The 144,179-nt window shown below is 46.1% G+C and overlaps 1 protein-coding gene across 1 annotated transcript; it reads left to right on the forward strand.

Annotated features, from left to right (window-relative positions):
* The first annotated feature begins 5,675 nt into the window (after positions 1–5,675).
* Positions 5,676–103,568, forward strand: LOC135919216 (uncharacterized). Its single transcript, XM_070538023.1, has 11 exons — positions 5,676–5,684; positions 39,193–39,333; positions 41,417–41,696; positions 56,181–56,339; positions 58,704–58,933; positions 75,190–75,332; positions 85,001–85,155; positions 94,242–94,320; positions 97,803–97,971; positions 100,135–100,291; positions 102,741–103,568. The coding sequence occupies exons 2-11, from the start codon at positions 39,214–39,216 to the stop codon at positions 102,917–102,919; spliced, it is 1,671 nt and encodes a 556-aa protein (XP_070394124.1). The 5' UTR covers positions 5,676–5,684; positions 39,193–39,213; the 3' UTR covers positions 102,920–103,568.
* The last annotated feature ends 40,611 nt before the right edge of the window (positions 103,569–144,179 follow it).

Raw genomic sequence — 144,179 nt, forward strand, 5'->3', positions numbered from 1 at the left:
TGCAAGGTTACCGCGAAGCCCTCTGGACACTTTCTTACCCTTCGTTCTGCACAGTGACGATTCTGTATCGAAGACTTTGTGTCTCGCCGAAGAAGCCCGTCGAATAGCTCGTCTTCGTACTCTGGCCTCGCAAAGTCGTTCGAAAGAGCAATACGACGACCGTCACGTACAAGTATCGTTGAAAAAAGGTGACTTGGTCCTTCTTTGGAGACCGCAACGCAAGCGTGGATTGTGCCAAAAGTTATTGTCACGATAATCAGGCCCATTTATAGTTGTGGACCGCCTTAGTGAACTCACTTACGTCATAGCTCGCCTACTGTGCAACGGTCGGCGATCAAGCAGAACTGACCTGACTCATATTGCTCGCCTGAAGCCTTTCTACCCTGCTTGTGCATACTGACTCACCCCACGGGCTTCGTCTGCTTGCGGGGAAATGTAGCAGATACGAAAGGCACGGACAAGAGAAAAGAAGGGAAGACGAAGAGGACGAAGAGTTGGAGAGGCCGAGCTGCGCTACTATAACGCTACGATCATCATCCATCGCCTGTAAATAAAACCATTTCTTCGCAACTCTTCGTAACAATATAGATATATTGTTTCTGTGCGTGTTGCACTTGAACAAACTTCGTGTGACCTGGAATAATTATGCACTGATGTCCCGGCCTATATAAGAATTTACAAGACCTCGTAGTAGGAGACAGTTCCATTTCGCATCCTGAGTCCTCTCCCACGACCAAGAATCTTGCGTTTCTCGGTGCTGTAATCTTCCTTCGTGTATTTGTCGTATACATCATTATCAGTAATACGGCTTCTGCTTTCTGGCGCAGCTGCAGCCTATCTCTGTATTTCTTTCTTTTTGTGTGAGTCCTGATATAAACGATCCTGCGCATAACTGCTGTTGATTCTGATTTCGAGTGAATCCCGCTTGGCCTCACTTCGATTACTGAGTGAATACTACAAGGTGCCCGAACTATCATGCGCCAAGACTTATGGGGTTTCACATGCCAAAACCACGTTCTCATTATGAGGCACGCCGTAATGGGGGTCTCTGGAAATTTCGACCACCTGGGGTTCTTTAACGTGCACCTAAATCTAAGTGGTGGGTGTTTTCGCATTTTGTCCCATCAAAATGCGGCCTCCGCGGCCGTAATACGATCCCGCGACCTCGTACTTAGCAGTCCAACACCATAGTCACTAAGCAACCACAGCGGGTAATGCACCAAGATTAAAAAATCAGTTGCGTTGCTCAGAGAAAACCTAGCGCATTTGCTTCCAATAGTAAGTATTTTAGTAGCATTTTATTTACAGTAAGCAATATACAAAGCTCAGTGCAGGGGCTAAAGGCAATCAAGCCTCACAAAGGTCCCGGTCCCTCCGCAGTTCGTGGCAGCTCACATGCTTCGAGTTCACCAGAGTCAAAAACAAAAGGATTGCGGTACATCAGTTTCAGGAAAATGGACCACTAGCAACTTGCAAGAGTACACATAACAAAGCTCATAAACAAGAGGAAGAATCCACGTAACATCGTTAAATATACGTGCAGAAGAGGTCACGCACGCCAAAATATACAGCTGCACAAAATAAATTCCAACAAAATGGATTCGTAGAATGCATGAGGATGCAATGAAATTACATTATACATGGAAACCCTCAGAACACTAATTCGTGAATGATTTTATTATTGGTCGAGGCATGAAAACCCACAAGTTAATGCTGATACTGTATACATGTGGTAATTATAAGTTCTTTGCTTGTTTGTTTTTAAATGCAGCATTAATAGCTTTAAAGTTCAATCTATCTGCAAGGATGTTCAAAACATGTGTCTGGTACGCAGCACTTTGTTCTTATTAGTTCTTAGTTCTTAGTTCTTATTAGTTCTTATTTTGAGGGCTCGTATCTTTTGTTCTGGTAAACAGTAGTATGGTTTTCCGATGCGCCTTTGCTCATATAATTTATTTTGTTGAATTACTTGGAGCAATTTAAAATAGGACAACTGATCAAGCCTCAGCATGGAATATTTTATGAACAGTGGAGCAGTTGGCAGTTCTTGTAATTTTCCCCTGTACTTTTTGAAACAGCGCAATATTTTCTTCTCCATAGTAAAAAGTCTACGGTAATTTCTTTGCGATGTTGTTCCCAAGACTAATATCCCATAAGTTACCATAGAATGAGAGTGCATGGTACATATTTAGTTTTAACCTCAATGGGATTAAATGTACTATTGTGTGAAAACAAACAGCTATTCGCGCTAATGCGGTGATCAGGTGATTTACATGTGTTTTCCAGTTTAATTCCTCCAGAAACCACACAACAAGAAATTTTTGTTCCCCAACGTGTGTAATCCTATTTCCTTCAAATATAACACTTATTTTACTTATAGGCTTTTTTATAGGTCGGAACATCTTATAGGTTGGATTTTTTTGCATTTAAGCATAGCTTATTTCGCCTTAACCATTCTGAAAGATGCCTTAATTAGTTGTTTACACTGACTTCAAGTGATATTAAATTGCCTGATGAAAGGAAAACGTTTGTATCATCAGCGTACCTAATAGGTTCAGGAGAATCACGAATTCTACAATATCATTTATATAAGCAAGGAACAATAGTGGCCCCAATATGGACCGTTGGGGGACTCCTTGGTTTAACTTTATCTTTGTAGAAATTGTGCTATTAATTTGCAAGAATTGATAGCGACCTTCAAGGTAACTTTTGAAGAGTTGAAGTGTGACTCCACGCACTCCATACCTCGACAATTTATGAATTAATAGTTGGAATTGTATGGAGTCAAATGATTTTTGAAGATCAAGAGAGGGCGCAAGAGTGTATTTTTTTGCTTTCCATATGGTCGATTATTTTATCTTTGATGTACAATGGAGCTTGTTCCATTAACTTAATTTTTTTTGAAACCCATATTGACTTTTTGTTATGTATTTATTTCTGTCATAAATTACTCCTTCAGACATGTTTGATATTATTGGAAGCACAGATATTGGTCGATAGTTTGCTAAATTATTGATATGTAGTGCAGTGACTTTTGCCACCTTTAACTGTTTCGGAAATACACCGGCAGTGAGGGTGAGGTTGATAATATAGGCCAATACATCACCTATCAATTGTGATAACAATTTCAACTCAGTAGAGTCTATTTCATCAATCCCTGATCCAACATTATTTTCAAGCTTTTTGATTAAGTTTTCTACTTCAACTGGATCTGTGGGTACCGAAAAAATAGAATAAGGCACAGCCGACTTATCACCAGTTGGGGGCACTTTCTGTAGTTCCATCGGTTGCAACATAGGAGCCTGCATTTATAAAGTGTTCGTTCATGACATTGGTTAACCTTTCGCCGCTGAGTATTTCGGCAATAATTGTTAGGTCCTGTGTCCTATGACAGCCTTTATTCCTGTTCGTAAGCCCATTTATACTTCCCATAATTTCCTGTTATTGTTGTAATTTTTTTTCACATGCCTTTTCATAGCAGTTCGTTTTGGCCTTCCTTATGTCTGTTAAAACATTTCTATATGTATTGTATTTAGTGAACGCATCTGTCTTTCTCGAGTGGATGAAATCGTGGTACAACTTATTCTTTATTTGAAAGCGCGTGTAAAGATCAGAATTTATCCAAGGCTTTCTGCATTTTTTATTTCTATCACGTGAGAACTTCTGAAGTGGAAATGCTGCGTCATAACTAGCACGCAACAACTTTAGGAAGGCGTTATAAGCTTCATCAGGGTTATTTTGCCCATAAGTAATCCTCCTATCTATGTTCTGAACTAAGTGAAAGAAATGTTCCTGAGTCTTGCTGTTTTTAGTTCGATGATGAAATGTCTGGGTTTTTGGTATGCAGAGGTGAGCAGTAGATAATACCAGAAAAAAGATGGGCAAATGAGCACTTATGTCACACGAAAAAACCCCGGTTTTAATATTCTGTGAATTTAACTTTGAAGCACATATATCAAGCAGCGTAATGCTTACTGATGCAATCGTAGTGGGTAATGTTGCAAAATTTGCACTTCCATATGTAAGCAAAAGCGTTTCAAATTCTTTCGCATAGGGATAATTGGAGCAGAGGTCAATACTTATATCGCCCATAATTATACAAGGAGTATTCCAGAGAACAGTTGATAACACAACGTCAAGAAACTGAATAAATGTTTTTGTGGCCACGTGAGGGCCTATATACACCAACTACTAAAAATGGTCCAATACACATGGTCATGCATTCAATATCATCATTCATGACAGAATATTTAACAATGAGTTCACAAGAAAGCGCATCCTTAAAATAAATAGCAAAACCTCCACCTTCTTGCTGTTCACGACAAAGGATCTCATTTCGACAACCTGGAAGGAACGGTGCATCTTCTGTACAAGTGATCCATGTTTCTAAGAAAACCAGCACATCAAACCCAATTGATAGACACCGTAGAAAAACAGCAATGTCATCGACTTTTCTTTTTATGCTTCTACAATTTATATGTAGTGTAGAAAACAAGTTCTTGCTTGAGTGTAATTCACTATTAAATTCTGCAACATTATCATACTTACGGTAACTAACAAGATCAGACATAATAAACCGTTTTCAATTGCGTGTTTCAAATTACATGTTCAGTTCCCTATTTTAGTCAGGCTTGCCTCATCCGCCCTGTCTGTCACTCGTGAACCTTCATCTTTGCGTGCTAGCACTTTGCTACCAGATGTCCAGACAAATTTCCAGCCATTTTCTTTCTTTTTTCTGTATTGCCGTTGCAAGCAAAGCCTTGGCCCTCGGAGTCAAATGCTCATTTACAAAAATGGGCATTTTCTTCTTATTCCCAAACACAGAACTATCCAACCTTTCTTTCCGCACTTCGCCAGAATATTGTCACGTTTTATTCTTTTGACAAAACGAACGGTTATTTTCTGCACACCTGGTTTAGGAGTGTGAATCCAGTGGCATGTGTCGATGTCAGCTGGATCAATCGTCATGTCGACAGCTTCCCCTATCTTTGTTACAACAGCCACTGGATCATTTCCCACCGGGGCACCTTTTATTTTAAGATTGTTTAGGCGCCGATACCGCCCCAGCTCATCGCATTTTTGTGACACTTTCGTGTTTTCTACTTCTAGTTCTATGTCTGCCTGATAAGCTCTTCCATTTCAGCTCGCATATTCTTAATACCAGATGCTGCATCTTTCACCTCATTGCAAGTATCAGAGCAAAATGTTAGGCTGTCTTTAATTTCCCTCATCTCAATTCTGAAATCACGCTTGAACTTTTCAAACACTTTCGACATCTCTTTGAGATCTTTTGCGTCAGTTGAGTCCTTCTCTACATCTTTTCCGGCATTCTTTGCGGAGTCTTCCCCCATTAGCAAAGCAAATACCCTTCACGCTGTGTTCGGCAGCATTGCACAAGAACAGAAGCAAATTTAAAGGCAAGTAACACCAGTTCTCACCTGCAAAAGCAGAAGGCGTGTTACGATTTGTACTGTCTGTGCACCACCGCCGAACTGCGCCGCCCACTCGGTGAAGCCGCCCTTTTATGCGTCTTCCATGGCCAGCTGGCGGTGCGGTCACGTGAAGATCCAAGCGCAGGTGCAGGACCACGCTGACCAAACTTGCAGTGGAGCGTCCGTCCACGAAGTTGATAAGCGCGGTTTTCCGTGAGCCGAGCTAAGGACAGCGAGCTGCAAAACCAGAAGGTGTGTAACGATTTGTACTGTCTGCGCACCACCGCCCAACTGCCAGTGGAGTAGCCATCAGTAATTTTTTCGTTCCTGATATTTAATTTGACAATCGCAATTGTTCATTTTATTCGAGTACTGTCCCAATTATAAAATTCTTCATGAGGCATCTGTAGGCACCTCCAAGCTCCCCCAAATAACATCTACCTGCTGTGTTCTCAGCTACGTACTAATTGCGTGCAATTTTTTTCCGACTGGCAAAGAACCTCGCGAAATATGAAAAATACCACGCGACTGCACTCCTACCCGCATCATAATGCAGCGCCCTGAGATAAGCTGATCGAAAGCAACTGTATTGCCTGACGCAAACCCGAAGAGACAGCGCATTACCGTGATAATGGTACAGAAGGAATACCAACCACAGGTTTCGCGGCTTCGCAGCTATTTCTTCCTCCTTTTTCTTCGTCACACTTATTATCCCTCTCTCAAGGCCAACTGATCACATTGATCACAAAAGCCCCTTGATAACGCGGCCGAAGCGCCGCTCTGAACAAGCACTAAATGCGAAAAGCAATGGAATAGGCATATATAATGTTTCCAAATGCCGGATCTGCCCGCACCACATCGAAAGATTGCGCGCGCAGCTGTATTTCACGCCAGAAACTTTCTTCAGACCAAAGCCAAATTAAAGTGACGTTCTTATTTTACAGCCGAAACTGTTTACGGCTAGGGTAGTGTGCATTTTTCGTGTTCGTCAACAAATCTGTAAGAGCAAAAACTATCCACAACAGCAATGGCTCGTGCCACTACTCGGGTGTTGGACGTCTTAGTTGCTCCAATAGCGTGCATTACGCAAATTTACCTGGGCGTTTCTCTGAAGATTGCCTTCAACTGTGCCCATGATGTTGCTTAAAAATCCGGTAACGCATTGGCTTGTGTGAGGACACAATCCGAGAAATCTGGACGATTCTACACGTCCCTACCTTTCAAGCATTGGTGCTGGTTAAGGTAGTATGGATGAAAGGGCGTCATTTACAATCCGGAAAACTGATGACTTGGAAGTTTGTACCTGCGCGGCCACGTCCCGCACATTAGCATGAGGACATGAGGGCACGCTAGCATGAGGCTAGGATTCAAAGATGGAGCCATACGCCACTGTTTCTTGAAGCTGCCGGTTTGTCTGCGGTTTCTATCACTTCTGATGATAGTCGACGCGTTTGGTCTATCGCCACACTACCATGACATATATATTTGCCGCCTTCCTCTTGTTGTCATTTGTAGCTCCCAAGGCAAGGATAATTTATACCTTTTGCTCATTATAGAAAGACATGGCAACTGGGATGAAACAAAATGCACCTTTAAATATTCGCACTAACGTTGTCAATTCGCTTTGGTGGGGATAGGTATTGTGGCGAAAAAAAAAACATCCGCGCACTTTATCTACGCTAACACAGCAGCTATCACAGCTTGTTTCCAACTAACCCTGAACGCGACGTGATACTTCGACCGAGACGCGGCAGATAAAGCATTAGCTCGATAGCCATATTTTACAGTGAAGCTGTGCACGGCTAGCCGATTCGTTCGTCCATCCGTCTGTTGCGTCTACGCCGAAAAACGCTCCCGCGCGACCCCATGCGAATCCACGAAAAAAAAAGTGAGAGACGCGTGCTATTAGCTGCGCCAGTGGTGACGTCATTGCTCTCCGTCACAGCCGAGAGGGCGCGCAGCAGTTTCTCCGCGGCTCCGAAATGCGTAGGTCACGCGTCATACGTACTCCTGAGGAGCAGGCAGCTTTCGATCAGCAACGCCGCGAACAGAACCATGAACGAGCTTGTCTACGCCGACTCTGTGCTGCAGCATGGACACAATAACAGGCTCGTGTGTAGCCGAGCACAAGCAGCAACTGTGTACTGAGGATCCGGCAGCCTACCAAGCCTTCGCTTAATGAAGCGTCGGGATTAACCCAGTGATAAGCACTAGGCTGCGCGTTTCAGCTTCACTGCTTAACCGTCTGTATGGAATGCTTAGGCGATGAAGTTTTTTTCTTCATTTTCTTCATTTCCTTCTGGCTAACTCGGAAGGAACCTGTTCGAGGGCGCAGTCACGTGGTACTCGCCATACATCGCCGGGTTTATTTATCAGTTGGAAAAATATTATCACTCAATTAGTACTTCGCTGAAATACGGCAGTCGGCTGTGTCTACAAATGCCTCATTGACACTTTTATAAATATGATAGTACGTCTCGAGTTAATAATTAAATACAATTACCTCATTCAATCTCAGCAACAAAAATATTACTGGAAAAATTACTCCACTGTGCTAGAAACAATATGCACTAGGTTTTCTTCGATAACGCATTACTTTCTTTTTTAAGTCTTGGTGCATGATAGTTAATTGGGACACACTGTATAGATTTATGATCCTCTGCAGGCAAGTAACGATGTTTCCATCCGTAATAAATGTTGTAATTGTTAGAAGTGAATTGTTAGAAGTGTCGTTAGCTTTGCTTACTGGAAAGAAGCGATACTGACACACGTATCATTGACGTGCATTTCACACGCCGTCCATAAAAGACTCTGCCGAATGGGGCACTAATTCCTACAGGTTCTTTTTTTCAGGGTCCAAAAAAAGCACGCAATGTATATTGAAGCGAGGTGAACATACGGCAACATATTCATTCTCTAAGCATAGCCTATGCATACCTTTAGAAATAATTGTTAATTGGGTACCTCCTTCTCTTTAAATGTATAATAAGCTTTGTTCTGTGTATATATTTAAATAAACAGTATATGTGCATGGTCCTTACAGTGCAAATTTCAAACAATGTTGAAGGGAGAAAACAATGTTGAAAACGAATCACGCAGCCACCGCCAGTACTTCTAATACGCTTGTTCTCCTATAGTCAGGATTTGCAGAAATGAAGCAAGGTATGAATTAAAATCCGTGCATCTCCGCGCCAACAATAGTGCACTAAGCTATGACCCACAATAAAATTTTAAGCGACAAGATAAATACATCCAACACCATGAGACTTTTGTAGTGGGTCTCCAACCGCCGTGGGGGATATGAAAGAGTAGAATCTCCTCCTAATAATCCAGTCATTCGTAATTTTACCACATCACGTACGTTGCTGCGTATCTAAACTGGTACAAGGCTGAGCAAACCAAAGTCAACATCCCCCTACGCGGAGTCTATAAACTAGCTCTCTGCCTCCCCGGTTGCACCAACGCTGACCTCCTCCTTCAACTAGTCGTTTATAACACACTGGACGAACTCATCGAGGCCCAACGCCGCTCTCATCTGGAGAAACTCACTCTCACAGCGACAGGCCACCGCATCCTCACCTCGCTCGGTATCACCTACCATCATCAACACGGCCATGAACACCAGGTCGCGTCCACCATACGAGCCTGGATTCACGCCGACCCTATCTGACTGATCTGACACATAGTATATGTAAACTGCTGCTAACCAGCATATTGCCGTGGCGATAATTTTGAGGGGTGCCAGGACCCCCTAGGCGTCCCCTCGGTTATACGAGTCAGCGGCAAGGCATTAAAGGAGGTTTGATGAGATGAGACAACACGCTGGTCCACGTGGAGTAGTGTGACGCTGGAATTGTACGAGAGGAAATTGTAGTTTAGGCCGTCGTTTCGAAGTGAAAATAAAATAGGCTGATATTGATCATTATACGAACGTTCTAGCTGTCCTGCAAGATCATTGGGACGCACGTTCAGAACAGAACAAGTGCTATAAACCTGCCTACGTTACGCATGATCCTCCTGAAACCTACAAACAGCCAAGTGACATACGTGCTTTTCATTTGAGTTCTCAATACCTAGTGGTACGTTATGAACATAAAAAGCTATATGTTTACCTAAACCACATGGTTAGTTGTTTAAAGCACCACTTATACATATTGCCACTTCGTAAGTGTCTGCTAATAAGTATGTTGCCATAAAAAGTCACTTTTCTTTGGCGAACAAGGAAGACAAGGGAAGGAAGGACATGCAGGCACGTAAAACCTACATAAAGAGCCAATGTGAACACAAACATCTTCAAAATTTTAAAATAATATAGCCTGAAAGTAGATATTAACGAGCTGTATTCATTTAATATCATTCCTAAATTACAAAATTACAAAATTCGATTGAACTATCTTCCCTTTTTTGCCTACTGCCGCCCGATTAATGGCCGATCCCCCATAGGAAGCGGAGCTATAGGCGCAAGGAACCAAACCATAAAGACTGCGCGCTGGGCCACGCTCATGGCTACGGCGTGAAATCTAGTGTCTTGCCGTGTTATTTGAAACGGACGCGATGGACACGACGGATGCTTTAGTGCCGACGTCCTGAACAATTGACCGGAAAAATACCATGAAACTATCTGCATACTGTTCACCATGCATCCAACTACACATACGAGATAAACACTTTACGTTTTCCCACGCGAGTGACACTTGAAAAAGTACCGAAGGGAACGTGTGATAATACTCAATACAAAGCGTCTTACAAGGTAGTAGCGCCATCATTGCCCCAACACCATTGCCTCCACGGCCGCGCCCACGAACGCGCAAGACCTGCGCACGCATGCTGTCCCAAGAGCCCCAAGGCCTTAAGGCGACGCTCATTAATTTGCGACCGTCGGCATTGGAGTCGCAGGTCTCGCCGGCGGGCAACCCAGTTGGCCCAGACAATCGCCGCGCATGCCGAGCGCTCGCTGTATACATCGGGCCTCGAAAAGGGACGCTCGGCGGCCGGTGTCAAGGCTTCTTCCGGCGCGCTTTTGTGCAGCCGCTCCGCCACCGCCGCGACACCCGTCGCTGGCGCTGCGGAAATCGAAGACTGTCGCTTTGGCAATCGCGCGGTGGCGCTTGCTCTGAGCGAGTGTCAAGGCGCTTCCTGCACCGACTGACACGCATGGTCGCAGCGTGAAGCACGCTTTTGTCCGGGACACCGATTGATAGTTTGCTTCGAGTGGCTATCGCTAGCGCCATGTGCAACGGGTCTGTGCTAAGTTAGCGTCTCAATTAAAATCTTTTATTAATTTTCATAAGCGTTCTTGCGCTACCACCCGCAGAGCGTCACTCGTTCTAGGCATCTTACACAAGGCAGCCTGTAAGCAGCGGTGGTAGCCGAGGTTGTATACAATTACCGCTGCTTTGTTCCAGTACAGCGTACAGCAGCTGTCTCGATTTAGCTATAGCTTCGCCTGGTCTTTCGTCTTCTGCTGCCTGGTGCACAGATGCTCAAAAGTATGGTAGTGATCACCTATCCACTATACAACTGATATCTTTTTTTATATCAATAGTTCTTTTGACAATGTTCTACATGATGCAATTTTAAATGCCCTTGAAGCACATGGCATCGGTGGTCGTATGCATCAGCGGATAGCCAGCTATCTTCAAGAGAGAACGATATTCATCACAACTCTAGACGGCGAAGCAAGGAAGCATCCCGTCCATCGTGGGGTGCCTAAAGGAAGTGTACTGAGTCCAACTTTATTGAATGTCGTTCTCGTTAGACTCGTCAAAGAACTCGCAGGCGCAGTCTTGGTCTCTGTGTACGCAGATGACATCTGTATATGGACCACGAGCTTAACGTGCTTGCATGGGAAAACGAAACTGCAGCGCGTGGTGTCAATACCGTCGACATACCTAAACAGTCGAGGACTGCAGCTCTCACCGACAAAAAGTGTAACCTTGGCATTTACATGGAGTGCAATAGCCTGCTGCCCTGTTAGGATTGATGGGAAGATTATACCTTCGGCAACCCACTGCAAGTTCCTCGGACTCATCATCGACCGTGGCTTATCTTGGTCGAAGCACATCTCTCCATTAAGAAAAATCGAGACAGGTCTACTCAAATCCTTCGACATATGTCCGGAAAAACGTGTGCGCCATCCAAATCATCCCCTCTGCAGCTCTACCAGGCACTTTTTGTTGGCTACCTCCGCTACAGTTGCGCCTTTACTTTCTCGGGTTAGTACAACAGTTCTACACACGCTTGAAAGTGCTCAAGCTCGCGCACTGAGAATTTGCCTAGGGCTACCACGATGTGCGTCTACTTGGAGCACTATTGCAGAGGCACGCGCGTACCCAGCTCAGTTTTATCTGCAATATGAGTCATTGCGAGCGCATCTAAGGCTACTGACTAGACACAGGAATCATCCACTTACGAAAATCACAAGCATACGGCCTGTCGCCCCTTGCTCGGAAGCCGTGTTGTCACAAGACCTAATGCCGTCGGATTTCGAACCGCACGACATACCAGAAGTTCCACACTGGACGATGGCAAAGCCAACGGTGAGACTCTCGATCCCCGGAATAACGAAGACGTCAAAAATGCCACTTGCTGGGCTCAAGTATATCGCGTTATCCTACGTTACTTACGTGTATGGATGTACCGAACATGTTTTTGCAGGTGGTTCTGTGACCAGACCATTTCCGAGGTGGCTTACACGGTACCTGGAATGGGCATCGCACAGCAGTTCAAGATAGCACACAGAACATCGTCGAGAGCAGCTGAGGTGACCGGAGATTGAGAAGCAATTAGCTGCATACTGCAACAAAGCCTTGAGAAGTGGGCTGTGTTCTGTGACTCAAAACCAGTGCTGCAACTCATCAGCAATTACATTATTCACATAACCGCATGTAGTCTTCTGGTTTATGATATCATGTCTCTGCTTGCTGAGGCGTCTAAATCCAGGCATACCAGTTCTGCGATGGATTCGTAGCCCATGTGGAATAGCTGGAAATGAACAGGCTGACGCGGAATTAAAAGAGGCGCAAACTGACGAAAACATAATAAAAATTCATTTTTCCCGGTATGACATCAACGCCTTGCTCCATAACTCCATCAAAATCTCGATGGCGCGTCAATGGGACAACACCGAACATCAGCAGGAGCGCTTCCATAGATTTGACGCTGGTTTACGATTCCGGCTTCCACTTCAATTGTGGAGGCCAGGAAACACTGATCCATCGATTACGGCTGGGTGTGGCGTACACTAACCGATACCTTCACAAAATTGGCCGAGCACGGGACCCTGGCCATAGCGTCTGTCACACTCCCGAGACTCACGTACTTTGCGTGTGCCCTCAATATGCAGCCGAACGAAGAACACTTGTCTAGTGTCGACTGCCTGCACTCCCGCCTCTTTTCGCAAGAAATAATTTTAGGTGCGTGAAAAACAATTGACTATGCCCAACGTGCCATAAAGTTACTCTTGTACTTTCTACGCGAAACAGGTTTAGACGATCGCCTCTAGAGCCTGTGAGACGTGCGGACTATGCGAAATGTCTTTGCGCGATAACTTATTGTGTGGACAAGATTACTCTTGCGTGCATTCTGTCTACAGTGCGCATCCACGTATTGGACAACGTGTATATATAGCTCATTGTACCATAACATAATCACCTGCCACCTATATTCCTACTTCCCCTTTCCCCAGTGAGGAGCAGTAGGCTAGAGACACGCTCTCCAGGCCAACCTCTCCTCCTTCCTCTTCATTAAAATCTACTCCTCCTCCTTGTCCTAGCAAGTTAAAATAAACGTTGTCGGCAACTGCGTGTTTAACTGTTAGGTCGTTAGTCGACGGGTCTTGACCCGAAAATGTTCAAAGTGCTCAGAATATGATATTGGCTTCTTCACGCTTACGGTTGAATGCGATTCTCATCGTTGTTTCTCAGGTCGTCCCGACGCAGAGCATTCTTAAAAGGTTGTTATGCAACAGGTGCAGCATTTTTTCTCTAGCTTTCACTTCATTATTATTCGGTTTTCAGTATCTAGGGCTAATCAGAACACTGTCCTCAAGTGATTGCTTTAGACTGTCAAGAATATTTAAGGGTTCCGTGTGGCGGATAGCACAACTCCTAATCGTTGAACTTCATTGCTGGAAGACCCGGACAATATCTGCTCATTAAACCGAGATGCAGAATTATTCCCTAGCTAAACTTTAGCTAAATCACGACATTTATGACAATTTATAAATTGTAACCGCTGAAGGTGCAGAGTATATACACGCAGGACACAATCTAAGGATGGTGCCCTATTTTAATATATGCACCGTCTAACTGATGGTAAAAATTTACTTTTCTCATATGCACGAGATACTAAGAGATGGGCGAGATCCTATTTGCCTAAACCAGAACCACCATTCTCGGGCGCAATCTACTAGACGCATTGCGCTAGAGCCGAGAATGCTGTCCCTCAAGCAATTTTTTCAAACTCCGTGCGGTGACATAGCTGCGACTATGGCGACCACGCGCATATTGACAAGTTGATTTTCCATTCGTGGGAGACAACATGTTGGACTGTTACACAAACTATTTCTGTTTTCCACCCAGCGACGTAATATTAACATCGTCACGAAACCCGAAACGTAGCGTGCAAGCATTTTCATGCGGATGATTCATCTTTAGTAATTTGCATTATGCTGTTTTGTTCTTGATAACATGTATTTGCTGCAATGAGGATATTTAAGTGCCATTTGTTGTATTATTCGTAATTCTGTAAAAAACAAGGTCAGCAGCCAGCACATCCATAGGAGAAGTAAATATGGAATTGCTGTGCTCTGTGCGCGCTATTCGGTAAGACAGAAGCAGCGGGAAAGTCGAAGGAAGAGGCAAGAAGAGTGCTTCTCTTTAAAAACATCATCTTTCCCCCTTTCCTCCAGGCTGCCGACACCGACTGCTTTTAGTCAGCGTAACATTGGTGTTTCTCCGACGGCAATGACATGACAGCACACCTTCTTGTACAGCACGCCTTTGAATTTAGTATTTCAAAAAATGGAAATATTTAACGCACGCATTTATTATGAGCATAGCTTGAACAGTCCGTGCAGAAAAATGTATCCTGAATTCGTATTGAGCCAGAATTTATCATTAGCTCGTTACTCTTTAGAGGGCGTTCTCACTATTTAAGCACCAACTTGCCGATTTATCGCGACTCCGCCATCAGATGCACAACTGTGAGTGCCATCTAGCACGTTAATCCGGATACACACGAAGTGATTCTTTAATCGAACGCTTGTACGTTTGGGTCACCTTTTTCGCTTTGTTTCCCCGCCTTTCTGGGAGCTGCTCCCTCCTTGAGGCGATGGACGAAGACATCTTCGAGGACCTTCTTGGTGCGCAGCCGTCAGGTCGGATAACGTCCAGGAAACGTGGAAATGCGTCAATTGATACATACAGCGAGACCCCGAGTTACGCTCGGACAGCTACGACTCGTTGGACAATGACTTCAAAGTCGTGATGAGTAGATCAGCGAAAAGGAGATTGCTGATGGCATCTTCTTCGTCAAGTGCTTCTACCATGAAGAGTGCACCGCAGTGCTGGCAGCCCACTGTGTTCTTCATGCCCGTGGAGCCGGCGACCAATATGCGGCTCCTAATAAGGCAGGTCCCTTCTGTTTTGCTCGAGAAAATCTCACCAAATGAGATTGAAGACGTGAAATTAACTTGCGCAAAAATGTCCTGGCAGTTGACGTGTTCCTTCGCAGCGCCCTACAAGGCCTAGATAATATAACTGTGATCGACAATGTAAAGGTGCGATCAATGATCCCTACAGGCGACGATGGCACTGCGGGTGTCATTTATGACGTCGACGCTGCCATACCGAATGACGACTTGCAAATACTGATCAAACCAGCGACAGAAGGCACTTTCCTTATGAGAATTTTCAGACTCGGAAACACACGCTGTGTGAAGATATTGTTTGAAAAAGACAGCCTTGCTTTCCACGTCACAGCAGGACATGTCCACCAACCAGAGTTTCAAGTTTTGCAAGATTTACCACGTAAAGGGTGTCTGCGCGAACAACGTCGTGTGCCAGCGGTGCTCTGAGTCCCATTCAGAAGACACTTGCAGCACAGATGTTCTAAAGTGCCATAACTGCAGTGGTGCTCAAAAGGCCTCATCAAATGATTGCCCACGGGTGCCGAAGGAATTCGCTATCCTCAAACGAATGGTGCGGGACAATTCAAAGCATCAATAGGCTGCTGCCGCTCTTCGGAGATTTCGGCATCGACACCAAAAATGTTCACGAAATACCGGAGCAGCAGGTAGTGACACGTCATCTTCCATCAGAAGGATTGCCGCATCAACGCATAGCAACACCAAGACAGACGCAAGGAAAGCAAACAAAGCGTAAAGGCTCGCCCACCCTGAATAATGGCCTGTGTTACCGAGGGCACGACACCCAGCTAAGTTACCTCAAAATGCACCGACCTCGGCGGCTTCGGCAACTGTTAAAGCGACGCTGGCTAATGATCTCCAGGTCATCAACATTCTCTGGTCGTGCATGAATGCCATTCGCGTCATACTTAACAACCTAATATGTTCATCTGCGCAAAGCGCACTACAGGCGTTGGACACTTTGAGTCCAGCACTTGCAGCTGTTGGTTGAAACCATGGCTCTCCTGAAGCCAAGTTCCCCATCATCGTCATGTGCGAACCCCTATCAGCTAACATCAGTCTGTCTGGGTATGAGTGTTTCATGTCCGCCACCCAGGAAAAATGCAGCAAGATCATCGTACTCACACGACGTGATCTTACGCATGTCCATCATCGAGTGCCACCTGACCAAGAAAACCAGTACGTATGTGTGACTGAAGAAAGGCAAGCTCACTTTCGCAGTAGTTGGAGCCTACATACCGCCCTCAAGTATGTTGGACTGCGAGCGGTTACGGCGAATCATAACAGCGACTCCGCAGCCTTTGGTGATGACTGGAGATTTTATAACCCAGCACTATCTCTGGGGAGTTGTAAAATAAACTCCAGGGGCAGAAGATTAGCGTCATTTTCCTCCGAACAAGAACTGTGCTTGTTAAATTATCTACTGTAGCTGCCTATTGTAGCTGCCTGGAGCTCATCTTTGTTTCACGCTCGTTCACTAACAAGGTCAGGTGGTTTCCGGATATTGAAACGTGGGGAAGGGACCACCTAACAACTTATCTTAGGACTGAAGGGGTCACGGGCTCCAAGGTAACCGGCGTCACTCAATATATCGACTGGCCGATGCTCAAATCAATTGTCGAAGACGGATGTCGTGCTGACTTCTCCTCTAGCCAAGAGGACACCATAAAGGGTGCTTCAGAGGCTGCCATGCATTCGCTTCAGAAAACATCGACACGCACTGAATACGAAATTGAACTGGAGAAGCTTCATGCACTTCGTCGTTGTGCAGAGCGAAGATACAGGCGTACAAAGTCTGTACGTGATTTGAGGTTGGCCTGAAGAACTCAAAGTAAAATTCAGCGTCGGATGGACAAACTTGCATCAAAAACATGGATGTAATTCTGCGAGTCTTTGGATCAACGAAAACTCTCGTCTCACATATGAAGAACTGTTCGTGGTATCCGTGGAACCCCTCATCAGTGCCACCCTCTCATGTCTTTGCCCTTCGTCAACAGCATCATCATCAGCATCATCGTCGCGCAGCCACAGTATAAAAGTGAAGGTCTCGTCAATGGCACGGCGAAGCGCATCGACCAAGATCGCGAACAATGCGATTTGTTTGCATCGTACAGGTTAGTTATCCCTACCCTGTGCGTAGCGATGCTAGATTTCTACTCATTCTGCCGTGCCCACAAACCTGTATTAGTATAGTGTATGAGTGTTGTTTTTTTCTTGCAAATTGCAACTATGTGGAGATATTGAGTTAAATCGCGGACCTGCTGTTGAAGGTATGTTTAGAAAACTTATGGATGGTCAACAGGCTGTGAGAGCTGATATTGCTGACATGAAGAACAGCCTCGACAGAGCAGAAAATAGGATTTCGAGCTTTGTAACCCACCTGGCCGAAGTAGAAAGAAAATGAAAACCAACGTATCAGGCGGCAGGTAGGCAGGCGGCGTATCAGGCAGAGAGATTGACGTCACTGATGATTTTTGCTGGAGGATTGCTGGCGAAATTAGTTCCGCTGGAACATCGACGCTTCCCGACTCACCGATTTCACGCCACCCCCGCATGGGCAGTCCTTTCACCATGGACGAGCTCGAAGTTGCACTTCCCCTGTGCAAGGTTCATCTTCACCAAGACCCGACAGTATAACCTACCGCGCACCATGTAATCTTGGCGAAGAGGCTCGGAAATTGCTCCTGCTCTTGTTCAACAGCTCTTGGCAGAGAGGTATGGTTCCCCAGAAATGGAAGACAAGTCGCCTATTTCCACTGCTGAAGCCTGGCAAGTCGCCTGTAGACATTGCATCATGCCGACCAATTGCGCTTGTCAGTTGCACAGGAAACCTAATGGATAGGCTGGTTCTAGCACGGCTAGAATGGTACCTCGAACATTAATAGGTATATCCAGATGCAATGGCCGATTTCAGGCGTGGCCGTTCTTCCATAAACAACGTTATCGACTTGGTGACATACGTCGAGCACCAGAAGTTCTGTAAAATATTATCTGCTGCCCTGTTTCTGGATGTTAAGGGAGCATACGATAACGCAGCGCAGGAAGCGATTTTCAACGCGTTAGAGTCAGTGAGACTTGGCGGCAGGATCTATTTCTGGATTATTAGCTATCTACATAAGATATCCTTTTTCATACTTACCGAGGATGACTCGGCCTCCCAGCATTAACGTAACCGTGGGGTGCCTCAAAGTGAAGTACTGAGCCCAACAGTCTTCAATCTAACACTTACTGAACTCTCCGACACCCTCTGATGCACCATCTGGCTCTGCATCTATGCAGACGACATTTGTATTTGGATGTCAGGTGTTACGCCACAGCAGCTTCGCGCGTGGGTTCAGAAAGCAGCCACTTTAACATTATCCTACTTTCGAGAGCAAGGACTTCCATTATCATGTTAAAAGTGTGCAGTGGTGGAATTTAACAGAAAAGCAATGTCTCGATATGTGATACCTATCGACGGACAGCTGATCTTGTACAGCAGAAGTGAGAGATGTTCGGGGCTGGTTATTGACACAAATCTCTCCTGGACCCCTCAGTGAAATTATGTGAGAAAACTCCTGACAGGAATTTGCCATATGTTTTAGCAGGAAAGACCTGGGGAGTGTCAATACAATCTATGCTGCAACTGTGCATGGTTCCCTTTATTGGATTCCTCCGGTACAGCCTAGTAATAATTTCCAACACCTGCAGAACTTACCTAAATACAATCCAAAGCATCCAAGGCCAAGCCCTCAAGACACGCCTTGTTCTACCGCGGAGTGCGTCAACGACTAAAGTTATTGCAGTCGCTCAAGATTAGATTATTAGAACGGACATTACTCTTAAAACAATGCGTGTGCACATAGGACACTTCGCCCGGACCCCTACCCATCACCTCGCAAGTCTCCCAGTAGAAAGGCCACGCACGACATTCGGTGCAACTATCTTCGCGCACCGTGCCTTTCTCAGGTCAGGTTGCGCACCTGCGGCAAGACCTTCGATTCCTCCATCGTGTGTGAGCCGTACTCAAGTAAACCTTACAATCCCAGGACTTCAGAAAAAGTCGGACTTGCGAGCATCAGCGCTCAAGCAACTTACTCCTCTTGTACGAAAAATACAGCGACTGCTTACACGTCTATACTGATGGCTCAACTACATCAACAAGCTTCGGTAGTGTTGCAGCTATACCAATAATGGGAATAACCCAGCGGTTCAAGACAAAACGCATTTCGCCTTCATCGAAATGCGGCTGCCATGGCCGGGAAGGATCAAGTGTTTCAAGACAAGCGTTTCAGCATAGAGTTCAGGGGTAATATTCTGTTAGATAGCGCTTTCTTTTGGCGTCCTGGCTGGAAATAAAAAAACGGCCTTGCGAATGACGTGCCGGGTGACACGAGCTAAGTGTGCGGTAGCCAGCGCTATGTAATATTTTGCCAAACTTCGCCGCTTAAGTGACCCAGCGTCGCCCTGCGTCTTCCTGGCAGCCATCTGGAGGTAAGAAGTTCGCGTGCTCGAGCGAACGGCGCCGTTACATCACGGCCAGGGTGGTAGCCGTCTCAATGTGTAGTGACGCAACCCCGTGTGGTCTCTCGTATGGGCTCGGCGTCCGTCACAAACACGTGCACGCACGGTATCGCGGCGGCGGGAGGGGGGGGGGGGAGGGGGCGCACCGAGGAATCCCTCCACGGCTGGCTGGCCACGGACCCTGTGGCGTAAGGTGCGAGGGGTGATGCGTTCGTACGGGAGGGGAGTGCGTCCGGGGGTTACGTCGTTCATTAGGGTCAGCGCTCTTGCGGCCGCTAATTGGACGCTGTCAGCTGGACGCCGTCACGGTAGCCCCGAGAACCACTTTCCCCGCGGGTGCGGACTAAGCAAGCAGTGATCGGGGCAGGCATCCCCTATGACCACACCGCGCCGCGGATCGCCGCTACGCTGGACAGGTGAGAGACCCTTGACAGATTCGCATCCTGTGTACGTCTCGCGTAAGACTGAGAGTAAAATCCAAAACTTTCACGCACTCCTTCCTTGCTCAGATGCTTCTGCTTTTCAAGTGTGGCGGATGCACTATTTCCATACGCAGAGCCTTCGTCGACGAAGTTTTTTCGATTTTCAGCGGTGTTTATCCTATAGCGATCGCTTGAAACTAGATGTTAACGGTTGGCACTCGGAGGTATGATGGCTTTCGCATTATCTCCAGCAAAATTTTTATGACCAGATGTTCCTCAATAGATAAATGCTGCGACAGCACCGATACGCGTTTTAATGTAAAACAGACTACTTAACACGTTTTCGTATACATTTCGCAATACGATTCCTCATCGCAGTCTTTATATGCAGTTACAGTCATCCGAAGGACGATTCATTGGTCAAAGCGTTCTCAATTTCATGTGCTCACGTTCACTGATGGGCGTCAAAAAATGCGCGCTTCTCAAGATGCGGTGAATTTACGTACATTTTCCTGGGCTGTTTAATGACGGCGTGTTGCCTCGGTAATGGAGGCAGGATCATAAGCAACCTTTGTTGGGTATCATGGTGTAAGACCAGCTCTTCGCACGTTTTTCTCAGTCTAACCCTTCGCTTTGTAAAGACATCTTTGTTCGTTTCCTTCCAAGAGTAGGCTCCAGAAAGGCTGTTACTAGTCGAATGCTGTGATCGTAAGCTCTTCTCCTCAAGCATATTCCTAGGGGGATGTATGTGAATTAGGAGCCAGAGTTGCACGCTCCTCAGTAAAAAAGAAAAAAGTGGCGCAGCTTATCTTGTATCGGAAGGGTAAAACAACAAGCAAACGTTAGTCTGGATCAAATTTCGGTGCAGGTTAAAATATTCCAGGTGGTCAAACTGCAGGCGGGGCCTCATACCCCCTACTCCCCCTCCCGCCTCCGGCCTTTACATCGTCCTTATGTTAAACCCCATCCACTGAGTTACTTCGGTCTATAGATTGTACTATCTTCTGCGCAACTCTAGTTCTTCTACCTAATCTCAGCGAGAATAATGCAACTACAAGTTTCTTGCACCTATTACACTCTTACGGTACACTTATACAGCATCTGTTCCACCGTTCGGTCAGCGCTTTCTATTGCTGGCTGCCTTCTCGCTTAACATATCACCTGTCATTTTTCGTTCCATGGTCATTGTGTGGTCATCGTTTCTTCAAGAGTTATCTTCCTATTTACGGTTTCATGGGCTCACACTGTTAAAATGCATTCATTTCCAACAAGCCAAGCCGTTCATGAATTGAAAATGCATTCCGCACTCGTTCCAGCTCATTTCCTCCGCAACTCGCAAATTCTCAGCAGCAACACAGTGCCCTGTGTCAGTAGTGCTCGATAGTTCGATCTTCCGGGCAGAATATTCCTTCGAGTCTTGCTTGGCCACTTTCTTGTTTGCTTAATCATAGCCTTTTCAGCTTTGCACAATGTAACCACTCGCTCTACGATTACTATTCATTCGAAGAAATCAGCTCTGTCGGCATGTTGCTGTTTAGGCAGCGTCTAGCACACATCCGCCTCCTGCTCACAAGCGTCCCAGGTACGGTCCTTGAGATGCCGTCCTTGAGGAACCCTTCCGACATGGGCTTGTTTCCGCTCAGCATCGGAGATGTTTAAGGGATTTTTTTCGTGATACCAGAGCGACACATTCCCTGTGTTTCCTACCTATTTACTTAAGTTGGCGTCAAATACGTTCAATCAAAGACGTTCGCACCTACTGGCACATACCCAGTGAGCCAACTTGACATCAAACAGCTTCATTTAAGACCAGCACAGACGTAGTGGACTATGGCCAATACTCCCAGTCCGCGTCAAAGAGTTTCTCTGAAGAGAGGTGCGTGCTCGTACCCAACCCCGCATCTCACAGTAGAGTCACGGGAAAGGGTTTCGTTCAAGAATCCCACGTTTGTACGCATTGCCTCGAGTGATTGAAGTTGAGCCGAAGGTTGGATTTTAATCCTGTTCCCTCATCACACCAGCCCGATTTTCTATCCATTCGAAAATAGACTACAGTGACCCAGGTTGGCGAGAAAAGAATATCATTGATATTGTCAATTCTAATGTAGAACATATAAATTCATCAAAAAAACTACAACCTACGTCAAACTACATTATTTCTTAAATATACTGGGGAATGACGTTCCGGCTATAGCACGTTTAAAGAGCTACAAGCCCTTTGCTTGGCCCTGCCAGTACTTTGCATATCTTGTAGCTGCATACACGGGATTGGACAAGCGGCTGTGACAGTGATATCACGTACCATGCCACATTGATGGCCTCTAACGGACGGTGTGCGTGTGCTGTGCTATGTGCTCTCTCTCTCTCTTCCCCTTCCCCATCTTTCATCGCCCCCATCCCTCTCCCATGTGTAGGGTAGCAAACCGGTTAAGCTAAACTGATTAACCTCTCTGCCTTTCCTTCTCCACTTTTTCCTTCCTTCCTTCCTTCCTTCCTTGTAGCTGCATTAGTAGTTGAAGCTTATCGAGATTGTCGCAAAATGCACTCACGATGAATACACAATAGAACAACAATCCAATATGGCGCATATACTCAGGTTGCATTTTTTGAAAGGGGTGCAGGAAGGAGATTACCGGTGAATGGGTTTGATTTACGTACTAGAAAGCTTAAATTTCGTACGACAACATGTTCCGAAATCATTTTTGCAAGATTAATTACTAAGTGTTTGTTCATTAAGCCCTTTATTTGTGGAATGGTTAGCACACGTAATGTCCACCGCGGGGAGCATAAGACACTCCCCATAGCTCTCATAGAAATCTTTACTTAAGTGAGGATGATTTCATTACTAATAAATGAAAATAACTAAACAGTTACTTAATGAGCCATTAGCGCTACCCTACTCGGAAGAGAGACAATAACCTTGAGACACGTGTATTTCACGTCTATGTTGCACGTTGCTAAACACAGCTCCAGTGTAGGGATCACTAAGGTGTGCAGGCTGATTTTTCCACAAATAAGAAAACTCAGCAGACTTGTGCGACCTCGTGGAATTACGGTTCAATTTCCAACGAAACTGTTTATTTCGAACAGTCGCATTACAAGTTCCAGTTGCTTGTAGTTGTAGTTGCTTGCACTTAAACCGCACATTTTAGCAGCGGAAGCTTGATGTGGGCGAGTTGGTTATGCATACTTGATGAAAAAAGAGCGCTACGAAGACGAGGACGAAAGAACAACATGTGCGCCTTGTCTGTCGTACACGTTGTTCTTTCGTCCTCGTCTTCGTAGCGCTCTTTTTTTCATCAAGCACACATTTTAAAACGTTGCCCGAGAATGACTCACGCGTTGCCACGGTTCCTTGCCAACTATAACGCTTTCGAATAGTCAATTTTTATTTGTGTATTCTTTTTGCATTCTTATTTGGAGCTGTTTCATCATATTACTACACCAACTCGTCCAACTTTTCTTTCTTTTGCTGGATACATCTTTAGAGAGAGGTTGACTTCTCCAAAGGGCTTTTAAATTCGCATGCATATTGGACTTCATCCCCGGAATTTCATCTCGATGACTATTAGTTTTTGAAGGATTGGGGGCCAAATGGTCTAATGCAATTGAATGATGAATTGGATGATGAACTGTGCCTACAAATCACCCACGATCGTCCCCCATGTACACTGAATATAAACAAGGCGACTCGTTTAATCATCGTGGTCCCACAGGCATCTTGCATAACGCATCAAAATAGAGAGATTAGAATGGTTTATTTCTTATTTAAAACCTCCTTAAAAATTAAGAACGTTAACATTTCTCCACACATTGAACATAACAGGTTCCCAATTTTCTCCAAATGCAAGCATGTTATGAAGTAAAGCACGCCCTTTCGGCACAATAAGCAATACATCTGATAACACTTCTCTAGCGCATTCGAGCGCTTTAATAGGGATATTTTAGAGAGGCTGTAATTTATGCACAACCACTTAACTTCGCATGCGCATTAGCTATAGTGCCTCCCTCACCCCCTCTTCATTCCTCAACATTTCGGCTTTATGGCAGTTACAGTTCTACTGGGATGGCGGGCTACATTCTGCGCCATTCGTAAAACATTCAGAATGCTTGCATACGCAAGTTATGGAATATGTCGCAATCGACCCACACATCCTGAATTTCGCTCACGCATAATTTCCCCTTGTTTTCAGCAAATACAAACACATGTTCTCGTTTAGTTACACGAGGTCATCGAGTAATCCAATCGTACCTCGTGGAACGCTTGAAATTAGGCAGAAAATTAGAATGCGCTAATTATTTGCATTGTTTGTAATTTTATCTGAAACGCTACACATTTTTTCACGCATTCACACGAAACATGGCCCGCCTTTACGCTGAATGTGAACTTGGTGCCACGCGCAATTATCCTGGGAAACAGTGAATAACCGCCCAACGCTTTCAATAGATTTGAAGAAATTTTAACAAGGCACATTATCTTCGGATGATCTTTGCCCATAACGTCACCCCCCCCCCCCCCCCCCAGTTTCACTCAATTGGATGCTGGCTGCGACTACAGTTCTCTTTGTGCAGCGGGCTCATTTCAGTGCCGTTCGTAAAACATACATGTTACGCTCCAAAGCACTTCGAAACGTAGTTTACTGCAAAGGCTCACACACTTACTACTTCACATGGCCTGGTTAGTGAGCGCAGAAAACAGACAAGACATGAAAGAAAAAAAGGGGGGGGGGGGGGGAATGTAGCACAAGCGTTGCTCTCAGCTGTTTATTCCACAACGCCGTCATGAAACATGTACACAGGTGCAGAGTTGCCTTTTTTTCTTTTAAACCACATAGAATTTTTGTTTTAAGAAAGCTGTAAGTGCAATGAGCCTGGCGCTTTTGTAGAGTAGTTCCTAGGCCAGGCATGCATATACGAATACATTTTCCTGCAGATAAAGTGCGCTTCAAAAAATAAATTATCACAAATTCAATGCTTACCTTTTTGATTAGCGTCTTGGCAGTAGTTGATTAAATGACAAATGTGGAGGCAGTCACTCTTTAGTGCACTCTGATTGTGTTATTCTTGGAACGCGCATCTAATTATAGATATTCATTATCAAATTTAAACGTTAGAGCAGGCAACATCGGCTCGCAGGAAAGCCAGCCCCGCAAGCTTGGAGCGCTAAAAACTATATCAGACGGAAGCGGCGCGTGGCGAAAAGCCTGTCAACGTTTGTAACGAAACATGTCGCCTAGTAGCGGCGGCTTTGCCTGGCAGGCATGCGCCAATATTTGCCGTGAACAGATTTGACGCGACATGCCATCATTCAAACTTCGTAACAAAGAATTTCACGGCGTGTTGCTGTCTGACGTAAAAGTGTAAAGGGCTCAGTTTCGATATTGCCTCGACTGAGCTTTGAAATATCCGGAATTCCAGTTTTTCTTGTAAAAACTGAACTAACTTATACAATCTTGTTTATAATAAATAGCTCTGCAACCATCTGCTGCTTTAAATGTTTTAACCCAAACGGAATAGCGCAATGCTGCCACGAAATCTCGCCCAGAATAGAACAGAAGAGAACGTTTTATTTTTGAAGTTTGTTTAAAGTAGTTGAAACGCGTTTATGGAACATTTCTTTATACTGCTTGGCAATTGAGTAAAGCCAAATTCGTCACATAAGTGCCCAAGGTCCTTCTTAACCCTCGTTTCCTTTGCACTGACTTCTCTTAAATTTAAAAACACTTGTTGGGCTAGTTGGTAGCTGTTCATTATTAAATATATTTATTAAATATGGATTATAAATTATAGATATATAAGTTCTTGCAAATTGATTGTTGTGCTTGATTGATTGTTTTTTTCAAACTTAGAGTTGGCAAGGGTAACAAATCCGCCTTCCTTGAAAGCTACAGGTATTCACAAGCCATTTTCAAGGACATGGGAAACAACTTGCTCCATCACCGCATTTTCTCGTCTAGATCGACGTTGGTATACCACGACTTCACAAATACATGAACACCCTGCGGAAAGCAACTTTCGGTGCATAACGGGGGAGTCTTTTTCGTGCGATTAGCATTCTTTGCTTATTACAAAAGATTTCTTTCTATCTATCTATCTATCTATCTATCTATCTATCTATCTATCTATCTATCTATCTATCTATCTATCTATCTATCTATCTATCTATCTATCTATCTTTCTATCTATCTATCTATCTATCTATCTATCTATCTATCTATCTATCTATCTATCTATCTATCTATCTATCTATGCCAACGCAATGGCCAAAGTTGCCTAAAAGCTTGGACCACTATGTGCCTAAGTGCTAGTGCTTGTGATGACGTCGTGGTTTTTGCATCGTTATCATAGCGGGAAAGTTTTCCTTTTTCCGAGGGGGGGGGGAGGGGGCCGGGGCTTTACTAGCTCTGCGAACGCCATCCATATATATACCGAGTGTCCCAGTTAACTTGGACTAAGGTTTTTTTCAAAACCCAAGAATTCTAGATAAATCGTACCAATTGGATAGTAGCAGCAGTCGTGTGTACTTACAGCCAGTGTCTTTTTCATCTCGAAGTATTAATTAATTGCTTTTATTGAACGAACTTTTTAATTCACATGTTATTGACTCTTACAGCCTACATGTATATCCCACTCCTGCCTAGGGCCTCTAAAGCAGGCTGGCAGTAGGGAATAAATAAAAAAAAATTGTTCCTTGAATTCCTAACATGTCTACTACAGAGTTGTAAGGCACCTTAAATAACCTCTGAATCAAGCATTTGCTTCGTGTTGAAGTGTGCCTGTCTTTTTCGAAGAAAAGAAACTAAAGCCCGAGAAATACGCGGAATATGAAATAGGTGCGCACTCGCGCCCCACTACTCACGTGCCTCAAAGCAACGGCTGCATTCACTTATTGCTGCATCATGAAAGGCTTCGTCATGTAGAATGGCTCGACAGGTTTCGCGACATAACCAGGGTGGGGAGATAAGACTCAGCATCTGGGGACGAAAGAATGTTGTGCTTGGTCATGAGGCACTCGGGATAGCTTTAACCTTCGCGTGTCATAAAACAAAGGTACAAAAGAAATTCAACCAACGTTAAAAAAACAGTGCGCAAAAAAGGACGAAAAAAGAAACCTGATGAAATCCATGATCTCTGTTGTACAAAATTCTCGCGTGGTTCAAATAAAAACTTCAAATCGATTGCCCGAGTATTCAAAGGTGCCACATGATCGATCGAAGGCATGCCAATCGCCCACGCACCATTATCATGAAACTGCTCGACTATCACGAAAAGATAAACGTCCTTAATAACTGTCACAAACTTAAAGGTTCTGAGTTCATTTCTGATGATTTTTCAATGCGCATGCGATCATTCAGAAAAAAAGATATGGGAAGCATGTAAGCCCTTTCCGGATTATGGCTCCATCGTTCGCTAAAGCTTAGACCACGAATTATTTTTATAAATTTAGGTGCAATTGGGACGATGATAGTAACACCCTGACTAAGGTTCTTTCTCGCCCAACAAAAGCTCTTTCCAGCGCCTCCACTATTACTCCCTGACGGCTCAGTAGCCAACCAGAAGAACCCCCGTTCGTCTTAAATGTTGATGCAAGAAGCTTAATTAACAAGTTTACAAATTTCCTTTCACTGACATCCGCCCATTCGCCACGCATTGCTGGTGTAACAGAAACATGGTTGCATGATAACATATACGACTGCGAAATAACACCTCCAGGTTTTACCGTTATTAGAACTGATAGACGTCATGGAAGAGGAGGTGGCGTTCCATTATTTTTGTGGCCTGACCTTAAATTTTCAATAGTCCCCAGCCCACCTGCTAACGAGTCAGTTTGGTGTAAGGTCTATTTCGGAAGCATTTCTACAGTATTCGGTGTTATCTACCGCCTGCCATCATCGAACAAAGCTAAGCTGCTCACTTTACCTACATCCATGCACGAGTGTATCTTCGCTTCTTCAAGATTTACCTGTATTGGTGATTTTAACGCCCCCGGTATTTTATGGCCAACTTTATCGCTCACCGGCTATGGCGTGGAAATAAGCAAAGCAATGTTAGATTTTTCACCATATTTTGGTTTAAAGCAAATTGTTGAATCGAACGCGAGAGAGCACTGAAGTTTTAGATTAAGATTTTGCTAGTCCCCGCCTTTTAGGTAAAGGTTTCAAATGTGAAGTTATAGTTGGTATTTCAGGCCACAAGGCCATTCTCGTATCCCTTTCCGTTCCGGTCAGTAACAATCCTTTCATTTATTCTACTTTCCCTGATTTTTCACACTATGACCATGCATCTATTATTGATCTTTTATGTGATTATCTTGATGATTTCGAACGTCTCAGGGAATCCAATGATATTAACCTATTCGTGGCTTCTTTTGAAAAGATTGCGGCAAGCTGCACCCAACGCTTCGTCCCTATGAAAACAAAAAGGAAGAATGGTAATCTTCCCAGGATTTCACATGAGGTATTTCACCTGTCGCTTCGCATTACAACGTTAACGCGTTTAAAACGAAACGGTGGCGTTAAAATAGCCGAACTTAACGTAACCAAGGCGGAACTTTGCCTCAAGATTAATTCATCAAGGGACTTCTACTTCAGGGTTCAATTACAAGGTCAAATGAAAAGTAACCCTAGAAAATTTTGAGCTTCAATCATATCCAGCTCAGCCTCCACAAACACAGTTGTTACAAATAATGTCCCTTCCAATGATCCATTAACTATCGCCACCGCGTTCAACAAATCCTTTCAATCTGCATTCACAACTGACAATTTCGACTTACCTACCTTCATTCGTGACTCATATTACTCAATTCGCGATATTACCTTGTCTTTGGAAGGTGTTCTGAATCTAATTTTGCACTTAGAAATTTAAAGAAATATTGTGGCCCTGACGGCATTAACAATGCTCTTCTTGTTAGATATTGTGCTTGGAGTAGTCGACATTTGGCTGTAATTTTTCAAAAGTTTTTATCTACTTCGACAGTTCCTTTAATTTGGAAATTGCAAACATTCTTCTCTTGTATAAATCCCGAAACAAGCAGCCACCAGTGAACTAACGTCTCAATCATGCAAACTTCTTGAACATATAATCTTTAAGCATATTATGGAGTCTCTCGAAAATAATACCATTTTGAGTGATGCCCAGTATGATTTTCGTCGCCGTTTGAGTACTATAACTCAGCTCGTAGAATTATCACATGAAATTTCACACGCTCTCGACACCGCAAATCAAATAGATGCCATTTTCATAGATTTTTCCATGGCATTCGACGCTGTTACACACTCAAAACTTCTGCACAAGCTTCGTGCTATACTGAATAACTATTCCTTAGTTGACTGGACCGTTAGCTTTTTACATGACTGTTCCCCAGTATGTCTCGTTTAATTCCTCAAACTCGTCTGTAATAAATCTGACGTCCGGAGTTCTCTAGGGTTCAGTGCTGGGACCACTGTTGTTCTTAGTTCATATAAATGAGTTGCCAAATAATATGTCCGCAAAAATCCGCCTTTATGCTGACGAATGTGTGCTGTCTAACGTAATTAACAATACTTTTGACCACCCTTCACTTAACAATTCTATTACACAATTTTGCAGGTGGTGCGAGAAATCGAAAATGTATATAAACTTTGTAAAAACAGACACCTAATCTTTTAGTAAGCGCACTTCTGTTTCTTTGTTTAACTATTCGTCTTATGACTCTTCCCTTGAACAGGCGTCTGAACACAGGTACCTTGGCCTCATCTTCACGCCTAACCTGTCATGATCAAGCCATAATGAATACACGTGCAATAGACGCTAAATTGTACGTTACAAAATGCTTCGCGTGAAAGAATTGGCAAAGTCAAGTCTGTTTTCGAAATCTCGGTCTCCAAGTTTTGATGAAGATATACATGGTAGGGTGCATATGCCCTTTTTTCTTCCTCGAAACTGATGACCTTGAGGTTCAGACCTCCGCACTGGCGTCGCGCACACTACCATGGGGGTTAGCAGCAAAGAATGCCAAAGTACCCATTTCTGCTTTATGAAATGCCGGCGCAGACCTATATCGCTTTCTAGTGAAGCTGCCCATCGCGCAAAGGACTTCATATGTTCTAAGCATTGTGGATAGACCAGGGCATCGTCCACAATGCCCCATCCGGAATAGCTTGGCTTCCTTCCTCTTGTCGCCGTGCGCCGCCCCGAGAGCCAGGATCATTTTAGCCTTCTGATCATTCGTGAAGGGCATGAATGTCTTCTTGAAGAACAGTTCACTGGCGGGGTACTGTTGAGATCTCCCGTTATTATCGGTGCACTGACACGTCAAGCAAAAATGATTTACGTAATCGACAACAGCATATGGTGGATGTACAGATCCGCGAAAACGCATTAGATGGACATAGCCCATAGCCTGCGCAAGGTTTGTTTATATATGCTAAAGAAAATAAACGGATAGTACGTTCCGGGCGCGCCTATCTACAGAAAAAGACGAGTGCGCAAAATTACAATCCCAAGTGCGCCGTCACGGCTTCCCTGCTTCGAAATTCCCCCATAGCATTACCTGAAATTTGGTTGCATCCGGATATCTCGGATAATGAAATATTTCAATGTGTTCCCGACTACAACATTCACAAATATGACCGAAAAAAATAAAAGAGGCGGCGGCGTCCTTCTAGGAATAAGAAAAACACTTCCATCTTCTGTAATTAAGTCACACTCTAACCTACAAATTATCTGGGCTCCGTGCATGTTCTCATCCTCGCGAGTACTTATAGGTGTATGTTACCGACCTCCAAATTCTACTAATTCATTTATTTAAGACTTGCGCAGCTACATAGAATCAATGACGAAGTTTCACCCGTTTGATGCTATCTATCTGCTAGGCGACTTCGATTTTCCTCTGATTGACTGGGTTAACTTATCTTCATCCTGTAACACTTCGACAAAATTCATCAATTTAACCTTAGATTTTAACCTGTTTCAGGTTGTTACACAGTCTACACGGGGTAATATCTTATATTTCATCCTCACAACCACACCTGAGACAGTTCATCACATTGTGTCGATCAATGGTTTAAGCGATCATTCCTTACTGTAAGTAACTCTCAACGTGCCCTCACCTTTTACAGGTTTCGCTGCTAAAAAATACGTGATTATAACAAAGGCAATTACGTCGTTATTATTTCGGAATTGGATATATTCTTTGGCCACCATGTTGTTACCTTCATTTCACAGTCGATCGGTGGAGGAGAAGTAGATGCTCTTCAGGAATAAGATTTCTGCCTTGGTTAACCAGTACGTCCCTCTCATTAAGATAACCAATGTTAAACCTAACCCGTGGTTCACCAGGTCCCTACGCTTACTAAGAAACAGGAAGAAGCGCCATTACGGAAGTGCTAAGCGCTTCCGCAAGCAAGCAGCTTGGGACACGTACAAGGAAAGCTTGAAAATTTACTGTTCTGCCGTCTTCAGCTAAAGAGAAATACTTCACTCATGACCGACCACCTCTTTTCAAATCTAATCCCAGAAAGTTCTGGCACATTATAAGCCCTGATCAGGACCACACTAACATTTCGTTACACAACAATAACACTCCCATTCCACATAATCAGTGTGATTCTACTTTATATACTTATTTTTTTCTATATTCACCACAGAAGATTTATTTATTTTATTTTATTTCACAATAACCATAAAGGCCCTCTAGGGAGGGTATTACATAAGTTAAAGGTTACATGGTGAGGCAAAAAACAGTGCGTAAATTTAGATGCAATAAAAAGCAAAACTGCGACAATATTAGTTACAGTGCATCAACGAATAAAGACAGAAAAATAAAAACAAAACGAAATATAAAAATAGTTACCAGTACAGCAACTTTAAATGATTTGCGCAAACTATGACAACGCCATGGAGGCTTTGGTTATCGGCGCAAGAAAAGAAAATCAGTTCACAAATCAGAGAGTGAAACATTATATATTAGGTATGCATGGTACTGCGTAGATCATCTGTAAATTTCGAGGCATTTGTTTCCGTGACAATGTGCGATGGCAGATTATTCCACGCTATCGCGCTGCGAGGTATAAATGACTGACCAAATGCGAGGGAACGACACATGATGCATTCGACTTTGCAAGAACGATCCCGACGCGGAAAAATAGCTGAGGGCTCACGCATGAACTTTTTATGAAGAGATAGGTGACAGTAAAGCTTATGGAATAGTGTTAAACGAGATATATTACGACGAAGGGACAATGATTCAAGCTCGGCGCGATTTTTTAATGTTGCTGCACTTGTTTCTCGTGAATAATCTGAAACGATGAAGCGTAAAGCACTTTTCTGTGGGGCTTCTAAGTCAGTTATTAGGTATGTCCGATGCGGATCCCACATGGCTGACGCGTACTCTATTTTAGGGCGTATTATTGGTGTGTATGCCGATTTGCGTAAATGTATGGGAGCGTATTTGAGGTTATGTTTAAGGAAACCAAAAAAAAATTAAATTATGGGGTTTTACGTGCCAAAACCACTTCCTGATTATGAGGCACGCCGTAGTGGAGGACTCCGGAAATTTCGACCACCTGGGGTTCTTTAACGTGCACCTAAATCTAAGTACACGGGTGTTTTCGCATTTCGCCCCCATCGGAAAAGGAAACCAAGCAAACGGCTTGCAGGTGCGAGGATATGGCTAATGTTGTTATTCCACGTCAAGGTAGGGGCTAGGTGTATGCGAAGATATCTGTAGTCGGAAACTTGTTCAACGAGGTTGTCGTTTAAGATGTAAGATGTTGAAGTTCGGGGTGCCTGATTAGTAAAAGACATGAATTTAGTTTTAGCAAGATTTAGAGGCATTAGCCAGGTTGAACACCATACATTTATTGCGCTTAGGTCAGCTCGAAGAATGTCATGATCACAGCTCTAGAGTGAAAATTAATATATATATGGCAGTCACCCGCGAATAGTCTGATATCGGATTTGATGCCGTCTGGCAGATTATTAATATAAGTTAGAAAAAGCAGGGGCCCAAGCACACTTCCCTGTGGCACACCAGATGTTACGGGGACTAGAGATTAATTGTGACTGTTAACCGAAGTAAATTGCATCCTGTTAGATAGAAAGCCTTTTATCCATGTGACAACAGCAGAATCGATGTTCAGCTGTGTAAGCTTTTGAATAAGTCGACGTTGATTGACACGATCGAATGCTTTTGAATAACCTAGGAATAGGGCATCTACTTGAATTGCGGTGTCTATTGATGAATGTATGTCGTGAATGGTGCCAGCGAGCTGAGGGTGACATGAATAGCCTCTCCGCAAGCCATGGTGTTGCTTAAATATGAGGTTATGTTCTTCAAGGTAGTTAATGTCCTCGGAGTGTATAATATGTGCGACTAATTTACAAATGTTACTTGTTAAAGAAATTGGTCGATAGTTAAGCGGTGAAGAATGACCCTAGACTTGAAGAATGACAAAACCTTAACCAACTTCCAATCGTGAGGGATAACGCCTGTTGGTAGTGATTGTGAAAACAAGGCGGACAGTATTGGGAAGATGCTTGTAGGTATATATTTTACAATTGTTTTATTTAAGCCAGTTTTGTCAGCGGAAGATGAACTCTTCAGAATAGTAAGGAGATAATAAATTCCAGAATCGGTAATTATTATATTCAGCATAAACGAATCAGTGCGAGTCATGGTGGCTAACGGTTCCAAACATTCACGCGTGAATACCGATGAAAATCTTTCATACAATAGTTTGGAACAGTCAGTCTCAGTTATCGCTGTGCCGTCATGATCAGTAAGGACGATGACAGGATTATGCTTGGGATTAATGCCACGCCAAAAGCGCCGAGGGCTAGTTGCTAACATCAATGACAGATCCCGTTGATAGAATTGACTGCGCGTGGCTTTGAGTAAACTCATGATTTGTACTGACGCCAGGATTGAGATGATTTGTTTCTGTCAGCTTGCCTGAATAATCTTTTTTTGTTGTTATTTAGGCTACGAAGGTTCTGCGAAAACCAAGGAGCAGTGTTATCGGATTTTATGGAAATTGTCGGGATGTATTTATCTATCAGATTAGTGAGTGCGTTTTTAAGTATTAAGCAGTTTTCTTCTACTGTCCGCGACAAGTGTTCTCTCAGAAAGTCGACAGAAAAAAGCGATAGTTCATTGCATAGCCATAGCGAGAGCCAAGATCAGGCTGCCTAACTTCGACTCCTTCGTGGTCGACGCACACTGCATATATATGCGCCAATGCTTCAAGCTCATTAGGGTACATAAGACGCAACATGCATAATTGTACTAAAGACATTCGTAAACTAGCTTATCTAACGTTTGTTCGACCTCAGCTTGAATACGCCGCATCCGTCTGGTCTCCCCATCAGAAATTCTTGATCGAAAAACACGAATCTATCCAGAATATGGCTGCGCGTCTTATTTCACGTTGTTGTGAATATAACAAAAGCAATTAAACTCGACCTCTCAATACAGCCCTTGCATGATCGCCGCGATATAGCCCTGTTATCATTATTTCATAAATATGTCCATAATAGAGTACCATCAGTCCTGCCTCTTGAAACTCCTCATTGCAGGCCACACCGACTGTACAATCAGTTCAATTTCATGCCCATCTAAGGAAAGACTACTTCATTTAACTACTCCGCTCTTCCAAGAGCCATTCGCCTTTGGAACAATGTTCCTAGCGCCATCACTATGAGGGAAAATTCCGGCATCTACTAGCAACGCATTTTTCAAACTTTACATAAAATAACATGTCATTCTTTCTTGAGTTTCCGGTTATTTTTGTTTCACTACCCCTTAAATACTGTTTTATTATAGCCAAATATTGTCCCGCTCGCTCTGTAATTGTATTGGTTACTGTTTACTTTGTGAAAATTTCTTTTTTACTGACCTCTCGCATTCAAAAGCGTTCGGTTTGCCTTTTGTACATTTTTTAACACCACATTACAGCACGTTAGCGCATTTCTTACACTGTATCTTTTGTATATGTATTCCTATATGTATTCTAACTATTGTATAATTTTAGTGTACTCTCCCCCCTCACAGCATGCCTCCAGGGACTTGTACGGTATCTATACATAAACAAATAAATAAATAAATAAATAAATAAATAAATAAATAAATACAAAACTACGGATAACAGTCCATTCTTGCTTCTTTATGATCGTCCGCCTCGTTATACACTGAACACTATCTTTCCGTTTTCAAGCCACGATAATATTCGTATATCCGAGACAGTTTCTCTTGTTGAAGAGGCCCGATGACTAGCTTCCTTGCGCACTCTTGTTTCACAAGACCGCTCGAAGGCACGCTACGACCGCTGACCCCAGTGCGTGATATATGACCCTGGTGACTTAGTGTGGCTGTGGAAACCAACAACAAAACGTGGATCACGGGAAAAACTGATGGCCCATCATGTTGGACCTCATGTTCTTACTGATCCTATAAGTGAATTAAACTGCCGCGTAGCACGCCTCACATCAAATGGCCGACGGTCAGCAAAGACGGAACTTTCACATGTCGGCGGTTTAAAGCCCTTTATTTTTCGACAGCCTGTTTGAGTTGCCAGGCGGGCTTCGTCTGTGCGGAGGGAAATGTCACTCTTACGTGCGTAGTGGGTTTGCGCCTCAACAGGATGTGGGGCATCTAACACGGGTGAAGAGGGGGAAGACGACGTGCGGCTGGCTAGGGGAATCTCGATAGCCTCTTAACTGATCAAAGCCATAGCGACTAATTCTACCCGGCTTGGCGATATATATATTTAAACTCTGACTCTGACAAAGGCTGGTCCACCACCGGAAACGTTAGTGCAATATACTGTGATTAATCAACGTACGTCGTGCTCTTCTATCTTCATTTTACTACCGGGGCCAGCATAATTTCCTCAAGCCATAGCTATATATATATATATATATATATATATATATATATATATATATATATATATATATATATATATATATATATATATATATATATATTTATATATATATATATATATATATATATATATATACATAACGCGTAGAATCACAGGATCCGGCACAGAAATAGTTCAAGGAACATGATAACGTCGGAAAAAATAAGGGGACTCTACTGATGTTTCGATGGGGCTCCGGTATTCATCAAGAGTACGAATACAAGGACATAGAGTTTAATTCATGCATTTTCTCTGTAACAAGAGAAAGAAGCGCGCGAGAGGAAACAAGAACGTGAATACAAACTCTACGAGCTTGCGCGTGTACAAAATAAAGTGAAAAACATGAGAAGAAAAAAAGTACATTTAGTGGCCTCTAGAATACCAACACGTGCATTGGCTCATATTAAAGTTAACAAAAAGAAGCGTGAGTGCATAATTGCGAAAAAAGAAGGGAAAAAAGTGAGGACACACTTGAAGGAAATTCAATTGGATATTTTTTTTTCTTCTTTTTTTCGCGCAAGTTAAGGTTTACATAAGCCAATGCACGTGCTAGTATTCTTGACGCCACTAAATATACTTTTCTTTCTTTCTTTTTTGTTCACGCGTATGAGCAAGCACGTGGGCCAAGCATGTCAACACCATTTGTGCGAAAGCTTCAAGGACGCTGCGGTATATCTGCGCCAGAACCTGCGGAATTCTCCTAACAATGTTCGAAAACTGGCCTATCTAACACTTGTGCGGCCACAGCTAGAATATGCAGCATCCATATGGTCCCCCATATCAAAACTACTTAGTAAACTTGCTGGAATCCATACAAAATAGAGGCGCTCGCTTCATTTCACGTAACTACAGTCCCCTTTCGAGCGTAACAAAGATAAAACTTGATATCTCTCTTGAGCCATTACATAATCGTCGTTCAATCGCTCTTTTATGCTTATTTCATAAATATCGCCACTGCACCAGGCAATCTGCGTTATCTCTAGAAGCGCCGTCACGCATTTCGAGCCGTTTACATAATCAGTGCCGCATCAAGCGCATATTCGCAAGAACACAAGCCTTCAATTCATCAGCCCTTCCACGTGCCATCGTTCTTTGGAATGATCTTCCCGATAATATTGCATCCGTATGCAACCATCAATCATTCCATGATCAGCTGCGCGAATACTTTCAAGTGACATCGTGACGTTAAACCTTCTCTTGTATAAAATATCGAACTTTTTGGCTATTGTGTTTTTGTAAACCCATGCCTTATTATTTTTTTCTTGAGTCATTTGTCAGACATTTGTGCTGTATTTGCATACTTCAATTATTTTGTATACTTTACTCATGTTTGTTGCTGCTTTTTAGTACTAGCCCTGTGCAATGCTTTCCCTTTCCCTTTTTTTGACCTGTATATTTTGCATTTCTTACAATATCTTGTTCCTCCCCCTTACTTAATGGCCTCTGGGCCCTGTAAGGTATTGTAAATAAATACCGGTATGTGCCGCTCCAAATTAACTTCGTTCCTTGGGTGTCAGCTTCTCAGGGTGTGTGAAACTAGGTACGTCGATTTGGTTCACTGGGTATGTTCAGCTGGGTATGCGCCGCTATTCAATAAAGCTCTTTACTGCGAACTTGGGTCATTGTGTATGTGCCACTGGTTACTTGACACTGGACATTGCTGCTTTTCAATAAACCTGGTTCATTCCAATTTGGCTCACTAGGCATGTGTCACTGCGTATGTACCCTTCTTCAATGAACTTGTTTGATGTCAAGTTGGGTCACTGTGAATGTGTCACTGCGCATATGTCACTGAGTATGGGTCACTAGGCATGTGCTCCTTACTGGGTGCCTGCCGTTTTCAATGAACCTCTTTAGCACCAACTTGGATCATTGGGCATGTGCCGCTCGGTATGTGACACTGGGTACAGCCGCTTTTGAGTGAACCGGGTTCATGCTAACCTCGGTCACTGGGTATGTGTGATTGGGTACGGGCCACTCTGCGGTGAATCCCTTCGATGACAACTTGGGTCACTGGACGTGTGCCACACCGATTGTACAATGATATTCAATAACAAAAAAAGCATTTACATTTCTCAAGTAGTGCGCGGTGTTCAACCTGTGTCATAAATGTTTATACAATCGTATATATGCACACACGCGCCATGCGTGTCAACACGTTGTGTTGTGTGTCAATACGTTGCTTCACTGCTAATCTTAGTAACATCAACATTCATCGTGAGATCAATTCTGCTGCATTTTTAGAGTCACAGAATGGGTACCAAGAGAAGGAAATCGCAGTCGAGCACGGTAGTGAATTGCGTAGTTTGGTGAACTTAGGAAATTTGCAGGTGCAAAATTGGAATCTGCTAGCCCAACAAAGGAGCAATTGGAGATCGCTGGGAGAGGCCTTCCTCCGGCAGTGGGCAGAAATTTAGGTTGAATATTATCATGATAAATACCTGATTATATATTAATCTCATTTACCGACCAGGGTAAGATTTAATTATTGTTATAGAATTATCCACGCCCTTCACACCCTTCGCAGGTACATACATGAAACGGGAAATGCCATTAGAAAGGTTTAATTAAACGTTATCTTGAAAAAAACTTCCTGGCCTCAAAGCGTGGGCCAATTGGGAAGGCAGTGTAGTCTAACACAGCGTGTGAAAGTGCTGGCCTTTACGACAAAAGACTGCAAAAAGCTGGCACGTGACTTAAGCACCAGATGTTTGAAAAAGCGAGTTTGGCACCAGAAAAGCATGCATGCTATCATGGCATAATGGTCAGATTATTGTGCTGCTGTGCGAAGAAGACAGATGTTCGATTCCACCATCTGTCACGCATGTCTTCAGAGTGTTATACGCGAACTTCACCCCCTTTGAATGCATCTATGTATCTAGCAGAAAACTCGATCTGTGTTGAGCGCAAACGAGTGCGTCGCAATGGGCACAAAATTTTACGTTTGTGAGAGATACGAGGTACAGAAACGTCACCTTGACAACTGAGTGTACACTGTCACCCGCGATGCATGCGCGCGCAGTTGTCGAGTCGTCACAATATCATCATATTCTGGATAAGTATACGTAGAGTGAGCGCTGCTAAGTTCCAACTTTTTTTTTACATTGTCTTTAGATGTCATTCGTGGATGTGTAACGAAAAACTTGAGCTTTCTGCGCACTAGTGTACCGCGGTATAAATGAGTTCTGAAGCAAATGATTTGTGCGAGACTAATGCATAAATATCTAAATCTTTCAGTTGAAATCACACTTGCACGAAGGTAACCAACACCACCTCCGCAGGTGATCGTATTCCCACAAGAAATGACTGATGCCCAGCATGCAGAGATGACCAAGAGCTCCAGTTATTCCTGGACGTGTGCATTGAAATCTCCGAAGATTGTGCTGATGTTTATCCTTGCAGTAGAATGCGCCCATCGCAAGGTAAGTAACAAGCGGCGTACCATCAACAATAAAACCTCGAAAATAATATTTACCAGGCATTCCGCTGGTCATACATAGTATCTTATCTAGCCTTACAGCCACAGTGACTTTAGAGAACTATTCTCGTTGGGAATAGGGTTGCCACTTGGCCAGCTTCTTTCCCCCGGGCTGGTACGCCATTTGCCAGTTGTCCAGGTCTCTATAAATTGACACACACAATACAACCACTCTGTCGGTAGATCATGCACAGCAAACAGCTTACTTGTCACCAGAGAATTTGTTGCAAATTATTTATAACTGTTCACCGCCGTGAAACTGCCGTGTCTTTCGATGCTGTGCGACAAAGCATTGCACCCTTTCGATTTCTCTTTTTTCTAAACTTTATCTTATCAGTCCTAGCGCAGCTCCTGCTTCTCTCCGATATGTCTTCTCGTTGGCCATCCGCTGATGGCGCTGATCGAGTCACGCAGCACGACTACTTTGGACCACATAAGCCAAATAGGCGCACACAGTTCGCTCTCCTGCACCCACACATTCCTTGACCATACGCACAAGTAAGCTGTTTGCATTGCCCATTTCTTTTCTCTTTAATTTAAAATGCACTAAAACGTTAAATAATGCATTCTCATAAATTTCACTAATGCATAATGTGTACTCGATATGTCTTCGGCACTTCATTACTTATATTAACCTTGTTTGTGTTTTCGTATAGGGCACTCGTCGCAAAAAAATTAAGGCGTTTCCTGGCCTGCAGGGATTTCTTTTCTTTTCATTAAATGCTTTCAGCTCCCATTGTCAGCGACCTTCAAGTGACCTTGAGCCAAAAGCTAGAGCTGTTATCCGGGCACTCAAACGAGAACATCCGGGCAAGTTGAGAGAAGCGAGATCATCCGGACAAGCAATCAAAACTTAAGAAATGTGGTCTCTGACCCCCAACCTAAGACTGCAATACATTACAACGCCCCATTACATAAGCTAGGTACTGCCCAAACAAGTTACAAAAAGTATTGCTTCTGAGTTCTTTCTAATGTTTGTTCACAATATCACTCAGGCTAACTAACTTCTAGTACGCTGAAGTTTTATGAGTTTTATTTGTCATTTTCACTAGCGGCGTTCAAAAGGCTGATACCGAGCACCATACACTTCATTGTCATCCTTTGGCGCTTTTTTGTGCTTTTAAATGCCAGCGGTCCGTTTGTTCCACGACGCGGGTTTTGTGGCGCCTCCTTCAGCCGGTTTTCGTCTTCTAGCTGGGCAGGGTCCATATGGACCAATGCGCAGTATGGCGAGATACGATGTGGTGTGGTGTGGTGGGCCGTTGAGAACATGCATGACACCCATTTTAAGATTGTGGCTAGTATCATCTCCAACCAATCAGCTTTGCCGGTTGCCATTTCATGCTCACACCTACTCACGATTACAGGAGAGCCAGCAATTTTTGTTATTGTTGTTGTTGTTGTTGAATTTTTCGACGAAGATGGCAACCCTAGTTCAAACGAGCATTGTCTAGATGCAAACAAGCCCTCTTTACCGAAAGCTTTTGGACGATATCGTGCTGTTCTGCGTATGCTAAGCAGTTTTTCTTCCGGTCTTCAAAATCACGATAGGAACACTTGAACCAGCTTTAACTACGTTCCCCTGTAATAACGAATGAGAGCTATTTCCGATTATGGTGTGAGTTCCAATGAAATTTTTGTTGTTAACATGGTTACTGCCTTTGACCATCATCAATGTTTCCACAGACCGACTTGGCCAAAATATTAAAATGTTCCGTAAGCCTTGTTGCGTTCAGAAATGTAGTGTTCGTCCCTCAAGAAGGAATCCTGCTTGAGCTGCGAGATTATTATCTGCTATTTCACGTTTCTCGTTTCTTTTACTCGGAAAACACCAAAACGCTTCGGAAAGTTTAGTGTAATTTTTGTTATGGGAGCTGGGCTTTTCCCGCCCATATAGGCCTGTCAGACGATTGAGCATTACGAAAATATTGCAGTGACAAATTTATACTATTGCGAAAGAGGCAATAAAATTTACTTATTATCCCTACAGAGGCATGCAGCAACCCTTGCATCATTATTTTTCGCAGGTAACTTCTCAAGACACCACCGTGGGGTCAACGAATTCTACCTTGCCAAACAGCACAGTGCCACTTTTGTTAACGTCCAATTCGACATTCCCAAATTTTTCTTCAATCTCGCTAGAGGAGACGACATCGTCAACAAACTCGTCCTTGGAAGGCGAGCTCACCGCAGAAGCCACATCGTTGTTCAAGACCAGCAGGGGGAGCCAAGAAAAAAGCAACAAAAGCGTCATCGTCGACTTTTTGCAGCGTGACGATGCGGTTTCGAGAGGTCCAACCGGTGAAGGTAAAACTTCGCTTCATTTCGACTCTTTGCTGAGGGAGTTCTTACTTGTGCCCCATCAGTACGGAGTTTCAGCGCCACCAAAGTAACGCATGATACTTGAGCAAAAATAATAGGGTCAATATACATCGATTTTTAAATGCGTATAGCTTTCTTGGCACACTCATAGCGGTTTTCTTTGCGGTTGTTTAGCTATTTGGCTATCCCACCAAAAATATCGGCTGATCCTCGAGCCAGTGCAGTCAAAAAACGTTGGCTATTTAAGGTACTACGTGTCACTAGGTAAATGCCACTCTTTCTTACCTTGTACCTAGTGATGAACACATTGCATAAGCTCCTTCTATAACTAGCGACGAAGTTAGAAGGGCCTTGTAAGACATCAAACGGGGGAAATTGGCAGGACAAGATGGGATACCAGTCAATTTAATCAAAGATGAAGGAGACATCACGCTTGAGAAGCTGGCGGCCCTTTATACGAACTGTCTGAGAACTTCAAGAGCCCCAGAGAAATAGAAGAATGCCAACATTATACTAATCCACAAAAATGGAGACAATAAAGAAATAAACAATTATGGGTCCATTAGCTTACTTCCAGAATTGCATAAAATATTCACCAGGATAATATTCAATAGAACAAGGGCAACACTGGAATTCAGTCAATGAAGAGAACAGGCTGGCTTCAGGAAGCGATATTCTACAATGGATCACATTCATGTCATCAATGAGGTAATCGAGAAATCTGCAGGGTACAGTCAGCCTGTCTACATAGCTTTCATAGATTACGCAAATGCACTTGATTCAGTATAGATTCCACCAGTCATACAAGAATTACGGAATTAAGAAATGCAGGAGGCTTACGTACATATCTTGCAAAATATCTATAGAGATTCCACAGCTATATACCTTAATTCTCCGCACACAAAAAGCAGAAAGATAGTTATAAAGAAAGGGGTCAGACAGGGAGACACATCTCTCCCATTCTATTCAATGCAAGCTTGAAATAAGTATTCAAGCTGTTCAACTGGGAAGGCTGAGGGGCAAGGATCAACGGCGAATATCTCAGCAGCGTTCGGTTTGCAGATGGCATCGTCCTGTTCAGCAACACTGGGCACGAGTTACAACAAATGATTGAGGTCCTTAACAGGGAGAGTGTAATAGTGGGGCTGAAGGTTAATATACAGAAGACAAAGATAATTATCAATAGCGGGGCAAGGGAACATGGGTTCAGGATCGCCGGTCAGCCTCTAGAGTCTGTGAATCAGTATGCTTATCTAGGTCAATTCCTCCCAGGGGACCCTGATCATGAGAAGGAACACAACAGAAGAATAAAAATGGGCTAAAAATGGGCTGGAGCGCATGCGGCAGACATTGCCAGATACTGGCTGGAAGCTTACCGTTATCAGTAAAAAGAACGGTATACAATCAGGGCACTCTACCGGTGCTAACAAATAGGGCAGAAACTTGGAGACTGACAAAGAAGCTCGCGAACAAGTTAGCGTCAGAGCAAAGAGCGATGGAACGAAGAATGTGGGACCTAATGTTAAGAGACAGGAAGAGAGCGGCGTGGATCAGACAGCAAAGGGGGTAGCCGATAATCTAATGGCAATTAGGAGGAAAAAATGCAGCTGGGCAGGCCATGTAATCCGTACTTTAGATAACCGGTGGACCATTAGGGTTACAGAATGGGTGCCGAGAGAAGGGAAACGCTGTCGAGGACGGGCAGAAGACGAGGTGGGGTGATGAAATTAAGAAATCCACGGGAGCTACTTGTAATCGGTTGGCGCCGGACAGGGGTAGTTGGAGATCGCAAGGCGAGGCCTACGTCCTTCAGTGGACACAAAATAGGCTGATGATGATGATCCCGATAAAACAGTGTTATTTAAGCCCGTTAAAACGAAGGAAGGCAAAAACCTAGCGCTTTTAGAAAGTCAACGACAATTCTGTGTGAAGCAACCAGCAACAATTTAACATGAGTAAAGCCCTTTATAATATAGATCCAAAAACATTAGCTGCGTGAGAGCTAGTGCGACAATTTACCCGGCCGCATAAAACCTAAAGAATCAGTGTTTGCAAGCCTCAGCAACTTTCATACACAACACGATGCACTCGTGCAGTCGTGCAGTCGTGAACCCCAGCTTGAGCAACACGATACAGAAGCAACATACGGTAGAAGCGGCAATCGCCTTTCGGAACCTCGGCAAAATGCCATTAGCCGCATGCTGCAATGAGGCACAAACAGAAGAAAAACATAGGTACGCCGTGCACAACCTAATCGCTTACCCGTCTAAACGTAATAGAGTGCAACAAATACTGAGACGACCAAAAGAAAGCGTGTTAAAAAGAAATTTCTCGCTAAATAGCGGCGATCCATGGCTGTTGTCGCTCCCGCATATTAGGCCTCGAGGGCAGTGGCGTAGCTAGGTCGTCTGGCACCCGGGGCATATAGGTCTTCTGTCAACCCCCCCTCCCCCTGATGTAGTCGAGGAAGGCGAGAATAACGACAATTTCCGGGTTTCAGCACCAGTACAGCCACCTTGGATACCACGCACGTTCCCCGGGTCCCCCTCTCCTTCGCTTTTTTTCCCAGAGATCGCGAATGCAGCAAATATACACGCTGTTTTTCCTGCGCCAAATAACACAGGGTGCTGCACTGCTAACTTGTGATAAGCCCATGTGCACATCTTCTGTCAGACTGTAAGGCTTGGCAGCCAATACAAATGCGGCATCATGGAAAACATGACTCACGCCACAAGTAACAAAAAATATCTTTCTAATAAAGCTTTAATGACCAATTTTAGCGGCAATATTGCATTTGCAAAATTGAAGCCCGACATTCATATCTTGCCCAGCAACAACTTCACAAAAATCGTCGTAGGTACTATGGCACGCAGTATTTTGTCTGTGGGCAGCCCTGAACGAAAACGAAAATTAAATTGTCAGTGACGCTGATCTCCCCACCCTATTAGAAAACGCTACCTACCTCCCCGCTGCGTGGGCGCCAATGCTATGACAATTACGAGCTCTCTTCATTCTGATCAATAAAGCCTTGTTTTCATTTGCTGCTATACGTATACAAACGTGATTATCCGAACGGCGGTACCACCGCAAGATTGGGTACAGAATAGAGCACGCTTCGCGTCGATTCTTGGCGTCCCCATAAGAAAAGAAAGAAAAGGCCGTGATGAAGCCCGTGCCAGCAAAAGCTTGCACTACTGTTGGTCTGCACTCGCAATAGAGAGGATTAACGGATCAACGTCACTGGTCCACTATTTCATATTTCTTTCGCTGCTGCCATATATCGGGCGCCGCCCGCAGTGCCAAAGTATTGTAGGTTGTAATATCCAATACGATTTTGTTTAACACATTTTTTTAGTTAATAATATGACTTTGAGTCCTCAATTCTCGAATTGAAGTGCTTCCTCTATAAGTACTAATCACGGGATTATTAAGGATATGGTTATTACTTATCTGCCCTATTTTTCGCGCTGCCGAGTTCCTAGTAATCACAAAATGACGTAACTTCATGGAATCTCGATCGGGAAATATCCTTACAAAATTCACCTTTCTTTTTTTTATAAAATTCTGTGCAGCTGATACAGACACTGTACTTGTGACGTGAAGTCACAACACAACAACACAACAACAACAGTTTTCTGAAACTTTCGAGGGTAAGAAGGAAAGCATGAAACATAACGGCAAGGTTTCGCAGCGGCTTCTCGGAGCGAGCAGGAGAGGGGATGGAAAGGCGAGCGGCACATCGCGGCGGGTCCGCGACTACAGCCTGTCAAGTCATACGCCGCCAAACTCTTCGGCCGAACAGAGTCTGAAGACGATCCAGAGAATCCCAGTCGCGACTTTTGACGGCCTCACTTATGCGACGTCGCTCTCAACGAACGCTTCGCCGCAAACGCGAGCGCCGGGCGCGCTGGTTGAACGCCCTCTTGCTGCTGTCTTTGTTCGTCTTCGCTGCGCGTTCTCAACGGAAGAAGGACCCGAGAGCCCCAACGCCTTACAACGCCTCACTGTATGTTTAGCGACTCCTGCTCCCAGTGTCAGGATTGGGGGCTCAATCCCGTCGCTCGTGATCCGTTGTCAAGATTGGAGACCGGCATGAATTAGAAGGTAGCTGGCCCATGCCGTCGTCCAACTTATCCACGCTGAGGACGTTGATGAAGGGAAGAACTACTTCTCATAAAGAACGAGGAATATGGGTTCATTTACAGTATTTAAATCAGTCTAACATGACTGCTTGAAAAAAGTGCATCAGTCTAACATGACTGCTTAAGAAAAAGAGTGTCAGTCCAACATGACTGCATAAGAACAAGTGTTAGTTCAACATGACTGCTCAAGAGAAGTGTATCGAGCACCCGCACAACAGCAGTTTTATGCGAAGCATATTACTAGAGCTCAACCCAGCTCCTCAGGCGCGGCGGTATCGCCTTCAATACCACGTGACACCGTGACGTCACGACAGAGGAGAAACGGGGCTCCAACTCGCGCCGTCGCTCGCGGCGTCGCATCCTGCATCGGACGCGGTGAGCGTCGAGCAACGCAGCATTCGGCGCGACAACGAAATGTGCGCCTGAAAAAGCGCCGCACGCCTGAGCCGACGCCGACGACACCGGCTTTTCTGCGACACGAGCTCCTTAACGCTGTCGCGTTAAAATAAAGGCTAGTATGCTTCGCATCCTGGTCTTAACCTTAGCTAAGCCACAGCCATCTTTTTTAAACACTCGGTCCGCCGGTTATACAAGGCGGCGAACGTTCGTGTTTCATCGCAAAACTAGCCGCCTTCAGCAGGACGGTCTACGCACACGAAGGCACACACATTCCCATGTCCGGAGCCGACGTCCGAGGGTAGCCGTTCCGGGTAGTTCGGAGCCATTCTGGGTAGCTCGTTGTCCTGCGTCCAGGTCGGCGCGTGGGAAGCAACAAAAAACGGCTTTCCCGTGGCAGCTCGCGCACGCATAGCAGATCAGGTCCGCGCTGGGGAGTTCGGGCTCAATAGTTCGCCCGCCGAACTCATTCTGTCACAACGGCGATGGGGTTAGAGGATGGCGGCGGTTTCCGCACAAAGCCCGCTTCATCGAACGCATCCTAGCTGAAGCGACGGAGAGTGGGGGATGCGCGTCTTGTTCCCTAGTCATAATTGGGTGGCAATCCTGCATTGCAGCTCGCCATTCTTAACAGCGCCTCCATGGCCCGAAAAATCTCGACTGTCTAGCGCTGACAACCGCTAGGCAGGAAGAGAACGGCTGGTGGTCAGGGGGGATTGATGTCTTGACTCGCAGCGACCACTTGTGTATTGATGTCACCGCCCCAAAACATCCAACAAGGACAGGCAACTGCAAAATGAACCCCACAACACGGCTCTGTGCCGAGATGACGTGCATTGGCTCTCACTTTAGACCCGCTAGGCTTCAAAAAAAACAACAACATTAGTGCAGAAACCAAAAAAAAATGCTGCATTTCGCTATGCCAATTTCTGAAGCAATTTCGTGCTGACAAATTCAGCAATCATGGAGGGAATCCTGCTAAATGAAAGGAGGTCTTCTTGGCTTTAAAAAAAAATTAGCACTAGTAACCCTCAAATTTAGGCGGGACCACCAAACGCAGAATTCAAATTAGCCTGCTCAAACCATCCGCATTGCTATGCAACTTTCTCTTCTTATATCTAAAGGAGAAGTTGTACTCTTGGAGAGTGAGGCTCCATCGGAGCAAGCGACCATTTTTGCGTGACATTTGATTGAGCCATGTCAGAGGACAGTGGTCGGTCTCGAAGATGAACTTCGCTCTGTACAAGTAACACGACAACTTCTGCGCGGTCCAAACTAAACTTGCACATTCCTTCTCTGAAGCGCTGTAGGCTTCTTCTCTTACATTTAGTTTACGGCTGGCATAGAGGATAGGATGCTCCTCGTTATCGTCGCCGACCTGAATAAGTACCACGCCCATACCTCTGTCGCTTGCGTCGCATTGAACTATGAATTCCTTTGTGTAGTCTGGCGCGCGAAGCGCAGGGCGAGAAACCAATAGCGTTTTCAAACTTTGGAAAGCGTTCTTTTTGTCCTTATCCCAGTGTACGTTACTCGGTGCTCCCTTTTGGAGGGCGTCCGTAATGGACTTGCCATTTGCGAGTAATTCGGAATGTACCGTTGATAGTACCCCACAAGTCCCAAAAATGAACGAAGGTCTGTTTTCGTGCGTGGCTGAGAAAATTCTCCAATCGTAGCTATTTTCAGCTCGGCCGGCCGTCTCATGCCCTGGCCGACAACATGGCCCAGATAAGTAATCTGTGAACAAACAAACCTACACTTTTCCGCTTTCATCGTTTAGCCGGCTTCCCTCAACCGTGAGAACACGTGTTTGAGGTGCGATACATGTTGTTCCCAGCCGCCCGAAAAAATTACTACATCATCAAGATAAGGCAAGGCAAACTCGTGCAAGTCTTTTAGGACAATATCCATTAACTTAGAGAAGCTAAACGGCGCGTTCTTCTGCACGAAGCTGAGTGCGAGAGGGCGAAAAGTGCCTACAGGTGAGATGAATGCGGCATAGCGGCTGGCACTTTCTGAAAGGGGAACTTGCCAGCACCCCCGCACGAGATCTATAGTTGAAATGTATTTAGCAGCGCTAACTCTTTCAATTCGATCCTCAATGTTGGGTATCGGGTACAGCTGATCCCTAGTGATGGCATTTAACTTCCTGTAGTCAACACACGGACGAGGATCCTTGTTAGGGGTTTCTACGAGTATTAGTGGTGACGTGTAGTCACTCTCAGCGGGCTCAATAACTCCCAACTCTAGCATGCGCTGTATCTCTGCCTCCATAATCTCTCACTGTCTTGGAGACACCCTGTAAGGCTTTGATCTTACTGGTTCGGTTGATGTCAGCTCATTTTCATGCGTTATTAGTTTGGTTCTACCCGGCCGATCGCTGAATCGGTCGAGGTATTCCCCTAACACCTCTTTTAGCTCATCTAGCTGCTCGGGTCTTAGAGCATGCGAGCTTACCGAGTGTTCTACTCCTTCTTCTAGGCCGATTTGAGAGTTGGAGGTCACCCTATACTCTTTAAACTTGGTACTAGTGCCATCCTGCTCTTTGATGGTATAGTTAACGACTCCGCTCCGCTCTATATACGGCTTCATCAAATTGCACTGATATATCCTCACCTCCTTCCTGCGACCGAGCATTTTCAGAGCATAGTTAGTATCTGAAAGTTTGTGCAACACTTTAACGGGCCCGTCGCAGTGAACTTCAAGCTTGTTATTTCTTGAAGGTTTCAGGATCATTACCTGGTCTCCGGAGTTAAACGTAGGAAGCCTCGCATTCTTGTCGTAATAGAATTTGGCGTTCTTTGGAGCTACTCCCATGTTCTTTCCGACTAGTTCTTGGGTTGCGCTTAGCCATTCCAGCAATTTTAGCACGTATTCAACCACTGTTGGACTCTCCCCTCTTTCCTCCCACATCTCTCTTAACATTCTTAGTGGAGAATGGAGTGTCCTCCCATACACTAGTTATGCTGGCGAGAACCCTGTCGCCTCATGTGGAACCGTTCGCAAAGCGAACAAAGTTGCCCGCACACAGTTCTCCCAGTCCTCCTTGTGCTCGTAGTAGAGCGCACGCAAAACTCGCTTAAGCACCGAATGCCACCTCTCTACACTGTTTGACTGAGGGTGATAGAACGAACTGTGTATTAACTTTACTCCGCACTTCTGCAAGAATGTGGAAGTCAGTGCGCTCGTGAATACTGACCCTTGATCTGCCTGAATTTCGGCTGGAAACCCAACTCGCGCAAACACTGTCAAAAGTGCGTCTACTACTTCGTTGGAACTGAGCTCTTTCAAAGGGATTGCTTCTGGAAACTTGGTAGCCAAACATAGCATGGTAAACAAGTACCTATAGCCCGATTTTGTTTTTGGAAGAGGCCCTACCGTGTCTATTACAAGTCGTCTGAAAGGCTCTGCTATTAAGGGCACTACCTTCAGTGGAGCTTTCCATGTCTCTCCTGGTTTACCAGAACGCTGGCAGGCGTCGCATGATCTTACAAAGTTTTCTACGTCTTTGAAACAGCCAGGCCAGTAGTATTCCATAAGCAATCCTTCCTTTGATTTGTTTATGCCTAGGTGGCCAGACCACCCATTTCCATGACATAGACTCAAAAGGTCCTCCCTGTACTTAGTAGGTACGACTAACTGATCTAAAATCCTACCCTTTCGATCTCTCTAGTTCCGATACAACAATCCTCCCCTCTCATGTATCGTCACGTTGCGCCTAGCAATGCCTTCTTTAGCTGTGTCATGTAATTTAGCTAAGCTCTCACCATTCTTTTGCTCAGCTGCCAGTGACTCTCTATCCACACGTAAGAGCTGATCAAAGTTCTTTGAGGCCGGTGATAATAACGACCCTGTCTCGCTTGTGAGTGCGTCTACTTGCTCTTCCTGCAGGCTAGAACCTTGACACTCTAGTGCTACGTTCTCATTGAGCTGGTCAGCTGGCAGGCTCTCCTCGACTGTTCTTTTGTCCCTCGGGCCTAGCTCGGATTCGGGTATTGAAGTTATCCCCTTTTCTGCTTCCGCTGGAGGAGCTTGTGCATTTTCAGGCGAAAGCGCCGCGATCTTACGAGCTTGGCCTCGGGTCAATGCCTGTACTATGCCCTCTCCCAGTTTGAGCCCTTTGTCACGCAGTAACTGATTCGAACGCTTCGAAAAGATGTAAGAATACTGCAGTAAAAAAAATTGGAAACTGCCACCTCAGTTTCTAGCTCCCCGAATGGTCCATTGATTTTGACTTTGGCCATGGGCAGACACGCGCTGTGTTCTTCTAAAACCTGTTTTATCCATGCTACTTCTCCGGTGAAGTCATCTACCGTCACGTAAGATGGATGGACAATGTCCATCGTGGTGGCACTGTCTCTTAGAACTCGGCATGGTTTGCCATTAACTTGCAGGTCGTGAAGATATGGACTTAAAAGTTCCATATTCTCGTATTTTTCCTCCACGTAGGAGAAAACTACGCTAGGCTTCCTGCAGTTTACAGCTATATGTCCCAGTTTGTGACATTTGTAACAGCGAATTGGTCTAAAAGATTCGAATTTTCTTTTCTGTTCTTTTTGTGCGGTTTATCCGTTAAATTTCTCCTCGATCTTTTCTGCGGGCTTTTCCGCCATGTCTACAGGCTCCGATCGTCTAGTCTGCGCACCCTTTTTGCACGGAAATGGTTTCCGTGGTCCATTTCGACCATCCCAGTTTCCTTCCTCGGCGTTCAACTTTCTACGGGTTGCGTACTCTTCTGCTAATTCAGCCGCCCTTTCCACAGTGTTTACATTACCTCTGTCTTGCACGCACAGTTTCACAGCTTGGGGGATGGTTTTGTAAAACTGCTCTAGACACATGCATTCAATGATCATGTCTCTGCTGTCGTACGCTTCCGCGCTTTTAAGCCACTCGACTAGGTTGGCCTTTAAGCTATATGCAAACTCCGGATATCCCTCGCCATCTTTCTTGCCTGTGCTCCTAAACCTTTGCCGAAAAGCTTCGGTTGAAAGGCGGTATTTCTTCAGGAAACTAGCCTTAACTTTTGCATAATCGTATGCATCCTGTGCACTCAATCTGGCGATTACTTCCGCCGCCTCACACGGCAACATAGACAGCAACCACTGTGGCCATGTACTCGGGCCGAAGTTAATCTTTCCGCAAGTGCTTTCAAAATTGCTTAGGAACAAGCCTATGTCGGTCCCGACCTCAAATGGCTTTAATAGCCTGTCCATGCGGTACGATTCTGCCTCACTTGATCGTCCCAGAGCGCCTTCACTTCCTTGAGACAACTCAAAACGTTTGCTTTCAAGTTCAAGTTGCATTTTTTTTAACTCCCGATCTTTATCGCGTTCCTCTCTCTCTTGTTCTTTTCTGTCTCGTTCTTCTCTCTTTTTCAGAAGTTCGAACACCATTTCAATTTCTTCCTCACTAGCCTTTTCGGAAATTAGCTCCAATAATTCCGATTTCAGCATTTCCTTGCGCACATCTAGGCCAAGTTCCTCACCAACAATCATCCATTCGTCTCTCAGCAGTGTCCTTAACTCCATGATTGCTGCTTTACTGCCTTGATCCTGCTCTCTAATTCTAGCTAGGAAAACACAACCTAGCTAACACTCAACAATCTAGCTACCCTACTGTTCTAAACAGAAGAACCACACAATGAAGCCTAGAGAGTCAAAGCAAGAACCAAGCACTCACCGCAGTCACAGCACCACGTCGCAAAGTCCATCCCACCGCTGCCACCAGTTGTCAGGATTGGGGGCTCAATCCCGTCGCTCGTGATCCGTTGTCAAGATTGGAGTCCGGCATGAATTAGAAGGTAGCTGGCCCATGCCGTCGTCCAACTTATCCACGCTGAGGACGTTGATGAAGGGAAGAACTGCTTCTCATCGAGAACGAGGAATATGGGTTTATTTACACTATTTAAATCAGTCTAACATGACTGCCTCAAAAAAGTGCATCAGTCTAACATGACTGCTTAAGAAAAAAAGTGTCAGTCCAACATGACTGCATAAGAAAAAGTGTCAGTCCAACATGACTGCTCAAGAGAAGTGTATCGAGCACACGCACAACAGCAGTTTTTAAACACTCGGTCCGCCGGCGATACAAGGCGGCGAACGTTCGTGTTTCATCGCAAAACTAGCCGCCTCCCGCAGGACGGCCTACGCACACAAAGGCACACACATTCCCATGTCCGGAGCCGACGTCCGAGGGGAGCCGTTCCGGGTAGCTCGGAGCCATTCTGGGTAGCTCGTTGTCCTGCGTCCCGGTCGGCGCGTGGGAAGCAACAAAAAACGGCTTTCCCGCGGCAGCTCGCGCACGCGTAGCAGATCAGGTCCGCGCTGGGGAGTTCGGGCTCAATAGTTCGCCCACCGAACTCATTCTGTCACAACGGCGATGGGGTTAGAGGATGGCGGCGGCTTCCGCACAAAGCCCGCTTCATCGAACGCATCCTAGCTGAAGCGACGGAGAGTGCGGGATGCGCGTCTTGTTCCCCAGTCGTAATTGTGTGGCAATCCTGCATTGCAGCTCGCCATTCTTAACACCAGCATGAACGCACAGCACGAGCGGACCCCACATGAAACGTTCCGCTAAGGCGAGTAGTTTAGCGACCATTTCGCGAATTAAATTTTTTTTTATCCCGCACACTCGTGCAATTATTTTGTGGGGTGTTGATAGAGCTGCAGTCGACAATTCTGTGGCGCGACGCATCGGGTGCATGAGCTCGGGCTACTGGATACCGGAGCATTCTTTGCAATTTGCGCCCAGTCAAGCCGGCGGTAAGAGAGGTGTGTTCAGGCGTAAATGACACCCCCCCCCCTCCCACTGGCCCCTTGCACCCGGGGCCCACGGCCCCCCCTGTTGCTACGCCACTGCTCGAGTGTAACGATGTAGAACGCTATCGGCGGCGAGTTTTTGTACCTATTTCAGTTCCCCATCACGCAGCAATGGTTTTTCGGCAGACCTTGAAGCTTCGGCCACCCGACGCATGCGACGAGTGCTGCTAATTTCACTCCAAAAATGTGAAACAAACGAATTCGCACGAGCAACGGCGCAGAAGAAAACTACGATGGACCCTTTGCCTCCGTTCCCCAGTGCACTTAGCAAGAACGTCACCAATGGCGCGTCCGTCAATGCGCTCTACATGTATTCTCAAAATTGGATAGCGCATTGATATTCGTAGTTCGTAGAAACGTAGATGAGTTTCCTCCTAATTTTAAAGCGAGAAGCTTACTATGAACTTCAGGCACTCCAAGGGAACTCTCTGTCTAGCAACAGTCTTTCCTCCAACTTGGTCCAGTGGATAGCCTTTGGTCTAATAGGTTTCTGTGCTGGTTTCTGTGCTGTGGGAGCAGTGTCCAAGACCAACCACCTGACCAATTTTGATCAATCAATCAATCAATCAATCAATCAATCAATCAATATTTACAATTACATTACTATACTTTACAGATAGAGGTAGACATAAGGAGGTTCCATAGTCAAAACTGAATTGGGACCTCCTGTTCGTGGTTAACATAAAAGTTCCATTGGCAAGAAATAGTAGCTTAATCGGTACAATTACAGAAATGATAACTAATGAAATACAAATATAATTAACTGAAGATATTAATGGACACTAATATATCGACAGTAAGCAATATTGCGATACTAAATAAAACTAACATAGAAGAGGAAGAAAAAGAGTAAAAAAAATTGAAAAACATTTAAGTAACATGTTGGAGTAAATAATATTGTCAGGGCTAGAACCAAAATCAGGTTATAGAGTACATAGTGTCACATACACATCACACAACAAAAACATTTTCGATTCATCACGAAATGAACGGGCTTTCTGGAGTTTTATGGCAAATGGTAATGTATTCCATGATGATACAGCTGCAAAGGGAACCATCTCTTTGCCATAATGAGCGTGCACTTTGGCAGAATGAACTAATTATGCAGCGCTGGACATATGTAACTGCGTATGTGCCGCTCTTCCATGAACATTCTTCACGCTAACTTGGATTACTGGATGTGCACCACTCCTCAATGAGCCTATTTGCCCTCAACTTACCACGTTGGGTATTGTCACCCGGTTCATAGCATATCCCCCCCGCCCACACAGTGGGTTTGCGCCATTAAATAAGGTATCATTATCATCATCATCATCGTATGTGCTGCTTTTCAATTAACCACTTCGACGGTAATTTGGGTCAGTGAGTATGTGTCACTGGGTATGTGGCACTCTTCGTTGAAAAAAAAATATATAAAGAAAACTATACGGTGCCGGGTCAAATTGAACCCGCGTCACTTATTCCCAGACACTCTCGTTTGAACATGCATTCACACGTGCGCCACACGTTCACTTCGCGGCGGCACCACAATATGACACAGCGTGTTGCGTAGGAAGCACGAGAGAGAACCCTGTTGCATGCCCGCATCGTACATAAAGGGTGCACATAAAGGACATGCCCGCCTCGGCATAATGGTGTGTCGGTACATTGCTTCAGGGCTAACAGAGTTGCCGGGAAAATTCATCGCGAGATGGGATTTGCGGAAATTTTCGCTAGTCGCAACATACAATGAAACAGACAACGAAGTGATACAAAGTATAATTTCATTGCTGTTGAATTGAAGTGTGGGAATAGTAAGGTTAAGGAAAATGAGGTTAAGTGGCCAAAAAGATAACTTGCCACAGGTGCGCACCAAACTCTCATCTTGCGCATCGCGCGTGCATTTTCTTATCAACTAAGTTTTACCATCCCAAAATCTTGCATATATCCACAAATTCTACTGTGTGACTCAGTTTCTACGCAACCAAACATAATACGTGTTCGGAAATCTCAAACGAGGTAAAGAAATTCAGGGATGAACTTTGTAACGATTCTTATCGTTCTTTGTTGGTTTGTTTCGTTTTTTATTTTTTACTCATCGTTGCATCATACGATGCTGAACTGTCGCCATCCACGCAATGCGCCACTTGGCGTCACGACAATTGGTAAGCCACAAATGGGACCGAATAGATAGAATCGTCACATAACACGGCTGTACCTACCCATGCCAGCGCATGCAATTGGAGGGTCTATTCTTGAAGCTGCCAAACACATTCTTATAAGTACTTTATAAATGAGCTATCTGCATTGCCCAAATAAACCATTACAATTGGCTTCCATAATATATCCCTCTCAATATTTACGGAACGAAACGCGTTTCCATGCCTTGACTGGAGGACACTTCGACGGAACGGTAGCTCTGTTTTCTTATCTGAATGGCGATATCGCAATACAGTTTTGGATTTATAAGTATAGATATACCCTTCGGATGTTTCTTAGCTGGTGTCTACATACAATGTACCGATATTGTGCGTAAGTTATAGGCCCTTTACGGCGCCACACGAACACTCCCTGGACCTTATTCGGGTCGAAACCCTGTCAACCTTTCGCCATTAATACCTGCTTTCTTCTGTCGCTGCTAAAACCGCAGTTAGGTATATCACGACTAGACCCGCAAACATGAAAGCCTCTGAAATGGTTTTTTTGCGTTTCGCATAACTGATTTATTGTTTAGCTGTCACTTAGCAACACAATATGTTTACAGAAGCAAGAAGGGACTGTCTAACACTAGCCAGTTTCTAAGGGCGCTCTTTTGTCAGGACCTCCTGTTAAAGAACAGCTCAAGCATCCCACGGCAGCTATGAAGTACCTTATTCTTACAGCCAGCCCGACTGCCTTTTTGATTATGGGATATTATTTTTCCTACACACGTCCGAGACTGATGTGCGCACATGATGTCAGCATGATGTGGGCCCAAAGGTCAAGCAAGATGACAAGAGTTTTGCATCTTTATATCCGTATCTTTTTGTATCTTTTTTTTCCGAATTCCGTACCGGACTACTCAATTTCAAGGAATGAAATGGATACCCTGTCTGTCTGAGTTGTTTTGCATCACTCTTTGTTTACACAACCAGGCTTAGTGGAACGGCTTCCGGCCATCAAGAGGGTAAAGAAGCGACCTACGGGATCCCCGCGAAGAAAACCGCTCTACGATCATGGTCACGGGCACATCGATGAGCCCGGTTACGCACCCTTCATCAAGGATTCAGGAGAGGTGCCCGTTCGCGTCAAAGGTACGTGTAGTAGATGCAACCAAAACGAAAATGCCTATACATAGAGCTTTTTAGAATGCTCTAGGCGGAAGCGTACTATGAAAAAGGCAAAAACCGGTGACACTCCGCTTTTGAAAATGGCGGCGTCAAAATAAGCAATTACGTAGCTTGAAAACTTAGAACCCAGGCCCTTTATTATCACTTTAGTTTTCCATTGCATAAAAAATACTATCAGATAAACAGCATAAGCCACTCACGTAGCAAGAATAAAGATACCTCGAGCAACTTGACTTTGTTCTACCGGGGGGTGGTCTAAAGAAACGTGTAAGGAACCGGGGCCAGCTACTCGATCTTGTCATTCTGTCGGTAGCCGAGGTCTGCTATTGTGGTTGCGTGTTTCAAACTTACGCGCAACTTCTCCGCAAATAAAATTTATGCTCACACCACTTTATTTGCTTTGAAACAGAGGGAAAAAACTAAATAACGATGTCATAGGGCACACAGCAGTGCTCCTGTGGTGATTGTTACTCGCTTTTTTTTTACGCATAAAGGGAATAAGAAAATTTTTTAAATATACAAAACAAAGAACTAAAAATCTACAAGCACACAGCATCCACATGACAATTTATCGGAGTCGGTTTAATGACATTAGCGTAGGATATTCTTAAATGAAGCTTTTGTCACCATCATCATGCCCTTTGTCACGATTAAACCGAATAATAAGCTTGTGTACTCAACTACTTCGGTCGAAGGCATCCCGAAATGCGGCAAATTATTGGTAGCAGGACTTGTAGACATACAACCGAAATGTCTAAGGGTCCTGAAAGATGGTATTAAATATTCCAGCCACTTGGACCAAAGAAGATGGCGTCAAGACCGTGCACCCCAAGCAATCGCTTCCGCGGAGTCATCGAAACCTAAAACGGCTAAACGTTGAGCAAGTTGGTTGGCATTCGTGTTAAAGAAAGGCATGTGTGCAAGCACGGACACAAGAAGTGACGAACAGGACAACACAAATGCCGACTATCAACTTAAAGGTCGCACAGTGTCGGGAAAATGAAGGGCGGCACAACACTTATCTGCGCATGCTCAAGGGAAGCCAGCGCCAGCCTGTCAATCATGGACACTTCCGGGCACTGACGATGGCTGGCTGTTTAGAAAGGGCAATTCTAGTTTGTTGAAGACAATACAGTTGGCGCTTTAACAGCTCAGTGGAGCGACGCAATATCCCCTGGGCTATCACGATGGGTTATGTTATGCACTTTCAGGTAGTGTGCTAAATTGTAACATGCTGAACTGTCTGCGATGCGTGGTACCGTATTTTAGTAAACATAATTGTATATCATGTCGTACATTTTACGCAACATTCCTTTATTCCTTTACGGAACAGAAAATCCAGACACTTTACTACTTAAGATGCAAGCCGGAAGCGACGCAAAGCCACCGATACGCTGAAGAACATTTGTGTGGTCAACCTCTACAATGACACCCTCGGCACTGTGCATCAGCTCAATAGAGTGTGCAAGACGCCACAAATTTACCAAGATAAACATATTATTCACAAGCCTCTCCCATTGATCGTGAATGTGCCTAGGTACAGGAACATGATCAGGAGTACGGCGATAACGCGGACAGAAATTCGCACCATGATTCCTCAGCAATTATACAATCTGATAATCTCGGTTCACGAACCCCTCCTCCCTTTACCGTTTAGCCCAAAAATCAGTTTTTCATTGGTACTACTCCGTGTTCGGTACACACGTGCCTTAAAGCCTCCCCCCTCGCCCCTCCGCCCTCCCTCCCGCCCCGTGTGTCTACTCACTTCCCCGTAATAGTTTTGGGATTGGGGAGTCACTCTTCGGCTGTGTGGTGTATGGTACTGCAAACGCGGAACACGCAGGCACATTAACACAAGAAAACGAGATGGACGCGGGCCTGAGTGTTCCTATGTGTACCACTCTTGCAGCGCCATAAGCCATATAGTCAAGCCACAGCGACGTCACCGCTGAAGCACTTCTAAAGGACACTTTTCAGACACTGCAAGCATAGGTGGCCCTACACGTTGCCTCACCTGGGCCTGGAGTCGGACAGCCGAAGATCCCGTGAAGTATCCAAACTCTGCTGTCCCAGCACCTGCAGCAGAGATTCGCCACGTGTTGTGGCTCTGCCCAGGAACCAGAGTTATTCGAGATAAGATTATAGATGCTCGCCAGGCTATCGACAGTTTAGACGAACACTTCTAGTCATTAGCTCAAGGACAAAGAGCTCGCTCGCTAGGCCCACTGCTAGTCTTTCTACACGAGGAGGGCCTCACATCTACGCAAAAGCTGCTGGAAAAAAGAAGGGTCGAATCCACCGTGATTCTTACTTTTTTTTTTCTCGCAGTGATATCGGCCGAGTGCCACGAGGGTCTGATGCGCATTGAGCTGCGGTTCAATGGCTCTTTCCTGGGCCTGGTATACAGCACGGACTACGCGCATGACCCGGACTGCGTTTACGTGAACGGCTCAGGCGGCGCCACCTACACGCTCGACGTGCGTGCCAACCGCTGCGGCACACTGGGCCGCAGCGACCTGCTAGTCCAGCCGGCAGCGCCTTCGTCAGCCGGAGAGAAGGTGAGTCCTTCTCACTTGTTCTATTTAGAGAGGTTTAGATAAAAGCTGTTTGACGGACAGGGGTAGCAACGTGTGCTTGTTGGTACATCTTCGCTAAAGCGAGTGAAACATAAAGAAACATGGGGACAAATCAAAGCTAGGCAGTTTTTACAGACATGAGACATCATTAAGTAGCGCGAAAAAGACATCGCACGACAGCGAGAAGCACACAGGACCGAATGTCGTCCGATGTCTTTTTCGCGCTAGTTAATGATGTCTCAAGTCTGTAATAAGCACTAACTGGCCCAGCTGTTTTGGCTAATTAAGGATAGCGCGGATACCCCGGTGCTATCACCGCAATGGTATGCCAGCCATACGCTAGAAGAAAACCCAGGAATCGAATCTATTATTGCGTTACATTTAAGCCTGTCTTGCTTTTCTGACATTTTGTAATAGGAATAAAAGGTGCACTCGAAAGAAAATATTCTGTCGGTTGCGTTAAACATAGAGATCATTTTGACAAGCAATAAAAATTTTTTTATAGAAGCCGCTTCGTTACTTTCCGCAGTAATGACGGTTATTAATAGATGTAGTTTGTAAAAATGGCAAGTACCTGGCACAGCAGCGGTGAACGAAGTAGGTGTAAAGGTGAAAATTAAACAGTCACCCATGCTGAATTGTGGAAGAGAGCCCAGTGTTCGTTCACAGTTTAATGGCATTGCTCTGCTAATGTAAAAGCTAGGCTTATCGGAAAGCGAAAGCTGCTTCGTTCAAGCTAAAATACTTCCTTTCGCTCAGTAATGATATCAGGATGACCCATAAAATTTTCCAGAACGTTCAGGTTTCGTGACAGAAGGACAAATCTGCACGGAGCAAACAGTCACTATAAACACTCAAGACCGCTTGACGTCATAGAAGTCACCTAATTGGCTGGGGCACTTATGAAAAATGTGTTTGAGTTGGACAGCGTACATATAACCTTTTTATTCTTAAGTTGTCACCGATCATAGCTTATGTTAGAGACGCGAGTAAACAAGAAAGACATAAACACCGGCGTATCGCTTGATTACGATTTCTATTACCCGACTAGTACGGGATGGGTCTGTGGATCCTTTTGACACTACAGTGCTATGGAAGTGTATCGTTCAGTCTTTGTACATATAGTTTAGCACGTAAGGACCTGGTAATGGAACTTAAACGTCGGAGACTTATTAATTTTAATGCGCAGCATTGTTTGACGCATTCCTGCCACATTGTGCTTGGTATGGGTAGTCAGGTTCCGCTCTCACCTCGTTTCGCGCCTCTTCAAGAAATATAAATGTGTGACCGCCTGTTGGACTGAACGACTGACATGCTCTAACCATCATGTCTCCACTCGTGCCAATAACGCAAACTCTTTAGTATGTCTGGCCAGTGCGTCGCGTGCCAATTCTTCGCATTCTTCCCTAGTGACAGCTACCCCTTGGAGACTGCACCGTCTTCGGTATCGGCCCACATTCCCTAGTTATTTCCTTCTAGCAGCTAACGCTGAGTTTTGCGACATTGTACCACCCTAATGATGGGCCCAGGTCGAATATGTTAGAACCTTTCTTTGCTGCATTACAAGTGCCATTGTCCTTTTAACCTACACCATATGACATAGACATAAGTGCGTAGGATGTTTTTTGCACGTACAATTTAATCGTACATTTGCTCGGCAGATGTCATCACAATCTGTGATTCACTCGCCTCACGCCTTCCAGTAGCAAACAGAGCCCTACGATCCACATGTTGTAAACTCACGCTCAACAATGGGAGTAGAATACGTGATGTCACCGTCACGCAATTTTTTGTCCTCAACGCCGTCGTCGCCCGTCTCGCATCACGCGGAACCCAAAACAGTGCTGGATCGCCAGTTATCTACAAAATGCTTCGCATAACATTGATGTGCACAGATGGTGGAATCTGCAAAATTACTTCTGCGGAAGCCTTAAATGGCTGGGTCCAAAATGATGGATGGGTCCAGAAATTGACTGTCCGGTGTTATGGCACCGAAATTCAATGGCACTGAAATTGATGGACGTCGAACCCACAACCTTTGGTAGTAATTAAAGCGAAGTTAGTTAATGCAGAAAGAATAAATATATCTGTAAATAAAACACTCAAACCCACAACCTTTTGTGTTTATGAAGGCGAAGTTCATTGTGACCCTGTTAATTAAGGTATAGTTAATAAAAGCACTTGAAACCACGACCTTTGATGAAAGTCGGACCCACGACCTTTGATGGTAATTAAGGTACAGTTAATTAAGGCAGAGTGGGGGAGCGGGAAAGAACGAACGACCGACACGTAAGCTGAAGAGTTGATTACCGAAGCCAACCCCCACTACATTTATTTCCTTCGTCGTTCTGGCTGTAGCAGATTGTAGCAGATGATCGTAGCATCGTAGCAGATAATCGTAGCAGATGCGGGTGCTACAGGGCCCCCCTGCTAGAGCACTAGTATGAAATGTAGGCGATGCGGACGTTCTTCAGGTTGTAAGGGAAAGTAATGCTCTGGGAAATTCATGCTCGGAAGATGCACATCAGTGATTGGTGTCTCCACGTAGGCCGGTGTAATAGCCGGTCTTAGAGACACGTTCGTGATGCGCAATGACAAAAGTATTGGTAGAACAGCGCAGAACCGGAAAGGGCCCGTCATATGCCGGCGTAATGGGCGTCCGGACACCATCTCGCCTAAGAAAAACATGTGTGGTGGTGGCGAGGTCTGGGTGATCGAATATGTGCTGCTTGGCTGACCTTGATTGGACAGGTTGGAGGTCGCGGTAGCACTCCTGGAGGCTTTGAACATAGGGTTGACATTTAGAAACTATCTTTTCTGTGGTCAAATAGTCACCGGGAAGGCGTAGAGGGGCTCCATAAACGAATTCGACCGTAGATTTAGATTCCCAGCCTTCTTTAATCATTAAAGGTCCAAAGGACGAGATAGAAGGACTAAGAAGCGGTCTTGACTTTCTGATCAAGGCTGTTTAATCCCTCAGATCTGAAAAGAAAAACTAATGCAATGGACAAATTCCAGATTGCGTATAACGAATCCTTGGAAAGACTAATTGGTGATGTCGAACAGTATCACGAAAAAACCTGGAAATCAAATGCGGTCCGTCTACTCAGGGTGGAGACTGCATGAATATTCTTCAAACTATTGCATCTAAAATAGAATGTCATGTTTCTGCTAATGATATCGATGTCATTCATCGTGTTCCCTCTGCATCTGACAAAAAGCACTTGCTTGTCCGATTTCACTCTCGAGCCTTGATAACCGAGTTCATAGGCAAAGCCCGAAAGGCACGCCTTAACACTAATGACATTGGATTCAGCAACGCACGAAGCAAACCTGTTTTCGTGAATGACCACCTCACTCCACACAATAAGCAATTATTCACTAAGGCCTTGCAACTCAAGAAGAAAGAAAGTGGCCTTTTTTGTGGACTGATGACTGCGTCATAAAGACGAGGAAATCTACTGATAGCAAAGTTTTTCGCACGAGGAATGATTCGGACCTTGCGATTTTCGCTTAAAGCGAATAGGTTTTTTTTTCTTTCTTGTTTTTTGGTTAATCGTATTCTGATCTGACCTGATGTCGTACATTTGCGTTAATGATATCCCATCCTACATTTCGCAAAACTATCATTCAGCGATTCATTTCAATTGCCATAGTCTTCGAAAGCATTTTCCCGATTATCAGATACTACTGTCTTCTTGTCTTCATTCCTTCTCAATTTTGTGTGTTTATGACACATCGCTCAGTAATTTAGATAAAAATTTTGTGGTTTTCCATCATACAATTCAAAATATTGCAATCGCATTTCATCACAACATGGTGGCTCAGCCATGTTTATTCGGTCCGACATCAGTTACAAGCGTAGGCTTGATCTTCACTTAAATTACTGTGATTGCGAGTCGGTGTGGATTGAGGTTTACCACACTGTAATAGGCATTGATAAACAGATTGTTTTTGGTACCATTTATCAATCAACACATTCACCATTTCCTGCATTTTGTGAAGCACCTGACATAACCCTTGACATTATTTCAAAGGAAGAAAGTCCGTTGTCATTTTGTGTGACATTAACATTAGTTTACTTCGTGCTTCCTCCTCTTATCTATGTCAGTATGTCAGCTGTTTCCAAGGTCAGAGTCTTGAAGCTCTACTCTCCCTTCCCACCCGCTGCGCTAATAATGGTTTGGGAGCACTTATTGACCATGCGCTTTCGAACCTTCTTCATACTCCCTCCAAATTCATTCTTCAAAGCAATATTACAGGTCATTTCCCAGTTGCCCTTTGTTCTGAGAACAGTCTTCACATTAATAGCGTGAACTTTGGTAAGAATAAGTTTGATCGCAACAATTTTGAAGAAATGGTATATCTAAATCTGGGTGGTCTTGTGTCACTTCAATGAATAATGATGAATCAGCAGACACCGCTTTCCTCTCCATCATAACCAATTGCGTGTCTTCATCGACAACAAGTGTACAGTGCCATGTACCTTATTCTTCCCCTAGAAATCCATGGTTGACAGAGGGATTACTTAATAGCCTTTAATAGCCTGCGTACGACAGATAACTTATGTAAAAAAAAATAGCACAACCATTTATTGTACATCTACTTGATCGTTACAAGCCGTATTGTCACACGCTGAATGCTCTAATGAAAGACTCCAAAAGCGCTATTATCGAAACGAAATTAATTTTGCTGGCTCAGACATAAGGAAAGAATGGCAGTTGGATCAATGCATTTCTGAATAAAACCATTATTCCGCCTATAGCTTACATTCATTATGAAGGATCAGTAATATGTAACCCATTAGATACCGCTAAAGCATTTAGTGACTACTCCTCTCTAATACCTGTTGCATCCAGTACGCATGACGAACTTGATCATTGTGTTCACTCATTTTTTCTTCTTCCTGCTACGCCAGAGGAAGTAAGAAGAAAAATTACTAGTATGAAGTCCTCTAGTGCAGGTGTCGATACTATTTCTCCTAACCAGATGGAAATTATTGCTGATGAAATTGAGGTTTTGCTCACTTACATACTCAATATAATTTTCGAAACTGGTGTATTTCCCCGAGAGGTAAAGATGAGTAAGGTTCTTCCGGTATTTCAAAAAAGGTGACAAATGTTTAATTTCTAATTATAGGCCGATATCCATTCTCCCCCTTTTTTAGCTAAGTAATTAAATACTAATCCATCTTCGCCTGCCTAACTACCTAACAAAATTTAACCTATTTCATCCGTACTAATTTAGATTTAGACAAGGATATTCGACTTACCTAGCCCTCATTTACTTTATCGAAAAATGTCAACTAGAAATCGACAAGGGTAACTTCGTTGGTTAGGTTTTCTGAGATTTTACTAAAGCTTTTGACACACTTAATCATGACATTCTTTTTTCTAAACTTCCATCTTATGGCATTTGTGGCAATTCTCTTAATCTTTTCCATAATTACTTATCTGATCGTGAGCAATTAATATCCATCTCCGGCATCTTTTCCACTAAAAAAATAATTAACATCGGCGTTCCGCATACCTCAACTCTAGGCCTGCTCTTCTTTCTACTATACATTAATGACCTTCTACAGCGTCTAATCACATTATCAGAATGCATCTTATATGAAATTCCAAAAGGGCTTCTTGGGCAAGTTGGTGCTTAGATTGTGCTTAGTGCTTAGGCCCCTCGCGTGTGATCCGGGGGCACAATTGAGCTAACTTGTTGGGAGCAGAAAAGACAATAGGAATGCCATATCTGGTAGCTACCTTCTTGAGGCTATGGCTCACACGGTGCACATAAGGTACTACTTCTGGTTTTACTCACTCCCTTTCCTTCGAGTGCGTTTTCTCACTCGCGGTGGTAGTTTTTAGCTTCTGTAAGAGGGACTCGACCACGGCATGTAAGAGAGATTGAGAGTAGCCTGCTTTTAGAAGTCGCTCAAGTTGATGGCAAAAACCCACCTGCATCACATGCACACATTACTTGCGCAGAGCCGATTCCTGGCAAACTAAGGCGATTCCACGCTTCACAGTCTTAGAGTGTGCTAAGTCATATTGCAGCAATTCTTTTTTACCTCGAGGGAGGTACGCACAGCAAACGTGATCACTCTTAAGTCTTAGGTTAAGGTCTAAAAACTGCAACGAACTGTCCTTCGGAAGCTCGTTAGTAACAGTAAGTCCTTTTGCGTTTGCTCTAAAAACATCTAAATGCTGCTCAACCATTTCATGGCATGGCAAGGGGCATCTATTGTCAATAGCAACTAAAAAATCGTCAACGTATATAAAAACTTTAAGAACGTTAGGATGAGATGAAGTAAAAACACATTGTAGTGCGTGGTCAAAGTAAGATAAAGAGATGTCACATAAAATGGGTGCTACTCGTGAACCAATGCAGATGCCCTCTTTCTCCCAAAATATGCCATGTTCAAAAGTTACAAAGGTGCGGTGGGGATAAGCTTCCAAGAGGGAAACAAAATTCGGAGCCGGCATCTCCATTTTAGACACAAGATTCGCTTCGCCACTTTCATCAATGCACTGTTTAACGGCTTTTAGAAGCTCAGGATGTGGAACTGAGTAAAAAAGGTCACTTACATCAACGGAGAACACATAGCCTATTTCTTGCCGGCCACGGAAATATTCAAAAACCTCATCCGAGTTTCTAGTCAAGAAAGGGTCATTGAGTGTAAGAAGCTGCAGGGATTTTAGCAAAAAACTACTGGCTTGATATTGCCACGTGTCCCGTTCACTAATAATCGTTCGAAACGGTACATCAACCTTTCGGTCTTGGCACTGAAGAAAGCTCTAAGAGAATCTTTTTTTACTCTTTCTGATCTGTTTAGCTAATTTTTCACAGCCAATTTCTTCACCGAACGAAGTCGTGGTTTTCTTAATTTTTCATAAGCTGACTTTTACAGGCTTAAAATTCTTTTTGATTGCCTCTAATGCTTTTTCGTTAAAGACATGCCTAGGAAGAGCTACAAACGCACCTTCCTTATCGGACTGCATTAGACAGAGTTCATTGTCTTTGAAAAAAGACACCACACGTTGCAACATTCGCACCTGTCGACCAGTTCCGGCCTTGGGTGCAGCTCTCTGTAGGCTGTCTACACCATCTAGCAGGCAACGCTCGCGCTGTTCCTGGGGCGCTTTTCTTGCGACTTGCCGATGCCATGCAAGAAGCTCTTGTGTTGGAACCTGGGGCTCAAGCCCGTATTTCGGCCTCTTGTTGAGAAGGTTGACTATATCACTTGGAATATTGGTTTTACCAATAACCATCAGTCTCTCTGTCCGCCTCTTCATTGTGGTGGCCGCGTTCACACTCCTCAGTAGACAAGATAGCACACTGTTCCGTGTGGTTTCTATGGCAGTTCTCACCACCTTCCGGTAGTCTCTTAGTTTACTTGTAGCAACCCACGCAGGGAAGTTGATGTAGCACATGCATCTGAGAAGATCGTTGAAAAGCCGGATCTGACGGCCCAGCTCCGAACGTAGAATCCTGCATATTCTTTTGATTTGGCCCCAGGTATGGCCTACGCTATCGAGCCGCTCCCATGCTAAGGATCCTCAGAAGGTCGCGGACCCACCGGAGCCTTCTCTAGCCATGGATGATTCGCCTAAAACAGACCGTCAAGTGATCTCGGTGCTACGTACCCTCATGGAGGCCATCAGAGTGATATTAGTGGACATGGGGACACCATCTGCTCGAAGCGCACTTAAAGTGCTCGACGCCTTAAGCCCAGTGCTTGAATCCCTCAAGTAGAAAGATAGCTACCCTTACCCCATCCTTCCTAAAAGAAGTTAAAGCAGCGTCCGACTTCCAGTGGCATAAACAACATTAGTATTGCAATCTAGGGGCTTAGCGGTATGTCGCTTAATATACAGTCCAGGCGTTTGCCGGCAATCGTTGACTTTTTCCACAACTTTCCCAACTTGTTAGGAGCAGTACAAGTTTATTTAAATAAAACATCAATCAAAAGCACGTGGGACGTCTCAGCCGCTCAGAAAGAAACATCCAAAAGTACAACTGGTTTAGCTATTTACCCTTGCTGTCTCTTGAACTCCGGAATAGAGGAAAAACAAAGCAGTATTTTGTCTATTTCTATTTTTGTAGCAAGCTTTTCTGATGTAAGGATAGAGTGGCGCCATGAAGGTACGTTAAACAGTCACGTTTTGCACAAGCTTTGATCAGTTATTTTCCACTGCCACTTATAGCACGTGCTCAAACAGGTCACCACCTGAAGCAATACAGTACTTGCTTATTTCCACCACTTGTGATTCTGCAGCTTTGACCAACGAGTTGCAATCTCGCGGCAGACTCTGCTTATTTTTCCTTTAGGGCGTCCAGTGTGGTAATTTGGCTGCTAGACACGCGATCTTTCCCGTAGCCCCAATAGAAGAAGCTCAGCGGTGTTACGTAGGCGAAGTTGCAGGCCAGGGTACGGGTCCATGCCGGCCAATCCACTGTCCAGGCAAAAGTTTGGCGAGCCACGCTCGAGAGCGACTATTACTATGCGCAGGAGCAATAAACTGTTGAAACCGGATGTTCCGAATGTGCGCAAGTGCAACGTTGCAACAGACTTCCTCCACAGGGCCCTCGAGGATGTCGTTGACGTAGCGTTGCGTCGTTAGTGTGTTGCCAAAAAAGATGGCACGATGATGTTGTCATCACAAATACCGCACCACACACTGAACAACCACTGGCATTGGTGTCGTGTTTGTGCCAGCCAGTAGCGACTCCTATCCCTCCAGTAGTGCGCGTTGTGAGGTTAACTTGTGTGTTTCTGGATAAATTAGCATCATCCGTCGAAATCACACGAGTGAGAAAGTTCGGATCTTCACGTTTCGTGAAAATCCAATTGGTATAGTCAAGTCTGTTTTCATAATCTCAGTCTTCAAGTTTTTGAGGAAAATGTACATGGTACGGGGGCATATGAACTTTTTTTTTAAATCCTCAGGTTGTGGCCTTCACACTGGTGTCACGCACATTATTGTTAGCAGCAAAGGATGCGAAAAGATCAATTTCTGCTTCTTGAACTACCATCGCACTCCTGTGTCGCTTTCTTGTGAAGTTACCCGTTTCACAAAGGACTTCGTACGTTCTAAGTATTTTTGATGGACTAGGGCGTCCTCCACAATGCCACCTCCGGAATAGCTTGGCCGTCTTGTCGCCTGGAGCCGCCCCCAGAACCAGGATAATTTTAGCCTTCTGATCATTCCTGAAATGCATGACTGTCTTCTTGAAGAGCAGGTCACAGGTGTGCTTACATTGAGATTTCCAGTTATTATCCAAGTACTGAAACATCAAGCAAGAATGATTTACCTCATTGACAACAACATATGGTGGCCGTACTGATCCGCCAAAATGCATTAGATGGACATAAACTACGCACAGTTTGTTTGTGTTGCCAAAAGGAACAAAGGAACATACGTTCCAGGCACGCCTATCTACAGATCAAGATGAGTGTAGAAAATTACAGCCCCAAGAGCCCCATCATGGTTTCCCGGCTTCTAAATCCCCCTCCCCCCCCCTTATGGCTCCGCTGCGCTTATTAATGCGTGAGCGGCGCGTTCTCATGATGCCGCGACCATCACATTGCGTGAAGCCATGTGCCGAGCTGCAGCCCGCTAGTAAAGTCGTGTATCCGTGGCTATTCGCTTGGGAGCACTTGATAGCGACGCACGAGCGCGTATCTATTTCGTTTTTTAACGCGATAGCGTTAAGGAGCTCGTGTCGCAGAAAAGCCGGTGTCGTCGGCGTCGGTGTCGGCGTCGGGTGTCGGCGTCGGCGTTTGCGGCGTTGACCGTGAGCGATAAATCACGGCAGGCGCTTCATAAATAAAAAGCAACTTCCAAGATTGGCCCGGTGGGAATCGAACCAGGGTCTCCGGAGTGTGAGACGGAGACGCTACCACTCAGCCACGAGTTCGATGCTTCCAAGCGGTGCAAACGCGCCTCTAGTGAATGCGGTGTTGCCTTCGAAACGAGCCGTGGAAAGTTATACTGCGGTGTATATCGGTAATTATGACCATGTAACGTACGGAAGTCACAATTACACGAGTTGCGAAGTGCGTTTCCGCTGCATTTCTTCTGCGCTTTCCGCACACGCAGAGCCATCTTGCGGCGAACACAGAAGACCCCCTCTCAATGTACGGCGCTGCCCCGACAGGAGGCGCGCCGCGCGCGCATTGGGACCGCTGCCAGGCGCGTCGCGGGACTCCCTCTCCCCTGACGACGCTTCGCCGTGCTCCCGGTTTAGATCACTATCTATCTCTCTGCCCGTGCCGATCACGCAGTTTGGCTGGCGTAGATCGTTTCCCCTCCGAGACACCGAGTTGTTTGGTTCGTTCCGTTCGCTCAGGCGCACGTTTCGTTGCCGCGCCGAACGCTGCGTTGCTCGACGCTCACCGCGTGATAGGTGGGCGCTAAGTCCGATGCGGGGCGCATCGTAAGTGATCGCTGTGCCGTAGCGCATTGTCGACCCATTGGCGGGTCGACGGGAACGCTGTCGCGTCCCACTCTTGAAGGCGAAGCTTAAGCGTCCTCCAATTTTTTCTTTATGTTTCGCGCTCTTTTGTTTTCTCCTTCCTTTCTCTCTTCCTTTCTTTCTTTATTTCCTTAAGGACCCCACACGGGGGTATTACATAACGGGTGGGATTACAAAGAATAGGTAAAACAATATTAGTAAAGGTGAGAGAATCGATGAGATTTCTTCCGTGAATGCAGATGAACTGGTGATGGCAGCGATGTCGTATAGGAGTCCGTTCACGTCTACACCTACAGGAGGGAAAAACGAGGACGAAAAAGTGAAAGTGCGCGTTTTGGGGCGAGCTACACTTAATGAATGACCAGTACGAGGTGATGTTCATGCCGGGAATGAAATGAATGGTACGATGGCGAGCGGTCTGTAAAAAATGTTTTTAAATAATGATAAGCTGGCGATGCCACGGCGATACGAAAGAGTTGGTAAACTGCAGTCTGCGTTTAAGGATGATGCGCTGATCTCGTAAGAATGTGCTGAGTGAATGAACCTAGCAGCACGATTCCGTACGGCTTCAAGGGCGTCAATAAGGTAAATTGTATGCAGGCACCAGATAGGAGAAGCGTATTCAAGTTTAGGTCTGATGTACGATTTGTATGGTAGTAGTTTTACGTGGGGAGGAACGTTTCGTAAGTGGCGTTTAAAAAAACCGAGCTTTTTTTTAACAGATGTTATTATGTTATTCACATGGGAACACCAGTCAAGGTCGTGAGAAATAGTGATGCCTAAGTATTGGAAAGATTAAACTGATTCAATAGGCTTGTTTTCTATTACATAAGAGAACAAGAGAGAATTCCGACAGTGGGTTACTGACATTGCTTTGCATTTAGAAGCACTTAGTAGCGTCAGCCAGTCATCACACCAATTTTGAATATTGCATCAGAACGACAAGTTGGGCCAGTTGTTTGGGATTCATTAGGGTTGTAACAGCGCACCCAAGACAAGGACAACAGAAGGAATAAAACGACGACACAGCGCCGTGTCGTCGTTTTATTCCTTCTGTTGTCCTTGTATTAGGTGCGCTGTTACAACCCTTACCGTTGTATTTTGAATAATGTTTAGGTCACTCTGAAGCAACACTTGGTCACTGATGTTAGTTATGGTACGGTAGACAACACAATCGTCAGCAAATACGCAGATGCGACATTAAGTGGTTGATCATTAATATATATTGAGAACAAGAGGGGTCCTAGCACAGAGCCTTGTGGTACACTTATGTTATAGGAAGCCGGTTAGGAACACTATTATTCAGTTGCAGAAACTGCGAGCGATTAGTTGGAAATCCTTTTATCGATCTTAGAACGTTAGGGTGAATATTCAACTGCGAAAAGTTTAGAAGCATGCATTGATGAGCTACTTTGTCAAACGCTTTTGTGAAATCGAGGAAAATTGCATTAGTCTGTGTATTAGTATCGAGGTTTGAATGCAGATCACAAAGAAAGATGACCAACTGGGTTTCACAAGAAAATCCCTTGCATAAACCATGCTGTGACAAATTAAAAAAAAATCGTTTGAGCCGAGAAAGTTCATTAAATGTGAGAAAGTGACATGTTGCATGATTTTGCAAGGAACGCGTGTTATGGAATTCGGGAAGTAGTATAATGGTGAGTTCCTATTACCTGATTTATAGACCGGAACGACCTTGTTCACTTTCCATTCAATCGGTAGGTTACCTGTGGTTAATGATTGAGAAAACAGCAAGATTAAAAAGAAGCAAAAATGATTTTAGTCTGTTTAGGAGATTTGAAGTAATTTTATCAGGGCCAGCAGACGATGACATGCTGAGATTTTCTATTATGCTTCAGATACCGTTTAATGAAAAAATGATGGCAAGCATTTCTGACATGGCAAGAGCAGAAATGCTTTGAATGGGCGTATCGGATTCCATGGTGAAAACTTAAGGAAACGTTGGGTTAAAAATGTTAGCGCAGTCAGCGTCTCATAAAGGATCACCCATTTCGTTTGAGATACTGATAGTACGGGGTGTGTGGGCATTAATGATGTGCAACAAGTTTTTCGAGTTATCAGTTATCACGCGGTCAAGGTCGTTATGATAAAACGAGTGTTTGTCCGCGGATAGCGTCTAAGTAGAGATGCTCAGACTCGTAGTACCTTTCTCAGGTGCCGGTGCTTAATTTCATTCTTGCGGATCGAAAAAGACGTTTCTCTTTGTTCTCGAGAGTTTTGAGTGTTTTGTTAAACCATGGACGATGTCGCTTAGCGCGAACAGTTATTGTTCGAATGTACTTCTCTACTAGGACGTTAAGTTTATTGTGAAAGAAAGACCAGTTGTTTTCCACAGAGCGCAAAAGAAAGCTTTGTTATAAATTTTCATTAAAGTCGCGAAGTTCTTTATTTATTGCAGCGTAGTTGCCTTTGGCATAGAGGCAGATGACCTTTTTGAATGGACGGCGTATGCTGGGTATAAAGATGAAGGTGGCATGGATTACATTATTATCACTAATTTCGCAGAGGTAGTTAACCGTTGACAGATTTTCTGGATGAGTTGTTAGTATAAGATCTAAAATGTTCTCAGAAGCCTGTGTTACGCCTGTTGGTTTAGTTACTAATTGCGTTAACTTAAGGTTAAGGCAAACGTCAAGGAAGTCCTTAGCACCTGCTTGGTTTGAACATAGTCGCACAGAAGACCAGTCAATGTTTGGATAGTCGAAATCTCCCAAGAGCAAGATACATGCATTCGAGTACTTTTTCGCTAAGTTTACCAGGATATTATTAAGTTTGAGAGGAAAATCAGCAGGACTGTTAGGGAGGCGATAACATACACCGAGAAGTAGGAGCTCTGGATTAACATTGAATTTTAGCCATAGTATTTCTAGTTCAGATGCTACGTCTATCACAGAGCAGGATAGCTGCTTATTCACAGCACTAAGAACACCTCCCGCTCTAGACCCCTGCCTATCTTTGCGGAACACAGCAAAATTAGGAAAGTCGGTGGGGATTCCTGCGTCGAAAACGTCATCAAAAACCACGTTTCTGTGAGTACGAGAATATTGCTTTCAGGTGATGACAGTAGGTTTGATATGGTATTACGTTTAGGAAGAAAACTGCGTATGTTACAAAAAATGACTGATAAAGAAAAGGGCGGTTCAGGAATAGGTGTAGAACATTGAACTGCTGTCGGTAGCCGGTAGTGTGTGCTAGCAGGAGCCGGTAGTGTGCTACTTAGCGCCGCCATATGCCAGGTCGTGAAACTTTGTAGCCAATATTAGCCGTCACGAAGTCAAACCAGAAGCCGGCGTCATACCTTCGGCAAGATCCACGTCGAAGAAGGCGCTCTGTGGGCACGCGAGAACGCCCCGCACAGCCCAGAGAGTCCGCAGCCGATGCTACGCAGCGCTAGAAGAGCTGCGGGCGCCCGCGAGAAACCATGCGTGCCCCTGCGCACTGCGCATACGCACTGTCGCCTCCGCGGGTTTCCTGCGCACGCGGAGCTGGTGCGGACGCCCAAATAAAGTGCCTATACTCTTTCACCAAAGAATCGGCCACAACATTCGTGAAAGCTTTTATGCCTTTTGGTGCCTCTTGCACAGAGCGATAACCTTGTTACAGTGGTTAGACCGTGAAAAATATAAGCGGAATAAGACAAACAATAAGCGTGTGTCAATACGCTGCTATATCTCCACGGCTACAGCCCAACATGATGTTGGTGGCAAGCTAGGCAAGTTGGTACGGATTCATTTTTAAACAGGCGCCCAAAACAAAGGACAAGAACAAGCAAGACAGCGCACAGAGCATATGTCTTGTCTTCCTTCTCTTACTTGTCCTTCGTTTAAAGCGCCTGTTTACAAATGAGCACGGGTTTCTCATAGATATTAACTAATAGCAGGTCCGTCATTATTTGTTACACATTATTTACTGCCGCTAATAACGGTGCCTAATCTGCCAAGCAATCACACAATTTATCGCACTTCATAGTTTGACGTTTGGCTTTTTAGTACTACTGTTCACACTGGGAAGCAACTGGCTTATCGAAATGCCCCGGCACCTCTCATTCGCCGCAATTATAGCCGGCACATGCAGAGCTAACTTGAGCACTAGAATACCGCGGCCGATTCGGAAATTCCAACCTTCGAGAACTATAACCACTGCATAATGCTTATATTTACCCTTTAATGTGGCAGTCTCCGCACAAAAACCAATGTGTGGATACATTGGAGTCGGTAATTTCATGTTTATACCACTCAACACTTCGATGTTGTGTGGTCGAGGGAGGCGTAGTCGCCAAAGTGAGGACATTATTACGAGTACAGGGCCGGGTGCATTCGTGAAAGGCGTGGATAAATGTTCGCCTGAAGTTAGCGCCATGCCATAGCTTCTTCTGTCTAGAGGGATTTGTGCGAAAAGAAGAAGTTAAGGTGGGAATAAAATGGCGTCAGTGCTAGAGTGTTACGCCAATTTGTGAACTCTACGCGAGGAACCTACTCAACCGGAGTTGTGACTCAGCAACTGCAGGGTTCTGCTCTTCGGCAAGGTGTCGGGGGTTCAGTCACCGGACACGGTGGCAGCATTCCGACACAAAAAAAAACGTTCTTGTGCCTTCACTCTTCAGTGGTCCCTGGTGGGATCTCTAGGTGGTCTGAATTAACCAGCTGTCCTGCACTATGGTACCTGTTATCGCCTTTGTGTTTCTTCGAAATGCAAAATCTCATCAGCCGATCCATCAATTAATTAATCAATCACACCGCAAGGCATAGACTACGAAGTCGACTTACAGAGAATACGCATCTGGGCAAATGGAATTTTGCAATCGTGTTCCCCCTGTCCTCCTCTGCGCCATGCAATTGATCATCAGCCTTCCCGGAAAAATCAGAAGTTTGGTTGCTTCCGAACGATCTTTAAGGCGAAGCTTTCTGGTCGAGTTCGAGGCACATTTTCGTACATGTCTGACCTCTAACGCCGAAAGCGTTTAACGGGATGGTGGCGCCATCTAGGAATGGTTCGGCGAAAAGTAGTGTACCATTGCAAGCACACAATTTCATATAATAAATACTAGAAGGAATTGTGGCACAGGCTTCTAAGGGAGCTGCAAACAAGGTGATCCATCAAGCGTGGGAAGGTTGGCTTGTACATGAATTTGCTTAAGCTTCGTCCTTTTGGATTTATATGACTTGATCACATTGAAAAGTAGGCGTTTCGAACAAAGTACACGTTATAAATAATTAGGCATTATTAAAATTGCCAGATGGCAGTGTTCGAACTCAGAACCTCTCTAGCACCCAAGCCTGATGCAAAAACCATTACACCATGGACGCATGCGCCGACAGCGGCATAGAACACTTGTTCTAGCGGGCAAGCCAGCGCGTTGAGACGCTTCGCATGTTCCGATCCGCAGTTCCCCAAGAAGAAACTGACGCATAACAAACACCACCAGTGCCACACGGCATTATGGACCACCATTGAAAATTTAAATAATAGATGTACAACGTACTGCACACAAATACGCGTATATACCATCCAGTCTGTCCATAATTTACTATAGATAAAATCATTTCTTCGTATACCATGCCGCTCATTAGTACTGATATGTATACCTAAAAACCACACATTGTTCATGAGCCATTCAAACCAAGAATGCTTCGCTTTACGTAGAGTGAACTGGCGTTGACTCTGCCTGTTTTATAAATGCAACGAATAGAAGGAATCGACCGAATCAAGTGTTCACCGTGCTCTCGGCTGTCCTTCGCGTGCAGGTTCGTGGCCACCAGCTGTGGAACTCGCTGACGGTGCAGTACGACCGCCAGATCGAGGACTCGGCCGACGAGAGGTTCCGCGTAACCTGCGAGTACGCCTTCGACTACTGGAAGACGGTCTCCTTCCCGCTGCTCAACGTCGAGTAAGTGCGTTCCCTGCACGTACAACCAAAAGGGCGGGAGAAAGCGCAGCGCCTGCGGTGCGTGCGTCTTTGTTGATTCTACCCTATAGCAACACAATGGGGGTATATGCAAAATGCCAAGCTCCGTCTGCCTGCTTGCAGCAGAGCGTCATCCGCCATCTTGTCTAGGGGAGGGCCAAACGAAAGTGCCCTCTCGACAACGTAGCTACACGCATAGCTGCTGCTTTCGCCCAAGTTCCGCGATGATCTGCCAGTGCTTTTCGCTGCTTTATGAGAAGTAAGGGACTCGTGGCAACGCCAGTAAGAAGCTACACTTCCTGTTTTTCGACGATAGACAAAACAACAGCGAATAAAATAAAATACGTATCTACAACCGTAGCCGGCCCAGAAGACGTTGTCCGTCTCGTTCTCCCGTGTCTGTTCGTTTACTGCAACATGTTCTCTTTACACCCTATTTTTTTTTTCACTTCATCACTTTCATTTAAATTAGCGCTCCTGGGCAAATTCTTGCTCCCGTATGAATAATTTTTCGGAATGCGAACGCCTGTTCAGCTTACGTGAAGGCAACTATTTTCGTTAGAGTTTTATGTGAAGCCCCAATGCCCCTCTACATACAACACACTTAGAGATTCTTAGGAGTTTTAAGGAATTTATTCGCTAAAAAAATAATTTCACGAAAGTAATCAAAAACTTCTTACAGGTTGTTGCAGCACACACATTGGTCTAAATATTTCCCACGCAAAGAAAAAAACAAAGGAAACGTGTGATAAAACGGTGAGATGATCACGAAATTTGTATTTTAATTCACAGTGGAAACAAAAAGAAAGAACTTGCTATTCCGGCTTTGCGAAAATGGACGTCCAGCGAAGCTGTTGAAAACAACCACTACAACTGCTGAGGAAGGGTACGCAATGCTTTATGCCTTTATTACAGGAAGTACAAGAAAAATACATGAAAGTTCCTCCAACTAGCGGGCTTCTGCAGGATTGATCTGCCATATTCAGAACCCCAGTGCCTCGAGTTGTCGAATAAATCGCCCTCGCTCTGCGGTCGGCTATAGCATCCTGGTTAGCTCAGACAGCAGAGCGACCACCCCGGGAAGGCGTTGGTCCCGGATTCGGGCCCCGGACCGGGACAAATTTTTCTTCAACTGCGAGTCTTTCTTTCTGAGAAACTTGTATGGGTTTCCTTTGTAGCTTCGTGCTGCGATTTGGGTGGATGCCATTTTTTCCCTTTAATTTAGAGTAACGGTAGAAATGAGAGTAATGGTATCTTTGACAGCACGCCGCCGCCCATAGCAATGCTGCAGCAACATTGAATTTAGTAGCTTGGTCCCTAATTTTATATACGAATAGCTAGCGACGTTACACCCCACGTCGAAAGCTGGCGTCACCCCAGCAGTCTGTGCAACAGCAATATTTACCGGGAAGCGCATACGGGAAGTGGGAAGTGCACGAATGCGTTAACATCAATTATATGGTTCGGATGCTTGCCTTGAGCTCGTTCTTTATTCAAACATATGCCGTTCTGTATGTTGTATGCGTAATTACAAATTATGTATGCACTGTTCGCCTCACTTTGCTGAGTGTTTGTAGGATCTGCCTTACGTAGGTATAAGGGGTTGCATTTGTTTGCTTGCTTACTAAGATATGAGCCATTGATGGTGACAGTTTTTGACCCGCTGTTCTGTTTGTTGTATGCGCGATTTCAAAGAATATAAACACTGTTCGCTTCACTTTGCTGAGGGCTTGTAGCCTCTGCCTTACGGGGCTATGAGCCATTGCATTTTTTGCTTACTTACGGGGGCATGAGTGCTTAGTGCTCACGGGGTATGAGCCACTGATGACGACAGTTTTCTGCTGAGGGCCGCGAAAAAACCCCGGGATCCTAGCCATATACAGCTTCGCTGTGAAATGAAAAAAAGAAAGCGCACTGACACTTTACCAAGAGCGTGCAGATGAAACATTTATTAATGTCATTTATTGAATGAAGAGTTTAGACAACTCAGAAAAGTTCGCCAAAGCAGGTTTCACTACAGGCGAAAACATGGAAGAGTGGTTATACGTAGGTGATGCACAGCGTGCAACCCATCTTCACAGCAGTTCACCAAGAGCGCAGAGAAGAACAAAGCCCGCGCACTCTGGTCTCGCGCTTCACCACGCAGCGCTCTGTTAAGCCCCATCTCCACGGCGAAAAACCAGCGTCTTCCAGTGCCTTCCAGTGTGTTTTTTTAACCCACGCGTTTTTTTTTTTTTAACTCTGGATCGCAGTGGGGACGCTGGCAATCGCTGGGAGACACTGGGACACTAGTGAGAACGCTGGATAAGAGTTGGGTCACACTATACGAGACGCTGGTTTCACTGCCATGACGCTGGGGCGCACTGGGTTGTGCTCTCGACGCTCTGGTTCTTGCTGCAGTTCGCTGGCTCGTGCTGGAAACTTCGCTGGTTGCGTTTGCGCCGCACTGGTTCCCGTACGAAAAGAGAATAGGCGCTGTTGGATAATGATTGTCTGATACAATTTCATTGGTAAATACTAGTTTCTTGTCCTAAATAATGGCTCATAAATCTCTACAGCTTGGAATAAATGTACGTGAGGTGCCCCGTTTATGTATGCATATGTGACACTGGCATCGCTTTTGCATTTCTCGTATGACTGGGCGTATAGCTATATTCTTGAATGAAATTACGCAAACGCAGATAACGCCTTGCTTTTTGGTAGTTTGTACGCAACCAATGACTGCGAGCTGTCGCCCTTGTAGCATGTTGTGGCACGTTGTACAGTCTACAGGAAACCCGGAAGTCGTTCAGGCGCGTTCCAACCGGCCCTCTGACGCCTTCCGCAGATTGATATTATCGCGCCGATAACAAATCTGAGGCGATATGTACGCTTCCACTTTTCTTAATGTACTGAAGAAATTATGACTAAAACGTTCTGATGCTCAAATACACACATTTTACCATTCTCTAGATACCCGCGTCGAGATCATTACCTTCCACTGAAGCTTATGCCTAGCGTAACCGCCGAGTGCGTCTACAGGCTATCGGCCCATCTGGGCTTAGGAATAAACAAATCTATAGAAAGTTAAATCGCTCTGTATTTCAGCTTTCGCATCGGTGTTCTTAAATAAACCATTTTTTTTTTCATGTATACAGTGTCAGCACAAGATGCGATCAGCGGCGATGTGTTGCGCTCTAAATACACGTATACGTGCTTTCACAGAAGGCTGCCAGCCGCACTAGCCTACGCTTCTCTAGCGGAGATATGTCGCTGCACAGACGTGTCGATTGAAATATATCGTTGAACCAAGAAAATGTTGCATATACCTTGTGGGAAGAATAAGACACGGCTATCAAAACCAGCAGTAACAGCCCATACAGTGTTCGAGGTCGGCGGTTCATTTAGGACCTCTTCCGAATTTAAAATACAATCGCAAAACAAAATCAGTGTTGTGGCACTTCCAAGCATACTATCGAATGCGGACAACATTTTCGTACTGGTACAGGCGTAAGCTTTAGTTGCGGGGCGATAGCACATCGACCCTCTCTGTGCGAAATTGAAACTGCACCTGGGTCTTGATATGGGGTAATTATTCACAACTTCCTATTTGCTGGACTGCGTAGCATGTGTGCATTTGTTTTTCATGTGTATCTAACGGGAACTACTTTTCGCATGAAAGACCTCATAATTCCAATGCAATAAACGAAAAAGAAGAACTGGCGTCACCTACTAGTTAAGTACCGCGCTTCTGATCTGTTGGTCAGATGAGCGAATCCTGGTAGTGGCCTATTTATTATTGCTTGTTCGTTTCATTTAGCGGTCTAAAACGCTCTCTTTTCCTCTCTGTATTCAAGAACATATATACGGTAGCCAGGCACTATGTATTTCTCGCTCTAGAGGTGGTTCTGCCACCAGTGCCCAGCGCATTCCCGCACGCCGCGCCAGCTCGGCGCCCCAGCATCCTGCTCGCGATACTGGGCCCATAATCCTGCATGGCACTGGACACTGTGTTTTACAATAGGGATGTGCGTTCCTTTTCCGTATTTCAATCTGGCATTTAATTACCGTACGTTTCTTCGTTTACGGCTCTGGCATAGGGTCGCCGCACTACATATATAGAGTGTCTAACCGCGCCTTTGAAGGGTTGTCCATGCTATTGCGCTGTGCCTGAATCCTGGTTGCCTGTAAATAGCTAAGTCCGCAATACTTCCCAATGCCTGGGGGGGGGGGGGGGAGTGTATTCTGTAAGAGTCCACCTAGTGGACTGTCTATTTCGGCCGCTGCTGATTGGATGTAGTTGTGTGAGCGAGGAGGAGAGGAGTGGCCCCAGCCAATCAGCGGCGGTTGAAATGGACAGTCCCCTAGGTGGACTCTTACAGAATACCCCCCCTGCCGCAGAAAACCAGTGCGGAACGCGGGTGAGGACAAGTGCAATGCCCTATCGTGCAAAAATTGGAACGGCAGACAACAGCATCACACGGGACATGCTAAGCACGAGGTCGCGGGATCGAATCCCGGCAACTGGGGCCGCATTTTGATGGGCGCGAAATGCGAAAACACTCGTGTACTTAGATATACGTGAACGTTAAGGGACCACAGGTGGTACAAATTATTCCGGAGTCCTCCACTACGGCTTGCCTGCTAATCATGTCGTGGTTTTTGCACGTAAAGAACCCCATAATTTAATTTTGATTTTTATCAGACGGACCACGTTATCTCCAATCGTCAACTTGCAGATGGCATTTGTCCTTCGTTTTCACGGGACGTGCATGTGCAACCTGACTCGCACAACTTCAATTTACACCCGAGCTGCGAAAGGGTAAAATTTATTTCGCCCTTCCTTGCTCTACCGCTTTCCGTTATGACACACTTTACTGTTTCGGTATAGGCCATGTGCCGCAATTTAGTTGATTTTAAATCATTCCCCTCGTGTTTATTTCACTTGCCACAGATTGGAGCGCGTGCACGCGTCGCTTTCTGCCGGCTTCGCCCAACACGCGCTGCTAGCACGTGCCTCTCGCAAGAATCATTACGCAAGTTCTCTTTGCATCCGGAAACCACCCCGTTCCCATTGAAGTACCACTCTCCTAGGTGACACAAATCGCGTGTATGATACAAGAGGGACTCGCTCACTTTGCCGGAGTCCTCGTTTCGGGGGGGCTTCCCCGTCGTGCGAAGCGCCTCGACACACCGAGCAGAGGTTAACGGAACTCTTACTCAACGACTGTCTCCACGCACACGCTCTTACGCAATAGGGAGGCACTCTGTGCGTGCGCTATTCGTGCTTCTTAAGAATTCGTGCAGAGAACATTTACCACGGCACTATCTGCGTCGTCTTCGCTTTTTTTTTTTCCTTTTACGTCCTCCACGGCGCCGACTCCGGGAAACTGACTTCGTAACAGCGAGCTCGCTCTTTCTTTTTGTGCTTTCTTCTTCCCCTTTTTTCTCTCCTAGATCTCTTCCTCGTGTCGTCGTCTTCTTCCGGGAATCATTACATGACACGTCGACGGTCGCCCGCTTCCTTCTTAAACAGTTTTGTCCTGGTGGGTAACAGCGCGCGAAAAGGAAAGCGCCGTATTGCCCGCGCTATCGCCTTTTCGTAACGAATTCTAAAAAAAATGCTCGAGGCGTGCGGACGCGACTTCAATTTAAATCTGAGCTGCCTACGTCACCCTACGTCTTTAGCTAATATTATGGCAGGAAAAAGAACTGGGCGAGCATAAATATGTTTGTTCACTGTATGTTTTTTTTCTCTCCTATATCATGAACGTTTCGTGGTACAATGACACTGAGAAAAGAGGTTTTGCAACGGCAGCTCTGTTCAGCTTTTTCACGCCTTCGTGAGGAGTTGTCGACGTTCGTGGCTGCGTCGGCGTCGTCATCGTCCTGTAGTATGACAAGGCATCTCTAAGCGACACGGTCTGCCGTCTGGCCGGCTGATCATTGGCGTTGGCCCCCTGTCCGCATCTTATCGGCATCGACGTCCTGTCGGCCTATAGTGCGACCGGCTGTTAAGGCTTTCCCTAATGGTCCAACTGCTAGAAAAGTTCACTTCAGCTCTATTTTTTATAAATGAGTACTCAATCTCAGCGAAGCTGCGAGTGTGGTAATTCTCTAATTTTCATACCAATCATCGTCATCTTAAGCAGTAGCAGCATATTGTCACGTAATATAAATGGGGAATAACACACCAGCAAAAACTATGAATAACTTAACGGACGTTCTATTGGGCAAACCTGTGCCCGTAAAGGCAACTTGCACTGAAATCACAACGATAGCAGCGAACACCTTCGGCGATTGTCAGAATCTGATGTGCGCGTCAGCTTTTATATATCAGCCGTCCAAAGTTCCAGCGTAATCGATGGCGCCTACGTGCCTTCCAGATACAGTAGACACTTCGCATTGCCCATGCGACCACATACCACAAGGTTCGGCGGGAGCATGCACAACAGATAGAAACACCTATAACATTCGAGTAAATTGTAAATCGTGCAGGCGCGTCTCGTACAGAGCGATAACGTTTGACATTTGTTAGCCGGTAAAAAGCGGTCATCGGATGAAGATAAGTACACGTGTCATTATATTTATGTCCACAGCACAACGAATGCCTTTGAATTCGGGGGTTTTACGTGCCAAAACCATGATTTGATTATGAGGCACGCCGTAGTATGGAACTCCAGATTAATTTTGACCACAACAAGAAGCTTAACGGTGCCCCCAGTGCACGGGACACGGGCGATTTTGCATTTCGTCCCCGTCCAAATGTGGTTACCGCCGCCGCAATTTGATCCCGCGACCTCGTGCTTAGAAGCGCAACACCATAGCCGTTAAGCTACTGTGGCGGATAACAAGGACCTCTCCCCACGATCCCTCATTACCCATGTCTTGGGCTAGCAGATTCCCACTTGCACCTGCGAATTTCATAAGGTCATCACCCCACCTAGTCTTCTGCCTTCCTCGACTGCGCTTCCTTTCCCTTGGCACCCATTCTGTAACTATAATGATCCGCTGGCCATCTACCCTACGCATTAAATGGCCTGTCCAGCTCCATTCATTTATCTTAATGCCAACTAAACAATTACCTCTCTGATCCGGTGTACATGGCTCTCTTCCTTTCTCTTAACGTCGCTCCTAACGTGTTTCGTTCAATTGCTTTTTGCGTGACCATAACTTATTCTCAAGCTCCTTTGTTAACCTCCATGTTTCCTCCCGATAGCTTAGCACGGATATAATGCAATGATTGTACATTTTTCTTTTCCATGACAGTGGTAGGCTGCCAGTGATAATTTGGTAATGCCAGCAGTATGCACTCCCCCCCCCCCCCAATCCATTTTTATTCTCAAAATTTCCTTCTCGTGCTCAGGGTATTTGGCCTAGATAAACGTACTCCCGCACAGACTCTAGAGGCTGACTGGCGATCATAAATTCTTGTTTCCTTGCCAAGTTAATGAACAATACATTTGTTTTCTACTTACCTGTAATAATCTTCAGTCTTACCCATGCACTTTCTCACTTTCTAAGTCCTGTATCATTTGTTGCATTTCGTCCCCAGCGTTGCTGAACAGGACAGTGTCCTCTGCAAACCGAAGGTCGTTGAGATTATCACTGTCAATCGTCATTCTTAAGCCTTCCTAGTCTGAAAGCTTCAATACTTCTAAGCATGCAGTGAATAGCATTCGAGATATTGCATATCCGTTCCTGCACCCTGCCTTAATAGGTTATTTTCTACTATTATTACGGCGAAGCAGAGTAGCTGTGGAATCTTTGCAGATATTTGCCATAATACATATTCCTCCTGTACTCCATGATTATACAATGCCTCCATGACTGTTGGTAGCTCTACTGAATCAAATGGCGTTTCATAATCTCTGAAAGCCATTTAGAGAGGCTGATTGTACTCCGCAGATTTCTCAGTTACTTGATTAATCACATGGACGTGATCCATCGTAGATTATCCATTCCTAAACCCACCCTGTTCTGTTGGCAGAGTAAAGTTAAATGTTGCCCTGATTATATCAGAAGTTAGCTTGGTAAATATTTTTTACAATTCTGAAAGTAAGCTATTCGGGCTGTAATTGCTCAATTCTCTGACTTCTCCCTTCTTAGGAATAACTATAACGTTGCCATTCTTCCAGCCCTCTGGTGATGTTGAAGTCTTGAGCCATTGCGTATAGAGGGAAGCAAGTTTTTCAAGCATACTATATCCTCTATTTTTTATAAATCGATTGTTATACCATCGTCTACTGTGGTGTTTCCACGGGAAATGTTGTGCAATGCCCCATTTAACTTCATCGCTATTTATCGAAGCAGCCCCTGTATCCTGTTTATCACTACTTCAAATGAATGTTTCGGGGCTGCTTTGGGTACGGTATCGTCTGCGTGTGCACCACTCCTCCCTAGGGTCCGATAACGGCGCAAGCTTGCCGCGCCATTGCAATGAATGTGGCTGTTACCCATTGTTCAGAAATGTAACGATTCTTGGTAGGGGCAAGGGCAAAGAAAAGCGAGGAATCCTGGAAGCGTACTACATCAGTTTATTAGGTGACGACTGCAATAGTACAACCTCGGTACATTTACTAAAGAATATTCTTTTTTAGGTCTGTCGCGATAGATGTGATATCTTGACTTTTCATGCTCTGTGATTAGTGGTGCTGTTGTTGCGCATGCTCTGCTCACCTTGCTGGGATTAGGCCTTTTCTAATAAAGCTCACTTGATAGTCCAGTCGTCATGGTGTGAACCCCTCTTGTTGTCTTTTGCCTTTTCTGACTGGTTTTTCCCTTCAATTACCAGTGTAGTGGGGTCGACCGGCGAAGGTCAAGCTCCTGCGCCACGTGTGTCGAAACTAATTTTGGACGATGTCTTCCTTACGTTAGATAAAAAAAGAAAGCTTCCGGTCTTAGGAGCGTCCAGTACATGCGATAGCATTAGCAAGCTACCACCAATACATGTGGGCTCTTTTACCTAGTCGACCCTAAGCAGAGGTGACAGGCCCTCAGAGACCAGCTACCTTTCACTTCTTGATGGCACGTTTCAAAAACATCAGAGCAGCACTCCAATGTGACCATGAAGGAAATGAAGATCCACTCGAATATGGGCATATCCACCATATTTTGCTTTCTGTTCGAAATATATAATCGTCAGCGTCACCAAAATCGCGTACTTCACAGTATTTTTCCGATTGACGATTTAGAATAATATTTCTCATGAGACCCCTGGCGACTTCCACGAAGCAGCTTGGAGTGGCTCCGGAACTTGGCGGAGTGGCTCCGGAGTGGCTACGTGCTTCGCCTGGCCTTAGTCCCGAAGGCCACACTGTCTTTTCTTATTCCAGGAAAAAGAAAAGCAACCACGTACACGCACGTGCATCGCGTCTACATATTTGTTGTGGGTTTACCTGCGCTCTACATAAGAGTTTTTACAATACTAAATAGGGTGCTTACGAATAAGCATAATCAATAATATTTTTTTTTTACTCTGCCTTAGGCTGCCCTTCTCGAAATCAAAACAACAATCAGGCAGTACCAAAGAAAGTTCTGAATTTTCTGCGAACTCTGCAGGTGTTACAAAATAACCGAGATACAATGTAGGAAAATGTACCGGGCAAGCACGCGTAGTGACTGGATGTACTGCAATAGCTTCTTTCTCCCCCCACCCCTCCCTCGCGCAGGGTGAACACGGGGACGGCGGTGGTGTTCACCCTGCCACCACCGCAGTGCAGCATGGAAGTGCGCCTGGGCTACGGCCTCTCCGGACCCCGGGCCCAGGGACCAGTCACGGTGGGCGACCCGCTCACTCTCGTCATCACCATGACCAGCGTGTTGCGTGAGTGTAACGCGGTACATTCTCTGCGGCAAATGAAGTGTCGGCCTTTTTTACTCGTTCGGGACAGTGTATGCTGAGAAGAGCGACAGACACAAGGAGGACTGTATAATGTTATTCGTTTATTTAATACCAGCAGATGTTTGGAGTGCAGACATTAAGTCAAAAGTAAATGGCTTGGCGGGGTATGCTCCCCCCTCTCATCGCCTGTGACGTACTATGCAAAAAGAAATTCCGGCACAAAAAAATTATGCAGAACCTCCGCTGGAATTGTCTAAGTATGCGTAAGCATTATGCCTCTTGCTCATCTCCGCGCGTACGACGTGACCTATGTTGCCTACCACGATTGAAGAAGCAGTAAACGGTACATTAAATGTATGCTTTATAGGCCTTGCAATCTGTTTTGGCTCTTAATCTGACTACTATAAACCATTATTAACACTTAGCGCTCTTTAAGGTCTCATGTATCCTCGCCCAACCATTATCAACAGCGATCAGACCCACGTAACCCCGCGTCACTCCTTACCATCCTTATCAACTCATTGACTGTTTATCTGTCTGCGTTGCGCGACAACGCATTCAACGCGGTACAACACTTTCATATGGTTCAGATACACTCGCCTTTCACGAGCGTGTGTGTTTAACCCATTAAAAGAATGCCAGTAGACCCTTCGGTAAAAACATTTTTCTTAAACTACACACTAATACATCATCAGTTAAAACATGGATGCATAACGAAGGTATTTTTGTTCCGTGGTCCATTAACTGCTTCTTATGCAAGAAACGTGAAACCATAGAGCATGCGTTTCTTTATTTCTGGGATCCCATCTTTTTCTGGGATGTGCTACAAAGGACGTTAAAGAAAGAGTTACCTTTAGGTCCACATGGAATAAGATTCTTACGGGTAGAAACAGAGGGTTTTCCGTACGTATGACGCTATAATGCTCCTGGGCCTCCACGGTTTGCTGAAAGCTAGAAGGCAGTTCAACAATACTGATGTCAATTCGCGACCTACACGCGATCACTTCATTGAAGCTGTAGTACGGTTAAGGGATGTCCATCGGGCACTCCCTGAACAGCCAACGTGGATTGACAGGCTAGATAGATTGGCAGCATTGAAACAATTTCAATATCTCGTGCCAACAAAATTCTTGTTGACATGTTTTAACTTTTGTGTATTGTTTGTCTATAATGTCAAAGCCTGCAATCAAGAAAATAAAGTGTGTTTAGCCAAGTTGGTAAGACACTCGGCTTCAGAGTGTGGGGTTGTAGGATCGAAACTTACCAGCGCCAAAGTTTTTCTTTCTTTGTTTCATGGATGTTTGAAATATTCTTTTGATGGAGCGCATCCTGTTATGCATTATGGCTGGACCGACAGACAGATTTCCAGGGTGAGCCACCACTAATGCGGTTACGCATTAAAAAATAATAGCACTGCAAGTGTACGGATGAGTGTACAGATAAAAATTATACTACTGCAAGAATAGCTCGAAGCCGCATGCGTGAACATGCATCCTGTGTCAGTGCATATTCATGCAGATATTATGAAATCGTCTTAACACGAAGTCGAGAGCGACAATCTAAATACCTTAGCATGTGTCATGCGCTCATGTCCATATTTCTCGCACTGTGCACACTGTCGAAATGAGCCAAGTGCACTTCCAGAGAAGTAAGTAGGACTAAGGATTCCGCGTACAAAGTAGAAAAGGAGAAGTACGGCGACAACAGAGAGCTGAACCAGGGTGAAGATCGGAGTGGCAGTCTCTCTCATTTTCCATTTATTTGTTACAAGAACGGCAGGTTTAACAGGAGACTGCAAAACCACTTAGGGTGCAAGTTTATCCGCATGGGGACAATAACTGAAAACCACTTTTCTTTTTTTCAACAGCAAGCACTGAGCTTCCACAAGTTTGCCCTTAAGACAAAGCCCTAACCTGAGCAATGGTGTAACAAATAATTACCGTAAAGTTGTAGTTAAGGTCTATAGAGCCTTTAATTTTGTGCACCTCTGCTCCGAAAGTACTCAGCTGCTTACGGAGAAGCTCAGCGTGAAGGTGAGAAAGCTACAGTGAACGACTCAAATCCGACATGCCAACAGCAGCAACAAACAGTATACAATGAGTCTGGTCTCTGCCAACCCCGTACGATCTTAAGTGCCATCAGAACAAATGGAGACTTGGAGCTCTCGTTCATAAACAACCATGTATGTTGGGGTTATGCTCTTCGCTCTCATAAGAGCCTTCTCCTCTTTTGCTCCGCCGCACTCAAAGATACTTAAGCGCAGTATTGCAAGATCTTACATAAAGGCAGCCCTCATCAGGTCTTGTGACCCCAAAGTAGATGCAAGTTTCGAATCGCAAGCAGCTAGGCTGGAGCTCGCAGGTTTCCCAACTACCGTGTTTGACTAGCATCGCTAAAAGCCCCGCAGCAGGCCTTGGAAGCAGGCAATGGGCAGCCGCTAAATCTGAGAATACCTCAGAGCAAGTGGTTGTGGTTGTCCCGTACGGGCACCAGGTTGCGCATAATCTCAAAAAAGTAGTCAGCCGGCCAGGCGTTAGATTGTCTTCACTGCCCGAAACGACTTAGGTAGCCTGTACCAGCAAGTCAGTCGGGTGACCAAGAGCAAAAAAAAAAAAGTTCTAAAGAGCAGCAGGGGAAGAAAAAGAAGTGCAGCGTCCATAGGTTGTGCTCACATCGGATCCATCTTCTTGAAACGTTTTCGCCGCGAATTTCTGTGGATACCAGCCCTAATTTTGTACCATTCGAACCGTTAGACCACCAGGACTTTGTAGATACCAAGTTATCAGGTGAGACACTCATTTTTCCGGGACAGCGACCAGCTTTGTGTTGCGAGCACGCCGTTGCCGCGCTAAGGCTAAGCGCGTGCGCCAGGTGCTCGGCCTACAAGGCTACCTGGCACGTTCCCGCGCGTGCCCGTGGGAGCTCTGCTACGACGCACAAGCCCCTGGTCAAATCTGCGAAGCATGGAAGTCCAAGTATGTGGCAAAGATATTTCCCCAAAAGCGTTAACCACCGAGATGGGCTGGTGTACCGCCCGTTCCCGTAGGTGTACCGCCCGTCACCCAGACGACCAGCGAGGCCGAAAACTCCACCTCAAGATCCACGTCGACTCCAGGAGCCAGATATACCTCAGAAAAGGTGGGCTTGGCAGAGGCCCTGACGGGCGTCTCGCGAGAGGGTCACGTAAAATCCCCCGCCACTGCCTAAACCCAACACAGACAACGCAGATATGGAACACTTTAAGAAGGAAAATGCAGTTATGCGTGATTTAATCCAAAAGCTTACCCAGAAACCCAACCCACACCCAGCACCACAGAGCCCGCTACCAACAGCCAACCCGAAGAGCTCTCAAGACCAGCCCCAAAAAAGCGAGCCCTCCAAGAAGGAGCTCAGGGCCAAGTACACTCCGAAGTCAAGGATATGCTCGTAACACTCCAACGCATGGTGGAAACTTAACAGAATTATCTAATCGCCCCTATGCACACAGTCACCGCCATGGAAACTAATATTCAAAACTTTTTCACACAAACCGCTTCCACCGCTCAAGCCGTAGCCATGGACACCACAGGAACCATCGCCCCGCCCTGCCACCTGTGGCATCCCCTATCCTTCATCACGGCCCACACTAACACTGACACAACATTGTGGCAGTGGGACTGCCGCGGCTACCTCCATAAACAACCCGTTCTCCGTCAACACCGGCGTACTACTTCATGTCAACCCGACGTAATCTTACTCCAGGAAACGCACGATACTCCGGTCAACCTTCCAGGATATCAACCTTTCACTGCGGACAACGCTCCACACGGAGTCTCCACACTCGTTCGAAAAATAATTACCCCAATCTAACATGATCTCAACGATCGGCACATCGAACATCTCTTCATTGAGCTCATTCCGCACAGAAAACGAAAGGAAGGAATATTTATCCTCAATATCTACAATACTCCATCTCAACGCCATAGCCGATTTCTAACCCACTTCAAAAAGGCCCTTAACATCGCAGGCAGCAGCCCCCTTATCATCGGAGGCGACTTCAGTCTCCCGCACACAGGAAGGGGCTACAGACACAGCTCTGCTGCAGGTCGTAACTTACGGCAAGACTCCCATGATCTCGGGCTTACACTCATTACTGACCCAGCCTTCCCCACTCACCTCGGCACTTCTACTGAATGAGACACGACAGCAGACCTCATTTTCCCCAAAAACGCATACAACGCCCATTGGCGCCACACCCAACACGACCTCGGGAGTGAGCACTCTACCATCTAAATTACTCTCCCACACCTAACAGCCGTTATGAGAAGCACAAGAGACTTTACATGAACGGACTGGGATGCGTTCCGTAAACGCCTTGTAACAGCAACGGCGGACACTCCCATTGCCGACATAGAATCATGGTCATGCGATCTACTGTCTGATACCAAATCGGCCAACCACATTATAACAACAGATACCCCGACTGAGCGCATGGACAGTAGACTCGCCCGCATTATCGAGGCCAAATCATCCATCCTCTCTAGATGGAAGGGATAACGGCTCAATAGAAGACTCAGACGGAAAGTCGCACTTCTCAACAAGGAAGTTGAAGCACACTGCCGCGTTCTAAGTCAACAGCAATGGACAGAGCTCTGTCACTCTCTAGACGGGCAACTCCACCACCCCCGTTCGTGGAAAATCCTCAAAGATTTCATTGATAGCACCACCACCCGCTCATATTAACAAGATCGCCTCACCAAGCTTTTATTCACAGAAAGCAAGACGCATGGCCAGGACCACGTTAAGAATAGCTTATGTCAAAAGTGCATCCCATCTGGGCCCACTCAACCTCACGGGCCATACACAGGGACCTCCAACCCTGCCCTTGATGAAGATTTCAGCGTGGCAGAGATTCATGCTGCCCTGCATAAGCTGAACAGCCGTTCGGCGCCAGGCCCAGATGGTGTTACGAATAAAACACTAAGAAATCTAGATGATCCCTCGGTGCAAGAACTCACCGAATACATCAACAACTGCTGGCGCCAGGGATGCATTCCCCCGACATGCAAAACGGCCAAAGTAATTATCATCCCCAAACCCGGTAAGCCATCTAGCCTCGCCAATCTCCGGTCCATATCTCTAACTTCATGTGTAGGCAAGGTCATGGAGCACGCACTCCTAACCCATGCAAACACTCACCTCGACGACACATGTGCTTATCCCTAAAGCCCCTCAATCTCCCAAAGTAGCGCCATTCATTTCCCTCCTCCTCCGCTCGGCGCGGATTCGACGGTGGCGCCGCCGGTGGTGGGCCTGCCGTAGCAGACGACGGCTAACACGCTACGGGAGGAAATCCGCGGAAAAGTTCGTTCGAGTCCTGCGGAGCAGTTTTTTCAATCTAGATCTTGCTTTGTCAGTCGGTAACTGGCCTTAAGAATGTCGTGTCGGATTTGCGGAAGAAATAGAGAAAAGCACTATTATTCAAGGCGCATTTAAGGCGTAAAGCGCGCGCACGTTGAAAGTTCGTGTTGCTGAAACACGACAAAAGCACGCGGTGTGCTCAGACACGCGAGTAATTACCAGAGTTTCAGGTTTTGACAGCGTGAAAGTATGTGCACGTGGTTTCGTAGGTTAATTTACGTACCTGCAGGATGCTTTTGTTCGGCCGGCGCGTGAGAGATTCCGACTGTCTGCGGTTAGCAATGCCTGGCAGCAGGGCCGTTTCTGTTCCGCGCCTTTTACAGATGTACGTAGCTCATGCACAGGTTGTGGTGGCCATGAGCAACGTTTTCACACATAGGCGGTATAGATAATTTGAACAACGTACCAGCATATGAAATCGTTATTTATTACAGTGCAAATGGTTAGAATTTGGTAGAAAAAAAAGAAGGAACTTGATGGGACAACTGGAAAGAGGTTCAGAAAATAATTATTCCCCTCCCCTCATTGGCACCAGCAACACTCTTGTTGAAGTGCTAATTTTATCTCTGTAAACTACGTGCGTCTGTATTCTTTTGCGTTGTAAGTTTTCACAAGGAAGCAGTGTTGCGTTAACTGGAACAGTCAAGGCACACAAGACAGAAAAAAAGTTGATTCTTGGGTTTTACATCCCAACACCACGATCTCATAAGGCACGCCATAATGGGGGCTCCGGATTAATTTTTTTCCAGCTGGGGTTCTTTAACGCGCCCCCAATGCACTGGACACGGGCCCGCTTTGACACGGGCGTCAAAAGAAGAGGTTGGAGGAGCCGTGGCACTTACTTCACAATGCCGCGCGTTCTTTGCCACTTGCTCGAAGTCAGCCCGCCCGATCTTGTGAATCCACACTTTTCTTCGTTTTCCGTTGCGCCAGGCGGATGGTAAAGCAAAAAGCTTTTTGCCGTCACTGGGTCTGTTGTGGCAACCGTAGGCGCAGCAGCACGGCATCGCAATTAAGCACTCGGCCCTAACACATTGTATAAAACTACCGCGCTCCTTCAAACCGCCTGCCGTACTTTCGTCGCGTAGGCCCAAGAATGGGGGTCGCAGCGCGCTGGAAAGAAAAGATATACAAAAGCGCGGCGCCTGCTCTGCACTGGAAAAAAAATATACAAAAGCGCGGGGCATGCTTTCACGTGACACAGATTGGCCAATGGGGGAGCGGAGGAGGCTGGGGCGACAGGAGGGGTGGAGGAGGAAGCGCCTGGGTGAGCGGGGTGGAGGAAAGATCTAAGAATGGCGCTACTTTTGGAAAATTGAGGGGCTTTACTTATCCCCCCGCGATAATTGGCTTTAGACAGCATCTTTCCACCCAAGACGCTATGCTCCAACTTCAGCATCAAATCCTAGATGACAAATCCCGTCACACGAAGGCGATCTCGGGAGTGGACCTCGAGCGCGCCTTCGATAACATAAGGCACTAAACCATCCTCGAACGCATCTCCTTGCTCAACCTCGGATAACGCACTTACAACTACGTAAGAGACTTTCTATCCAATCGGAAGGCCTTCCTGTCGGTCGGAGACACTCGATCGGAGGAACTCTCCCTCGGCAGCACGGGCACACCGCAAGGCTCTGTCATTTCCCCAATAATGTTTAATCTGGTTATGCTCGGATTATCACAAGAACTACAAAAATTCGACGGCATTTAACATACATATACGCCGACGACATTACAATCTGGGCTGCAAAGGGCATTGACGGCCAAATCGAAACTGCCCTGCAAGATGCCATTGACATCGTAGAAAATTATCTTGAAGGCACAAGACTCCGCTGTTCACCTGAAAAATCGGAGCTTCTCCCATACCGCCCCACACTCCGTGGACGCCCCCCACGGGGCTCCACGAATAAACGCCAATACGAGGAAATAGAGCTCAACCTGAAGGATGGCAGATATATACCCGTGGTCCCTAGCATCCGCGTTCTCGGTATGCCCATAGAAGCCAACGGAGCTAACTCTACGGCTATCTCCAAGATCCTTCGACAGACCGCTAGTACATCCAGACTGCTGAAACGAGTGACCAACCGGCGAGGGGGTATGAAGGAAGAAAGCCTCATCCGCCTTGTACAATCTTTTATTGTCTGTCACATTATTTCCGTTGCGCCCTTTCTCAACTGGTACAAAGCTGAAAAGACTAAACTGGTCATCATCATCAGAGGAGCCTATAAGCAGGCCTTAGCACTACTCAGCCACACCAGCACGCAACTTCTACTATAATTAGGTATCCACAACACGCTAGACGAGTTAATCGAAGCCCAACGTCGATCCCAAATAGAGCGGCTTACCCTAACGGAAACGGGCCGCAGCATTCTAAACAAGCTTAATATCACCTACCGCCGTCAACATGGAGACAAACACCCAATACCACGCGACATTCAGCAATGGATACACACCGACCCTATTCCGAAAAACATGCACCGAGACTACAACAAAGAACACAGGAAGGCATGAGCTACCTCCCTCATCAAAGCTTATGCCAACACCGCGGGCGTCACCTTCGTCGCCGCAGCTGAGTACCAAGATGGATGGTGCTTTGCGGTGGTTACCACGGCAGGCGGCTTGCTCCGACATGCTGCCAACATCGTTACCAAAAATGCCGAGACGGCCGAGGAAGTGGCCATCGCCCTGGCCACTCTTGACCCAGCCTGTCACACCATATTGAGTGATTCTCGCGCAGCAATCAACAACTACATCAAAGGTCGTATTTCTCAGCATTCACTCCGTATCTTACGACAAGCCCCGCATTCGCCTGAAAATCAAATCACCCTCGTCTGGATCCCAGCACACGCCGCCGTTGTCCACCCACACCTCATCAACCTCAACGAGGTTACACACTCCTTAGCACGAGGATTAGTAAACCGTGCTGGAGACGGTGCAGGTGCACCCGCAGGACGCGACCGCCTTACAAGATACAACGACCTTGTGAAGTCATTTTACCTTGTAAGAAGAACCTTCCCCACCCCTCACCGCAAGCTAAACAGGGCACAGGCAACCACCCTTCGCCTGTTACAGACGAATACATACCCCTCCCTCACCCGCTATCATACTATATACCCCGACATCTACCCGAGCCAGACGTGCAAGGTCTGTAAAACTGAATCAGCAACACTCCCCCACATGCTATGGGAGTGCAAACATCAATACCCAGACCTCAATCCCGTGACCCTCTCGTCGAGATAGCACGCCGCCCTGCGCAGCTCCCATCTCGACGACCAACTCTGGGCGACCCAGCAAGCCTACGAAGCGGCGAAGAGGCAAGACCTCGACGTCCCATCGTGGGAGGCCTAGGCCCAGCCGACTGAACTGCTGGTGCTCATTAAAGTTCACTCTCTCTCTCTAAGAAGCAGCACAGGTTTTGTTGATTGTTGTGACTGTCTAGTTTACAATAATCCTCTTTCATGCAAGCGTTTCTATATCGGTCAAACGGTGCGGTGCATCGATGACCGTATGCGCGAACGCTCAAACAAGGTTCAAAAACAAGCTATAGATAGTCAGTTGTCACTGCATTACAATGAATGTGGCCTCAAGCCGTCTTTCAAAGATGTGACCTTGTCGAAATGCCACGATGACCGCTCACTGTGCATTGTGTGCTTCGTCTACACTCGCAGGTGACGTCGACATCCTCGTGAGCAATTGCGTGGCCCACAACGGAGCCGACCAGAAACTGCAACTTGTCGACGTACACGGGTGAGCGCTGAAGTGCACGTGTGGGGCGTAAGCTTCCAGCGGACTCTGGCGAGGGCGTTGTGAAACATGACCTTAAAGAAATTTGAGATCATTATGTAGCGTTCTCGTTTCGGTAGGTGGAGGGAAAATGCGCAACCTTCCCTGTGATGTTACACGCAGGTGATTGCAAGAGACGTTTGAAGGCAGACTTGAAAATCGCAACATTTCTTAGATTCACCGCCGGGGCACATAACGTAATGTTATTCCTAACTGTTTCTAATTTCATTTCTGCAATCAGGTCTCCACGATTGTTTAAAATGTTTTCGGCCATCGCCCATTTCGTCTGCTTGTCATGCGACGTCACAAAACCGCGAAAGCTGACCACGTGGATGTGATGCATTACGAAAGCATTAATATGCCGAAGAAAATTGAGCTTTTTTCGGAACAGTCTGAGTGAACCCCGTTCCGAAAGGCATACAAGACGTCTGCCCACCGATTGATCTGGCACTAGCTACTTGGAGCTGTCCGGGAGAACAAATTTCATTCTGCATATTAAATTTTTTTCGTGGTGGTATAGTTGTCCAGCCCTTTTGGCACGTATACGACATCACTCTGCTAACTCTTGTTCGCTGAGGATCCGTCTTAGCGGCATTTATAACCTTCCCGTGCACGCCACTGCAATTTCGCACCAGCCGCGTACCGCAAGCTCAGCAAGGGAAAGTGGACGAATCACGGACGCTGGCATAACCCTCCACATCCCGTTATCTACTTTCACTGTGCTAGCTCAGCACCCCATCGAAACCCTCTCCACTTCTGCGTCCTCCTCACTTCTTGCCAGCCAATTAGATAGATAAGAAAAACTTGTCGGGCAATTCTTTGAGCTGTGGAAGCAAAAGGGGACCTCCTATAAATGAGCAGAGTATTTGATTGGGCGTCTCAAACAATGCTGCAGGTCACAGCCCGATGCTTGCATCGGTGGTTACGTAAATTATGCCGTCAGGAGATAAAAAAAATTAGGAGGTTTTACCTGCCAAAACTACTTTCTGATTATGAGGCACACCGTAGTGGAGGACTCCGGAAATTTTGACCACCTGGGGTTCTTTAACCTACCCCTAAATCTTAGTACACAGGTGTTTTCGCATTTCGCCCCTATCGAAATGCAGCCGCCATGACCAGGATTCAATGCCGCGACCTCGTGCTCAGCAGCCTAACACCATAGCCAATGAGCAACCATAGCGGGTGTCAGCAGATTGGAATAAAAACATATTGGAATAGTTTTATGCTACAGGACCCCAGTTCTCTATGTGAACTTCAGCCAATGCCACTATCTGGTTAGCTCGCTTTTCTGTGCGTTGCTACAACAAAGTTCATCGTTGTGTTCATATAGGAGGTTGTGGCCAAGTACTGCAACAGGGTGACCAATCCTGCTCTGGGTGAGGGAGTGCGTTACCGCTTCTCGACACCGGGATCAGGCCACACTCCAGGCCTGTTTATGCAATTTTGTCAACACGCGGATTTTTTTTAAATCCGGTGAAAAATTGCGCGGCACCGGGATTCGAACCACGGACCTCTTGCACGCGAGGCGGGTGTTCTACCTCTACGCCACCGCTGCTCTCAGGGGAAAAAGTGCAATGCATGCTCACTGACCTGGAGAGGCAAAGCCGAAGGTTGGGTCTAAAAATTAATCTGCAGAAAGCAAAAGTTGTGTTTAACAGTCTCGGAAGAGAACAGCAGTTTACAATAGGTAGTGAGGCACTGGAAGTGGTAAGGGAATACATCTGCTTAGGACAGGTAGTGACTGCAGATCCGGATCATGAGATTGAAATAATCAGAAGAATAAGAATGGGCTGGGGTGCGTTTGGCAGGCATTCTCAGATCATGAACAGCAGATTGCCATTATCCCTCAAGAGAAAAGCTTATAACAGCTGTGTCTAACCAGTACTCACGTACGGGGCACAAACCTGGAGGCTTACGAAAATGGTTCTACTTAAATTGAGGACGACGCAACGAGCTATGGAAAAAAGAATGATAGGTGTAACGTTAAGGGATAAGAAAAGGGCAGATTGGGTGAGGGAACAAACGCGAGTGAATGATATCTTAGTTGAAATCAAGAAAAAGAAATGGACATGGGCAGGAGACGTAATGAGGAGGGAAGATAACCGATGGTCATTAGGAGTTACGGAATGGTTTCCAAGGGAAGGGTAGCGTAGCAGAGGGCGGCAGGAAGTTAGGTGGGCGGATGAGGTTACGAAGTTTGCAGGGACAACATGGCCACAATTGGTACATGACCGTGCTAGTTGAAGTATGGGAGAGGCCTTTACCCTGCAGTGGGCGTAACCAGGCTGATGATGATGGTTATGATGATGATAACAAAGTTTAGTTAGACAATCCAGCGCTGTTGCGCCTTGGTTCTGTTAGAATAAAATACAGAACCCGATCCAATATGAAGTACTAACACCGAAAAACCTAGAGAAAGGTTTGTCGAAATGTGCTTTCCACTGTACCACATCGGCACTGCAAGATCATTGCTATGAAAAATGCATGCATAATGTACTTGCTCCATTTAAGGAGTATATATATATATATATATATATATATATATATATATATATATATATATATATATATATATATATCATTTTTCTGCGTGTTTGGAAGCTATAGACACGTTCGCCCTACCGTACGCATATAGAGTGTTACGCCAGACATGACGAATCGGGTGCCTGAAATTACGCGTTCATATATACTATACAAACGCGTTCAACATACACAACCACACGCAGTAAGAAGTGACTAAAGCGTGTCCTCGAGACCATTGTTTTCGAGAAGGACTAAGAGCGCCGTCTTTGCTCGCAATGGACTACCATCACTGGTCCGAGCTCCAAGCACGCGGTGCAATTCGAAAGAGCTGTCATGCATTATGATCCCGGCAGCGACGAATGCGCTATCGTATTGCAGCGTGCTCGACCGTGCGTCGAGCCTATCCTTTTACTATGCTCCCTTTCCGTGTGCTGCCGTCAAGGATGCTGACGCACTGTGAAGCGGATGCCTAGAGCCGCGGCCGCTCACTTCGCCACGGTCCGCGCGCACGGTTCTTTCCCACGAAGAGCGGTTGAGAGCGCAGCAATACGGTAGCGCGTGAGCGCAGTCACGTGCTTTCATTTCATATTTCATGGGCTTTCTTTAAACGCCGGAAAAAATCGCCACGCAGCATGTACGTTGGCACAAGAAATTGGAGCGGTCGTTTCTGAACCCCCTCTACAAAGTAACGAAATGCACTTGGCCCTAAAGTGAATGTTTTAGAAAAAAATCGCATTTGATCTTAGTTAATTGACCAATCAGGCGCCATATAAAAACATACCCTAAGGAGCGCCACATGACGGCAAAACATATGTCGTTAGTTTCATTCAGTTACGGTTAACCACTTTTTTTTTAATCCTTGGTTCAAGTTACGCAAAACTCCATGTATGCATAATTCCTTTCGTGGCTACTCGCCCGCGCAGGTGCACCCTGCAGGAGCGCCTCCTGAGTGCCTTCCGAGGCTCGCATTCCACTCGTGCGGAAGGGGGTCAAGAGGTGGCGCTGTTTGCCTTCCTCAAGGCCTTCCGCTTCACAGGCAGCCGGGCGCTGTACATCGAGTGCGACGTCCACATGTGCCACAGTTCGTGCCCGGTATGCGCACATGCACTTTGTTCATTGGTGTTCTTTTTTTCTATTTGTGTTCATGAACTAGCAAAGGGCGTCTGATGACGCTTTTCCAAGCGAGAAAACGTGAGAGGGAGGACTATCACACACCGTACTGTAGCACGAAGCTGCTAAGGAAACCCCACTTAGGTTCTGAAAATTTTGTGGATATACAGAGAACTAACTTTCCATATTCCGTGTCCCTGTGCTTTTTTTCAGTTGTTGAAATATTCGCCCTACGTCTGCTAGCTTCCTAGTTAGCTCGGAGGGTAGAGCGACCGCCAGCAGTGGTCTCGGCTTCGATCCCCAGGATGAATCTTTCTTCAACTGCAAATATTTATGAGAAGCTAGTATTTAGTTCCTTTGTAGCCTCATGCTACAGTCAGGTGGACGATAATTTTTTTCCCTCTCATTATCCTTCCTCCACCTTGCGAGTTCACGCATAACTATAATTTGCCGCATTTACTTCAGGTTGTCGAATAATTTTCCCTCGCTCGGTCGGGTGAATGAAAATTTCACCTTTCTTCATACTTGAGGGCTTCCGCAGAACTGATTTGTCACGGTGAAGAGAAAAAAGTGTCACGTGATGGCGGCGGCATGAAGGTGAGCAAAGTATGCGCGAGGAACTTTGCGTAGTGACTCCTGGATATTTTTTTGTCATGCTCACAAAATGAGACCACTGCACTCTTACACTCTTAAAACGGTTGCACCCTTTGGAGTGTATAATTGTCCCGCAAAAATATTCGTCATCTGCCTTGCTTGCGTTTCCTTTCTTGAAAACTCGGCGCTCGCTACTTTCCTGTCGAGAATGCTGCGTCACACTGATAACGCGCATGGCGTTCGTGACTGGGTAGTACCGAGCTCGCAGCGTTAAAGAAAGCAAACGCGGGCAAGACAGATGGCGATTATCGTTGTGCGACAAGATAAGCCCCAAAGGGTGTAAATTTTTCTCAGAGTGTAGGCAAAGTTACACCTTTTGGGGTGTATCTCTGCCACACAACAATAATCGTCGTCTTCCTTGCTAGCGTTTCTTTTCTTGAAAACGCCGCGCCCGCTACTTTCCTGTCGGGAATGCAGTGTCATGCTGATAACGCGCATGCCGTTTGTTACTGGCAAGTACCGGGCTCGCCGCGTTAAAGAGAGGAAATGCGGACGAGACAGCTGACGATTATCGTTGTGTGGCAAAAGGGTGTAATTTTGCTTCAGAGTGTGCGTTATGCAGTCACCAATACGGTCAGTGATCGTTTGACCAAGTGCTGTGACCGAAAACGAGCTGGTATTTACATTCGTCAGCACGTAGCTTTTCAAAGTCAGCGCTTATTGTGATAGTGCTAGAAGGAGTTGAAGACTTCTGCCATACGGAGTGTACGATCATCTCATAGAATGAGCCAAAAGCACAAAACAAAAATCAAAACAGGTCGTGACGCGGTCATACATTGTCCGTTTCGTCTACAGTGCTTTCTCTGTTTCGTTCATCGTATCCCTCTGGCTCGTCAATGTGTTGCCTCGTGAAGCTGAAGAAACCGTCCTCTTATCTCTTTCGGACAAACACATCCATGTGTTTATCAGAAATCAGTGAATGATCGCCCGGCGTACGCTCACGCGTTGCGAATTATCTCGCGCCCACATCTCAGTCGCCACCGAGCTTGTTGCCTTTACGCCCGACCACCGAGCGTAATGTGCTCGCGAGTGCGCGGCAAGTGTTGTAATGGGCAACCAGCGCTGAAGCTTCGCGTGCCGACAGCAGCGCCGTAACACACAGCCTAGCGAGCGGTAGACGCAGTTTCCAGTAGCACACGCAGTGATTTCGTGTCAGCAAATTCACCGATTGTCTTGAGTCACACTTTTCACGGCTCCTCAAACGGCAGGGTACCGACGTGCTAGGACGTAGCAGCACATGCGCTCTACGCAGCGCGCATGGCCATGGACAGAACTTGGCTGGCCGCATCGGGCTAGACAAACATTGATACAGGCGCACGTTTCTTATCGCTAAATATGTCGTGCCATCTTCGTAGCCTCCCTATCGGACGGTTTCAGCATATTTTAGTAACGCCTGAAAAATGTCGTAGCGCCTCCTGGCCAGCGCTGGTTCCCCATAAGGCGCGTGCTTGCCGGCCGTGCTCTGACCCGCGCGCATTTGTTTCGCGGCAGACGCAGCAGTGCTCGTGGCGCCAGCGCCGGAAGCGATCAGCTGCGCCCACGCTGGAAGGCAACGACTCGGCGACACCGTTCGAGACGCTCAACTTGTTCCAGGCCCTGGAAGTTCTCCACACCGACGCGGACGCCCAGCAGAGCCTGCCCTACTCCGGTTTGTGTCCACCGCCCTCCCACAACTCTCGTTGCTACGCTGCCTACGGTTTTGAGAGGGTCTAGAGGCAGGGAGGAAAAGGCGGCGAAATAATTGCTGCGTAGCTAGAGCTATTCAGCCCATTGTGTTCCGCTCGACACCCCCCCCCCCCCCACCTTTCGCGCCGAATACACACCCATCGTCAACCCCTTCGTGCAATGTTGGGCGTGGGGCTTTGCATTCGCCGTCACGCCGGCCGCTCTTCCGGTCTACGCCTTCCATCTCCTCGCAGGCTCACAAAAATGCTCGCTGACACGGAAAAGATTGTTGATCCTGTCAACACATACGAAGTCGGCTACGAATGCTGCGGCAAACTTCCCCGTTAGTGACTTAGACAACCTCGCTTCACCAACTCAACTCGAAGGATGTTATCTTCGAACTCGATTCTGACAGAACTTGTCCTACCGGAGAGAATATAAAAAGTTATCCAAAGATATTCTCCCGAAGCCTTCAAGAGACACGCTTGATTCTTCCTTTCTCTGCGATAAATCATATTGCATTTTGATAGCGTATCACACACTCCCTGCCCCAAGATGATCGAAACTGCGGAGTCCGATTTGGGTTTGCGATCAAAACGCTCGAAACTGACGAAGCAGTGATTATGCGCGAATAAGCGCCATGTATCAGTGGAGTGAAAATGGCTTGTACAACTCCTACGTTCTTGCGGGGGCAATTTCTTGCGGTGAGTGTAAATCAGGTATGTTGCACGATGTACACAACAAGTGAGCGTAATGCCAATTCATGACTTAACCACACAGACGCGCGAGGTTACGAGCATCGTCCTTGCGTCGTCCACGTCCACGACGCGATGCTGTGATTACTTTCATGCAGATTAATTATCCAAGACTGCGCTCTTCTCACACCAAATGCTCCCACAATAAAGCTTTGTCAGGCAACTGTTCTAACTTTATTTTATTAGCATTTTCAACGCCACTAAATACGTGCTCTAGCATATCAGGTTAAAAATTGTCGATTTCAGCAAGTTGTCTAGCATCGGCAAATGTGGACACCACACCTTAACACTCAAAAGCACTTCATGCACGAGAACTTAATTTTACTCGGAATACGTGCAGCCACTTCAGTAATTTGGAATTTTTGGGATGCAAAAAATTGCCCCCAGAAATATACTCATGTCACGTGACTAAAGGCTCAACAATTACTCATGACAAAAGCAGAACTGCTAGCTGGGCAAGTTGGTACTTTTCTAGAAGAAAGTAGGGGTGAGGAAATATTCGAAGTTTCGCATAAATATCGACTATTGAACACTAACTATTCATACTCGAATATGGCATTCGGTATTTTCGAATGTCGAAACCAACCAAATATTTTGCAGCAGCTCACTGTCATAGTCAGGTTACTGTTCGGCGTTTACCAGACAAGTTGTTTCAAATTATCACAAGTGAAACAAGTACTTTCGTTCGAGGCAATGCAGAAGCGCAATATGTAAGGCCAAAATTGTTTCCGGTTTCGCTGCACAATTCTGCATGAAAACCTTTGATTTGTTGCTCGTATTGTAGTTTCGTGTTTTATGCAGTCTATTCAAGTAGCAGTTTTATCTTTAACGTTACAACCAGTGATGTTCATCTTTAAACGAACTGCCTTACATGTGTCTAAGGCACAAATGTCCTTCACCAGTTCCTTATTTACTTTTTCCACAGCCTGTGGTCTTTTTCAAAGGTGATTTATTCAGCGTTTGTGGCAAGCTAGGCCCAATCTATTCTTGGACAGGTCGTTTGCAACGAGGCTCTAAGGATATTCGGAGACTGTTCATGCAGTTTTTTTTTTATTGAGAATTCGTAATCTTGTGTTTAAAACCGATCGTAATTGTTCCTGGTAATGGGCTATTTTTTTCCTGGTCAGTAGAAGCATGTCACCTAGTTAAAGCGAAATAGATATATCTGCTAGAAATGCGTCTGCGTTTGCCTATTCAATATTCGACTCGATACTTAATATTCGTATTCAATTCATATTCGAAAAATTTTATATTCGTCCACCTCTACAAAAAAGTGAACATCGCAAGATCTGAGGGACACTGGAATAAGACAAGGAAAGCTTTCTCCCATTGTGCCTTGTCGTTTGCGATGTAAACTTTCTTGTAAAATTGACTCCGCTCTGACCTTGCGAACAAATGCTTAGACGGGTTTGTTCCAACTCTCTTCTTATACCTACTTTTCTCAGACTAATGTAGCTATAATATAGGTATGGGTATATCGGTATGTAAGCCTAATATAAGCTTAATCAGAAATGTCTGTGATATGCTTTAAAAGTGATTATTTTCAATAGTACCTCATTCGAGGCATTACTTTTGTGTGAATGGGACATAATTTTGCTCAAGATGAGTGGCAAAAAGTCGTTCGTGCCTAATTCAAAGAACTATATTGTTGTTTCTTTCCCGTTCTTGCTACCACAGATTCCAGCGGTAGCTTGGTCTGCCTCAAGGCGACGGGCTTTGCTGCAGGAGTGGCTCTCATATTCCTGATGATGTCTTTATGTTTCGGAATGTCGGCCTGCACAGTCATTAAACTCAAGGGAAAGAAGCCGACAAAATCCGATCCACTTGAAGATGACAACCAGCCTCCCGTCTACTGAGCTCTCCAAACCAAGCCTGTGGGGAAACAAACTGACCAAAACGATGATGTCAGCCACCGGACACAGTCGGCGCTTTTATCAGCAATATAAATGGGATGAAAATCACTCGCATGACGGAAACAGATCAGCCATGTCATATGCTCGCAGTTTTGATCTAATAAGGCGTCATGAGCTAAAAGCCGAAAACGAAAAGCGCGGCAGTGTAGATGTGCGTTGGTAGCCGATGAGTTACCAAACTCTAAACTCTACACAGATTTCAAAGGGCATGCACACTAATGCTGCATTCGGCTGATCGAAATGGAGCGCTCGAAAGACACGCGGCTGGTCCTTTGAAAACACTCGGAGGCGCTCTCGCCTTCGACTTGGTAACGTGAGCCGAGCACGATCGGGCGGAGGTCCCGTGGCGTGTTTTCTGCAACTTCCGTTGTTGGCGTCGCGTCGACCACGGCGGTGCCAAGGAGCTTGCGCGTCTTGTTGGTTTTGCAAAGGAAGCAGCGATCACCAGTTTCCGGCTCCGCCCTTCGAGTGCTCAGGCTTCGATCGACAGCGGGCTCCACATCGTTGCAATCCGAGTCAGAGCATGGTACAGACCACTCGAATGCACCATAATACGTTGCACCAAATTTAGTCTATTAAAGTACTTTTACAAGACTTACTCTGTATTTACTTGCCAGGAAAATGGTTTCCAGTGTTGGTGTAGAGCGCAAGGTTTTCTTATGTTTAATTTCATGCCCAAACCATTGTGTCAGTACGATGTCATGAACGTCGAAGTGTTCCCGCCCCTTTTATCCATTTTCCTAATGAAAATGTTCTCAAAACTGCCTAGATAGAGTACTTAGCTGTGTTAAAACGCAATGTTGTCGTTGATCATAGATAAGCTATGAGTTAGCCCCGAGAAGCGCTGTGCCGATATAATGAAATCACGACGATCTAGAGAAGTCTGACGTTGTAATGTTACTTAACTCAACAACCATCTTAATATCCCTTTCAGTGAACCTGAAAAATACCACAGTCCTTCTCGCAAATAAAATGTGTGCCGAAAGGATCACTGACATTCAGGTTAAATCTATCTCTGAAGCAACATATAGTCAAAGCTGTAGAGGCTATGGGCAGCAGTGGAGCAGACGCACGCCACCTGCTTTGCGCTTCACATATTGTGTCAGTTTTCCTCGACACTTCTAATGCGAAAGCATTCTTTGGCCTTATACGCGAAAATCCGGCATTGTAGTCGGTGGCGGGACCGAATCATGGTACTAAAATGGACGGCGGCAAAGAGTAAAATCAAATAAGAAAGTACTGGAACTGACGTCAAATTTCTCGGGGACGTTCCTCTGAACAAAGTAAACTACTTCCTCGGAAAGCAATTATTAGGTAAATATTTGTCTTGGTGGGAATTAAACCAGGGCTTCCGGAGTGCGAGACGAGCTCGCTTCCCCGACGCCACGGTGGCTGTATGGTTCTGATTGGCTAAATGTGTGTCTAGTGTGTGCGTCATCGCGTACGTCACGTTGCAGTCGTCTGGCTGAATAAACGTGTGGCCTAGTGCGTGCGCCGTTGGGCACGTGATGGCGCAGCCAATGAGTTGGACGTCACCCAACGTCATGAGTGTATAAAACGAGTGCATAAAAAACAATAATATCCAATTGAATGCCGCTGAGCGCTCCTTTGAGCTGAGAACTCCTCGCGGGCAAGCTAGTGCGTTGAGACGCTTGACGCGTTTGCATTTGGCCTCACCGAGACGCAGTTGAAACGCAGGCGAAAGCTTGCGCCGAAAAGGAACTGGCAGAAACCGGAGGGAGGCTGCCACCCCAAAGGAGGGGCAAGCGCGGTCGACCAAAGGGAATAGTGCGGCCGCGGCCGAAGTAGAGGCGCCACACGCCGCGAAGACGTCATGGCCGCGTCACGGTAACGCCTCCCTAACAGGGGAAGGCTAACAGTTCTGCAGGCGTTCAGAACAAAGTTTCGTCACTCACTCACTCACTCACCAAAGCGACTATAATGCTTCCGCATTCTCACATGCCAGCGGTCTTAAGTGTCTCTGCCGATTTTTATTACGATAGCCAATATATGAACACACCAGGCGCATTTCTGCCGTCGGCGTCGGCGCCGCCGTGAGGTTCCGTATGCGTGAAAGCTTGTGAGGGTGAGCCGGCGAACGCGGTTCAATCTCGCGTGCGCGAGCGAGGAACGCCGCCCGGATGCGCGCCCTCTCGTGTGGCGCGAGAGAGGCAAAGGGGGGGGGGGGGTCAGGCGAGGGAGGAGGGGCGTTCTTCGGCGGCGGCTACGAATCCTCGATGTCCTCCTCGCCCGCCGCTCCGTACAGAGTGGAAACAAACGCGGAGTCTACTACGGCGTTGGCCACGCGAATCGCGGACGCCGTAGTAGGCGCATTTGGGAGACGCCGTAGGGACGTGTTGCTGGCGTTCGTGTGTCTTGAAGGTGGTCTGCAACGTGGCTAAAGTGGGCGCCCGCACGGGCCTCATCTTCAAAGTGATCTACAATGTTTGCAGAGTGCGCGTAGTGCCGGTAGCTTCGTATGCGATCTGCTTTCGACGTTTCGTTCACGCTGAAGCGAGAGATGCATGAAAGTTAATTCACTTGCTGCGGCCGCGATTCCTCACTCCAGAATGATCACAGCGAGTTTACGCGCTCATCGAGCGAGATGTGTTCATGTTTACCTATGCGCGCGTGACATCCTGCTGGTTAATTTAGTTAAAACACGTTGACGGGCTAGTTTAGAATCCATGATAGAATGTGTAAGCGCGACTGAATAAGGACAGAAAAATAAGCACACACAAAGACAGCGTCTGTTTCTTTCTACGTCCTCGTTCACTCACGCTTACACGTTCTACTATTGTTAATGTACTTAGTAAGCGAATGTTTACAAGTTTATACGGCCGATAAAACTGCTATCCTTACTTCATACAGATATCTACAAATTTTGCTATCGCAATCGGTGCTTCGTCTTTCCGGTGGAACTGCGAATTTCTTTTTAAATCAGACACTAAAGGGGAAAGTGAGGTCAACTCGCTCTACTAAACGCAGCTACACCGGGTGTTTTATTTTAAGGTTAACAAAATCATTCAAAATCGTCTGCAGCGTATACCACAACTCTGCCTCTCGAGCCACATTACCCGAATAGGCAGACAGTACTAACAGAGAAAAGCATAATGCATAGTTGGCTTCCCTAAATTTAAGGTTCCTGATCAAGCTCTTAACTAATTACTTTTGCCCGCATAACTTACACAGCAGCGCAGACGCACATGGGCGACGAAAGAAAACGACGGGCCACAGCGCTGACGATTGTTTATTGCATGAGGTCAGATATATATATATATATATATATATATATATATATATATATATATATATATATATATATATATATATATATATATGCTGCTACGGAACAGCCGCCACAGTGACTGAGGAGCAAGAAGACGACGTGTCTGCCGGCTCGATATAGCGTCAGCATTTTGGCCTCCGTGCGCTTCCCTGTAAATAAATTGTAAATAGCATTCGGCTTCAGCTACACGTAACAATATATATATATATATATATATATATATATATATATATATATATATATATATATATATATATATATATATATATATATATATATATATATATATATATATATATATATTGCTAAGAGATTTATTAGCAACGGGCGCGAACGGGTAGCTGTCACAAGCGTTCGGCGAAAGACAGCAACCACGAGCTCATGCCGGTAGCGATGGTGCTGTGGCGCAGGCGGCTACTCTTCTTCGTTACAATCGCCCTCCGCAGAAAAAGGCGCCATCCTGGCGGCTCAAGGCGAAGAGACTACTATTGGGTCGTAGTACGGCTTAAGGCGAGAGACGTGGACAAGTTCGCGGCCGCGATGGCGTAGGTCCGTCGATGGCGTGAGGGGCTCTACGATGTAATTGACGGAGGACGTTTGCTCGAGAACGCGGTAGGGTCCTAGGTACTGTGCGACAAGTTTTGAGGAGAGGCCGGGTGTAGTAGCGGGTACCCGAAGCCATACGAGAGAGCCAGGCAAAAAAGTTGGTGCAGAACGGCCGGCAGGTTGACGGGATTGCTGCTGCCACTGGTCCTCGGTGGAAAAAGAGCGGGTAAGCTGGCGGCATTCCTCAGCATGACGAGCAGCTTCAGATAGCGGAGTACTTTCGGACGCGTCAGGTGTATATGACAGAATAGTATCGAGAGTAGTAGAAGGTTCTCGTCCGTATAGGAGAAAGTAAGGGGAAAAACCAGTAGTTGCTTGGGTCGCAGTATTGTACGCATACGTCACGAAAGGGAGAACTTGGTCCCAGTTTGAATGATCAGAGGCGACGTACATGGAGAGCATATCGCCAAGAGTACGGTTGAAGCGCTCGGTCATGCCGTTAGTTTGCGGATGGTACGCTGTACTGGTGCGGTGAACGATTCGGCATTCGTCGAGTAGTGCCTTCAAAGCATCGGAAAGAAAGGCGCGGCCTCAGTCGCTCAGAAGTTCGCGAGGGGCACCGTGGCGAAGAACGAAATGGCGTAACAGAAACGAGGCAACGTCGCGGGCGGTGGCAGTCGGCAGAGCAGCTGTTTCAGCATAGCGGGTTAAGTGATCCACTGCAACAATAATCCAGCGGTTGCCTGCTGGTGTGGAGGGTAGCGGTCCGTAGATGTCTATGCCAACACGATCAAAAGGCCGACGAGGGCAGGGAAGGGGTTGTGACGGGTAGACTTGTCCAGGAGGTAATTTTCGGCGTTGGCACTGAGCGCAGGAACGAATGAACTTTCTTACGTAGTTATACATGCCGCGCCAATAAAATCGGATGCGTAGTCGAGCATAGGTCTTGAAGAGGCCGGCATGTGCGCACTGAGGGTCTGCGTGGAAAGCGTCGCAGATAAGGTCACGGAGATGGCGGGGTATCACGAGAAGCCACTTGCGACCGTCAGAGAGGTAATTACGACGATAAAGAAGGCCGTCGCGAATGCAGAAGTGGGTAGCCTGGCGGCGAAGAGCGCGCGATGGTGATGAGGTGGATGGATCAGAAAGGATGCTGATGAGAGCACTGATCCAGGGATCCTTGCGCTGCTCCGACGACATGTTGCGCAGTGCATGAGATGGAACTGTGGGCTCAAGGGCGGATAGGCAAGCGCAGTCAGCGGAGACCGGTGAGCGAGAAAGGGCGTCAGCGTCCGTGTGTTTGCGGCCGGAACGGTAGAGGACGCGGATGTCGTACTCCTGTAGCTTAAGGGCCCAGCGAGCAAGTCGGCCAGATGGGTCCTTAAGGGTAGACAGCCAACAAAGGGCGTGATGGTCAGTGATGACATCGAAAGGGTGACCATACAAATAAGGACGGAATTTTCCAAGGGCCCAAATAATGGCTAAACACTCTTTCTCTGTAACAGAGTAATTAGCCTCGGCCTTTGTCAGAGTTCGGCTCGCGTAGGCAACGACATATTCATCAAAGCCCGCTTTTCGTTGTGCGAGTACGGCGCCAAGTCCGATGCCGCTGGCATCGGTGTGGACCTCTGTGGGCGCTGCAGGATCGAAGTGGCGGAGGATAGGTGGCGAGGTTAGCAGGCGGCGTAATTTCGTGAAGGCGTCATCACAGGCGGGCGACCAAGCGGAAAGTTCTTTGTCGCCACTTAGAAGGGCTGTCAAGGGTGCACTTATGGAAGCGAAATTTCGAATGAAACGTCGGAAGTATGAGCATAAACCAAGAAAACTTTGAAGCTCTTTTAACTTCTTTGGTTGCGGAAAGTCGGTGACAGCGCGGAGCTTGGCTGGATCCGGAAGGACGCCGTCTCGTGATACAACATGGCCAAGAATAGGGAGCTTTCGGGCACCAAAACGACATTTTTTTAAGTTAAGTTGAAGTCCTGCGACAGTAAGGCATTTGAGAACTTGCTCGAGACGGCTGAGATGGGTTTGGAAATCAGCGGAAAAGACAACTACGTCATCCAGGTAGCATAAACATGTGTTCCATTTGAGGCCGCGTAAAATATTATCCATCATTCTCTCAAAAGTGGCGGGAGCATTGCACAGGCCGAAAGGCATTACGATGAATTCGTACAATCCGTCAGGTGTCACAAATGCTGTTTTAGGTCGATCAGATGGTGCCAAGGGGACTTGCCAGTATCCGGAACGTAAATCCAGCGAAGAAAAGAATTCAGCTCCCTGCAAACAGTCGAGGGCGTCGTCGATGCGCGGTAACGGGTAAACGTCCTTGCGCGTTATCTTGTTCAGACGTCGGTAGTCGACGCAGAATCGAATAGAGCCATCCTTTTTCTTAACGAGGACGACCGGTGATGCCCAGGGACTGTTGGAAGGCTGCACAACGCCACGCTTGAGCATGTCAGCAACCTGGTGGTCAATGACACGGCGCTCAGAGGCGGAAACTCGGTAAGGGCGCTGCCGTAAAGGTGCGTGACTGCCGGTATCTATTTGGTGAAAAACGGTCGATGTGCGGCCCAAACCGCAAGCATGGCTGTCGAAAGAAGCGCGGAACCTCTGCAGGAGAGCAATAAGCTGGCTTCGTTCTGAAGATGACGTGCCATCGTCGATGGAGCAGTGGAAAGCGTCGAGGAGTGACTGATCAACCGCAGAGTCACAAGTAAGTGCGCCAAGGCCCGCAGAAGTAGAAACGGCAGGAGTGTCAAAGATGCAAAAGGTGTCGACTGGTTGAACAAGGCCCAGGCATTCACCGTGAGATAAAGCTAAAGGGCAGGCTGTGGGATTGTCGACGACCATTTTCGTGACGCCATTGCGAAGAGTAAGGAGAGCAAAGGGCAGCGGAGAACATCGGCGGCGAATGAACAGCTCAGAGGGCGTAAAGAAAACAGTGGCATCAGAAATAGCGGCGCACGACACAGGCACAAGCAGGGAAGAGCGTGGAGGGACGGAATTGTCTTCGGAAACAAACAGTTTAACACTGGAAGGGTCGTTGTCGATAGGCTCGACGTCGGGAAGTGCAGAAAGTTCGAGTTCGGCGTGACAACAGTCAATAACGGCGTTATTATTTGCAAGGAAGTCCCAGCCTAATATGATGTCATGGGAACAAGTGGGCAGCACGACGAATTCGACGGTATACAGTAGACCTTGAATGAAGACGCGAGCAGTACAGGCAGCGAGAGGCGTTATATTTTGAGCGTTCGCGGTTCGAAGGGAGAAGTCGGAGAGAGGCGTCAAAACCTTTCGTAGTGTGCGGCAGAGTTCGGCGGAAATTACGGATACGGCGGCTCCTGTATCTACAAGCGCCAGGACGGCGATTCCTTCGACAGAGACTTCGATGACGTTGGCTGGAGAGGGACGAGGACTTGGGCAGTGCGACGTGGACGCAGTTCGTGCCTCGGGAACTGCGGCCATCAGTTTTCCTGCTCGGTGGACACGGGACGACGCCGCATCGGAGAAAGCGAGCGACGGCGGGGAGATGGTGAGCGGCGAGTAGAGGCGGTTGGGCGGTCAGGGGAAAAGGAAGAAGTAGGAAGGCTGGAAGGCGACGAGGAAAACGGAGCGGGGAAAGGTGGCGCCCGCCGGATGTTCTGAAGAGGAGGCATGCCACGACGACAATGGCGCGCCACGTGACCAGCACCACCGCAAGCAAAACATATTGGGCGGTCATCGAAGGTGCGCCACTGGTGGGGGTAAGGTCCGAGTCGCGGTTGAGGATTCGGAAAAGGCTGTCGGTCGGGCAGCGGCATAGGAGGAAAATGCCGGCGGTCGTGAAGCGGCATAGATGGCGGCAAAAATGTCGGTGGTCGATGCATAGAGGGCGGCAGGGGCGCTTGTGGACGAGATCGGGAAACTGCTTCAGCGTAAGTGAGAGGAGCTGTGACTGGTGGCTGCTCAACGGCTGGGGGAACGGCTTGAGAGACTTGTTCTTGAATGAAGTCGCGGATCGTAGGATGCAAAGCAGGGGGTGGTTCCTGGACAGAAGATATCAACGATAGCTGGCGGGCGACCTCTGCGCGAACGAATTCCTGGATTTTTATGAAGAGAGTAGCATGGTTGTAGTCGTCGACCCCAAGGCTGGATAGAGAGTCGGCGGGCGGGGTGGGACGTCGGGTGTGAAGCCGTTGCCTGCGCAACTCGTCGTAACTCTGGCACAATTCGATGACTTCAGCGACAGAGTGAGGACTCTTCGATAATAACATTTGAAATGCGTCGTCCTGAATACCCTTCATTATATGTTTGATCTTCTCCTCCTCTGACATTGACGCATTCACCCGTTTGCAAAGGTCGACAATGTCCTCAATGTAGCTCGTGAAGTTTTCTCCGGTCTCTTGGGAACGTGTGCGCAAACGTTGTTCTGCACGAAGCTTTCTTACTGCAGGCCGACCAAAAACTTGGGTAAAGTTGGTCTTGAAGACCAACCACGAAGTGAGGTCGGCTTCATGGTTGAGAAACCATAGTTTCGCAACGTCCGTAAGATAAAAGGCGACGTTTCTTAACTTGGTAACGTCGTCCCACTGGTTATGGGCACTCACTCGCTCATAAGACGAGATCCAATCTTCAACGTCTTTGTCATCTGTGCCGGAGAAGATAGGGGGATCTCGCTGACGCAAGGCACCGGCACAAACCAAGGTGGCCGGCGCCGTTGGAGGAGCTGGAGGAGTGCGTGCGTCGTCGGGCATGATGGGGGGTAGAGTGCGACTCCGAAGTTCCAGGGTGGTCGAAACCCAGCACGTCCACCACTTGCTAAGAGATTTATTAGCAACGGGCGCGAACGGGTAGCTGTCACAAGCGTTCGGCGAAAGACAGCAACCACGAGCTCATGCCGGTAGCGATGGTGCTGTGGCGCAGGCGGCTACTCTTCTTCGTTACAATATATATATATATATATATATATATATATATATATATATATATATATATATATATATATATATATATATATATGGCTAAGCAAATCACGCTGGCCCCTGTAGTAAAATAAAGAAAGAGAGAGTGGAACGTACGTTGAATTAGCACAGTATATTCCACTGGCGTTTCGCCTGGTGGACCAGCCTTTGTCGCAATCAGACTTTGACACAGGCTCGTCCACATTCGCCACCAACGTCTGTGGCTTATAATAATATGGCTTCTTATGGCTTCGCCGTGGCTTCTTATGGTATGACTAATGAAAATCGGGCCCCTCGGCTAACCTCCTTTCTTCTCGTGTATTACATAACGAGTGTCTTGAATCCAGCAACATTGATGCCTTCAGGTAGCATGTGTGCGTTTATTGAGCGGTTTCCTTCACCCAAAAAGGTCATGTTCTCGTGACGTCTGCGGCGGAATGTATGTTCCACATCCCCTGCCAAGGTCTGTGAGTGGTAGCGCTGGCTAACACTCGCAGTGGTCTACTAGGACGCATAAATACCCAAGAAAGTGGATGGGGAAACGGATGGGAAATTCATCGTTTCTTCATTTCATTTATTAAGCACAAGTAATTTCCCGTATGTTGTCCTCAGTGTCAGTGTTTGTTGGCTTCTTTTGATATGACCACATATATATATATATATATATATATATATATATATATATATATATATATATATATATATATATATATATATATGTGTGTGTGTGTGTGTGTGTGTGTGTGTGTGTGTGTGTGTGTGTGTGTGTGTGTGTGTGTGTGTTTGTGTGTGGGCTAATAGGAGTGCCCACCGGGTACTTCTTTTAGCCCTTCAGGTAAAAATGAACCTTTGTTCCATTTACTTTTTTATCAAACCGTGTTTTGCTACATTGAAACTCCAAATTTATTGGAAAAGCAGCGCATATTCTTCCAAGCTTTGGGAACCCATACCTCGGAACTGGTGTCAGCTTCAGAAATGTTTCCAAGAAGATATGATTTACGAAGTTCCTGGCTGCAATTCGTATATGGCTACATGAACCGCAATCTAATTACTTTATATATTATTTCCCGAAAATTAGGTAATTAAATAAATGTTCAATTTGTTTTCCTGTGGAAATAATGTCATCCTCGCAGAGTTATCTAGCTCAAGAGGTAGAAATGCGTCCACTACATGCATGAAATATGAGCGCCGTGGCACGAGCAGAGTAGCCAGGGGATAGGCACACGGGGCACCACCCTTCCTCTCCCAAAATTTTTGTGTTGGTATGCGGCCCTGCCCAGCATCCAACCCTCCGGCCCTCACCCTCCCCGTCGCTGGTTAAGTGCGTTTCCCCGCCCTCCAAGGCTATGTATGGCTTTGAAATGCTTTCATGAATAAATTATTGCAAAATCCGCCACGTTCGGTTCTCTTATGATAACGGGAAAACAATGCTGGCGCTTGGCATAACACCTGTAAACGGGAATAAATGTACAAAGTTGGCTACCACATTTGTTTCTGCCAAAACATAGGAGAAACTTGCAACGCCTTTCGCATAAGCCTCTAAACGCGCAGAAAAGAAGTATTTAGAAATTTTCACTTCGCCCCAAATAACCAACACGTTCACTTTTCGCCACTAGAAGACGCTTCCCATTGCCCCCATGCTCTCTAAATAGAAGCACGTTGTATTACTCAGTTCCCCGAGGGCATCAGATAAACACGCATACTATGTTTTCCAGCGATTCTTGTTATACTACCTGCTTCACTCTAAAGGCACAGATTCTACCAGAACTTTCTTTACATCGCGTACTCTGTTGCCCCCGTTCCGAAGCACCTAGCGAACGTCACCGCAAAGCGACAAGGTAAGAACTGTGTTAGCTTTCCTCGTAAATTCCCTTTCATTACGGCGTTCAGGAATTCCTCTCACTACAGTAGCGGCGTGCGAAAGACCGGCAGGTAGTCATCAGCTCGTTTGACTTTCTGTCCGCGTGCGCTCAATAAGACTGTTCGGGAACCACGAACGTGCTCCGGCACTTATACGAGCTTTATTTACATTATTTTTGTCTCGCTGATTCGCAGAGGGCACGTTTTTAGAAATCGAAACTGAAATTAAAGCAGCATTTATAACCGTCATGTTAGGAGACTGCGGAGAGTCCACCGTAGATGTTCCAGATCGCGCGCGGCTGCGGCCACATACCCGGCGGCGTATCCCAATCACGTACGACGATCGCCAGAACAGTGGAAGGAGAAGCGATACGACAGAAGTACACAATGAAGGAAAATAGAACGGCCGATAAGAAAGGAACGCTGTGAACGAGAGTGAGAAAGGGGAAGGAATGAGAGACACGCCTACCAGCACTCATACAAACGCTGAGAGGACGAAGTGGGAGAGGAGTTCCGCGGGTGAGTTTCCGAACCCCTTCCTGCTCCACCAGTCGGGTCCCTCTCGACCGCTGCGCTGAGACGGTGCACACGTCTTCGGGAAGTGGGCCGCGACACGGAGCGACGCACGCGGCTTCCGTCGTCAAGTGCGCCGACGCGTCTACTCCCATCCTCCCGCTCGATTTAGTAACCGCTCTTATAAGGCCCTCATCGGCAATGCCGGAACCGAAGGCACGCACACACCGGCACACAAACACTCTCCTCCGGAAACTTGCCTGCATACGCGCCCAACAGTTGACTGACGTTTGTTAGCCGGAACGCTGCAGTGTCAGGCTCACGACGAGGCTCTTCTGGCTGGACTTGGCTCTCCAGCGTCTAGAGACTGCCGTCGAGAGACGGGAACCGCTAACTGATACGACAGAAGGGCTTTTCTGCGGAGGTGGCAGCGACGAGTCGAAGGTGGATCTGGGTCACAAGACTTCAACCCCCTTCCGCTTCTTGATCCGTAATGGGTTCCGCCAACGAACGAGTCGCCTCTGCCACTGCCGCGCGCGGCCATGACCACCATGAAAAAGAAAGACTGCTGCTGGAATAGACTCCGGAGGCCCGGACAGATGACCGGGTCACGCGAAGTGCGGTAGGTTAAGGGCCAACAGGAAAGGCCAGGCGGCGACGCGGGCTGGCTCGTACTGAGGAGGGCGAAACTCGTTTATAGGAGCGCCCCCTCGCGCCAGCTGTCTGCCAGCGTACTCTCCCAAACCAGTAAATGAATCCTTCGTTTGATTCCCACCCAGGGCTCCTTTCTGGTGGTGTGGGCGTTTCTTTTTTACTTCTCATTCGGCGAAGTTTTTAGAAGCAGGTGTTCTCAGCGGAGTTCGGAAGACTCCGTTTGGTGAGCTGCGCCAAAACCTTCTTTCGCAACTTTTTTTTTTAACTTTCCACCGGCACAATGTGTTCCGCACTCGTTGCTCTTCCGCCTCTTTGATCGAGCACCCATCGGAATGGTTCACACTTTGAGCTCCTCCAAGTACTTTCCGGCAGCTTGGAACCGTCGTTCAAAGGTAGACAAATTGGGGCGTGTTACGATGCCGACTATTACATCGACCATTTCCGTTCTTTTCTTAGGCGTTTGTGGAAGCGGCTAAGCGAAGCTCTTGATGAAAGGAGGGAAAAAATGAAGGTGTTTAACTTTTCACAAGAAATGCTTTGTCTGCCTTACCGCACTCTTTAGTAGAAGCATTTCCCTCCATATGTTTGTGAAATGCCTAACTCCGTACGAAACTAGAGCTAACTCATTTAAGCACACTTTTTTTTCCTGCTACCAGCCTTAAGAAAGAGCAATAAAACTATCGTCTTGCTGAGTTACAATGCACCTGTGTGGTTCCTTGTTGTCTGTTTAGATACGACGTTGGCGCGTCTTAATGGTGAACTATGTATTTAAGGATCAATATTTGTGTTTATTGCATATGTATGTTTTCTTTCTGCCTAATGTGTTTACTATTAAACCACTTATTTCTTGCCATATATCCCCGTTGTATATGTTAATACTCAGAGGTGTGTTTTATATTTTTGTTGAATTTCTCCTCCAGCTAAGGCCTCTTGAGGCCTGCATCGGTGTCAATAAATAAATAAATAAATAAATAAATATTTTAGCAATCTCTTAGATAGGCATGCTCCGTTCGTATAAATCAAAGGGCGATGCCAGAAAGTGTTCGACCCAGATCACGACACCAAGACTTCCCTACGGTACCCTGAAATGCTAGACGCCAGATGACATCGCTGCTTCTTATTCTTGGTACCATTAGATGCCAAGTGGCTCAAAGAATGGTTATGTGTAAGTCGCTTACCGCAATTCTGGCCAACGAGTGGGCAGTGGAAACTCCAGGAAGCTGAAGGCCGCAGAAATCCACATTCTTCACAGTAGCATTTCTCATCATTTGGTGAACGGATTTATGCGTAGGGTAATACAGCGTCCCCAGAAAGTGATATAAAGGACACACTTAAAAATATTTGCGCATTTAAATTAAGAACTCCATTACGTCGACCTGCCAGAAGAAGGGGGGGGGGGGGCGCACGGAACATATAACATATATAGTGTGTGTGTGTGTGTGTGTGTGTGTGTGTGTGTGTGTGTGTGTGTGTGTGTGTGTGTGTGTGTGTGTGTGTGTGTGTGTGAGTAATATAGCGACAAATCTGTCAATGAAGCAACTTTTATAGGGCGAACTCGTGCCCACCAGAGCTAGTTACACTCAAAGCACAGCGATAGCAGCGGACACGGTCAGCGATCGTCGAACGTCGTCTTCTATGCATGAGTCATCAAAGGTTCCAGAGTAATCACTGGTGCCCGTGTGTGTTCCAGAAAGTACTTCACAATTCGCGTCGCGCATAGATGCTATCAAATTACACAAAGCTCGGTGACAACAGACAGCGGATAGACCCATCGATAACATTCGAGAAAACTCCGATACATACAGGCGTGTCCTGCGCTGAACGATAACTTTTGTTAGACGGTGAAACGCGGTCGCTCGATAAAGGTGAACAAATACAATTGTCGGAAAGCATCGTCCCGATGCTGCACACATAACAGGAGAGCGAAGAACAAAAGCACAATTGGTAAAAAGAAAGTAGCAACGCAACCAAGACACAAAGTCGCGAAGTTAGTGAGCGCTGGTATAATAGCTTAAGGCACACAGCATGGGCTATCTCAGGTGGCGAGTGGTGCCGCTGTGATTGCGAAATGCCGTCTGGCACGACCACATAGTCAAGTGGGCCAATACGTCAGGTGATCTCGTTGCGTTCGAAATAGCGTCGCAATAGTTTCTCACTGAGTCCTCGTCGGCGTATTGGGGTCCAAACCCAAACATGGTCGCCGTACTGGTACTCTACGTAGCGTCGTCGAAGATAGTAATGCGCGCTGTCGGTCCACTGCTGGTTCTTGATGCGCAGGCGGGTGAGCTGTCGAGCTTAGGCGCACTGGACACAGGCAGCGACGTCGACATTTTCTTCGTCGGAGACGTGCCATGCTGTCGCCATGCTGTCGCAGTGCGACAGCATGGCGTCGAGAGACGTCCTTGGGATCCCTCCGTAAACCAGCTTGAACGGCGCGAGCTGTGCAGTTTTTCGCACTGCGTGTCGTAAGCAAATGTGACAAACTTGTGCACGGCCTCCCACGTCTAGTGTTCGAGGTCAACGTACATCAATAACATGTCCGCGAGCTCCTTGTTCTATCGTTCCGCTAGGCCATTCTTCTTCGGGTGAAAGGCAGTGGTCCTCCGGTGACTTGTCTGGCTATACTGCAGGATGGCTTGAGTAAGCTAAGCTGTAAGAGCTGTTCCTCTATCAGTAATGAGGACTTCTGGCGCTCATGCCACAGAAAGATGTTCTCGAGGAAAAATTTGGCTTCTTCCGCTGCACTACTTTTCGGCAGGGCTGTAGTTTCGGTGTAGCGGGTAAGTTAGGAAGTCCATGCCGAGATTTATGCCTCGCGAGCACTGTTGTAGGACAACGAACGTCGCAGAGTCAGTCTGGTCGTGAATTCTAATTCTTGCCATGCCGACAGCAGTCTGCGTTATGAGGTGTCCTCTAACTGTCCGAATTTGAGGGCCGTCCCCTGCAGTCTTGACTTTGTTCAACTTGGCGGCGAATAATGCACTCATTATGGAGTAGTCGGCTCTTGTGTCCACTAAGGCCGTGACTGTGTGGCCGTCGAGAAGCGCGTCGAGGGGTGGTTCTTTTTCTTGCGTTGCAGTTAGGTCTTGACGTGGTGTCACGCCTGCGTCGTATTGACCTGTGGCTGCAACGTCGCGATGTCAGGTCATCTTTCGTCGGCGTATTCTTTGCTTCTAGGCTTAGCCGAGATGGCGGCGTGTCGCGGATATGTCGTCGTTATTGTGCTTCCAGCGCCTTCGTTGTCGGCGGAGAATTTTCGTCAGTTCGACGAACAGCAACAGTGCTTCCATCGGTTGCTGCTTTTATTTTTCCGGATATGGGTTGATGGACCATCCCTGGGCTGGATCAGTGTATAGTCGACGCTTCGGCGAGAGGCAGCGGCCTAGAGACGGCGAACGGGAAGGTCATCGAGGGCTCCACTGAGTGGCGGCGAGGCAGTCGGTAATATCGCGAGAGCGTTCTCCTTGCTGCGGGGGCGGACCGTTGACGGCGAACCCGCATAGTCTGATTTCGCACTGTAGGTACCGGCGGTAGACGTGGCCCGCTTTTACGCAGTGATAGCACAGCGGACGATTATAAAGGGGGGGTGGGGGAGGGGGAAGCGTCGGACTTCCGTGGAACGCGGCGCTGGGCGATGGTCGACTGGGTCCACCGGAGGATGCGACAAAGGCAAGATCTAGCGGAGTTCTTCGCGCCCAACTGCTCCTCTGAACCCAGTGCTTGGAGGGCGCACTGCAGTGTGCGCATTGGGCGGTTATATATCCTGGTGTGCATTTCCAGAATTTTCTCAATCGTCAATTCCTCTGTCTAAAACTCAGGTACGGCAGGTACGGTCTTCGGCGGGTTACGGATCAGTCCGGCGAAAAGCTCTTGCCTGAAGCCCCACATCAGAAAGCGGAATTTTTTCGCCTCCGACATTTCCGGGTCGGCGTGCCAGAAAAGACGGACCATCTCCTCCGTGAACATCGCGATGGTCTCATTGGGCAGCTGCACTCGGGTTTCTTGTGGAAATTGGGCTCGCTTTTTGCCCACGACGGTTCTGAATGCCTGTAGGAAGCCGCTTTGGAACAGGTCCCAAGTCATTACGGTGGCTTTTCTACTCTTGAGCCACGTACTGGCGGCGTCTTCCAATGCTAAAAGACATGGAGCAACTTTCGTCACTGCTCTAGCTGTTGAATGTAGCGACCCTCTCATACGCCTCCAACAAGCTTTCCGGGTCCTCAAATGTTGAACCGCGGAATGTCAGTGGCTCCCTGGGCTGCTGCAGCTTGATTGGTGTTAGCGACACTGGGGCTGTCATTGTAGCTGCTGTCATGGTCGTGAGCATCCTGGTCTGCTTAGGCAAAAGTTCGTGATCCAGGGCCAGTCCTTGCAGGCTGCTGCTACACTCTTAAACAAACGTACACCATTTGGGTCGTCTCTCGCCACACAACAATAATCGTCATCTTTCTTGCTTGCCTTTCCTTTCTTTCTTTTTAATTCGAAAACTTGCCCTTAGGCATAATACAAAGGATGTTAAAGGTGTACGAACTGATTGCACTCATGCAAAAAATCTAGAAGTGAACGATGATGTGGTCCATGAATTCAACATTCAAGGTCGGGTGGGCGGCCGGGCCGAAAGCCTGTTGCCCGGAGGTGTCGGAGACGGCTTAGATCAACTCCTGGGCACCTCCATAGTAGTTGTGTCACTGTCACATCTTGTATTTCTGTGTTACAAAATGGGTGCGATGCTCCGTAAGGACAATGGTACTGCTGTGGCCAGAGAGCGCTCACAGACGGGGTGATCGCGACCCCGAGACGTAGCCTCCTTAACGTAATCTTTTATCGGCGGGTTAACCCACCAGGGAGGTCTGACCCACACGAAGGTATAAGAGCTCGTGCCGTACATCAGAGGTTTTCCTTCTCCCGGATCGTTGCTAGCTTCCAAGCTAGTGGAAGGAGAGCAATGTTGCGAGCACAGATCCTTGCGGGACGGTGGGAGCACAGATCCTTGTGGTACACTCCGATGTGCGACGAACTGACCTGCTGCTTCGCCAGCCAGGCAAATGGAGAAGGAGCGAGCACGCAAGAAGACTTCGACGAATGTGCTGACACAGCTAGGGAACTGAAGCCAGTGGAGAATTGCGACAATTGCTTCGTGATTCACATGGTCATACGCTCTACGAATATCCATTGCCAGAATGGTGCGAGTTCTTCGGGAGCGGCCTCCGATGAGAACCATAGAAGAAAGGTACGCAAAGCCGTCCTCTGCGCCTATATGAACACTGAACCCGATTTGGCCAGGATGATGCACCATGAGTACCGCTCGAGCCACCATGTAATACGTGTCGCGAGCATACGCTCCATCAGCTTGCCTAACGTTGAAGTCAGTGCTATTGGGCGCATATGAGCGATATTATCTTGCGGCTTTCCGGGTTTAGGAATAGGGACCATTTATGTATGCCGCCAAGAATCGGGGATGACTCCTGTAGCCCAAGCTTCGTTAATGGCCCCCAACAGCACTTCGATAACCTTGACTTCCGTATTTTTATAAAGTTCATACGGTATTCCATCTGGTCCTGGGGCCTTACATGGCTTCGACAGGTCTATGGCCGCTAAAAATTCCGCCATAGTGAAGACGGCTTGTATACTCTCGATGCCGGAGAGCGTAGGCGGCGTGCCTGCGTACGCGGGAAGGCAGTTTTGAACAACGAAGGGGGGCGGTGCTGTGTCCAAAACAGGAAAACAGGTGTGGGCGACAGTTTCTGCGAATACTGCTGGTGTCTGGCCCGAGACTAACAGGGCGCAGGCTGCGGGTTCTGGAGGGCGCTGACCACGTTCCATTACTTGGAAGGTGCGCCAAATGGAGGCATTGGACGACGAAGGTCCGGGAGAAGAGCACCAGTCCATCCAGCGGCCACGTTCTAAGCGGTGTTCATGGCGCCGAGCTACTGCAGTAAGGCGTTGGGCCTCTAACCAAAGGGCATTTGATGCAGGGTCACGTTCTGATGCAAGTTTTCCTTGGCGACGCTACGCCCAGAGACGCAGAAGTTGCAAATCTGGAGCGGTTCGCGATTCATGAACCCATGACCTGCGTGTTGCCTCAACTAATGCCACCTTCAGACAATGGTATGGGTTCCGCATAGTGCTGGATACAGTGCTTTCTGATACCACCCTGTATCGATCCCAGTCCACCACTCAATATTGTCGGCAGAGCCGGCCTGTTCCACCTGCAGATAAACCAAGGTGAATCGGATGACGGTTGCTACCCCAGCAGTCGTGTTCTCATGACCGCGAGACGATCGTCCTTCCTAGCCACCGAGATCAGTCCGGTGAGTGTGGTGGCGCGCGAGGGGGGTCACGCTGACGAGAAAAAACTGACGCATTATTAAACAGAGTGAATTGGGTGTCCATAAATGTGTCCAGCACACACGTACCACACGCACTGGAAATGGCGTATCCCCATGTGGGGCTCCTTAAGATCTCCTGCTACCATAATGGGGCAACCAGGATGTTTCTGTTGTAGGTGCGCCTACCAGCCGAGGCACAACCAAGCCGCACGACCACTGTAGAGGCGGGCATAGTACGAAACGATGATAACATCCGTGAGTTGGAGACGAACCAATAAGGCCACTACTTCTTGCCATAAAGTACACCACGGTGAAAGATCAAGGCGGGTCTGATGAAGAGTGCATCCTACATAAGCTGCAGCCTTTCCTGGAGGGACATCGCGCGTAGCACTCCTACGGTCCAATATTGAACGCGATGAGTATGCCGCAAATCCTGAAATGGTTGGCAGGCCGTTGGTTGTTTGAAGCAGTAGAGCCCAAACATGCAGCTTAACATATCTGAGACGCTGAGGCAGCTCTCCAACCTTCCCCGTGATGCCGCGGCATTTCCACTGTAAATTGTCTTCTGGCACACTTTTGTTATTTATTTATTGTACCCTCAATGCATACAAGCATTATAGAGTGGAGGGGTCAATCGTTTAAAATAAATGCAGTCATTTGCACATACACTATTGAAAATTTCAAAAATAGACACCAATGTGATTTCTAATAACAACGGGGATTCAACAACTGTCATGCAAAATTTGTACAATAATTACGGCAAGAAAATACTATTGGAGCCGATTAAGACACAAAAAGTTGAAGTTTCCTACCGACAAAGAAAACGTTTACAGAAAAAAAGAATGATGGAATGCGGTAAATCGCGCTGGCAAGAGTTTCACGAAAAGGGTCACAGTTGGAAATGCTAACTAATGAGGCGGCAAGATGGTTCCAGTCAAGGCTAGTTTTGGACAGGAAAAAGTGCGATTATGTTACCGTGTTTTGGTGAGGGACATGGACTTTGTGGTGGTGATAAAGTCGAGATGAAAGAAAATTAGGCGGTTTAATCAGTCGGGTTCCAAGAATATGGTAGTGATGATAGATCTTATGAAACAAGACAAGTCGAGATAGCCTCCGTCTATTCGCAAGCGGGGCAGATTAGGTACTGATTCCATATTAGTTACGCCGGCAGTTCGGTGGTAGTTACTTAGGATAAAACATGATGAACGATTATGCAGTGCCTCTAAGTTATTGGTAGCAGCCATCATAGGTTAATATTGGCCAGTAAAACCGAGGTGAGATGCTGAAGCTGTTGCTCCACGAAGCGCAAGAGTTCTTGGGGGGAAAGAGGTTCTGGGTTAGCCATGTGAGCAGGCATAGAAGTCGAAGACGATTGCTACGATCGCTCTCCCTCATGACGACGTCGGAGCACTGTACGGCATTCCTTGAGACGTCGGATTTCCTTTTCAAGGGTGACCAGACGAGTGTCGATCTCCAACTCTTCGTTCGCCAAAGGAAGTGGCGTGTCTTTTATCGAGTGCGATGCCGGTTGTGGTCGTGAAGTGGACGGTCTAACAGCTGCGCTAAATGTAGGAGTGGCAGCATCACTTGTCGCTGTACTTGCTATTGTCATCTGGCTACCGTCCTCTTCCAGCGAGGCCAGAATGGCGTAGCGGGTTTACACAGGGACTTGTTTCATTGATGCATCTCGAGGGGTCCTTGCTGGCAGTCGAGAATGGCGTTCTCAAGCCTTTTTAGTGGCCTTCAACTTCGTAGGACACGTCGTGGAAGTGATGTCGTGATTGTTTGTTTGGCATAGGCCGCATCTAAACGATGCTGATGGTTCAGGTTCCATGATGTCGTCCTTGGGTGGGTAGGGGCAGGATGATTTCATGTGTCCCTGTCTAAAGCAAGAGTAGCAGTACACAACGGAAGACTTGAACCGACGCGGGCCCAGTACGCAGCCGTAATACAGGATACGCTCAGGTGGGGAATCAGGACCTTGAAGCGTGATTCAGCATGTACGACCGCTGCCTAGGTAGCGAGAAGCCACGACCTTGTGTATGGGACCCGATAGTTCCTGCAGGAGCGTCTCGGTTTCTTCGTCAAGGTTAATGTCGTTAACCACGTTAACCGAATCGGTACCCCTGGCGAGGTACGCCTGGACTGGAAGGACACATTTTTCTGAGACATTTATCGGTTGCAGTTCTTCGAGCTTATTAACTAGTGCCATAGCAGACACCCATACTGAGACAGAATTGGTAGGTTTGTGTAGAGCGAAACCTTGGAGGAGCGGGGAAATCGGTATGTCTCGAGGCAGGCGTCCAGGGCCGCTTAATGATAGGGTTGTGCAGAGAGGACATGTCATATCTAGCATGAAGCTTGATAATCACTTTGTACCACGATGCCGTTAAAGACACCGGAGACGTACGTGTCGGTCGTCCAGGCAGGCCTTGTCATGAGCGAAGTCATTTGGAGGCTGCTGGAGCTACATTTGCATCCCATCGAAGGCCAGTAGCTTCCTTTGTTCTCTTGGCCAAGGGGTGCGCCATGATAGCAGGGCTGTTCTTCTCCATGTTGGTGGTATCCATCCTCAGGGTACCGCCATCGCACGTTGCACTTGTCTCCACAAAAGAGACGCTCCTGGCTTGGATGGCAGTTGTATCGGTGACGTTCCGCTCTCTCAACACAGCGGACAGCAGCCTGGATGCTCCGCGCCGACGCGACGAGTGCCGCGGGGCGCTCGCACTCGCGAAGCCGCACAAGAACTCGGGCTGGATGACGCAGCAGGAGGGTGTAGATGCCGACGGACCTAGTAAATAGACGCCAGTAGTGATTACGAACCGTCAAAGCGGTCCATAAACAACAGCGTTCCAGTAGCGGGGAAAAAACCAGCAAACGGGGCGAAAATCAGGAGCTACGGAAAAATACGTCCGAGCAGAACGAGCGCTGGAAACGCCCCCGTTTCCTTTCTGCGCTCGCTTCTTATCTGCCGAGAATGCTCTGTCACGCTGATCACGCGCACGCCGTTGGTGACTTGGAAGTACCGGGCTCGCAACGTTAAAGAAAGGAAATGCGGACAAGACTGATGACGATTATCGTTGCGTGGCAAGATACGAGCCAAAGTGTGTAACTGTCCTTACACTCTTCAGTCTTAGAAATATTTGCACCCTTTGGGGCGTATCTGGACCCCCAACAATAATCGTCATCTGTCTTGCCCGCGTTTCCTTTATATATATAAAAGACAATGTAAGATGTGCCTGGCGTCGGCGAGGAAGACAGTTGTACAAGATGGCGTACAATAATTCAAGCCGGCGTCCTCAGCTTCTACTACTTCTACCCCAGCGCCCGTCTCTTGCTGAGCGCGCGTTCCAGTCCCAACTTCTTTTTCAGCGCTGGCTCGTGACTCCTAGTGGCACTATATATATATATATATATATATATATATATATATATATATATATATATATATATATATATATATATATACCACTGCGTGCATATGCATCATAGGTAACGTGAGAAGAACAGGTGTCGTAACTTAAATGAAATCGGTGGGAGGAAATGAATCAGGTTTACATAAGGGTGAGGTCAATCAACCTTGTGGTACACATTATAATACACTTCGGTTATTTCGTTTGAACGAGAGCTAGCGCTGTAGCATACTCATGACCCTGGTTCGGAAGCTAGGCTCCTCTCCTCACCAAAAAAACAGAATGCCATGGCCAATAGGGAATTCAGGACTGGGTGTGCCACTGAGCGTGTTTCGTTTCATTCTTAGGGAACGTCCACTTGCCTCGTCGCTTCCTTTGCCACGACTAATTAAACAGAACTGTATTCGAGTACGGTCTATCCTCAGAACGTGTTCTTTTTGCTTTTGTCGTCGTTGTTGTTGCTTTTAAATAGGGCGCTTACCTGCCACGCACGCACACGTTATGCTCTTTCGGATGCGTGCACATGTTTGATTCTGCTCGGTTTGCATAGTTGTTTTGCTTCAGACCGTCAAGGACCTCTCACGTACGTAAAAAATATATATGAACGAGGAAGCTGCGACTGTGTTCTTGTCAGCTCGTGACCGGCATACACTGGTAAAAGGTGGAAGAAAGAATAGGCAAGTTTAACCCACGACATGACTGAAACAGCCGAGCCAGGTGAAAACGAAAGGGAACAGAAAATGGGACGTGCCGGGCAGAGGATCCAGTGTGTGTCGAATGTATAAACCCTCTGGTTGTCCAGGACAAGTGCTCGTAAGACAAAGGAGCTACTGGCGATTATACAATCGATTATTCGATGTTACAAAAAAAGGGAATAGGTTCAGAGGTTCTCGCTTGACAAAACTACCTTATTATCGTAAGGCACGCCATTGTGGGAAACTCCACATTACTTCCATCTGGGGCTAATCATTGCCTTATATTTATGTCAACTGCAGGACCTCAGCCACTCCCAGCGATCTCCAACTGCCCCTGTCTTGCGCTATCTGATTCCAAGTTGCCACTGCAAATTTCCTGATTTCATTACCCCACCTAATTTTCTCCCCGCCTATTCTGTAACATTAATAGTCCACCGGTTATCTGGCCTACTAATCACATGACCTGCCCATGTCCATTTTTTTTTCTCTGAATGACAACCAGAACATCGGCTATCCCCGTTTGCTCTCTGGTGCACATCGCTCTCTCCATATTTTCTTGTTACGTCCAACATTTTATAGGGACACCAGTCACAGAGGCACACCGGCCACATTTTAGCGCGATAGCGTTAAGGGCCCCGTGTTGGAGAAAGTCGGATGTTCGATCAAAATTGGAACAAAGTTCCAAACCACGCATACCCAAGCACTCTTCTACCACCAAAGTTGCACATAGCTTGCCTTTCACCTTCACAATGTTATTCCTCAGGATTTCCAGAACGGCCCCCATCCACAAAAAAAAATGTAATAAAAAAAAACAGCGACAGTCTCTATCTTTTATGTTAGCTCTTCTTGGACTGAAATATTAGGAGTGCGAAACAATAACAGGAGATCGACCTACTTAAGAGGCCGCGTTTCTACCAGAAAGCTTGCCTTCGTGCATAGCGTTCTGCGCCAGTGTTTCCCGGTAAACGTTGCGGTTACATAAGCTGCAGTTGCCGGAGGCAGGAATGGCAGTCAGCGGTCTTTGAATGCTATCGCGTTCCACTCTTAAAGGCGAAGCCTGAGCGTCCTCAAAGTTATTGCCGTCGTCGTCGCCGTCGCAATCGCCATGGCCGTGATGTTCCGTATAAAGTCCAAGAGCGATAACACCGTCACCCATGGAGGAAGGAAAACTGAGGAGGGGCCCTGACGTCACTCTTTGTGAAGCTAAGTAAAGCCGGAAGTTGGCATTGCCCCGCCATCATGTCGGCCCAGTTCTCCTCAATTGTTTACATTTCTCATGAAACAACGCCGCACTGCGCGCAACCGGGCTGCTCGGACACGCGCGCTCCGCAGCAGTACTAAACAAAAGGATGCAATCGCGATGTCTCATTGTACTACCGTTGCCAAAGTCATGTTGAAAGAACTTCATAATGAACTTCGCAAATTGTGCCGTGAGGTCGAATCGGCTCCTTTTACCGGCTTTTATGAAAATAAACATGCTTTACTAGGCCAGCCATCTCAGCTGTTCTCATCAACCGCACGTACCGGCCACTTGCCAGTTCTTGCGCGTTTTTAAAAAAGGTCGCCTTTATCGCTGCCTTCTACTTGCTTTTCCCTGCTTGGGATTCCTGGAGCTCCCAGACGGACTTGCGAGCTAGGCGCCTGGCGATACGGAAAAAATGTACGCATTGTCATATATAGCACTGCAAGAATGCACTGGAGACACGTACGACACACCGACCCATTTGCGATCCATTTGGAGTTTATGAGCACAAACACGGCTTATCTCTGTGGCTTGAGGAATCGTCGTGCTTATTGAACAAATTACGGGCGACCACGCATCACTACGACAGCGTGCCGGTGAGGAGGCAGAATGTCATTTCTGACTCCGCGTTTAGATTCGTTGACTGCGGCCTGAGGTGGCTTCTTCGTGGAACCAACGCTTTGCGATTGCCGGCGCACGGTGCAGAACAGTACGCGCGTAGAATCGGCCTACGTGCGTCCATGGAGCAGCCGTTTGATGTGTTCGCAGGCGTGCATTCTGTGGAGGCTTAGTCACTCTTGCAGCGCATCCACTAACCTTAAATTCCCTGCGCTTCTCGCGCGCACAGATAAGATACGCCAGTGGTGGGGAGGATTCGTTCCTCAATGAGTCAAAGCAGCCGTTTCTTTTCCGTCGTCCCGGTTGAAGCTTCGATTGGCCGGCGCACGGTGCTGAGGGCACGAAATGCACATATTCTGCGTAACGCTCTATCAGCTCGTGTATTGTGGTACACTTGTGCAGGTGTGTATGAACCTCGAACGCACTCTGCTTAAAAGACTTCATGCTGTCACGAGTACTGCGACAAACAAGCCACAGTTGAGCAGCATGTGTTTTATATGCACAAAAAGCTAGCTGTTACTGAACACGAATGTTCGAAAACCACGACTATGCATTCTTGCATGACGTACGTTCTACGTGCCGCAAACACTTCATGAGCTGTCAAAAGCAGGAATGACAGACCTGCAAGGCGTTCATTGTACAGATTCTGAAATGCATTGATTTCGGCCTGCGATGGCACGTTAGCATGATTCCGCCGTTGAGGAAAACATTTCCCGCGGATATTCCTTCGTGCGTTGCATTGCCGTAGCGCAGTACATTGCGTACAGCGTTGCATGAGCGTTCATTGAACGAGCTTTAGTTCCTCTTGACCCACCTGGCCCCAGCAACATCCGATAAAGCACGAAAGCACAAAACACAGAGAATAGCGCAAACCTGCCCACACGGCGCCTTTGCCACGGTACGAAACCTATGGAGCAACACGTGCGCGCCCACAGAGCAATAACAAAGCCGCCATTGTAGCCCGAAACCATGGCGGCTACACCAAAAGAAAGTAGAAAAAAGCACAAAGAGGAGAACCTAACGAGTCACTTCCTCCACACTTTTCTCCTAGCGCGCGAAGGCAGTAAGGCCTCTCAGTTTTTTTTTTTTTTCCTTCCTCCACGCCGTCACCGTATGCCGCATCCTGTAGGGGCGAGTGGAAGCGCGCGAAGGAAGCTGACAATCTCGGCTCAATCTCGCACGCGCATGGGAGGAAAGCGGGGAGGAAGCGCGCCGTCTTCCGTCGTGCACGTGGCACCAAGAGTAGAGAAGGGAGTAGGGGGCGGCTGTGTAGTCCGGCAACAACCGCACAAATGTGCGGCCGCGCGTGCCTTATCTTGAAAGCGATCTGCGTTGGTGGCTGTGCCTAGCTGCGACGGCGGCTGATACCTTTGTGCGTTCTTCGTTCTCGCCGCTCAGTTTGCGTTTAGGCGATACACAGCACGTAATTAATTCGCTCGCTGCTGCTGCCGGGTTTCCACAAGCCCGCGCTCTGACAACGAGTGTCCGTGGTCATCAAGTGTGATGTGTTCCTGTTCGCCGGTGCGCACTGGCACCACGCTTGCTAATTTAGATATTAAACAAATGTTCGCAAGTTTATGCGGCCGATAAAACTACTATCCTTGCTTCGTTAGGTGGCTATGCATCTGCCATCGCAATGGGTGCTGCGCCTTTCGAGCAAAACTGTGAGTTTTCCCGTTCCATCGCTCTTTGCGCGGTCCTTAACTTTCTCTAGAGCTTCTTTATTCTCGAGCTCGAGTTCTTGAGGTGGCGTGCAACAGAAGTAGAACACGGGGCTTCTCATCTGAAGGTCATAAATTTTAATCTACGTCTAGTCCACTACATTTTTTTCAGTCTTGGAGTGGAGCCTGACATTGTCGGGAAAAAAAAATCTGTGAGGCAGTGGGGATCATTAGGAAGGCCCACTAAACTTTTAAGAAAGACAATCCCACACCAGAACAAGAAATGTCCTTCCTGGTGCAGTATTCGGCTGCGAACGCCATCATGACTCTTGTTTTTTGCACATAAATGTCCACAATTTAAATTTAATGCGTTAGCATTCTCGGGATACTTGACGCAGTTTCCGGGGGTTAGCTGTCTTTCTATCTATGTGTGTATGTGTGTGTGTGTAGCATTTGTAGCATTCCGCTCAAGGGCGCAACGCTTTGTCACAATACATTTTTATTTCCAGAAGTACTTGATGAGTATTTTTATATAAGTACATGCACGGTTGTTTTGCTGTTGCAAGAATGAATAAATAATTATTTTTTGGCGTTAAATCGGGAACAGAATCGTACAAGTATACATACCCTGATGTGTCTTGGTAACAAACCATAGTAAACCATGCTTCCATCTCAAAGTGATAGAAAGTTTATGTAGCGTGTTGTACATTATATAACATACTGCAGAAATAGAATTAGATTTTACGCGATAATATTTGAGTATATAGCTTTGTTAACTGCACCACAAGCAAACGCCACTAGTCTAAAGACCGAAGTCAATCCGAAGCCTGTACTTCCCATCATTCTGATGTAGGTTGAGGCAACGCTCATGAGAACCCCCGTAGACACTAGCACCACATTTCCCTCTAGGGTACTTATTTAGAAACTCTATGTGCTAAACCATTGAAATAGCGTTCCCAACGCAAAACCCAAACGCACTTTGCGTCTCGCACATGCGCAGTGGCTTCGACGCTATTTTCTTGGGGCCCCAAAACGTATGGGGCCCCTATTGTAAAACTCTCTATTAAGTTCATTTCCTGGATGGCTGATTGAGCATATGGCGGTTGATTTATTTACTTTTTTTCAAGAACTGTGTAATGGAGAATGCCAATTACGCGCTTTATTAAGCGATCTGGATAAAGGAAAGGGCCACCTTGCTGCGCGGTTTGAGCTCAGTTTAAACGCAAGTTCTTTTAAGTTGGTATAGAATAAAAGCGCAAGTGAATGAATCAGTGCAGAATGGTGCAAAGCTAGGCTAGTTGTTATATTTTCGGGGCACGCTATAAGATCACAGGATGCTTGCCACTCTGCAACGCGAATGCTCGCGCGTTAGCTGTGAGGTGTGCCGGGCGTTTTCGGTCCCGTTCTCGGGCTAGCCGAACCGCTTGTGGATCTAAAGTCCTGCTCCATCCAATTCATGACAGTTGATTGTAAGGGGTGCATTATAGAGTTTCGTTTAAAATACTAAACGTTCCTCCCCGATGCTCAGAGGCTCACCGGCTTGCATAGACCGTCGCACATAAAGAAGGGGTCTGTTCTGTCTCGGTCTGTACGCATGCGAGTCTTTGCGTCGTCTGGATGCCATCGACCTGTGCATCACACGCGGCATGGCAACGAGCCTCCGCGCAGACATCGCGTTGTGCGGATTGCGTAGCTGCGCGAGGGCGCCGGACAACCTCGAGCCTGTCGTCGCGCTCGAAGCGCCACGCGAGTCCCCCGCTAGACTTGGTCTGGCAACCGTCGGCCCGCCCACGCGCGTGGTCCTTGGCGCGTGCCGGCGTTCCGGAGCGTGGACAACGCGGGCGCCGAGATGGCCGGTGCCGACGTCGCATGCAAATTGCGCGCACGTGCGGCGACTAGCTATAGTCGGCGGCAGCGCCGTGTGGATGACCTGCGTCACTCGGGGTGTGCCGCGCCTTAATCTCTCTGCTCTCCGAATACAGCTTCTGGACACCGCAGCGGCTCGTAACAATGACAGCGCGTAGCCTGGCTTGTCTTGGGGCGGCCAGCGGTTACTTCCGCCTTCTTTCCTCTTTAAGAAGTGAGCCGTGAATGGAAAATTTTTTTCGAGTGGAAGCCTTCGAGGCGGGCCAGAAGTGGTGCAGCGAGACGTAAACGATCGCACCTGCGGCGCTTGCGTGTGCGATTCGTTTCCAAGGGCGATGTGTAGTGCATGTTAGATTTAGCCGTGTTTTACCTCAGTGTCTACAGTGCATCTCGCTTAGTGTATCGTAAAGCTGAAGCGGTATTCTCGGTCCGTAACTTCTGAGCTTACTATCACTCTCGCGAAGTGTGGCGTGACGCACCAGCGGTCACGTTGGCGTCTACGGGTGGCAGCTGGCACATTGCAAGGCGCGCTGTCTTGGCACCTTGCACGAGGTCGCAAGTACGATTCCCGGTCGCAGCGGACGCAAACAAAGGAACGGTCCTGTATCTGGAGTTAGGTGCGCACTTAATAATTCCGGGCTGTCCATAAAAATCCGGCGTCCTCCACTAAGGCATGCCTCATAAGCCACTTTGCAGTTTCAGCTGGATACAAATTTCCGAATTGAAAGCGGTTCAACTTCTTGTATATTCAATTCGGTTCTCCTTTTTTTTTCAGCATCATTGCACGATACTAGGTGCACCGACAAATTCAATATATATTGCTTCTTTATCATTAAGGCGAAAGCCTTAGATGGCTCGTGTGACGAAAACAATCAGATCTTCGCCATTAGGCCGTCCGGTGTTATGCCACCAAAATTCATGGCGCGAAAATTCATAAGTAGTTGAACCCACGACACGTGGTGGGAGTCGAACCCACTTGCAGGTATGGGATAACCGGCCATACCACCAAGTTGGATTCCATTTGACATTGTGAAGGTCTAGAGTTGAACGCACGACCTTTGGTAGGAGTCGCAACCACGATCTTTGGTGTTAATTAAGCCGAAGTTAGTTAAGGCACTCGAATCCATGACCAACATGAAGATATGGGTGAACCGGCCTCTCCAAGTTGCATTCCAAATGACATCGTGAAGGTCGAGAGTCAAACCCTTTGGTGTTAATTAAGGCGAAGTCAATTGGGGCACAGTTAATTAAGTTATAGTTATTAAGATATGCTAACCCATGACCTTTAGTAGGAGTCGTACCTGCGACCTTTGGTGCTAGTTAAGCGAAGTTAATCAAGGCCCGGTTAATTAAGATAAAGTTGATTAAGACACTAGAGTGCACAACATTTGGTGTGAAACTTCAACTACTACCATTTCAATGAAAATCGTGACAGAGCATTGAACGAAGAGTTCCAAAGGTTGATTAGCATCCTCTACAGACCATTAGCAAGGCATGTAGTGAAATGGCAAGTAAAGCACCCACGGTAATGGCATGCGTCCACGGACGAACTCTGCCAAACCATCGGCAAGAGAGTACGCATGACGTCAACCTAATGGGAGCACACATTCTGTGCTTGACAGAAATGATGGAACCAACAGATCCCAAAGAGTTGGCTGGGTGAGGCTACGTATGCGGCGCACAACGCCATGACAACACTGCAGCAGGAGTAGCCATCTACGTTAAATACACCGCAATAGCAACACTCGTGGATCTAAACGGTCAAATCGAGATCGACCAAATCTGTGCAGTACGATGTGTCGTATGTCGACGTGTTTCACGGTCGTCTGCGCTTACTTGGAACACAATTTGTCAGAAAAAGCAGCAGGCAACTTCCTCGTCCGAAAAATGCTACCCGACGTGCGCCACCGCCCGATGGTTATGATCGGCGATTTCAACCTGAACGCTTAGAGAAATGCAGTATTTATCAGGCCCATCGAAACCATTCCATAGGTCTGGACCATGCCACGCCAAGACAAGTCGCATTAACAACTTGAGGAACGCCCATCAACTTGGAATTCTTCAACGAAAATTACATAAAAGATATCGAATATGTCGGATGCTACTTCACTGATAACAAGGCCATTGTTTTATCCGTGGATCGAGAACTACCACGACAGTGACCAAGTGATGGAGTGTGGTGAGAAGATTTGTATACATCTGACGATTAAATATAAGGTCTACGCGACATTCCATGTTTAAAAAATTCATTCAGTGAACCTACGTATGTCTTAATAGACTAGCTAGCCACCTTCGTTCTAACGTCCGACAATTCACGCAGAACAGGTGGAAATGTCTAGGCGACCGAAAACGGGAACAAGAAAAAACAAGTAGTAGGAATTAAAACGCATTCGAATGAGAATGTCAAAGCAATTCAATGAACGCCTCGTGAGCGCACAGGCTTTCGCCTTCCTCCTCTTTAGTGCATACTACAGTGAGTGCGATTTTCTTTTTACCGGACTACCTTAATGCAGCCTATGTCCAACATACGTGCTTCTTGTCAACCTTTAGCATCGAACTTCTTTTTTTCGTTTCTATGCTTCCTGTTTTACTTGGCAGTAGTAAACATTTTTATAGCAATGATGGAAAGAAGAACGCTGAAGAAAAAAGTTGCAGTTTTGCTCGAAGGTGAAGTATCGATTGCAATAGTAAATTAGTGGACATCTATACGAAGTAATGATGGTAGTTTTATGGGCCGTATAAGCTTACAGACATAGACACACTAACTAAATTGACAAGCATGGGGTAATGAATTCTGGAGTTGTACGTGCCAAAACCACAATTTGTTTATGAGGCACGTCGTAGTAGGGGGACTCCGGATTAATTTTAATTACCACTGGATTTTTAACGCGCCCCCAATGCACAGGACGTGGGCGTTCTTGTATTTCGCCCCCTTAGAAATGCGGCCCCCGCGGCCAGGATTTGATCCCGTGACCTCGTGCTCAGCAGCGCAACACAATAGCTGCTAAACCACCGTAGCGGTTAACAAGCATGGTGTCACGCGCGCACAGGCAAAGATGAACACATCATACTAGATGACTGCGGAAATTTACTGTCAAACACTGGAGTGATGAAGCGCGGCAGCAGCAGCGAGCGAATTCACCTTCGCTCTGCCTCTCGCATCAATGTGAACTAAGCCGCGAAAACACAGCGTTCGGTGGACTCTGTGCTCGCCGCAGATGCCTTTCAAGATACAGCGGCTCGGTCGGGCACGCGCAGCCGCCCGAAGTAGCACGTGCCCCCCCCCCTCCCTACCCTGCCCCCGGAGCCTTGAGGGTGACAGGAGATGGCGCGCGTCATCTCCGCCTTCCTCCGTATCGTGCGCGAGATTGAGCCGCGATCGGCAGCTCACCCTTATGAGCATGCTTTATTTGATATCATGCAAGATTCCTCAACCATTTCAATATTCAGAAAGAAATCAAAACTGTATTTTTCCAACAAATGACACCTGTTTTTTGTAATTTATTTCCTGTTTTTTCGACTGATATGCAATTTCATGCGTTGCAAGACTTTCTGTTCCCATGTGGCTTTTCGGCCTTCCTGTATCTTTCTGTACGCACTTTATTTCTTCATTTTCATTATTTATACTTATTGTGTTGCAATGATTTCTTGTATGTGTAATTGTATCATTCGTATATATAAGTATGTATATGTGTGTATTATGTGTATATATGTATATATTTTTTTGCACTGTTATCTGCTGTGCTCGTGGCGCCAGGGGCCTAGTCAGGCGTGTATAGTCTCGCCTTTTGCTCCGGCGCCATGACAATGTTGTATTATCAAAATTGTAATAAACTTCGAACTTCAAACCCTCGCATGCTTTTACTCGCACATACAGCATAAGGCACGCGACGACGATATTATTGCCCTTGGTCCTTATACGGAACCTCACGACGACGCCGACGTCGACGTGGATGACAGAAATGCGCTTGGCGTGCCTATATACTTGCTATCGCATTAAAAAGTCCTATTTATCGCACTGTAAGTGTATGCGATTGCAACTGACACCTGAACGGCGGCCAACAGAGGAGATGAAGGAATTAAAGGAAAGGACCAAGAGTGATGATTAAATATAGGACGTATACCTGATAGAAATGAAGTTTACGCGTACCCCTATAGCTAGGACAGTTACAGAAGCGCAAGGCCTCTCTGCTTCGTTTATTTTGGCTAAACGGTGAAAATAAACAACAGAATAAACTTGCACTCTTTTCTCTAGCACGGCTCGTGTTCCTCTTCGTTGCTTACCGAAAATGTCGTAAAGCAAGAAAATGTCATCAATGTTTTACGCAATGAATGCTCTACGCGATGAGTGACCTTCCGAGTTCCTACCTTTTAATCTCAAGTAGCATATCTTCTTACCATTTACAATTGACCAACGCAATTTTCTGCCTGAAGATGTTGTTCAGTGCCATAATGTTTCAGCGTTTGAAGAAGCCCTATTGTTGCATCTTACGTATAATCATACCATGTGGGCCAAGCAGCGCACTGACCAGGGCAAAGCGGAGAGACAGAAGAACACACAACACCGTATGATGATTAGTCAACAACTCGGCCAACTTTCCACATTAGTGAGCATCTGATGTAACCTAGCTCTTGCTTGGACAGCAGCTCTGTCCGCACTATTACTAAAGACACGAAATCAAAAATCGGCGGTACCCTTTTGCTCTCTAGTCCTCACTTTGCTCGCTTCGTCTTTCTTAACGTTACGTCATCATTAATACCATCACTATCGTAAAAATTCCATCACTCGCTGCAGCTAAAAGTTGTGGCCCCCCACGTTAGTGTCGGTACAATAGACTTATTTTTTTTTTAATCTGCGCCCACCATACCTCCTCCTCTGAGGCTGACAGCAGCACCGCCTTCGTAGGTCTCAATCTTTCTCACTCTCTACTAAATCTTGAGTCATTTTCCTCCTTTGCAAAACCAAATCAAATTAAGGGTTTCGCGCTCTAAAACTTCACACAGGCTATTAGAGACGTCGTAGCCGTGGACTGGAGGTCTCCCTGTTAATTTCTACCACCGCGGTTTCTTTTTACCCGTTGCAACGCTGCCACGTTGCTGGTAGTCCAACCCGCGACCTTTTAATTTACCTGCAGGACACGGATATGTCCTCCACATGGGGACCTTAGGATTGACCATCTTTAATTGTGAGGTCTGTGCCTGATTTATGTGATTTATTTATTTTAAGTGTCGCTACGGTGGAGCAACTACCGGCAGCAACTGCAAGGCTAATCCCACCAGTTGCCTACAACCACTCAACTCAACTCAACTCAAACCAGCAACCTCGTCCTTAGCAGTAGAACGCCATATCTACTGAGCGACCCCGGCATGTTTTCATTCACTCGACGCTTAAACTCGGTGGCTATTACTTAACTGCGTGGAAACGGAGAAGTCGTTTTTGTCGGCAGCCAGTACACTAAACTTCATGACGTTTGTATACACAGCAGCAAAAAAAATGGTAAAATCTAACGACTGTAGAAAGGAGATATTGTAATTAGTCCGTCGATGTTTTCTATAAAAATGGATGAGAATAAGAAAATTTTAAGAAACAAAACTGTGAAGTCCGGAACTCTAACTCGGCAATGAAAAACGATATCACAATTCTGTCGACTATACCTAATAATGGATTTAAAGCAGTCAGAAATTATGTATTAAACATCCCTGTGAAACACACCTTTAATTTATGAGTAGAGGTTTTGCAAAACGCTTGTGAATATTGTTAATGAATTCACTGTAGCTGTGAATTGATGCACAAAAATATTTTCACGCCTTAGATGTTTCAACGCGTGCAGTTTACCGAACGGCGATATCTGTTTCCGTTACAGAGTGAGACTTGTAAACTTTGTGGTCAACGTTTTCTTACCTTTTCAATTTTCCACAAGCTAAGGCTTCCTCTTAAAGGAAATCTTAGCTCAGACCAACTTGGATTCCGGCTATTCAGAAATATGTAAAACGCGGAAATGCTTTCATGCGACAATTGTGGCACCAAACTGATTGAAATTTGTTACATTTGAGAGAAAATGTTGAATTCCATTGAATCTAGCAGGCATAATTATGATTCAGGACGTGAGGTGTTTACGAAAACTCCGAAAAATGGAATAGACTCAGAAAAAAATGAGGAAAGAAGTTAACAAATCTGTAACTCTGCACCAAAAAAATATAACAGTTAGGCTAACTGCATCCGTATCAATTCACAGTCCCGTAAAAGTGTTAGAATATTTACAAGAATTTAGTAAAAATGCTACTCACAAATAAGTGATATATTTCACAGTGGTGTATAAAACAGCAAATTTTTTTTCGTGACAAATTTATTAATGTGTGCAATTTACAGGATTGTGCTCCGTGTTCTTTTATTGGTAAAGTACAGAATGGTAAACATGATACTTGGGTCTTTTTATTTCAATTCTACAACTTTCAATAACGTTTCCTAAATTAAATTATCGGGTTTTCTGTGCCAAAACCACTTTCTGATTATTAGGCACGCCATAGCGGAGAACTCCGGAAATTTCGACCACCTGGGATTCTTTAACGTGCACCTAAATCTAAGTAGACGGGTGTTTTCGCATTTCACCCCCATCGAAATGCGGCCGCCGTGGCCAGGATTCGATCCCGCGACCTCGTGCTCAGCAGCCATACACCATAGCTACTGAGTAACCGCGGCGGGTTGCTCCTGGCATAAACAGAACTGCTGGCATAAATAAAAAGTTTGCTTTCTACACTCACCCTCTCTATACAGGAGTTCCCGAGCTCAAGCTTCCTTTTAAGAGGAAGCTTTAGCTCGGGTGCTCCTATCTAAATACATGTAAAAGGAGAATTCGCTTTTCTCGGCAACGACTGCACCAAATTTGACGGGGTTTGTTGCCTTTAAAACAAAAGCTTAAAGTCTAGTGACTGCTGGTTTCGAATTTTCAATTTATAATCGTTAATCTTCTGTTACAAAATTGTCAAAAATCAAAAATTTTCGGAACACAAAACTATCAAGTTTCCAACTCACTAACTGAGCAAGCGCAAATGATATCACAATTCTGTGAATTGCACCTGATAGTGCATCCAAAGCTTTACACTCATGTGTAACATGAGTGTAAAGAAATACAGACTAATATGTAAATACAGCTTTTGCAGAACCCTTGTACACAACGTAAAAATTCACGTAAGATATAAATTGACATATCGAATTTGTCCGCTTTGAATAATCTCATGGATTCCGTTCACAGAACCACGATATCTGTTTGCATTGCAGAGCTATAAATTTATAAACTTCGTGAGTCTATCTTTCTCAAACATTCAAATTTCTGAAAATCCTTTTCATAAAATTTAGGCCCTAAATCATAATGCTGCTTCCAACAGTCATTAGAATTTAACATTGTCTCTAGAATACAACAAATTTCATTAACATCGGTCCAGGGGTTATCTCAGAAAAGGGTTTTTGCGTTTTACAAGTATTTGAATGGGCCGCGTTGGAGTTGGACCCGAGCTAACGCTTCCTCTTAAGGAGCTTTACCTTAGGATCATGTGTTTGAATGTATGGGAGCCGATGGATATCCTAGTTTGGCATTTCATGAGAACAGGACTGCACAGAATTTCATGAAGCTTGTTCGGTTTAAAAGAAACTTACATTGTACCGATTGTATGTAGTATACCATAAGTTAAGGCATCATTGTAAATAAAAACAAATCGCAAAATTTTATGTAACATTTACCACTATATCACTCAACAATTATACTGATGTTATAACTGCAACAACCTGTGCTAATCAGCACTTCAAAAGCTAAGGGAATCGATGTGTTGTACAACGCTCTCAAGTATACCACTGATTTAAGAGTAAAATTTCTGCGAAACTCTCGTAAACATTTCAACAATCACATGTAGCTGTAAACATGTCACATTTGTCAGCTACAGATGCTTAACAAAAATGCGATGTCTGTTTTTGGTACGATATTATGTACGTATCTTTAAACTTTAGAACCACTTTTTCTTCTTTAATTTGCTAATTATCGACAATCTTTATAAGGCCCGATCGCCGCAGCCGTCAAACGCCCCATGCCACCGGCGTACTTCACGGGACGGTGTTCCCCTGCCGGGTTCACCTCAAAAATTTGATGCCGGTGACGTTAAGGGCATCGGCCAACGTAACCGGTGGTATTTTTCAGGTAAAATCGGCGAGGAAACTCCACCTCATGAGGGACACTGGTGCCTTTACGGTGACGGGGCGGGGCGTTTGAAGGCTGCGTGAATCATTCTTAAGAGTGTGGAAGTCACCGATCAAAATACTTCTACCTAGAACAGGCAGAATTGAGTTCTTTCTTTAAAAGGCGACGAATTTCATTCAAGTCGGTTCAGCTGTTATCTGATAAGACATTTCCTGCGTTTCATATTCATTGGAGCGGCTAAATCAGGCTTCGCCCTGCGGTAAAAGGCTCCCTCTTAATACTAATAATGCGTTAGCATTAAGACTCCCCACGGAAGATTCACCATCCTGCCTATTCGAGGAGCGACGATTTCCGAAGACGCAGGAAGGATATTTTCCCCTTAGGTTCTCCTAACAAATTGTTCAGCGGCCGCCTTGTAACAGTAAATTTCCAAATGGGAGATTGAACTGGGATCGTAGTTAGACTGCCATTTTTGTAATAAATCACCCCAGCCAAATGGATTTCCGTTCATCCCATGATTCTCTCTCTCCCTCCCTCCCAGCGTTTACTAAGACCATGTTGTTCACAGCAAGTTTGCAAGAGAAAGCCGGGCCAATGGTGTAGTATAAAAACTAGGGAGACTATCGCAGGAGTGGAAGGGCCAATTTACTCTTCAAAGCATTGTTTTACTCTCCCAAAATGCCGAGTGGAGTGAAATGCATTGCTCCCTCCGTCAGCAAGGAGAGAGTTAAATGTTCTTTTCACTATGTCCTGAGAGAGTAGAATGGCTGTTCAACTATAGAGAACAAAACGTAGCGTAAGCTGCTGCGTCACCTGTAGGAGGCCGGCCCCGAACATGGCGATGTATCACTCACGCGCGCTGAGCAAAGAACTCACCGTTTTGCTTCTGTGAGAACAGGCAGCCACATTTCAAAGGAACGTGGAGCTAGCGCTCTACTTTTTCACTCGCAGTTGCTCCAACGCGCGCGCGATCAAAATCGCGGGACAGCACAGCACCAGAGAAAGGTGATCCCTCCAGTGAGCAGCAACGAAGGCCATCCAAGGGAGATCGTGTGTCATCCATGTCGCGTCGCCGCGAAAACGCCACAGTCGTTCGTCATTCGTTGGATTTAACAACAAACCCTCCACTGTAAGTGAATTCTAACTTAGGTTCACATTCTGCGTATATGACATGCTATCGCCAGGAAGTCGTCGCGGCGTTTAGCCGACGTGATTGGCAATGGACTAGGCAAGCGGGCTGTGTCTCTCGATGTCAATCGAAAAAACCAGTCATCGCTATAACTGCGTGTGATTTTATCATTTGCCGCTATCCGCAAGAGCTTTGAATATCGCAAACGCTGCCAGAACCATGATATGTGTAATAAGACGCGAGGCGAGAGGACGCTTAAAATGGTTTGCTCACCAGCCTATGATTCCGAGCCCATTTGGAGCATGCTTAGCCTGTGTTTTGTGTGCTTGAATTTATTCAGTTTGGCAGTCTACTGTGTACAGTACGCTGTTGAAATAAGGAGTTACATAGCAGAAGGCGCCATTTTGCCGGCGGCATGTTTTCGTTATAAATAAGCCGCGTGCTGGACGGTGTCTCGCCCGTGGGTAATCTGCGACCACGGAAGTTAGTGCAGAAACTTTGCCGCAGGCATTCAGCTGTATGCCGCAACTTAATGCTGCATGCTGAACTTAATGAAAACACATTATGAATTCATATTTTAGGCTGAATAAGACAGCTGATTTTGCTCAAGTATTCAAATGGTGTGAATATATGTCTTATTTTATGTCTCGTGCTGCGGTTTTCGAGCATGGTGCGAATGTGAAAGGGCGCTTATGTATACGAACTAGGTGAATTGTCAAGCGGCGAGTTATGTATCGGAATCGAATATAATGGCTGCTACGTGGAAGTACAGTTGCAGGGGCGTTTTTAATACGCTTACTGTTTTCGGTATGCCTGTGCATTTGCTATTATGAGCTGGCGCTTCAGAGTTATGTCATATGAACAGTTAAATTACCCTACCTCAGGGTGTTACAGGCATATTCTGTGCATTTTGATACAGCATGGCAGATCAAAATGTGTTTATCGCTTTAATATTTTAGTAGACAATTAAATTATCAAAATAAAACGTTGCCTTAATTCTGTGTTATCAGTCGTCTGTCATACACAAAAGAAAGAGTGGGTCTATTTAACTTATAACTGCGATCTAACTGCGACTTTTACATGCCTTCAAGAATGTAAAATGCTAGATTTCAAACTGCAGCAATAGTCGAGTCTGTCAAAAATGAACTCCATTGCGTACCTCATAAATGAAATCAAGTTCATGCCTCTTAGCAAGCTTACATGCAGGCCGCAGTGAGCTGTTTCTTGTTAGTCTTAAAATGTGGGTAACTTGCCATAACAAGCATTGCTGCCCATTCCTATAGGCATATCCAGTAATATACATTGAACTGGAGAACCATATTTTCATTCCTATAGAGTATCATGTTTGCAGATAGGATCCTCAAATTATGGCTTGAGCAGTGGCACAACCAGAGATCGTGCAGGGGGCACACTGGGCACATGCTTAGCACCTTTGACAAGTGGTGTTTGTGACACAGCAAACAAATGACAGATTTGTTTGAAATGACCAATATTCTATTTATTAGTGGGAGCATTGTAACACTGGTACTGAACGAGGATGAACTGTCTGTTATTTCTTGTTTCTTTAAATATAAAATTGAACTAAGTTTAGCAGTTGACTATTGCAGTCATTTGGATCTTTCGCATGCATTTGAGTGGAAAGACTAAGAGCTAAGACTTTCTTTTAGTGCAGTGATCTTATTTCTTAACAGTATTGATGTGATTTTACACCATATCCTCGTGTTGACTTCTGCACACACAGTATCTTTCAGGCACCCACTTTATATGCCGCAAGAAGGCAGCTGCAAGGACACAAGGATTTCAAAGAGCCAACCCATCGTGACTCCAGATGGCGCACAGGAGCGCACTCCAAAGAATTGAAATACATTTCCATAGAATTTGGACGAAAAAACTAGACTGTGGGTATATTGGTTGTAGTAGTTGACGAAATGTCACCAAAACTTTCAAAATACAGTATGTCACAACAAGATGAAAATTCTCACGTGCTCTAGGCAGTCATCTTTACATGGTATTTTGTTTTTAGTAATCTCTGATCGGAAAGTCAAGATTAAGTATGCTGTCTGGAGACAAACACATAGGATCAAGTGTCATCGAAAGGTTAGAAACGTCTTTTAAAGAAAAGTCGGTCAGTTTTGTGAGAAGTGACCACTTTTTGTCTTGCCTCTCAACAGATGCATAGATGCGCCAAATATAGTGGTGCAATAACATTGCATATTTGCTTAGTGGCATAATACATACTTACATGAGCATGGTGCCTGTGTTCACTAAAAAAGCCATGCTTGGTTAGCTGCCGACATAATTTAAGAGCATGTAAATGCAAATGTACAAATACAAACTACGAACCGCTGTCATTCTGTATTTTAAACAATGGGATGAAGCAGACAGATTTTGCTGTCTTCCCTTTTATCTATTTTTGCGCCTAACTTTAGAAGTATGGCTCCCTCTTAGGTTCCAGAAAGGGGAAGCATGGGGGCATGGTGCCCCACGTTCAAGAAGTCATTATTGTTTAGATACATGTTCACGAAACCAGTTCATTAGAACCGCTTGCGACTCCCAGAGCAGACGCAAGGAGCAAGGCCCTTAACTGTACAACGTGGTGCGCACCTTACGTCTTAATTCGAAGCCACAGAGTCACTTGTAATTGAAAAAAATAATTTGGAACATGCAAAATTGTGGTTTCCCCTTCGGTAAAGTAGTCATGTGAGTGATTCTGGCAGGTATTTGAGATTTTGATTAGGGTGGCTCAATCTACTTGCCAACCAAGTGTGCCAGTGGAGCCAGGGATGTGTTCAATGCAAAAAACAAAGAGCATCTGTGTGGAACCCTTTTTCATCGAATGGCGGGTGTGAAGATACAGTATTAATCAAGCAAAGGCCCCTTACTTTAATGGCTTCTGCAGACATAATTTTATGAGGCAAAATAAAATTGAAGTATTTTTCTATATACTAAATTTCTGGACTTAATGTAGAGTGCACAGTGAGGGACTGTATTAGTCTTCATAGACATACACACTTGTTTTGAGACGAAGATAAAATTCTGCGAAGCACCATAATTTTTCTTACTTCTAAAACAGGGTGGTGCCTTTCCCAATTCATGATTATCTTCATTGATTGTTTTTTTCGTGCACTGTTCGGCCTGTACTTATGCTTATGTCGACTTTGATGCATCATATGCCTCACATCTGATTTTTGGTTGACATCTGAAGCCATGGTACACTTTTATTAGATTGCATTTTCAACTAGTCAGAATAATTTATCATGTAATTATGCAAGCTACTCCTCAGAAGTGTAGCGTTTATACCGTATTGCGGAATGAAAAGCTACCATATATGACAAGAAATTAGATGCGCAAAATTTTAATGCCAATGCTCCTTGCAGTTTTATATTCATTTGCTACACACTAGATAATATCGTAAACTTAATTTTATTTTCTTGTGAGAAAGTGTAATGGATCAATCCCAACAGCACCAGGAAACTACTTTCATGAGGACGCCAACCGAATAGGAAATATGATACGCCTCTTGCGGCAGAACTGCATATTGCTGCAGAACCACGACAAGACACGCTTAGAAACAATGGGGGGCTGGCCATACATGAATAACTTGATGTGAAATATTTATACCCAAGCCTAGACTTGCGGCGTCGCATGTGTCATGTGTCATACACGACAAATTTCTAAATGCACTGTATTCTCAGTCAGGGACATCATACGTTGCACAAGGCGTTATCAAATGAGCTACGGTCTTAAAATATGGCACAAAAGAAGGTTCTTGCACAATTTATATGCGTTGCCAGCCCCATGCTTAGCAACTCATCTGATAACTTCCGCCATATTAGAGCTTGCGTTTTCTGCTAGAAATGCTTTTGCTGGCCAGTAATGTGGCACATATTTCTCTTCTTTCGTAGTGTCAAAATCCTTTTCATAAAATTCAGCCCCTAAATGAAAATGCCGCTTCCAACAGTCACTAGAATTTAACATTCTCTCTCAAGTACAACAAATTTCATTAAAATCGGTCCAGGGGTTATCTCAGAAAGGTGTTTGAGAGTTTGTGCACGTTTGTTCAATGTTTAATTTTCCATTGTATATTTATTTTGGAAAAGAAGCAGCCAATTGAATATAAAGGATATTTGTACACTGTAGTACTGATAAAACTTTAGAGAATATACTTTTGTTTTATTACAAGGTGTGTTGTAAATTTCGTGGGCATCATTGTAATCTAGATTTGATGTGTGTGTCAGTATGCTCTCAAATTTATTCA

Source organism: Dermacentor albipictus, chromosome 4, assembly GCF_038994185.2.
Source record: "Dermacentor albipictus isolate Rhodes 1998 colony chromosome 4, USDA_Dalb.pri_finalv2, whole genome shotgun sequence".
Taxonomy (NCBI): Eukaryota; Metazoa; Arthropoda; class Arachnida; order Ixodida; family Ixodidae; genus Dermacentor; species Dermacentor albipictus.

Bases quoted from the DNA above. Each gene is read 5' to 3' on its own strand.
- LOC135919216 (XM_070538023.1), top strand. From the start codon at position 39,214: ATGACTGATGCCCAGCATGCAGAGATGACCAAGAGCTCCAGTTATTCC. The intron at 75,333-85,000 runs GTAAGTGCGTTC...TCCCTCGCGCAG, and splicing joins TTCCCGCTGCTCAACGTCGA to GGTGAACACGGGGACGGCGG. The intron at 97,972-100,134 runs GTATGCGCACAT...GTTTCGCGGCAG, and splicing joins TGTGCCACAGTTCGTGCCCG to ACGCAGCAGTGCTCGTGGCG.